The 144,179-nt window shown below is 38.3% G+C and overlaps 4 protein-coding genes across 7 annotated transcripts; 1 reads left to right on the top strand and 3 right to left on the bottom strand.

Annotated features, from left to right (window-relative positions):
* Window positions 1-12,636: 12,636 nt before the first annotated feature.
* LOC145771625 (glutamate receptor 2-like) lies at window positions 12,637-26,356 on the top strand. Of its 4 annotated transcripts, none has more exons than XM_082583342.1 (6): window positions 12,637-12,743; window positions 21,179-21,307; window positions 21,915-22,061; window positions 22,911-23,142; window positions 23,310-23,488; window positions 23,988-26,356. In XM_082583342.1, exons 2-6 carry the CDS (start codon window positions 21,278-21,280, stop codon window positions 25,821-25,823), a joined length of 2,424 nt encoding a protein of 807 aa, XP_082439468.1. In that variant the 5' UTR covers window positions 12,637-12,743; window positions 21,179-21,277; the 3' UTR covers window positions 25,824-26,356. The 4 variants fall into 4 exon arrangements, with proteins under 4 accessions (XP_082439468.1, XP_082439466.1, XP_082439470.1 ...); XM_082583340.1 differs by lacking the exon at window positions 12,637-12,743 and adding an exon at window positions 18,140-18,269; XM_082583344.1 differs by lacking the exon at window positions 12,637-12,743 and adding an exon at window positions 18,221-18,302 and having other exon boundaries at window positions 23,023-23,142.
* Window positions 26,357-26,511: 155 nt separating this feature from the next.
* Window positions 26,512-29,256, bottom strand: LOC145771626 (uncharacterized). The gene has a single exon (XM_082583345.1). The coding sequence runs from the start codon at window positions 28,492-28,494 to the stop codon at window positions 27,118-27,120; it is 1,377 nt and encodes a 458-aa protein (XP_082439471.1). The 5' UTR covers window positions 28,495-29,256; the 3' UTR covers window positions 26,512-27,117.
* A 24,728-nt stretch (window positions 29,257-53,984) lies between these two features.
* On the bottom strand, window positions 53,985-117,043 carry LOC145772369 (uncharacterized). Its single transcript, XM_082584247.1, has 55 exons — window positions 116,908-117,043; window positions 115,846-116,004; window positions 106,589-106,738; window positions 105,241-105,792; window positions 104,603-104,753; window positions 102,028-102,233; window positions 98,904-99,185; window positions 97,985-98,065; window positions 96,382-96,504; window positions 95,793-95,891; window positions 95,330-95,454; window positions 93,486-93,604; window positions 92,358-92,506; window positions 91,512-91,674; window positions 91,134-91,266; window positions 88,284-88,469; window positions 85,804-85,860; window positions 85,159-85,355; window positions 84,593-84,949; window positions 83,726-84,213; window positions 83,274-83,433; window positions 80,911-81,069; window positions 80,262-80,413; window positions 79,701-79,851; window positions 79,363-79,535; window positions 78,768-78,920; window positions 78,572-78,660; window positions 77,167-77,413; window positions 76,559-76,761; window positions 75,658-75,876; window positions 75,125-75,294; window positions 74,254-74,555; window positions 70,437-70,561; window positions 69,460-69,696; window positions 68,596-68,766; window positions 67,779-67,945; window positions 67,498-67,599; window positions 66,929-67,114; window positions 66,348-66,546; window positions 65,772-65,872; window positions 63,706-63,796; window positions 63,063-63,219; window positions 62,085-62,240; window positions 61,716-61,816; window positions 60,897-61,071; window positions 60,208-60,441; window positions 59,522-59,717; window positions 58,947-59,094; window positions 58,693-58,786; window positions 57,498-57,655; window positions 56,723-56,890; window positions 56,423-56,589; window positions 55,613-55,722; window positions 54,899-55,008; window positions 53,985-54,665 (listed from the first exon to the last, which is right to left on the bottom strand). Exons 2-55 carry the CDS (start codon window positions 115,979-115,981, stop codon window positions 54,444-54,446), a joined length of 9,507 nt encoding a protein of 3,168 aa, XP_082440373.1. The 5' UTR covers window positions 115,982-116,004; window positions 116,908-117,043; the 3' UTR covers window positions 53,985-54,443.
* Window positions 117,044-120,804: 3,761 nt separating this feature from the next.
* Window positions 120,805-125,659, bottom strand: LOC145772368 (uncharacterized). The gene is made up of 4 exons (XM_082584246.1): window positions 124,669-125,659; window positions 123,534-123,637; window positions 121,539-122,246; window positions 120,805-121,401 (listed from the first exon to the last, which is right to left on the bottom strand). Exons 1-4 carry the CDS (start codon window positions 125,657-125,659, stop codon window positions 120,805-120,807), a joined length of 2,400 nt encoding a protein of 799 aa, XP_082440372.1.
* Between the last annotated feature and the right edge of the window lie 18,520 nt (window positions 125,660-144,179).

Here is a 144,179-nt window from a genome sequence, read left to right as displayed (position 1 = left end):
TGCTGGCATTCCACCAGCCAACATCGTGAATTACGATGAGACCAACTTAAGCAATGACCCAGGGAGAAAAAAGGTCATCACTAAGCGAGGCATCAAATATCCAGAAAGAATCATGGATCATAGCAAATCATCAATATCGATAATGTACGCTGGCTGTGCAGACGGCACTTTGCTTCCGCCATACGTTTGCTACAAAGCAGTTCATTTGTATGAATCGTGGACAGTTGGAGGGCCGTCCGGTGCTCGATATAATCGCTCTAGTTCAGGATGGTTCGAAATGCAAACCTTTGAGGACTGGTTTGTGAGCATTGCGCTTCCGTATCTGAAAAATCTGGAAGGGAAAAAAATAATGATCGGAGACAACTTAAGTTTTCACTTGTCTGCTGAAGTCATAAAACAGTGCGAAGAAAACTACATTGCGTTTGCATTCTTGCCACCAAATTCCACCCACATCCTCCAACCTCTTGATGTTTCCTTTTTTCGGCCTCTTAAACGTTCCTGGAGGAAAATACTGGAGAAAGAAAAGCGCAACTGCAAAGGTTCGGCTGGCCTTTCTAAAGATTCATTCCCTTCTCTCCTAAATACGTTGCACAACGATGTGTATAACAATGCTGCGTCAAATCTGAAGTCTGGTTTTGAAAAGTGTGGAATTTATCCTTTAAATGAAGACAGGGCTCTTTCCTCACTTCCACATCGCAGTACCGGTACCGAACCAAATGATGGAGATTCGTTTTCTGCAGTGGATGATACCTTAATTTCAGTATTGGAAGGAATGCGTTACAAAGCTAATGCGCAACACAAAGCTCAAAAACGGAAACGGCTAACTGTGGAACCCGGAAGAAGTGTAGGAACGGCCGATGTTCCTTCATGTTCTGATCAAGGTGTGTCACCGGCACAAACTTGTATTAACACCGAATCAACAGAAGTGGACGATTTTGAGGAGGATGATATTGTTGAGATAAATGCGGCAGGAGATTATGTAATTTTTAATTATGAAGAGGAGGTTTTTCCTGGCCAGATCATAGCTGTGGAAAGCGAAGGCTGCTTAATTAAATCTATGGTAAAAAGCGGCTTCCATTGGAAGTGGCCGAAAGACGAAGACATCCTCGTTTATCCTTTTTCAGATGTCAAAAGGAAAATTGCACCTCCACTGGTCAGGAAAAGGGGCATATTCGCTGTACCAGAACTCGATTCCGTTTGGGGATTTTGAACTCTGATATTGATTGATTGACTGCATGGACTTACTTCTTGAGTAACAATAAAACTTCGTTTAAATGCAATTATGTGTGCATTAGTTGCTCCACAACTCCCACATGCGGTTGTCATATTGTAGATTATAAGCCACAAGTCGAAGCATGTTTCTTTTAGCAACATCAGTTGGGTTTTATAGGAACAAATACTTAAAAAGCAAAAGCGTTCCTTTTCACCCCGAAGTGTGGGGTGAATAGGAACATCACTTATTTGTCTCTGCTTTCTAAACGTAGTTACTTTCCAACTAATCTGGTTGTTACACGTATACCTAGTGTTGATGTACACATTTTGGAACTATTGTGGTATTGGTTAAGTCGGTAATTTCAAAACAGCATTACAAAATACCTCCAAATTGTTCCTATCCACCCCATCTTACGGTACCGCCCCCCGGGGGCGTTTTCATTTTGCAGGGGGGGGGGCGGTATAATTACCTCGGCTTAAGGGGAGGGGGCATTTTGATTATTAGGGGGCATTCTGGTTTAACTCATCTACCGCCCAGCGTAACAATTTCGTCAAAGAGCTCGTATCTTTGTTGTAACATTTCCTACGGTAGGCTACCTCATACCTGGTGGAAAAGGGATTCAGCTGTGTTGTTATGCTACATACCAACCCACTTGATATATCCATAAGAGGTGATCTTCGAATGTTTCTCACTGGCTTTACACCGGATGTGAAGAAACTGGCACTTTCTCACCAAGCCCAAGGTTCACACTGACTACCAGCAGGCCTATACTGTTTTCTTGCTGGCAAATATATATTTGCTTTTCATCAAATATAGTTACTAGTCTCTAAAACCCATACAGCCTGTTTCACCCTAAAAGGGCGATCATCAGAAGATCCTTATTCAAATGGAATTATATTTCTGTGTAGAATAAGGACCTTCTGATGATCTCCCTTTTAGGGTAAAACAGGCTGTAGCCCAAGGGTTTTAGAGACTGGTAGCCTAGCTAGCCTATATTTGATGTAATTATATCGCTCTGCTTGGGTTTTTGCTTGGCATTGAGCACTTTTTGTAGTATTAATAGCATTCATTGTTTTATATTTGCTTTTCGTAATCAATCGTTTTTGATGGGGGGCGGTAAAATTTTGCCAGTTCATGAAGGGGGCGTTCGGCCAAAAAAGGTTGAGAAACACTGCTTTAAAGGGTTACTACCAGTGTCCTTTAGAAAACAATAGCCAACTGCTAACGACCTTCATCACTCCATTTGGTCGGTACAAATTTCTACGTGCCCCATTTGGTATTTGCTCAATCTTTGAACATTACAATCGAAGAATGGATGAAGCTTTCTCTGGATTAGACAACGGTCGAAAGGTAGTAGATGACGTTATTATATTTGACTCTAACATGAATAGAGTAAGAAAATTTCTTCAAAGATGAGCAGAACGAGGGATCTCTCTTCATAAGGATAAGTTCAAATTTTGTCAACAACGCATTAAGTTTGCTGGATTCGAACTATCCCAGGAAGGCTATAAAATTGATAGCTCCTTGTGTAATGCACTTAGTGACTTCTCAATAGGCCTACCTTCTAACGTCACTGACTTACGTTCGTTTTTTGGTCTCGCTAACCAGTTGTCTAGCAACAGCAAAACTGTAAGCAAGTACTTATTGCCTTTAAGACCTCTGCTTAGCAGTAAAAACGAATTTATCTGGACTCCGGAATTTCCTGAAAGTTTTAAACAAGCGAGAAAAGCGTTGTCTGAAATCCCTCTTCTTGCTTTTTACGACGTTAACAAACCAACGCGATTACAGACTGACAGCTTGAACAGTGGTCTAGGCTTTTTACTTCAACAATGCAGTGACAGCACCTGGCGTACGGTTCAAGCCGGATCGCGCTTTCTGACGGATACAGAAACTAGGTAGGCTATGCCACAGTCGAAAAAGAAATGCTGGGTGTCACCTGGGCGATAAAAAAAATGCCACAAATTTCTTGCAGGCCTGCCTCATTTTGACGTCATAACTGATCATAATCCTTTAATTTCGATTTTAAACCACAAGCGTTTAGACGAAATCGAGAATCCACGGTTACAGCGCATGAGGATGAAGGTCATGGAATACAACTTCACTGCTCACTGGCAAAAAGGTGCATCGAATCAAGCCGCTGACGCCCTGTCTCGAAGCCCCGTGTCGGACCCTACACCAGATGATGAAATAGCAGAAAACGGTATCCAATCTATGCACAGGTTTGCAGAACTCTACGCTTGCATAGATTTAAATTTAAGGCTTGTCAATCTCAAGGAAGCCGCATCAAGCGACCAATGTTATCGCCAACTAAAGGAGATCATCGTCGATGGATTTCCCAATTAAATAAATCTCAATTGTCTAATACGTTAAAACCCCTTTTGGAAGATACGACATGAATTATCAGTTGACAATGATTTTATTGTGTATGGTGGTCGATTATTCATTCCGAAAAAACTTAGAAGTGAGAATGTGAGATACTTGCTAATTTACACGAATCTCACCAAGGCGTTACCCGTACCAGGGAACGCGCTCGTTTGGCCGTTTATTGGCCCGGCATAGACCATGACATTGAAACCGTAATTTTATTGTGTCAAAACTGTCAAGATGACCTCCCCTCGTTGTGCAAAGAGCCAAAAGTGTTGAGAAATCAACCCATTCGCCCTTTTCAGGAACTAGCGATTGACTTAGCTGAATTTAATGGACAACATTATCTAATTATGGTAGATTGTTTCACAGATTGGCCGTCAATATATTTCATGAGGCATATATTGTAGTCATCAAAGCTTTACGTGATTATTTTACTCGCACTGCAATACCAGATGTTATTTGGTCTGACAACGGACCCCAATTCAAGTCTGAGAAATTCACCAAATTTCTTCATGAATGGGGAGTGCGGCATCGCACTTCTACTCCAACCTATCCGCAATCTAATGGAAAAGTTGAAGCAACCGTAAAAAGTATGAAAAAGTTAATTCGTCGTTCATGGACGCATCGCTACCTCGACGAAGATCAACTAGCAAAAGCTTTGATGCAGTGTCGAAATACGCCATGCAGGAAGGACGGATTGTCACCTGCTCAGAAACTGTACGGACGACCGACTCAAGACACCCTTCCGGTACACCATCGGGCCTTCTCTCATAAATGGAAGAGCGAGATGCAACAAGCTGAAACGCGAAAGGAGATGTCCGTTGAAGACACCAAAGCCTACTACGACAATCGTGCTCATCGTCTTCCTGAATTCCCGATCGGAACTCACGTCGCAGTAGGCTACAAAATGCGAACACCGGACTGTGGGACATTTACGGGAAGATAGTCGCTGTGGACGACTACCGAAAATACACTGTTAAAACTGCTAGCGGCCGATTGTTAATTAGAAACCGCAGATTCATTCGACGGAGAATATCTGCTTCTATCCCCTGGCCCATCGAGTCGCCGGACAATGTCAGACCTTCCGCTAGTGTCAACGTGGACTTGCCTGCTCGACCGCGCAGACACGTTAAGAGACCGAATCGACTTATTGAAGATCCGAGTTGGCCTTAATCTGCCTGGTGGAATGTATTAATTTTGGTGTTGTATTTTGTAGTGTCATTGAACTTAAGGGGGAGGTGTTGTAGTATTTGCAATAATATGCTGGAAGCACTGCTTGTTGCAATCAGCGCGAGGAATGTCCGATTCTCCAGAAGCTACATTCTTGCACTGACTGCAACGTGTTTATGTTAAGTTTAATCAGTTCGACTTATGCACTGGTAGAGAGCACACGTGTAGTTCTTTTCCCTCAGTTTTCACAAATAAAAGGTATCAAACAATATCAAACATGTTGTACGTTGACGCCGCCAATTTGACGCCGCCAATTTGACGGCGTCTTTTGACGGCGTCAACTTTTTGTTGACGCTGAGGCTAACGCCGTCAGTTTATTTTTTTAGTTGACGGAAGTGATAGCGCCGTCAACTCTTTTGCCGATTTTAGGTGTCAAGTGCCATGCGTCATTTTTGGTTTTCATAGAAAATCTCGTTTCATAATGAGAGTTTCACAATGTATTCTGGCCAGCGCGAATCATCCGAATTACCCGCTTTCACGTTGGTTGGAATGGCTCCCTGGAATACAAGCGGAAGAAGTTCGCCAAATGGTGATCACTCATATCGTGAGCAGTATCGAGAACGAGAGATCAAAGAGAGAAAGCGAAAAATCAATGAATGCCATCATGGAGGTTGAAGAAACTATATTTCAAGGGCTCTATGCCCTTGAAAAGAGCGATGTTGGTGCAGTGGACCTCAGTAAAATAAAATTTATATATGCGCAGTCTTTAAGCTACAGCACGCTTGGAACAGTGATAGGCTACCTTTCCGAGCAAACGTTTTCAAGACTTGTTTATGAATATATACACACCAATACAACACACCAAATACAACACACCAATAGCCTACCATTCAGCGCTGCTGTGAAGCGCATGTTTTTGCTCGGAAAGGACATTATGCGTCCCAAACGCAGCAGATTGTCAGACAAACGTTTTGAAATGCTTGTGTTTCTACAAAGAAATAACTAATAAGCTAAAGCAGCTAATTACAATACAGTCTCAAAACATAATTCCTGCTCTTTATTTATAGCTATTGTGAGCATACACTAAGTTGAAACACTTCCGTTTAGTGAGACCCTGGCTAAAATAGCGCTGACGCCGCCAATTTCTTTACTAGCTAACGCAGTACTTTACACCGTAAAGTTTTTAGGCAATTCGCGCTGACGCTGACGCCGTCAATTTATTGCATTGACGCGTAGCTACAACACTGTGCATTTGCCGTATGCTGCATTGCTTGGAGCATTATAATCACACTAAGTTTCTTTTAAATCAACCGTTTAGCGTTAAACAAAAATCAGTAGCCTATAGTTTTTCTCAGTCATTGGATGGTGCGTTATTTTCCGTCAGTTCACCACAAATTCTTTTCTTGAAAGTTCAGTTATGGTTGTAGTTTAATTTTATGTTCTGAATCGCGATTTCGATGCAGTTCAATTCATTCTGTTTGTAATCAAGTTATAGGCATTATTTGGCTGCAACTTTTCCGATCTGGAAGTTTGTTTTTTCTTTGCAATAAACTCAAACTTGCAGAAAACCAAGGTAGGCTATCATTCTCAAATCCTCCCCACTAGCCTATACTATGCTTGTACCACTCGGGATGTTGTTATAACTTAGCAGTTACAGCTAGGTTGGGCAGGGGCGTTGACAGGGGTGTCTAGGTGGTACTTTTGGACCTGGGCCTGGAATATTTAAGGGGCCCGGATTTAAAAAATTCCCCGCGACTTCAAACATCCTCAAGATTTTAATATAAGTTAATCATGGATCTAAAGGAATTGCCATCAGAGGTTAAAACAGCCATTTCAGCCGTCACATGGTAAAGTAATCGCGCCCCCTTCTGGGTACCGGTCCCACTCAGTGGCTCCGAGAGGTGGGAGAAGTCGGGCCAGTTTCCCCCCTAGCAAAACATTGTAAAGGAAAAACGAGTAGTTTTTTGTTTTTGCACTTTTGAGGGGGGCCCGTTTTTAGTACTAAAGTAAAAATGTACCAACTAAATAATCAACAAATTCTTAAATGAAGTGCGTAGTTCCAAGTATTTCTCAATCATTGCAAATGTCACTCTCGATGCTTCTCATCAAGAACAAGTCATTTTCGTGTTAAGGTAGGCGATGTTGAACAGCTTCAAGGCGTAAAATCTGAAGCTGAAATGATTTCTGTATCACTGAACGGTTTCGATTGTATTGATAGTTTCAACTTGAAAACTGGCGCTGTGTTAGCTAAGCGGGAACTATTTTTGCTTGACAACTGAACCTTAACTTCAAAATCTGCGTTGGTCAGGCATAGGATGTTGTATCCAGCATAAGTTATCTGGGAAAGTTAAAGGTGTCAGTCCAAGCACGATTAAAGAAAGTAAATCCTGTATATTTTTTGTTTATGGATCATCATCATCATCAGTCATTATCTCCGCCTGCATCAGATTGCGCATCAACATGAGTTATTTGCTTCCAAGAGTGACGATTTTGAGCCAGCTCGCCCAGTGTCGCCAAGTTGAGTCCGGTCCATGATTGGATGTTGTCTTGCCATCGTTTTGGTTGTCTGCCACATTTTCTTTTTCCTTCTACTTTTCCTTCTGTGCAAACTTTGCTGATTCCGAATTGTGATCTTTTAATGTGGCCCAACAGTTTTAAAACTTTTGATTTTATTAACTTATTGATGAAATTGGATGTAATTTTGTCATAGTTAAAAGATCTTCTGTCTTCGTGTGGTCAAGTAGCCTTTTGTTGGTCATGCTTCTCATGATGTGATTTGGAAGGTAGTGAGTTTTTTCTTTATTTGAGTTTTTTGTTTATGGATGTTGTTGTTTAAATCTAGTTGGAATTCATAATGTTGCCTACAGACAGGGTTGTTCAAATGTCTTATCCTTTTTGGAGTAATTGATTATCTGTAAGCTTGTTGTGGCATCTTTAAAGTTATAGACCAGTCACAAAAAAATTTCTGAAAATTCTAAAGAAAGCTGTCCTATCATCTTGCAAAGAAAATTGACTTCGAGAATGTCATCAAGGCGGGGTGCAGTCAAACCCAATGCTTTACATTACCCTTTTGCAATTGGAGCTCTAAAGACGTTTCTTAAATGCATCAAGTTAAAACCAACAAGAGCTTGATCGGAAGCTGAGTCAATGCTAAAGTAGCTTACAACTAGCACTTTTAAATTTGTGACTGCTTTGCATTATGCGGATTACGGTCTTAAACAAGATTCACTAATGAATTTAATGAAATTAAAGGAAGATGTAATCTAAGTAAGAGAAAGCTGAGAAGAGTAGGCTACTACTCGCAAGCTAAAGTTGCAGTGGCAATTATAAATTTACAAGAAAATGACTTTATTTTCCTGAGGACAGAACGCTTTTATAACTCCACTTAACTAGCTGAATCATTCGAAGAAAATGTATTCTACCGTACATTGCAAAGGATTCGATCGTTGTTGGAATTGACAAATGCATCAACAAACTTAAACATATCGTCGATGAGTTTGAAGTTCCATGAAACTTTCATCGTATGTCTGTTGTGCAGTTGTGGGCATGTGGGACAAATTTAAACCATTTGTAGGCTACAACAATGACATTTTTCAAGACATTTTGGATGAGTTGGTACTTTTGACAGAAAGCCACACAGCAAACTTCAGCTGCAAACCAGAACGAACCACCCCATAATCTCTACACAAGGAATCATTGACTGCAACTTTCGAAAGGTTTTTCCAAATAATTTTGTTATGATTTTTTTTGTGTTCCAGTAGCTACCTCCAACGGTTGTGCTTTGAGAACGTGGTTTCAGCAATTACTGAAATTTGTAAAGAATTGTTTGCGCTCCAGTAGGTCTATGACTCAAAACCGATTGAAAAGTCTAACTAGACATGTTGTGCATCAATTCAGACGTCGCAATATTTTATCATTTGATGCTGTGATCCGTAACTTTGCATTGCAAAAAGTCCAAAAAGGGTTGAATTAAATCAGGGATGTCCAAAGTCCGGCCAGCGGACCAACTCCGGCCCACGAAACGTTTTTGTATGGCCCGCGCCTGTTGTACAATGTGTTATTTTTGGCCTGCAGACACACAAAAATCATATAAATTCAACTTGTAGTTTTCAGAAAAATTATTGTGGCTGTTGGCCCGCGAACACTTATTATCAAGACTGGCTCGCGTGGGAAAAAGTTTGGACACTCCTGAATTAAATGCTTGGTTGAACTATTTTCGTTGCCTGTAGGTCTATTGTGTGTTTACAAAGCTTTCTAGACAAAATAGTTTGCCTCAATGGCATTTTTGCTGCAAGTGTAATCCAGTGATTATATGTTGATGATTTTTACATTGAACGAAGTTCTTTTCATGCTGAGGAAAGTAGGCTAATTTCAGCTTAACACGAACATGCAATGCAATATTTGCTAAAAAATATTATGGGGCCCATTTTTCGTGTTGTTTCCCGACCAGTGCTGATTTCTCTCGGAGGCCCTGGTCCCACTTCAGCTTTCTGGTGGTAAAATAGCCACTTCAGCCACCAAACAATAAAATAAGAATTTATTCTTGTAAGTTATAGTGATTTCCCTAACCACGAATATTAGGCTACTCGAAACACGAATTTCAAAATAAACAGGCTAATATTTTTTCAAACTCAAAAACTGAAATGGCACAGGTAAAAAGATTGCTGCACTAAAATTTTCTATTTCTGCACTAAAATTATACCAAAAACGCGTTTCAGATTGCAGCAATCAGCAAATGTTCGACCTAGGCCCAAACACCTTTCTCAAATCAAATTGAAAACTTGCTGCTGACTGTCTGCACTAACTTTTCTGTAAATTCTCTTCTGGTGAGCCTAGAATGACCAGTGAAACACCAATGGAAGTGCCATGTGACAAGTAAAAGTTTAAAAAAGCAACCGTTAGACAGAGACGGTAAGTTTTGCGGTTCAAGAAATTTTAAGATTGCGCAAGATTTGTTAAATCACAGTCTCTATATTATATAGAGTCTCTATATTATAATATACAGACTGTGGTTAAATGACCATGCTTAAACGACATCAATAAAAGTTTGTACACAACCTTTATATTCATAACAATGTCGATGAAGGGGGCCCGAAAACAAATCGGTACCGGGCCCGAGAAATCCTGTCAACGGACCTGAGGTTGGGCGGATGTTCCAGACAACTTGACGTTCGCTACACAAGTATGGTTTATTAAGATTTTAAATGTTAATAAGCTGTCTAATTAAATTCTGTCAGCATGATAGATATTCTAACGAATTTGACTGTCTGACTCCATTAAACTCCGTTTTCAAAATTTGCGCACGATAATTTTTGTTTAGACTTTGAATTTAATGAGACTCCAGGTCCTAAATAGGCTACTCGAAACTCCGGCTTCTGTAGCCTACACTTCTGCTATATAAATGCGCTATGCAGACGCAGTATGCATGCTGTCATCGTCAGTTGTCACCAAATATTGATGCTTACTATGGCACAACAGAAATATCAACATTCATCGATCTACAGCAGTGGTTCCCAACCTGGGGTTCCCGGACCCCTTGGGGGTCCGTGAGAAAGCATTTGGGGGTCCGTGATAACCTTGTTGAATTTGGAAAAAAAACTTTGTTCTATATGCACGGATGGAGCACCAGCTATGCTTGGGAACAAATCCGTATTTTCTGCTTTAGTAAAAAACGAAGCTCCTCGTGTGGTTGTTACCCATTGCTTCTTGCACAGGTACGCCTTAGCAGCAAAAACTTTACCAGCAAGTCTCAAAGAAATTCTGACGAATTGCGTGAAAGTCGTTAATTTCATCAAAAGCAGAGCTGTAAACCACCGTACTTTTAAAGCGCTCTGTCAAGAAGTAGGGTCAGATTATGAAGTGCTTTTGTATCATTCTGAGGTACGTTCGTTATCTAGAGAAGTTTTAAAACGACTGCAGCAGTTAAAAAATGAGGTATCAACTCTTTTGAAAGCCAAAAGAAGTCTCCTCTCAAAATTGTTGAGAGTAAAAGTTTTCTATACGGCATGGCCTACTTAGCCGATATTTTCGGTCATATTAACAATGGTAATCGTGGCATTCAAGGATCAGGTGTGACAATAATTGATGCAGCTGAAAAACTGAAAGCGTTTTTAGTCAAGTTGCCGGTTTGGAAACGTAGATTGGAAGCAGGTAATTAGCCTACGCCAAAGTTCCAATGTTAGAAGATCTTATCTTGATGGATGAAACTCAAAGAGAATGTACTCTTTTGATCTTTATGAGAGAAAAATTTTGCGCACTCTTGGAAACCTGCAAATCTCATTTCAACGTTATTTTAATTTAAGAACACCTGCCGAACGGAGTTGAAACATGGATTTGAAATCCTTTTCTTTTTGACTTGAACAATATTAGCGATGACGATCTCAGTAAAGATGACCTAATTGATTTGAGATCAAAAGAGTTATTACGCATTGAATTTCATTCAAAAACTGTGGAAGAATTTTAGTGCTCACAACTGCAAACGTACCTATTCTTGACAAAGCAGGCGATTATTGTTTTGTTACCATTCATAACCACTTACCTTTGCGAGGCAGGATTCTCAGATCTTGTTACAATAAAAACTAAACATCGAAATCGCCTGAACGTTGAAGATGACATGCGTGTTGCATTGTCAAAGACTCAACCACAGTTCAGTCGTTTAGTTCAGGAAAGGCAACACCAGCCCTCATTAAATTTGCTTACGTTGAAAAAGTTTCGGCATGGCACTTTGGGTCATCTTGATATTCAAATACTGCTAACATTTCTTGAACAATTCATTCATTTCTTATTTGAGCAACTGTTTAATAATCTGATATTTACCGCAGGAGTCATAGCGGCAATGCAATATGACACAGTACAGTAGTTGAGTAGCATAATGATTACAATACTTAATAGTAGGCCTATGTTAATTGAGTTTCAGGCAAAATTTAAGTAAGCTAGGGGTCCGCAGAATTAATAATTTGTCTAAAGGGGCCCGTGACAACAAAAAGGTTGGGAACCACTGATCTACAGTATGTACATTTAGCGCATGTGTACGATTTTATGTAGCCTGCATACCGTTAATTCACACTAATTAATTTTTACTACTGGGCTGTTTGTACAAAATGAAGACCTGAATTTATTTCAAATTTATGATTTTCGTTTCGCATGGTTAACTCATGTCACGTGGTCTGATATAAGCAATAATTTCAATTAAAAATCTGGTTACGGAACAAAATAACTGCACTCTGGTACTTTCAGCAATTACAAATCAAACTAAAATGGAATTATGTTTAGAACTGCATGAAACGTTTTAGAAAGAAATAATCAAGGCTGCGTAAAATTGGAATTTTGACATCTGTTTTGTTCTTTTTTAAAGTTTGATTCGTGCGACGGCATTCTACTGAAAAAGATCGACTAACCAGAAACTTTAATTTTGGTGCGCAAAAACGGCAATATAGCCTAGAGCCCTAGACAAATAAAAGCTTAGGCTTAGCCTACATCAAATATACAGTAGGCTACAGACAAAGAAGACAGCGCACCAGAAAGCCTCAAAAGACGGAAAATTATGGAGCCGAGGTTCTCTTTAGCATTCTTCAGATGAGCAGATATGCATAAAAGAATGAAATAAAAATATTTCCTTAAAAATCGTAAATGGGAGGTGCGAATAAATCGTTTATGCAGTATTTAGTGTGGCAGCACTTCAAGCTTAGAAGCTCTGTTTATTACACAACAATTGTCTCCATGCCAGCAAGTTTTTGTCATGAGATTTGATGCAGAAACACCACAACATGTTAATTGTTTTGATTTTAGCCGGAAACGTAATTTCATTTTTACAGTTAAAGTGTCTTGCTTTTGTAACTTGCAGTGCTTGCGATCAAAGTGCAGGAAAGTATTGTGATATTTCTGTTGGCGTACTATCATTTTTTTCAGAAAAGGACTCGAAGACTTTTCATCATGCCATTGATTTTATTCACAACTTGAAACTGATACGTGGGAAGCAGAAATTTGCCATAAGGTAGGCTAACTCAATCGACAGTTATTTTAATGCTAAATTAATAAAGTGATAATTAGAATGTTGATTTAAGTAGCCTGTGACCAACGTATATTGTAGCCCAAGTAACAAAGCGCAAAAAACGTGATCTTCATGTTATGGTATAATTTGTAAAAAACATGGATGTTCACATTGCACTACTAAGAAATCAAAAATTTATGCAGTAATTTTAGTCAAAACGTTTGAAAGTTGCTGATATTTTTTTTATACATAAAGAAACAATGTTTTCCAGAAGTAGGCTAAGGAACCAAATGCAGAAAGAAGGATGCATGAACAAAAGTGCTGCCATATATTTTTCTAACTTTTTGGCAGAAGAGATTTTTGCAGTAGTGGTTGCCAACGTCTTTCCTGTTTTGCTATTTTGAAAGTATTCCAAAGTGATTTCTTTTCTGCTCGTTGAAACATAACAGTTTTTGAAAATTTAATTTACACAGAAATGCAAATTAATTTTACACACCTGTAGCACTTAACACTGTCAAAGTCAATTTATTTGTTTCTATAGCGCCATATAGCAAACAAACAGAGTGAATGAATTTTTCAAAACAATACGTTATAGCCCAGTGCTCTTCAACCTTTTTGTCCGTGGTACACCTTTTTTAAATTTTTAATAACTTCGTATACCTCACAAATAGCAATGTTTAATTGTGCCCAGGAAGTAAAAAAAACTAATAATTAATTAATTGTTTGTTAAAGAGATTATAGTAGTCTTGAACTGGGCACAAGAAACTACGCATGCAAAAGTGCAAAAAACGTCAAAATTGAAGATTTAATGGCTAGCTTGTTGTTGCATTGTTTCAGCAAGTTGGACATAACGTGGTGTTAGCTCTTTCTCTATTCCTCCCCGCATTAAAGAATCAATGTCAAGTATCGAGTTTCGTTTGTTTGACATGATCTCAACAAGACTGGAAAACCCTTCTTCACACAAATAAGTGGTAGGCATCTGCACCAAGACATCAATGGCTTTTTGGGCGAGATTTTTGTATTCGGGAAATTCAAGAAGAGATACCCAACATTCTGTGTAATCCATTTCTCGAAATGAGTATTTTTGATTTAAATCAGCCCGTAGTTCCAATAATTCCTCATCCTCAGTTGTTTCTTCATTAAATGGTTGGATATTCCACGAGTTTGCTTCCAGACATTGGTCGTTATCTTCAGGAAAATACGTAGTCAAATTGTCGGCAAGTAATTTCAGGTGACCAACAATAAGGGCAGACAAGTTATCTTCAGTAGAAACCAGGTTTGTCGTTATTTTACCCGACCCAAAAAAACCCGGGTGTTTTTTTTTAAAAAACCCACTTAAAAAAACCCAAAAAAAAACCATAAAAAAACCCAGAGCATCATATTTGTCCAGGTTTTATTAGAAAATTAAAAAAATGAACAAAAACACTACAAGGCACTTAAAACAAACTTTAAATTAGGACTTAAGGATGTGATTGTGAAGTAAATTTCCAAGAATAAACTGAAAACGCAGTGGATATTGTACAGTAGCCTAGACAAAAATCAAGTAATGCCACTTTGTGTATACTACGTTAAAACTCATTTATGCAAGAAGGCCTTATAGTTAAACTGGTGAAAGTACTACTCTACTGTAGTCTGTATATATAATCTGAAATGCAATTTAGGAGGCTATTTACCAATTATAATACAGATTCTGGATTTTAACGCATAGCTGTTTCAGAGCATTTGCCTAAATCAGTGTTTCTCAACCTTTTTTGACCCAACGCCCCCTTCATGAACCGGCAAAATTTTATCGCCCCCCAACAAAAACGATTAATTACGCAAAGCGAAAAAAATACTACTAATACTACAAAAAGTGCTCAATGGCAAGCAAAAGCCAAGCAGAGTGAATTACATCAAATATACAGCAGACTAGTTAGTAGTTACCAGTCTCTAAAATCCTTACAGCCTGTTTTACTCTAAAAGGGGGATCATCAGAAGATCCTTATTCAAATGATTGATGATCCCTCTTTTAGGGTGAAACAGGCTGTATGGATTTTAGAGACTAGTAACCATATTTGATGAAAAGCAAATATATATTTGCGAGCATGAAAATAGTATAGGCCTACTGGTAGTCAATGTGAACCTTGGGCTTGGTAAGAAAGTGCCAGTTTCTTCACATCCGGTGTAAAGCTAGTGAGAAACGTTCGAAGATCACCTCTTTTGGATATGTCAAGTGGGTTTTGCTGTTTGGTAGGCTATGTAGCAGAACAACACAGCTGAATTCCTTTTCCACCTGGTATGAGGTAGGAAATGCTACCACGAAGATACGAGCTCTTTGACGAAATCGTTACGCTGGGCGGTAGATGGTTTAAACCAGAATGCTCCCTAATAATCAAAACGCCCCCCTTAAACCGAGGTAATCATACCGCCCCCCTGCAAAATCAAAACGCCCCCCCCCCCCGGGGGCGGTACCGCCCCCGTTGAGAACCACTGGCCTAAATGGACATTGGCCACGCAATCGCTCAATTGCTCATCCATTACTATATATAATATAGCCTAAATGATAAAAAATATTTAAACATCATGGCATAAATGCTCCTTGCCTTCAAATCTAAAGCAAATGATGCAATAATGTGATTTCTACCACGGTAGCATCAACTTGGTATAGAAATCAGTGGATGATGCAACATCCAACTTGATCTTGAAATTAATGGATGATGCAACATTCAAGCAACAACAGCCCTAGTGCGTTATTTTATTGAGTTATGCAAGCATGTGCGGCACTGTGAGTGAAAGGCACTTCATTCGTAAAAAGTAGTTTTGAGGTGAAATAAGCATGAATCTACCTTTTTTTGCATCTTTTTCAAAAAACCCAATAAAACCCAAAAAAACCCGGGTTTTTCTCAACCCTGGTAGAAACGTCCTCAAACTCCCAGCTAGACTCTTTCATGTATTGACTTAATACAGGAAAGTCATTGAAGTTCCTCGACAAAGCATTCTCTTTCCAGAGTGCAATTTTCATCTTCAGCGCATTGATCTTGCTAGTTGACCGAAATATATCACCCCTTCTCCCTTGAAGACTGATATTCACTTGGTTCAAACGATCAAAAATCGACGCCAAGTATGCCAATTTTGCAATCCAGATTATGTCACGAAACTTGGAAGCCCTTGGGTCTCCGTGTTCAGTGTAAAATGCCCCTAATTGTTCGCGAAGTTCAAACACTCGGGAAAGAACTTTCCTTCGCGATAGCCACCGTACCTTTGAGTGCAGAATAAGTTTTTTAGAAGAGGAGGTTATTTCATCACAAGCCCGTACTTGCGCATTAATGACGCAACAATCCCAAAGTCAAATGCGAACCACACGGCACACGCACCCAAAATGAGCGTATCTGTTTCAAAAGTGCAAAGCCGGTTGGCGAGTAATAACCGCACACCAGTAGGTCCGGTTAAAAGTTTACAAATATGCCAACTGCTGTCTCTGTTGTGACTTCCACTATCACAGATCTAAGCTGTATACCCTTCGTATACCCTTCTCCAGCTGTATAGCCTACCTTAGTTTTGATTTGGTATACACTTGGGTATATAGTAGCCTATACCCGGTTGAAGAGCACTGTTAGCCTATAACGTAGCTGTTGGTTTGGTTTCGGTGTAATTGGGATGGGCGAAAGACCATAAACAGTTACCGTATCTAGCCAGCCACCTCTGGATATCTTTCATGTGTAGGCATGTAAACGAATAAGCGGACATTAATAATAACAATCGTGTTTTTATTTGCGCCCATTGCGATAACGTACAGTACACTGCGATCATAGATGCGATTACAACAGACGACAGGAAGCAGCGAAGCGACATAGATAGTCTTCGAGTCAGCTGCTCCTCTTATTTTGGCTTGCCATTAGGCTAAGTGTCTTTGCCTTTGGACAAACAATGAAGAAACTTCAAGATGAAACGGCGTTGGTCCGACTCTCGGGGTGTGCGCTTGAGCAACGCAGGTTAAGGGCTGCTCTCCATTCAGCGCCATCTAATGGATGAAATAGGAAACTTCACTCTGTCAATCTCGGTAACCGGCCCTGCGTCAAAAGCCTATGCAAGTATGCGAAACTGCCAGAATTAAGCTCTCAACGAAGCTTTCCCAGTTCGATAAAAATTCAATCAATCAAGACTTTAGTTTTCTTAAAATTTCTTTGCTCTTGATGCTTGGTGAAATAGTTTTTAAACGTATATAGGCTAATTTTGTTTCTAGTTATTTTGCAAGTGAATTTACAATTATTTGCTAATATCATTAAAAATGAGTTGGTTACAAATTGATTCAGATTAATTCTGTAAAACTTCACAGTTTGAGGTAGTTTTGAATAGACAAGCTTTGGCTGATTCATTTTTTTTAAATAAAAACATCTGGCAACAATTTTTCGTAAACACTTTTTTGGCAGTAAAGAAGACAAGTTGAAATCCAGTTTTTCCAAAGTTTTGGAGCTGGAAGAAACTTTAGGTTGTTTTGGCCACCGAAATAGAACGATTTTGGTAAAGAGGTCACTTTCTTCAACCACAGACATATACAACCAAGCAACCACACGGCATTTAACATAATCCATTCAAATTGAACATAAACTATAAGCTACAAACGTTTTCGGCCATACACACGTTAGCCCTTATCAAGTAACAAAAAAATAACTGCTTATCATATCTACACTGAAAATGAATAACTGATCTAAACACTGAATTGAAAAAACGAAATGCAAAATGAAACGGCAGAGCATAGGAGAAAGGCACATCACATGGCGTTTAAATTACACGAGGCAAAGACGCATCATATGACGTATCAAGAAAAGACGTTGAGTAAATAAGAAGCACCTGAGGCAAACAACTGTGTATTGAGGCGAGGATTGTATGATTTTAAATCTATGTATGAAAATAAAATCATACAATCCTCGCCTCAGTACACAGTTGTTTGCCTCAGGTGCTTCTTATTTACTCAACGTCTTTTCTTGATACGTCATATGATGCGTCTTTGCCTCGTGTAATTTAAACGCCATGTGATGTGCCTTTCTCCTATGCTCTGCCGTTTCATTTTGCATTTCGTTTTTTCAATTCAGTGTTTAGATCAGTTATTCATTTTCAGTGTAGATATGATAAGCAGTTATTTTTTTGTTACTTGATAAGGGCTAACGTGTGTATGGCCGAAAACGTTTGTAGCTTATAGTTTATGTTCAATTTGAATGGATTATGTTAAATGCCGTGTGGTTGCTTGGTTGTAGTAGGCCTATATGTCTGTGGTTGAAGAAATAGAACGAACTCACGAAAGTAGACGATTGCTTTATTTCGTGCGATACCATAGTCGCTTTTATGCACCTCGGTGTGATGCAACGCCACAAACTATAGGCCTATAAAATTAATTCGTTGTCTACCCAACGCAGATATTTTCCAACGTTTCGAAATGCAAATACATCCGTCGATCCAACTGATTCGGAATTGGTGTCTGAAATAGATGAAATCCTGGCCTCCAATATCTCGGTGTTAATTGGCCCTGGTTCAAGCTCGTGGGTAAAATTGGTGAGGCTTTGGGCAGTTTTTAGTGACTGACAGGTGGTGTAGTATTTTATGCTTCTGCGTTGTAATTGTCTTTGTGTTGCCGGGTGTATTCGTTTAGGCCAGGTTATTTGTCTAATTTTTAGTAGGTCTACATGTCAATAGAAAGGACAAACATCAGAACAAAGAACACAAACCAACCAATGGGCTGACCAAACGAAAAAGGAATGGCCAGCAGATGGCCTAAAAAATGGAATGGATTCCAAGAAATTTGTAGTATTAACAATAATGTGTGTTTTTATATACCGGGTAGCGCTGTATCCATCGCAGAATGCGTTGCTCTTGAGCGCTTTACAAATCGGAAGCCACTTTAACATGACGAAATTTTGCCAAATCCCGTGACTACAATCAGGGCCGTTGAAAGAATATCTTGGGCCCGGTATCAATGAGATCCTCGAACCCCAAATCAAGACACTTGAAAGACAAGACACAAGAAAAATGCATTAGGCCTATATCCAACGAATAGGCATACGCTGTGGTTTCTCAAGTTTTTGGGCTTTTTTAGAAAGGCTTCGGGTCCCTGAAATATATTTTCGGGCTCGGGTCTAAAAGTAGGCCACCCCCTGGACCGTCCTGTCAACGCTACTGACTACTATGACACCGCCAACCAATCAAAACGTGTTATTAGTTAGGTTAAGAGGCTACTGACCAATTGTGATTGTTCTAGCACTCAGCCAGAAGGCTGGTTCTTGCTTTGAACTTTGTATAGTAATTAAAGAAAAAAGAGTTATGGTAGATGTGCAAATCGAACCCAGATCATCGAAAGAACTACTTCCTAGCTAGCCCTAACTACTAAGCCAGTGGTTCCCAATCTTTTCAGGGTTACGGCACTCTACAAAAGTGAATTTTTTTTGTGGCACCCCGTGGCAGATCAATAATTTTTCACCTCGAATGCAGCAGGTTGTTGCAACAAACTCCGTTTCATACCAAAGACTTTAAAATATGGTAGCCTAGTCACAGCTTCTCTGCTTTACTTTCAGCATTACAATAATGCAACGTGAAAAAAAGTAGGCAAATTTCGCTTCCTGTGGTCTTTTGGGATAGGTAATTAGGCTAATAATATCATTATCAAAAATCAAACTATTAAGAATAATAGGCTACAACAGGTCTAACACTTCAATTTCACGTGGAGATTGAACGCCACTTTGATATTAAAAAAGTAGAGTTTACTTATTTCGAAGTCAGTGTGAATCTTATTATAGCCTACCGGTATGGTAGCCTATTGCTATTTCCTTATAGCAGACAAAATGGGCAAAAACTTTTGCATGCCTTTGCCCAGCATTCACCTACCGACCTACAATCGACAATCAGCACAATTTGTCCAGACATTGCCTGCAACATCATAAAGCCATTATACAATGATAGGGTGCTATAGGCTACACTAAGAATTTGTGACCACGAAACACCATATGCGGTATGACGAAAAGTGTTTTAATGGTGTCCCGCAAACAAGCCTGCATAAAATTTTTATCAGCAACAATAACCCGAGCTCACCATTTGAAGTAAGATAAAAATTAAATATGAGAAATGCTCGCGGCACCCCAGAGTGTTGTAAATGACACTCCAAGATGCCGCGGCACCCTAGTTGGGACTACTGCACTAAAGCCATGCAGCTGACGGCGAAAGCTTCACTTAATTTGCTTTGTATCATCTGCTTTTCTTTTACGCAACAGTAGCTTATGATTGGTTCGAGGTGGCTACATTACAAATCAGACACTGTCATTTTCATGGCCTACGCGAAATACAGGTTTGGTAAAAACGAGACGGAAACTGAAAAATGGGGGATGTAATGCTGAAAAATAATTCCTTATCACATGAACAAGGTAGCTTACAGTTGAAGATAAAACGGTATGGAAACATTTTGAGGGCCATGACAGCTTGATGGTTATGAAAAAAACTGATAGGCCTATAGTCATCTAAGCAAATGCTGCGTATTAAAATGCTACGTTTTTTAAATGGCCCTAATTAAAGGTAGGTAACGCAGGCGAGGCTGTAACAATCCCATATTATCAGCCACATCACAATTTGATGGATTGTTGTTTGGAAAAGATTATAGCCTGCGTGACTCATTATATCAAAGTATTTTAGTGTTTCTTGACCAAGTAGTAATTTCATGAAAAAACGAGCCTATTGATGAATTGGAAATACGTGCGAAGCGTGGCCAGAAGACTGCACAAAGAATTGTTGTTTTATCCCCAAATCACCTATCGGGGCTTCGCAATTAAGGATATCGTGTGTAAATTGTTAGGTTACTCCTTATATGCCGGAACTTTTGTAAAGATATCGGACTTACTCATAAATCACTCGAAGGATATCACATCTGAGTCAGATTAAATTAATTAAGTGCAGAATGATAAATTATATAAATTTTCGTACAGTGGGCTACTTGCAATTATTTCATTGGTCAACAAAACGCATATGTGGCCCTATTTGATTATTTCATTGGCTAGACCAGACATATAAGCAGGTGTTTGCTTGCAAGAGTTCAGTTGGGGGTTAATTAGATTTAGTTGATTCAGTTGGATTTTCATCTAGACCAACTCAGATGCGCGGCAGGCATCGACACATGCTTATATAGCTGGTCCTAACTACTTTGTGTCAGGCTATTTCTATGTATTAAAATATTTATAATCAATGTAACTTAAATTATAATATGTGTTGTGGTCTTGTCCAGAAAAGTTTAGCCAGAGCAACAATCAGAACTCGCGAACTATTTGAATAAACTCAAAATCCCGATTTAGTTAGCTTAAGTAATTTACCGTACGCTGATCGAACTATACAATATTGATATGTGCACTCTAGGCGACATGTGGGTGTCATAAGGCCTTTTCCATTTTGTATTCAATAACTAATTATTTATATGATTCTTGCAGATTCATCCATTGGTTGTTTTAAAAGACATTTTGCACTATGCTCCCGTTGCCAGCAATCCTTCTCTTGGCAATACTTTGAAATTTCCAAATCTAGTGCGAATGGTTCCTCCAGACGATTTTCAAATTCAGGTATTTGCAGTAGGCTATTAAATTAAGGGCTGTTTGAGGAGGTGGCAAAACTTTCATGTTAGGCTTTAACAGTGATTCCCAAACTTTTTCTATTCGCGTAGCCTAGAAACCATTTTAAAAGTAGGTAGGGCCCAGAGGCGCAGCAGTCAAAGTCAATTCAACTTCTGGGGGGCGATAACTTAAACTTAAAAACCGACTTGTTGACGCGACCCAAAAAACAATAATTCTAAATCATCACGACTGCAACGTTTCGGAAGCATATAATTTTGCGTAAAATACTTTGTAATTTTATGTCAATTTCAATGCGATGGTCCACGCTTAAGCCCACTTCGGTATATCGGACAACTTTGAGCCTATTAAGCAGGGGTTGATTCTCTGCCATTCGTATACCTTCAGCATTTCCGGAATGCATCAAATTGGGCTTAAGCGAGGACTACTGTACTACCATTGAAAGTTTAATTTTCTTGTGCAAAATTGTATGAAACTTCACACATCAAAGAGTGTATGATTTAAAGTTAATATGGCCTGTTTCCGACGACTCTGTAGTCTACGAGCATTCATTGTGCCCAATTTATTGAACATGCAACCTATTAAATATTAATTATAGGCAGTCATCGATACGATAGAATACCACAAATACACAAGATATTCCATTGTCTTTTCCAATGATGATTATGGGAATGAAGGATTTGGAATATTTTGGATGCTTGTGCAAAGCAAGAAATGGAAAAAAGGTTTAGTGCGTCGGCTAGAAGTGAGCTTCAAATTAGTAGAAACAGCTATTGACATCGTTTTTCTAGCTATAGACCAACTAGACATAACGTGGCAAACTTGATCGAAATTTATTACTTTAGAAAGTAGGCTAATATGCACCGGCAAATCCTAGTTCTACATATTTCATTTTTTGCAAGTTTGAAACCTTGTCTTACTAGCTCTCCTGCTATCACTCTCGGGGTGTGCGTTTGAGCAACGCATTTCAGGACTGCTCTCCATTCAGCGGCACCTAGTGAATGGAATAATTTCTCGGCAACAAGACTTCAACAAATCGGAAAACTTCACTCTGCCAATCTCGGTAACCGGCCCTGCGTCAAGTGCCTCTACAAGTATGCGAACAAGTACCAGGAATAACCTATCAAGGCTTTGTCAGTCCGAGGATAAAGATTCAAAACCAACCAACCAAACCAACCATTAGGGAGCATATTATGCAAGTGTTATAGCCTACTGTTAATGACTGGGTGGTAGTTAGGCTATTTGGTGTTCGTAAAGTCTTCTGAGGTGAGCCAAATGATTTAACCCAGCGAGTAAAAGTTTTTACTTTGTTTTGTGTTCGTTCAGCTTACATCTATATGTAGCTTTAAACGGAACTGCAGTAAAAAAAAACGCCACCTGCGTTTGACATGCTCAAAAACCCTGGCCATGTCACTTTTATCCTGCTACTGTAAACTCGACCGGCGAAGAAGATGCGTGCCCTTAGCGGAAATAATTTACGGTATCTAAGAGTCGTGTCGATTCAATACAGGTTGTAAACAATATTAGACGGTTATCTGTAACTTTTTGATGCTATCACATAATGTCTATCTTTTCTTGTGTGCTTTTTATATAGAGCGTGGGGTATGAAGACCGAATGGGTACCGTGGTTAGCAACTTGGCAAACCAGCGTGCGCATGCTGTTGTACTATTGACACACTCACAGCTTGGGAGTGCTGTTTTAGCAGAAGCGCACAAAGAGAACTTGACGTCATCTAACGGTTGGTTGTGGATGGTATTAGACGGAGTGACTTCTTCGAATTTGATAGCAACGAAAATCGATAATAATGGATCGGCATATTTCGACGGTAAACGAAGTTCCAAAATAATTGCAAAAGAATTTTTGTATTAAAAACAACATTGGTTTGGTCAACCTAGACTTTGACTTGCCTTACTAAAACCAGACTAAAACACCTACAAAAAATGATAATTTGATCGACTTTTAGTCCTTTAGTAAAGTTTGGTTTGTGTTTAGGAGTAATAGGAACTCGTCCAGCGGTCACCTCAAGTCGTTTGACTGCGGATTTTCGACAATACTTGAGCTCTCAAAACATTTCCGGTGATTTAACTTATGATGTTCAAAAATACATGGACTCTATTTTATCTCTTGTTCACGGCTATCGCATTCTTTGCAGGGAAGTTGATGACACAAAGGTGAGCTTGTGCAGATGAGAGCCTATGTCGCGCAAATACTTTCGAAGATAGCTTCCCAGTAGCAATATTGGTTTAACCACTTGTCTTGTACTTGTACCGACTGCTGTATGTACTTTCTGATACCAACAATCTAGTGTCGTTGTCAGCCACTCTTAGTCAGAAGCATTCAACCGGCAATCCCAGTAACGTTACATACTCACTAATTAATTGGCAAGTGTTCAAATTTTGATCTATATAATTCATGGACATACGAATGATGTTGAAATATTTTTTCTTCTAAAGTTGGGCTAGGCGTGGTCTCCAATCACGAAGAGGACGGGGATAAGAAAATAAATGAAAGTAACAGCTGTAAACTTTTTAATTTTGTAAACTTAATTAGAACTATGGACAATCGATCGTTGTGGAGACTCACGGTAGCCGACGCCTTATTTGGGCATGGCCGATGATGATGAACAGCTAATCCACCAATTTTACAGGAAGGATTTAATTTTATCTACAGAATATATCCACAACTACATTTCGTGAAAGCGTTCTCAAAGTTGATGAACCAGGAGTATCAAGTCGTATCAGTTTCGACAAAACAGGAAAGATATCTGCTACTAAGTACGACGTGTTGATTTCTGTCAATGCGAAATGGATACCTATTGGCGAGTGGAGTCCAAGTGATTTGCAAATACGTGATGATGCAATAGCAAGTCTTGCCACGTCAGCGGATGTCAAATTCCATCTCAATGTGGTGACACTGGTTGAAAAGCCATTCGTGTACTTCGCTGATGATAACCACAGGTCCAATGATACTACTGGTTTGCAAGGCTATTGTATCGAGCTATTGAATGAATTGAGTAAAAAGGCAGGATTCACATACACATTGAGACTAGTCGCCGACGGTCAGTACGGAAGATACAATGAAAAAACTTTTGCCTGGAATGGTGTGATCGGTGAAGTACAAAGCGGAAAAGCAGATCTCGCCGTCGCATCCATAACTGCAACAGAAGAACGCGCGACTGTTGTAGATTTTCTTCCAGCGATAATGGATGTTGGGTTAAAGTTTATTTTTAACAAACAAGCAATGGTCAATAGAGCAGGAAATTACAACCCATTTGCATTTCTATTTCCGTTCAGTGTCAGTTTGTACGGAGGTATTCTTGTTAGTGTGGTTGGTCTTGCCTTATTTCTCTGTTTGATTTCTAAGCTAAGCCCATACGGGATACGAGGAAGTTTCTTCATGAGTGAACGGGTGGACCAGATGTCGAGTAATAAAAAATTGAAATCATCCAAGAGAACAGAAAGACAGTTGCAGGAAGACAAAAAGGACGCAGAACGAGGGATGGGGCTGAATAATGCTCTGTACTTTGTTTGGGCAGCTCTGTTCTGGCAAACGCCCGAGCGAGTGCCAAGATCAATTTCTGGACGTGTGGTAACCATTGCGTGGTACTTGGCTGCTGTTGTTTTTGTGGCTTCTTACACTGCCAATATGGTGGCTGTGGTATCCCACTATGATGCTTCTACCTCTCACATACATTCGTTGTCCGATCTTATGTTGCAAACAGAGCTTCAGTACGGAACAGTTGCGAATAGTGCAGTGAATGCGCAACTAGCAAAATCTCAAATTAAAATAGCAAAAAAATTGCACAATACACTGCAACAAAACCCAAATTCCCATTTGGTGACAACCGTGGCAGATGGCTTAACGCGAGTAATAGAAGGAAGATACGCGCTCTTATGGGATTCTGTTTCGCTAGACCACGCAGCAGTTCAGACAGGTTGCCGGTTGCAGACGGTTGACGTTGGCTTTGGGGCCATTCAATACGCATTTGCTGTGAGAAAAAACTCTTCACAATTCAAGGCATTGTCCAGACACCTCGTTTATTTGCAAGAACGTGGCTTCACTAATTACTTGAACAACAAATACTTCAACAGGCTAACTGCGTGCAGCCAAGAACAAGAAAATAGGGATTCAAACCTTCGGCGGTTAACTTTTCAAGATCTAGCTGGAATATTTTACCTTGTTGCTATGTCAATGGCTGTTGGTGTGTTTTTGCTCATCGGTGAGTGGCTGATGGTTGCTATGAATGACGTCAATAAGAAAGATCCTAAAGCTCCTCAAACGATAAGGGAAGGTTTATATCGCCGTTACAACCGACTCATCGATGACATTGAAACAAACTGGATTCCCATAGGGAGTCTAACCGATAAGTGGGCTCGTCTCACACTACCTACGCAGCATCTTGCTCAGCAGATTATAGAAGAACGTCTGCACAAAAAGCCTAGCCAGAACGATGTTAGGTTGTCAAGGTCTGAGGACAATATTTCTGGACGCAGCTTGAAAAATTAATATTACCAACTGAAAAAGTAATATTACTACAATTGATATAGTAAAAATTGTTTGAAAAAAGTAAATGAATTTGTGAAATATGTGTCAACTTTTGTAAAATGAAATATGTATATATTGTTACAACCGTTTTCCTTTCAGGAATGTACTAAGATATTTTTTGTTCCTTCAGATTGGATAAAAATTGCACCATTTTATTTTGTTGAACAACGTTGTGTGTATTACAAAGCACACACGAAACGTGTCAAATTAAACAATTTGAAATATGATATACGATGTACTACAAGTATTAAGGTTTCATCAGGACAGTGCACTGACGAGCACTGATGAAAAATAGTCGTAGATAGTTTCAGACTGCTCTACAGAATAGCCTACAGCGGTTCAAGAACTATATTCCATTATACAAGAAATAGATCAGTAAAATAAAAGCGTTAATGTAATCATTGGCAACAAAAACGTCTACTATTAACATCAAATCAATTAGTTTAGATACAACAAAGCACAATATACAGCACATTAAAAAACTACGAACATGATGATCAGTTCAAAACTAAAGTACATTTTGTATGTGGTTTCCCAGTTTAAACTGACTCAGGAAGAGGAGTCCAGTTCAAACTGACGCTAGAAGGATATAAGTTGAAACAAGTGTAACAAAATTTGCTAAATGAAAACGACGACTGTTAACAACTGAATGACGCGTTCTCCATTCTCACCAGACATAAAAGCCAACCTGGTGACAACTGATGGGCGATACTAGGGTATCGTTTAATCTTTTTCTGTATTTTTATGTTAAAGTACAGTGATCATGAGGACGATCCATATTATGTAGGTATTGTAACAATTACAACTGAATGAGTTTAAAAAAGTTAAAAGATTGAATAAATTTGCAAGGATGCAAGCAAATACAATTTAATTTCTTTTTTGTTTCTGTTTTGTTGTAGCTACGTCGTTTCTTTTGCAAGCCAACAATAAATATTAAATTAAGTTGAAATTGATGCACATTGCGTGGTTTAATTAGCGAGACACTAACAATAAATTCTACTTTTCCATTATAAAAACGGTTATGCAGAAGCAAGAATTTATCATTTTGAAAGAGGCGTTTTAAAAGTGCATGGACGGTACTGTATATAGAGTGTATAGTTCTCCAATATTTAAATTAAATACAGTGTTTGAGCTAAGGTAAAAATGTTGTAAAAGATATGAACGGATATGGTGCGGAACCATGAAAAGCTTGACTTCCTTTCACCATGTTGTTTTCAAATGACTTTTAGAACATGAACCGATACAGAAAAACAGTTCATAACCCAGCTGTGTTTCGTAAACCAAAGTCCTCTTTCTCTGCGTTTTCACTTCTTACATCAACTTCTTCTGCATTGAGCTCTTGTAATTGTTTATGGACTGCTTCATGGGATTTTAGATTGCTTAAAAAAGAAAATGATTTACTACAATACCTGCATTGCAAAGATTGCTTATTGGCATGAGTTGTCTCATGAGACTTCAAATAGCAAAGATGAGTGAAGGATTTACAGCAATAACTGCATCGAAAAGGAGTTTCTCCAGTGTGGAAATTCTTTTCATGCCTTCTTAGATTTGACTTCTGAGTAAAGACTTTGCCACATTCAGCACATTCGAAAGGTTTTTCCCCTGAATGCGTCTTTTTGTGGGTTCTCAGATTAACAAGTTGATTAAAAGACTTGTCACATTCATCGCATTCATAAGGTTTGCTGCTTGTATGTATAATCTTGTGTCTTTGCAATTCAGTATTATGGTTAAAACCTTTGCCACATACTTCACATCTGTAAAGCTTGCTACCATAGTGCAATCTTTCATGCTTGGCTAAATTTTTTTGCAATGTAAAACTTAAATCGCATTCTTTGCAATGATAGAGTTTTTCCCCAACATGAGTAAAGTTGTGGCGCTTTAAGTTCGCAAAAGTACTAAAGCTTTTATCACATTCAAAACAATGGAAGATTTTTCCTGTTGTGTGCACCACCTGATGATCTTTAAGTGTTCTTAACCGACTGTATCTTTTTCCACATTCTTTGCATTCATGCTGCTTTTCTTCCTTATGTGTCTTTTCATGCTCTTTCAAATGGCCTTTCTGACTAAAGCAACGGCCACAATCGTTGCAAGAAAAGGGCTTTTCACCAGTGTGAATCCTTTCGTGCATGATCAAGTTGTGTTTTTTCAAAAAGACTTTACCACAGTGGTAACAATGATATGGTGGTTTTTCGTCATTTCGTTGTTTTGTGAAGTCCATTGGTCCAAGTTGCGATGTTTCACCAGTATTAGAGCTGAAACTGTCTAATGATACTTCAGTACTAGTGACAGGTGGAATGGGATGAGTAGTAAGCTGTAAAGCTGTTTCTTTCAGTAATTTGAGAACTGTCTCTGCATGAGTGTTTTTGACATGTTCACTAGAGCCATTGTTAAATCGGATTTCTGGTGCAAATGGGTTGACAATACTATCTTCCAGACCATTTTCACATTTTACTTTTCTATAGTAATCATGGAGTTGTTCAGAATTTGGTACAACATCTTCCCCGACTGACTTTGCATGACAGCGAGCAGTTCTTTTAACAGGCAATGATCGCTCTGTGTCAGTTTGCTTTCTCTTTATGCCAAATCGGATGGTACCTATTTCCATATTACAACCAAACCTGAAAAAAATCATATAGCAATTGATAATGATTTACTATTACATGCAGTTGCAAATTAATAGAAAGAACATAATACGCCAAACCACAAACAGCCAAAGGGCTGGGAACCAGGGATGGATCCAGCCTCTAATTTTTGGGGGGGTGCTGCTGAAATTTATTTTCATTCAAGGAGGTCCATCAGTGTGGCACTGTCAAAATGTGTCTCTGCTGTATTTGGCATACTGATAAGCATTCATGTTGTTAATACAGATGTTTTTGTTTAATATTAATAAAGACCTGAAAACGGAGAAAGTGTGCATGAAAAATCAAGTCTTAAAAACAAGCATAAATAAAAAACACTTATGGTATAACAAAATTCAAGAATGTGATGAAATTTTGGGAAATATTCTAAAGTTTAAAAACATGAGCAGTACAAAACACATGATTATTTCCATTGGTACACATTCCATAATCTACACAGCATCAATTCGTTACATGCTGATATAGGGGTAGGCAGTACTAGGTCATATTTTCAAAACCAGCTTGCCTGTCTTTTTTTGGGTGTATTTTACTCCAATTAAGCCAAATCTGAAAAAAAAATTAAAAAATTTTATTTTTAACGGTTTGCACCCCAAAAAACTGAAACGAGCCATAATTTCCCCTAAAAATTCGCCGCGTCACATTATTCCTTAATAAAATTGGCTGTAGACCTCTTAGAAAGTTGTTTGATGACTCTATTCCTACTGATTACAATCCAAGGATTCCAAATATAGCATTAGTTTTGTCCTATCTCTTGTAGATTTTGAAATATTCGCACAATGTTCTGATGGCGAGTCGATTTTTGACAATATTTTGAAAAGATATTTTCTCAGATAAGCGTCAATTTTCTCTAAGACCATTGTTTTTTGCATATGAGGACCGGGAAAACATCATCAGACTATTTGTTGAAACATACAAAAGATTGGCATCTGCAACACCTACAACTGAGGGCGTCTCTTCTAAAGATGTGTGGCAGAAAACTGACTTTATCATGAGTTGTGACTGATTCTGTGAGTAAAAATCTAAATAATAAACAGGAAGTTTATTATTTAGATATGGGATTCTGGGATCAACTCTTTCTCCACCCGACCATCTACTGTGCAAATCCCATCCTGTTGAAGCATTTGTTCGATCTAATCTATCTGTCCTACGTGCAATAGAGAACAATCTTGAGTTTAGAATAAACTTGAAGGCATCAACCCAGCTGTGAAATCATTTTTTCGTGGTAAAACTACTGTCATTGAGTGTGCAATCATAACCATTTTGAATCTGGTTAGTCATGAAAAATCAACACGAAGCTCTAACCAAGCTGGTCTCTTTGATTTCATTCTACAAAGAGAAAATCAGGTCAAGCACATCGCCATGTACCATGAACGGAGATTCACTAAACTTGGTTACTGTGCTAGTTCTATCATTTAAAGCTTGACTTATTCGAGAATGCTCCTTAATGAAACACATTTGAGTAATCAGCATGTTAAAATAGTACGATTGCTGCTGGATTCAGAGTTTCTTTTGACTGAGTTGGAAGTTATTGCATACTGTACACACAAAGTAACACTGCCATTCCTTTATTTTGTTGAAGTAAATTCACAACAAGAACTTCAGTTTTGAAAACATTCCCTCAACTATATACAGATCTTCTTGCAGGAAAACTATCATCCATTATCTTGTATCATCCATCCATTATCATTAGATATTGCAAAAGATGTGCACTGATGCTACTAATAAGGTATTTGACAGACAGGCTGGTAGAGAATATGGCTTCGGAAAGTATTGTCTTGGGAAACAACCTCGTGCAACAGAACTCAACTTATTGACCACAGAACAACTAAGTTGGTTACCAACTAATAATCTTGAAGCTGAAAGGCCCACTAATCATCTTGAAGCTGAATTGGCTGGATTTGGCAAGCGAGCATAGTTGCCAAATAAAGAAACAAGAATTTCACTGTCAAAGGAATTAGAAATGACTGTACTCTTATCGAATTTTTTCCGTAAAAATACAGGCAAAGGCTTCAATGATGTTTTCAAAGTACTAAATGATATGGAAAACAAATGGCACAATGAACAGAAGCAGCTTCTTAATATCAGGATTGCTGAAAAAATCGAGAATGGCGAGAAAAAGAGTCAGTAGGCTACACACAAAAGGGTCTCCAGCTTTGCAAAGGATAGGGTGGCCCTGCAACTAGTATTGAGGAGCTTCACCGAATTCTCCGCTCACATCCTGAGATGAAAGAGAAGATTGTACGAAATGAACTGCTATACTATCGCGATACGCACAAGTCTGATGTTTTGGACAATCCAACTATGTTCAAGGTAAACAACAACTTATATGAAGAGAGATTAGTCAACCTTTGTACACTTTTGGCTGGACAAGAATCTTCTTATTCTAGTGCCCTATTGCTAACAAACAGAGATGCTGATTGCTGAGGTAGGTCTTGAATCTAATGTGGCAGAAGTTGGAACTGAAGATGATAGGGAAATTGAAATTGGAAAGTACTAATTGTTGCTCTAATTGCTGAGAGTGACTGCAACACTTGGTATATATAGCTTTTTGTGAGAACAGGAATGATGGGCACATTCCAAATGGATCATCTTGTAAGAGTGAAAAAGGGGAACAATTTGACATGGAAACATCCTAGAAAACCAGACACTCTAGATTTGCACTCAGCTTCTATTCTGGAATGTAATGTAGATGGTGAATGGAATAATTCAAACAACAGATTTATGACATTTTCCCTAAGAAATCATAATGCCATCAATTCTATGGTTGAGAAAGCATCACTTCAAATGGTTAAATAATAGTCCTTGATGAACTCAATTTTTCTACAAGTATTATGAACATTATTTTGCATATACAGTATTAGGTATTATATACAACATACCAACACTGATTCGCATGTTATTTTCACAAGAGCTATGCCTAATGACCGGTGATACTTGCAATTTGTGCTTACATAAATGCTAAAAAACATGTTTAGAGGTGCAACTAGCTTATATCAGTCATACAAGTAATGAGTTTTTAAAGCTGGGGAATGATTATTTTCGCAAAAAGATCAAAAACTAACCGTTAATTAGTGAAAAAATGGGTTGCAGTTGAACATTTGCTCAAATATTTCTAAATCTACAAAAGATAGGACAAAACTAATGCTATATTTGGAATCCTTGGATTGTAATCAGTAGGAATAGAGTCATCAAACAACTTTCTAAGAGGTCTACAACCGATTTTATTAAGGAATAAAGTGACGCGGCGAATTTGTAGGGGAAATTATGGCTCGTTTCAGTTTTTTGGGGTGCAAACCGTCAAAAATGAATATTTTTTAATTTTTTTTTCAGATTTGGCTTAATTGGACTAAAATACACCCAAAAAAAGACAGGCAAGCTGGGTTTGAAAATATAACCCAAAATTTATGTAGTACTGCCTACCCCTAGCTGATATAAACTGATATTTTTTGGGGGTGCACACCCCCCCTTGGATCCATCCTTGCTGGGAACAGTGTCAGACAGCATGCTAAAGAGGTTCCAAATTGACCATTTGACAATCTTTTATGACTACCATTACTTGTATGCACTGATACTGACAGCTTATGATCTTTATGCAACACAAACAAATATACAAGCACAAGTATTTCACAAAGTTAAGGATGTATATACCATGTCTATATAATATATATATACACTGTAAATTTAATGCAGGTTTAATTAACCTTTGTAGTGTGTTAATTTTTTTTTGGTTTTTGTGTGATAGGCTACTATATACTAATATAGTGATAATGATATTATACTAACTCACTAAAAGGTTTAAAAGTGCTAGAATTAAACGGAATGGCCAGTTTCGGCGAGTTCGATTCGAAGAGTTCCCTATTCGGCGAGTTTTTGAAAATTATCGGGTGCCGTAGCCTATTTATCATTGCCGTTTTTACATCGCTTCAACGTCGCTAAACGTTGAAATCGTGCAAAGAAAATAGAAATAAAATGTTTGAACAATTAAATGAAAAGTCGTCATGTCCGTTCAGTTGAGTTGTTTTTATTTGTGACCATCATATCAAAAACAACACGTCAACATAGCAAAGGTCGAGAAAAAGGTAGAAGCGACAAAACACGAACGTTAAAACGTGCTTGTGACCGAAGTAAGTGATTGAGTTGAAAGAATTTGGCACGGCCGCAACACCTTCAGAAAAATTTAAGATATGAAGGGAAAATAAAAAAAAGATGTTATATACAAAAAAAAAATCATGTTTATGTCTATAAGTTAGTACTTTTGAATAGTTAAAATGATTACCGGTAGTTTGGATCAACAAATGTGTGGCCTACAGCTTGGATTGAAAAGAAATTATCGGGTACCGTAGCCTAGTTATCCCGACCAGTAAAAATTTGTTCCAAGAACCCAGTTAGCCTAACAGTTTATTTTTACATTGTAGTAACAGATAACCAAATGTGTGGCTTATCGTTTTAACGTCGCTAAACGTTGAAATACCGTAGCCTAGTTATCCCGACCAGCAGAAATTGCCGTTTTTATATCGTTTTAACGTCGCTAAACGTTGAAATCGTGTAGAAAAGAGAAGTTTAGCTGACTAGGATATTCCACAATATCGTTTCTTTTATAGTTGAAATTATCGAAGCTTTAGATGAGTGGGGTTTAGACCTAACCATTGAGATCTTAAAACTAAAAAGCAAATTAAATTTATTTTTGAACTATTAATGTTTGCTCGGATAAAATTGACATGTATCCTGCGTCGCCTTCTGCATGCAAACTTAGAATATATTAGAATCCTCAACTATTACAAAATTCTAAATCCAACGACGCCTTCTGTTTATTTACAGTAGAGAATTTTGTATTTTATTCCACAATATCGTTTCTTTTGCATTCTTGCATTTTATCCAGTGTTTACCTATGAGTGCCTTCCCAGATGGCAAAATCCGTCATTTTTACATTGATTCAACGTCTGCAGACGTTCGAATCAAAGTAAAAATGACGCATTTTGTTGTCTGGGTTCGTTCAAAATATGTGTTTTACATCAAAACAACAGTTTTCATGATTAACAATAACGGTTAATGAGATAAAGTCTCAGCGAAAACGTGTCAACTAAAAAAAGACAGTTGCTAAATAGCGTTTGCCATAAAAGATGAAGTTAAACCTAAGTGGCAGTTTAGAGTAAACCTATAATTTTTAAATAATTAATTTTTAAAATTAATAATAATTATTAAAAAAATTTCAAAAAATCTTCGAATAGGGAACTCTCCGAAAAAGGCTGTCTCCGTATAGGGAACTCTCCGAATCGGACTCGCCGAATAGTAGCAGACCCAGAATTAAAAGATTCAGATAAAAGGGAACTTGTACAGTGTACACCTAAATATCCATTTGTCACAACGGTTTATATGTTTATCCGCATTAAGAAATGATTGAGCTTCGGTAGAGAGTTTGTCTTGTTGAACCATAGGCATACGAAGCCGAGCAACGTGATCAAGTTTAACATCTTCAAGTTTATTACATTTACATAAACATAAAACTACGCAACAAATTAAGTATCGAACGTTTTCGACATCACAAGATGTCCTCTTCAGGAATAATATACATACAAATTAACTACATCTGAAAAAAATACAATGGTTATGGTTAACTAAATCTATAAACAGAAAAAGACAAAAACTGCACAGTACTTCTGACTAGCTCAAACTCAACGATATAGGCTCCACGAGAATCAAAGGTAACTGCATCAAAAGGTGTTAAACAGATCACATGATATGGTAGAAAGGCAAGGTGCGAAAAAACTAATTTTAAAATACAGAGAGCAAGAAAAATGAGCCGCAAGCATACAATTGTCTGTTCAATAATGAAGAAATGATTATTGATGAATACTGGTATGGGATTGCAATTGTCACGCAGTTAACTGGATACACGTTATTGTCATGATTACTATTATATGATTATTTATCACATTATTATTACCAGGGCTGTGTTCACTGCCCCCAGGCTGGGGGGACACTCATTTTAGTCTGTCTGATGTTTTCTGACTATTTAAAAACAATACTACAGAAGCTCGATAATCTATAGCTAGTTAAATCATGCAAGGCCATGTTTACTGCTTTCCAAACCACGACTGGGGCCTACCTCTAACAAGGGGCCCATTCGTATTCAGTTCGTGCAGCATTTTTGGCTTGTAATTTTACAATTTCTCTTTCCAGTTTTGTAATTTTTTTTGCTCACTCAACCAGATTTTGTTCATGTCGGCGATATTGGGCAAGCATGTGGGTTTTTTTTTCCGCTGACACACTTCGGTCATTTGTCCGAAATGACTTGAAAAAATTCGGTTATTTTTTATTTATTTCGGTCATTTTTTCTGATGAAAGTATTTCCTTTTTGACCAAATTGACTATATATTTTTTTCGGACATTTTGACCAAATTGACTATACTTTTTTTGGACATTTTGCTAAAAAATCGGTCAATGACGGACAAACGACCGAAAAAAAACCCCAGGCAAGCATAATTGGGGATTAAGGGAGTGAAAAGTTTTTTGTGTCCAAAAAAACTACCAAAATAATGCAATATTTCGAAGTAAACACTGATCACTAGAGCAATTTTTTTGTAATCTAAAAATTCAAAGTGAATTTAATTTTGCGAAAAAGTAACTTTATTCAACAAAAATAAGAAAGCGAAAGAAAAAGCAGCAATTCAACATAAAAAACATTTAAATTAGCTTCAGTTTGTCCTCAAATTATAGTTGCACATTCAAATTACACATATGTAATGTTTTACATTCTCTGGCAGAAAGTTTCTGTCAATCAAACACTTTAGCTGTTGCAGGGAAAACAAGTGGTTAAATATAGTTAACACAATTTGTTTCATCGAAAAAATTACTTTACGAGTTTTCGGGAATACACGCGATACGAATAAGCATGGTACCGTGCAAATCTAAAATCTATATCATAGTAGAAGATATATTAAAAGTCTTGGCATTAGGCCTACATAGAATGTAAATTCATCTCTACAGTAGCAATGAAAGATAAATAAATAAGGGAATTAGGCAAAAAAGTATGCAAAACAAAGTGACCTAACAAACGAAAAGTAACCTAAAAACACAAAAAGTGACTTTTGGTAACTTTATAACTTCCATATTGACCCCACAACCATGAAATTTTGGTTCTACATTTCTTTTGTTAATTGGTACAAATAAAAAAAAGTAACTTTAGTAACAAAAAATCACCCTACTGATCACTCAAATAGCCAAGTTAATTAATTTGATAAATTTCAATGTAAATCGAGATCGGTTGTGAAATAAAAATGTTATCTGTGAAACTGGGGATACCTTAGTCAACCATTTCAATTTTTTTTTATTCAGAACCACATATGGTTTTCAATAATTTATTCCTTGAAAGTTTGTATACAGGCCTAGTATGTTGTAGCCTTTCAGCAGGTTAGAACTTTGAAAATTTTACCTATATGGTATTTAAACTAACTTAAATTTTAAACAAAACTTCTACCCTAATCCAATATTCATTTGATGAATTTGGTTGAATTTGAGGACCTTCTGATGATCCTCCTTTTAGGGTGAAACAGGCTGTAGAGTTTTGGAAAGTAATAAACTAATAACTATATTTGATATTATTTTAAATATATATATGTTATATGCAGAAGAAAAACTTCTAAAACATATTAACTTGCAAGGTAAACTTTTTTAATAAAAGACATCAATTTTATTTTCATACCATGAAGTGAAACCTTTGAAGAGCAGATAGTAACAGCTATGCTCAAGCTAATGTTGAAAAAAAAACTTTCACAATTACAAAGACTAAAGAGCAACTAACTTTAGGCAAGAATGTTTAAAAAAAAACTTATAGATTTCCAGGCAAAGAAACATGTGAATTGAATTAATTTGCCAAAATAGTTTTAAAATATTGGTTTATCAGGAATATTTTAGTGATCGGAAGTTTTTTGTAATTTAATGCATGCAAGCTTAAACAAAGTAGGTACAAGTATACAGGGCAAAAAATAATAGCTAAACATATCTGCAAATGATTGAAAGGGTTGGGCACAACAAATGCTATAATGTTATATAATAAACTCTGAATACACGATAAGTAGTTCATATGCACATTATAAAATAAACTGCATTTAAGTCAAAGAGTGGATACGTTTTTTGTGGTGGTTCAAACCACCATAGTCTGAAAAACATTTTGAACATTCTTTGCATTTGTATGGCTTCTCTCCAGTGTGTGTTCTCTGGTGTCTTCTCAAGTGATCTCTGCGAATGAATGTTTTACTGCAAAAAATGCACTCGTGTGGCCTTTCTCCAGTGTGACTTCGCATGTGCACAAGGGCTGTTGCTTGTTGTGAAAAAGACCTGTCACAAACATCACACCTGTAAACTTTATATGTATGGTTGTGAGTTTTTGGCTTTGGTGGTGGTATTACTGGAGCCATTTCATCAGGGGTATGTATCTGGGCAATGTGATCTGTAAGGTTTTGATTTTTTTGAAATATTTCCAGACAAAACTTGCATTGGTAAACCAGCTCCCTTGCATGAAATTCCATGTGCTGCTGCATGCTATAAGTATGATTGTAGTGCTTCTTGCATAAAAAGCATCTCAATGGGTGTTTAATACAGTGATTTTGAATATGACATAACATAGCTTTTGAGCAGCGCCCAATATGATCACAATGTGGGCAACGTATCATTTGTTTCACAAAACTGCAAGATGGAGTTACTGTGACCAGTGGTGGTGTTTTTGGTTTTTTCTCATTTTCATTTTCAGAATGGCTCGAGCTTGACACTACCATATTGCTTTGTACTTCAGTCCTGGTGACATCAGATTCACCACTTGAACTAAAATCTGAATCTTCTGTGCTTTTCTTTTGGTTGCTATTTCCTTTAATTGATACGCTTTGTTTATAAAAGTATGCCTTACTCTGTTTTTCACTTAAGTTTTGATCATCAGAAGTAGAATCTTCATCTGTACTGCAAGGGTCATGATTAAATTTTTTTCGAGTTAAAAAGCTACTTGAAGATGTAGACGAACTGCTAGAATTCAATTCAGTAGTAGAAGATTTCTTTTTCAATAGTCTATCAGCATAATAGTCTGTGATGTCTATCACTTCATCTACTTGCAGAGTATCTTCTGAAGAAACACTATAATTATCGCTGTTGTCCATTAACTGATGTTGCCTTTTTTTAGGCGGCTTGGCAAATCTTTTATCTTTGCAAACCTTTTGCTTTTTTGAAGATGGTAAAATGGTTTTACACATTGATAATCTGTCAACCTTTAATTGTAACTTTAAAAACTCCTTTTTGATTTCACAACGAATAGTTTTAATTTCTGTTAAAATAAGCCTTTCAACAGCTTCTGATAAAATCTTCTTGTCTTTATTTTGAAAGTCCATGGTGCAGATGCCAAGTTTTACAAATGTCACTGGAAACTTTTAACCCTAAAAAGAAATTGTGTGATAATTTAATGTTCTGAGACATTTAGACAAAAATGTGCCAATTTTGGTAGGGCTACCGGAGCTGGTATACAAGTCCCCCCTCCCCCCTTGGCAACTCATGACAAAGAGGAATTGACCAAAACATGTGGAATTTGTGGATTGAAGTGTGTGAACATTAACAGTAAGGCAGTGGCTATTTGACCGGCGCCGGTCTTTGAATCTGAAACACTATTTGACCGTCATTACGTCATTGTCCAGTCACTTTTTTTCTTTTTCTCTTTCAAAGCAAAAGATGAGAAGCGCACATATAAGTTCTGAATCCAACCATTTTATTCAACTCGTTATGTGGCGCGTGTGGTACGTCGCCGCTTCCTATTCTAGAGGGACTGAGTTCGATACTACCCAGAAGCGTTCTTTTTTTTTAACTAAATTTTGACCCAAAGTGCATTTTGTTGAGAGCAAAAATGTATTGCTTCGTTCGGCAAACACGGTCACATCAATCAATCATTTTATTTTTCGTCATTAACGCGTCCGGGACGAAAAAGATACTAACTACAAAAATCGATACATATAGACCTCCCAGCACGTTAATGAACGGGAAGACGTGGCAAAACCTTGAAAAGTTTAAAACGTGCCTGAATTGAAAAATTATGTAGGCTAGGCTATATACCGTATCAGTAGTTAGCACGGCCACAATCGGAAAATTACCCAGAGAAATTCTCAAATTCCAGCAAATTAAAAAAACTCTAACTTTATTACTCACATTTGAAAAGACAAAAAAAATAATTAAAAACTGACTAAAAAATGCACTTCGTGTCAAAATTTAGTTTAAAAAAAAATAAATAAAAAAAAAGAACGCTTCGGGGTAGTATCGAACTCAGTCCCTCTAGAGCCGGAGGCGGCGACGTATCGCATGCGCCACGTTACGAGTTGAGTGAGATGGTTGGATTTAGAAGTTATATGCGCTTCTCGTCTTTTGCTTTGAAAGAGAAAAAGAAAAAAGTGACTGTATAGTGACGTCATGACCGGTCAAATAGTGTTTCAGATTCAAAGACCGGCGCCGGTCAAATAGCCACTGCCTAACAGTAAAGCAAAGGTAAAGTAGTTTTACCCTATATGTTTGGTTGAGTCCTGTCTTTGTCATGAGTTACCAAGGGGGGGGGGGGGGGGGTTACCACACTTGTATACCAGCTCCGGGCTACCATATGTCCTCTTTTTTCAAGAAAAATAAATTGTCCTCCGAGGACACTAAAAAATGCTCAAACGTCCTCTTTTTTGACAGTTTGGGTTTTTATGCTTATATTTTTAACAGGATTATATATATGGCAGTGGCTATTTAACCGGCTCCGGTCTTTGAATCTGAAACACTATTTGACCGGTCATGACGTCACTACATAAGCACTTTTTTCTTTCAAAGCAAAAGACGATAAGCGCGTTAAGTTTTAAATTCAATACGTTTACTTCAACTGAATACGTGGCGCACACGTAACGTCTTGGGCTGCCATTCTAAACGGAATGAGTTCGATACTATCCGGAAGCGTTCTTTTTTTTTTCTTTTTTTTTAACTACAAAAGGATACAAACTGATATGAATGAATCAACAAGTGCATAAAAAAGCTTCAAAACGAATTAAAAAAGTTTTTTCTAGTTTTTATTTTTAACAAATTCCTTTCATTTCTTAGCACAAATTCTCTGAAAAAATCACACCTTCTAATAGGCTGTAAGATTACGTTTCGCTGAAGTCCGAAGTTAAAAAGTTAATCCAGTCTCATTGTCGCACAACAATCAGTCAAGTTTCAAATCATCATCTCAACCAACCCTTCAAGACAACTTTCCACTTTTAAAAATTTAGTTAAAAAAAAAAAAAAAACGCTTCCGAATAGAATCGAACTCATTTCCTCTAGAATGGCACCCGAGACGTTACGTATGCGCCACGGATTCAGTTGAAAAAAACGTGTTGAAATTAACACTTAAGGCGCTTATCGTCTTTTGCTTTGAAAGAGAAAAAGAAAAAAGTGCTTATGAAGTGACGTCATGACCGGTCAAATAGTGTTTCAGATTCAAAGACCGGAGCCGGTCAAATAGCCACTGCCTATATATATTGCTTGATGACATTTCAGCGGCGGCTTTTAGGCTATTTGTTTTCTAAACATTTTGTGTACTGGTACCAATGTAACATGCTGATTTATAAATTCGACAAGAAATTGGCGCATTTTATGGAACTGTTGTTGAACGTTCATTGCCTGGTTCACTGTAAGATATTTAACGACATTTTAAAGGCCATACTCACACTTTCACAAAAAATTATTCTTTTACCTTCATATGTTTTTATATTGATACAATGCTTGTAGACGTTGTTGATTACCAACTCAGTTTGGTTTGTTTGTTACTTGAAACAAATCGAAACGAATGTCTAAAAGTGCAATGTGTATAACACCTACGGTACCCCGTAACCGACAGCAAAAGAAATCATGGCGTGGGTAGGGCACAGATTTGCAAGGAAAGGAACAGCTTTTTAGTTCACACCATTTTTAGCATCTTAACGATAATGTGCAGGGTGCAGCCTACTGTTTTAGTCATATTTCTTGCAAATAATTTAACAATTTTGTTAAGGCTGACCAAGTGACCATTCCTTGTTGAAAAAAGTTAAGGCTTGACCTGAAGATCGTGCCTGATTTGTTACATTTTGCAGATTTTTGCGATCATTGCTGTCTGACTGAAACTGTTCAAAATTTTTTTGCAGACTCTTAAAAATATAAAATCATTTGTTGTCTTAAGGAAGCACTAGAAATGAGAAAAAAATAAGTTAAACGTTCAGTCAATCTGTTTTTGTTTTTTTTAAGTAACTTTTGCTGCGTAGGCCTATAGGCTAATAATCTAATCACATGTAAAATATTCTTCAAGCGTAAAATTCTACTTGCTGGCGAAACTTGTCCTCTTTTTAGGCGATGAAAAATAGTAGCCTAGGCCTAAATTTTGAATACTTGTAGGGTTTTAGCCGCCAGAGCCCGATGGTCGACAACGCCTCTCCTGTATTTTCTCATAAAATTGCGGGCAGCCTAAAACCTTCAGCCCCTAATTTTGTTTTACACGCTTAACTAGGTTAAACGTGAATTGCCACATATCAGAAAAGCCTGAAGATCAATTCCTATCGCTTATTTAGTGCTAATGATTAATAATTTAGACTACCGTAGCATTTCTCAATCGGAGGTGCATGAACATTTGGAGTCAGAGGAGGTACCGGTACCTGCACTCTTTGAGGGTGCAAACATTTATTGGGTGCAACCTAGTTCGTACCCTGAACAGTTCGTACCCTGAAAAGATCGAGAGAAAAATTTAAAAAAAGCCGAAGTCGCTAATTGCAGTTTAATAGCACAAAGCCGAAGTCATTGATCAGAGTTTCCGCAAACAACTCGAGGGTTAGGGTTAGCGGAAACTGCGGAAAAATATTTGCGGAAACTGCGATCAGCGAGGGTTAGGGCATAGATATCTGTTAGGGTTAGAGAGCATAGATTACTCGATGGTTAGAGTTAGGGTAAGCGGAAACTGCGGTTAGCAGAAACTGCGGAAAAACGTTTGCGGAAACTGCGATCAGCGAGGGTTAAAGCATAGATTACTCTATGGTTAGAGTTAGGGTAGCCTAAAGGTTAGCAGAAACTGCGGAAAAATGTTTGCGGAAACTGCGATCAGCGAGGGTTAGGGTTAGAGCATGGATTATTCTAGGGTAAGAGTTAGGGTAGCCTAAAGGTTAACAGAAACTGCAGAAAAATGTTTGCGGAAACTGCGATCAGCGAGGGTTAGGGTTAGAGCATGGATTATTCTAGGGTAGGAGTTAGCGGAAACTACGGAAAAATGTTTGCAAAAACTGCGATCAACGAGGGTTAGAGCATAGATTAGTCTATGATTAGAGTTAGGGTTAGCGGAAAGTGCAGAAAAATGTTTGCAGAAACTGCGATCAGCGAGGGTTAGCGTTAAGGTGAGGGTTACGGTTAGGGTTAGCGGAAACTGCGATCAGCGACTTCGGCTTTGTGCTGTTTTTCTCTCGATCTTTTCAGGGGGAAAATTTTAAAATGTTTGCGGAAACATCGATCAGCGACTTTCGCTTTTTTTAAGTTTTTTTCTCGATCTTTTCAGGGTACGAACTAGGTTGCATCCACATTTATTGAGGATCTTGAAAATGTTTTGCAGCTGGGCTGAAATGTTCAGGAACATTCTGACTTATTTTTTTTTTGCAGTGATTAGGCTATCTTCTGAATTAGGCTATGTTATTTTGTTAGAAACAGACGTTCGCAAACATTTTGTAATACAGTAGGCTAATAATATCACAACTGAACTTTCACATAATGTGAATAAAGGGAAATTGTGGACAACAGTAGCCTACACTTGCTAGGAAAAAATTAATTAGCGTAACTCAGAGGTACAGGTGATCTGTATCTGAACAGCTGACTTCAGTGACCTTTTGGTCTTTCATTGCCATCCTTGTGCAAACTATTTGCCATTTGTGTTGGAACGTTTTTTTTCATAACCAAAAACTTAACTGCATAGGCTATACGGTAGCCTGCGGTACCTATTACATTCTTTGGTGTCTACTGCTGCTAAATAGGATTGGAGTCAGAGTTAATAATTACCATCATGGCACTCTCGTTCTCAATATGCCTTTCCCCATTTCCAGGTCAATAGTGGTTGTGAGTGCTAGCACTGCCACAACCCTGTCAATCAAGTCGAGATTCTCTCAATTAAATAACCCGTGAAAACACTCCCAACAGAAACTGTGATCGAAGCACTTTAAATTCTAAGACGTATAACACCAATTTTAGTGTAAAATTATTTTACACAACAGATTCGTAGGTCTACACAGGTAAAAATTTTGCAAGCAGAAATTCCTTTAAAACAAATTTAAACGAAAGTGTAATCAGACGCCATGAATTAAAGAAAAATCACAATATTTCCTATTATGGAGAATAGCACGAAAATTAATTGTGGGAATCTGTCTTCTTGGACTAAGAAAGCTTCTTTGTGCGCTTAATCATGGCAGTTTTGCAAACTTACAGAGGCTTTGAACCAGGGTTGTCAGATTGGAATAATTGATTCCAGATCTGGAATCAAAACGAACTGTCTAGTAGAGAAAAAAAATGTCTGGAATCTGGAATAATTTTTAGAAGCAAATTGGGATTATTTAGACAAGTCTAGATTGTTTCGGTAATTGTCTTTTTTTCATTGCATTTAGTAGCTGCAACGCGTGCGCGTAACTTTCTGCCCTAGTTCCGTCTCTTTCTTTGAAACTTTGTTGCTGAATTGCACGCTCTCTGGCGCGAAAGCCTGTCTGTGAGAAGTGTGACGCAACCTAGTTAGCTGACAGGACCTTCCGCACACTTAACACTGGGTTATATTTCCATGTATGTTAAGTTTACTTTTAATCTGTTATGTTTTTAGGTTGTTACAGAATACAGTACCGTAGTTATTGTTAAATACCGGTACGGTATTTATTGATTTTCATATTTTGTTGCATCGAAGAAGTTAGATAAGAAGTTCAAAAATCCAAGCGTATGTGAAGTTTATTGTAGGAACAATATGGCTCTACGCAGTGGCGTATCCTGGTGGGTTGAGCAAGGGATTGAAGGGAAGCAATAAAACTCATGGGGGGTAAGGACGTTTCGAAGACACGCGTATTCTAGGGGGTCCGAAGGCATGCCCCCTGGAAAATTTTTGCAAAATTACACTCAAATAATGGACGTACGGTATGATATTTTTTAGCAGATGTACAGCGATTAACTTATCAAAGGTAGCTCTTACACAAACAGGCAAAAAATGGGCAAGGCTTCTCAGCAGGAGGCAACCCTACGACTACGTACATTTTTCAAGAATTCTAATGATATAAAGAAAAAAACAGTTGCTCTTTCACTTGCTGTGTTCATTTGTTAGCATACATCGTTTACACTGCCGACCATTTGACAAACTTTTTCAACTTTGCACAGATATAAAATTGGGGTGAACAAAAGCTACAAAACTTGATAAAAAATGTGCTGGCATCATCTTATCGTAGGGATATTTTCATTTCAACATGAAGATTCTCACCACCACTTATTGTAAGTTATATCATATTTACAACATACACTGCATATTTAATGGTAGCCTATTTTGTTTTAGACTTAAAATGAAATGTCTAGAATAAATTTAGAATAATTTAGAATCAAACTGACATGCAATCTGGAAGGGAAGGCTACAACTAATCTGACAACCCTGCTTTGAACCACTCACACTGGTACGGTCACCTAGCTAGTTTGACAGAGTAAAGTTTTCGTTCTTGTTGTCTGAGACTTTTCTATCTTTTGTGCTCCATTGAAGAGAAAGCAGTCATTGAGATGCGTTGCTCTTCTAGTTGCTCAAGAAAACACCCGGAGGAAGCTTTCCAAAAGGTACCATTAAAAAATCCCCTTTGAAGTTTGTTTGGAAATTGCAAAAAAAAAGAGCAATAGCAGTGGTGGGAATCAAACCCACGTCAATGAAACGACTAGCCTATCACCGCCCTAACCCTCTGCGCCAAGTCAGCCGATGGAAAACGAATTACTTAATTTAACTATGATTTGCGTTTTTCTTTTGTTTCGCAAAGGGGATTTTTTAATGGTACCTTTGGAAAGTTGCCACCCGGAGAGTCGAACTAGAACCGCTTGGTCTTTTTTTCGTTTATAAAGTCAGATGCTTAGGCGACATCGTAGTTAGCTTTCATTTTTCTTTTCAGTGGTGTCCATCTGGATTTGAGATGTGACAAAATTTATGGTGGGGCAAAGCATCAGAGCAAACAGTTGGTTTTAAAACTGCTGTAAAATAAGTCATATAGAAACAAGAAATACGAGATGATGTTTAAAGATAGGCTACTAGACTTGGATTGTAACGACTGCCACTTTAAACAATGTCGGTATCATTCAGCGAAAGTTACATGAATGATTGAATCTTTATCCTCGGACTGGGAAAACTTCTTGCAGAGCTTAATCCCGGCAGTTTTGCATACGGTACTTGTAAAGCCAGAGGCTTTGCATCACTGACTCAGGTCTGCTCGCGAAATTTTTTTCCCACGAACTTTTTGTTACTTTGCATAGAGTTTGTATTTATACAGTGTGAATGCAAACATATTTCGTTGGCGTGTTTGGTTCAGTGGTTTCGTCTTATGTTCGTGAGGACAACGGTTCGACGACCATCAAAGTCAATTTTTTTTCTTTGCGATTAATTTTTGCGGTGCACAAAGGCTTTCAAGAAAAGTGAGGTTAGGGTTAATTCTTAATCAATTCGGAAAATCTTACTTTTAGACTAGTGACCAGAATCAATTTCTTTTCTAAACTTGACTAGACTATAGCCTATGAGTATGACTAGGTATGTCTCCAGGCTGCGCTTTTTTTCAAGTTCAATGTTTAGATTTTGACCTGGTACCGGTACGATAGGCGAAAATTGGCTCTGTGAGAGCTAAAATCGGTAAAAACAGTTACGCGCGCCGCGCGGTAACCACCCAGTAAACATTGATTGTTGGGGCAACATTGGCAAGAAGTTGGCCGCAACATTGGCAAGATGCAGACGCCAACGTTGGCAAGATGTTTTATGCACCATTTGGATGCATCTGGCCAGCATTGGCGTCTGCATCTTGCCATCGTTGGCTTCTGCATCTTGCCAACATTAGATTATGCATCTTGCCAACGCTGGCTTCTGCATCTTGCCAGCATTGGCTTTTGCATCTTGCCAACGTTGGCAAAATGTTTTATTCACCATTTGGATGCATCTGGCCAGCGTTGGCGTCTGCATCTTGCCAACGCTGGCGTCTGCATCTTGCCAACATTGGCAAAATGTTTTATGCACCATTTGGATGCATCTGGCCAGCGTTGGCGTCTGCATCTTGCCAACGCTGGCTTCTGCAGCTTGCCAACGTTAGCTTCTGCATCTTGCCAACGTTGGCAAAATGTTTTATGCACCATTTGGATGCATCTGGCCAGCGTTGGCGTCTGCATCTTGCCACCGTTGGCGTCTGCATTTAGCCAACGTTAGCTTCTGCATCTAGCCAACGTTGGCAAAATGTTTTATGCACCATTTGGATGCATCTTGCCAATGTTGGCATCTGTATCTGGCCAACGTTGGCAAGATGGCTTGTGCACCATTTTGCTTCATCTGGCGCCTAAATTCTGGTTGACTTTTATGCACCATGATGCTGCTTCATCTGACCTATTGAGTATTGTGATGCCCGCGCTTTGACCAAGGTTGGCCATGCGAAGCAAGCTGGTGCATAAAACATCTGAACAGCATTGGCATCTACATTTGCCAAACGTCTCTGTACCTAAACTTTGCTCATCACCAAAAGTTTATTGTTGAACCTAGCTAATCCTTGGGCAAAAGAACAGCAGCAACACGGATTTATAAGCAACACTACTCCCTTTGTGACAAAGCAAAGTAACAGCCGAGCTTCGTATATTTTCACATTTATTAGAAACAAGCCACATCAAATCGTATTGATAGATGGAGATTCATTGCACATCAGCAGCTTTTTCTTGTGTATCTTTATCATTGTGAATTCCTGCGAATGAAACAAAAATATTTAATTCAAGAGGGCTGTTTGGCAACAATGTAGGATTTTGATCAGTTGTCGTCCAGGATAATACGAAGTTAATTGACAATCTGCAATATCAATGTAATATCCCTCTCTCCAACGTGCGTGACAAAAAACTTATCATTCGATTCTGCGCCACGCAGAGCGATAATCAAGTTCCAATACATTCTAATTGCGTGTACAGTAGTTATTCAACAACTAAAGCAACACATTCGCTGTTGTCTTTCAAAAATATAACAAGCTCACCAAAAGTTAGTTTTTGCCGTTTTCGGCCACCTTGCCTGTCCTTCCAATTTCGAAATCACTCTGAAACTCTTCATCAATTTGCTGCATGGCAGCAGCTTTGTCGTGCGCCATCACCACGTCTAATCATGAAAGTAAAAAAAGAAGTGTTAAATCAGTATATAAATGCCGACATAGCCTACTAACCACCATGTTCGTTGTTCACATCAATGCGAGTACACCACTAAAACATTTTCATACATTACTTAATACTCTTCACAATTACATCATACATTAATCAAAAGAACAAAATGGCATAGTTGTGACAGAATCATTTAGTCGTAGTAGAAACATTTATCTGTACTCACCAAGAACAACCTATTTCAGATTCTTTTTTAAACAATCAAACGAGTGCTTAGACTTCACGACGTTTTTTTTTCTTTCTTTTTTCTCGACATGACTTGAACTGTGTTGTGTTCGATAATAATAGTTGCAATAAGTCCACTGATACAACCGCTTGCATTTTTGCCAATTGTCCGCCCCGATAGCTCAGTGGTTACGCGCCGGGCTCAAGATCACACGGCGCTGGTTCGACTCTCGGGGTGTGCGTTTGAGCAACGCATTTCAGGACTGCTCTCCATTCAGCGGCACCTAGTGAATGGAATAATTTCTCGGCAACAAGACTTCAACAATCGGAAAAACTTCACTCTGCCAATCTCGGTAACCGGCCCTGCGTCAAGTGCCTCTACAAGTATGCGAACAAGTACCAGGAATAACCTACCAAGGTTTTGTCAGTCCGAGGATAAAGATTCAAAACCAAACCAAACCAACCAACTTGGCTTAAATTTGCCACCTGCAAAATGTAAATCGAATGTAATGACAGGGGTTTCATCCATCATATTAAAAAGCTTCAGCACTTGTTACAGAAATTTTCGACTGTTACAAATGACAGCCAACGTTTAAAGTTTATTTTGGGATTCCAGTCGTAATAATAATGTTATGGTTTTATTTATTGTCGCTCTACAACAGCTAAGGTCTTTTAGCGACAGGGCTCATTTTTAATTCATATCAGGTTTAAGATGTCATCACATTATTACCCGACTCATTTTCATTGCGCTATGCAGGATAGAACACAATCGGTACCGTTTTTATAGTCTTCGGTTTGACCCGACCTGGAATCGATCTCAGATCTACCAGCACCAGAGCCGAAGGCGAAACCACTCGGCCACTGAGCTGGTGGATTCCAGTCGTCTGTTGTGTTGCGTATGTAGGTCGCAGTGTAGGCTATGTTGTCGCAATGGGCGCAAAATAAAACATGTTATTATTATTATTATTCAGTTGACGGCAATGAAAGCTACATTTGCAAATACTCTACAACCATCACAGACCTACCCACACGACATAAAAATACAAACACATTCAAGCAATCAGGCAAACACTACCGGAGCAACAAAATCAAAGATTTAGCAAAATGCTACCCATGTTCTGGGACATTACAAGCTCTTAGCACTCATCTAGGAGCACTGGCACTAAGTTTGTCACGATAATATTTCATATGAAAGTTTTCCATTGGTCATTGAGTTTTATAACTTTCTCTAAATTGAGTTTTATAACTTTCTTTAAATTGTGTAAACGTAGCCTAGTGACAAAAACGACTTTACACAATTATTTCAGGTTCAATGAATAAAAGACATTCACTTACCAGGTTTTCATAAACATTGTCGTAAGTCATTCCTATAGTTTCATTTTGATCATTTCTAAAACTTCTTTCGGCCGTAATATCTCAATTGAATTCGATTTTTTATATTTTCAATGCAAGAAGCGAAAATTCCTCTTAGCGCTGTTCACATAAGCATTGTGCTTTCGGCTCTTCACGTAATTTTGTATTGCGCACAACCGCCATGTTTGAACAGTCGAAGTGAATCGAGTGACGTCATAATCCCTTTAGCAAAGGATTAAGTCATGGCCTTTGTCTTCCTTCATAAAAAAGAACAAGTTCTTCTGCTAAATTGCATCTCCTCACGTTGATATAACACATCGCCGCATTCAAAAGCTTTGTTGCCTATTTCACTTCAACGCGTCATATTGCCCAGTCAAAGTTTAAGTAGTGACGTCATAATGGAGTTTTCACAACAATTATTGTGCCTGTAGTATTGTTCTATGCACCGCGGGAGGAGAAAAAACGATTCGCCCGATCGTTGAAAGTAAAAGCAGCGATCGTTTTGTGAAATCTCGCTTCAAGAAATTGAGGAGAGATTTCGAGGCAACATGACTGCTCCTGAAGCTGGCCTATTGTGCAAGCTTTGCTACATTTAAAGTAAAGACGCCTCTTTGTTGACGACACGAGAATCTCATCCACGTGGTCAAAATCAGACAGTGAGCGAGACTGCTCTCAGAACAAAATCAATAAGTGATAGCGCATCAATCGATTTTTTTACATTGATTCAGCGTCTGCAGACAGGTCAGCCGCGCGGCGGCAGTGCAGCCGCAACTCAATGATCACATGATCACCACAATCATGCTGCTGTGTCGAGCGCTACCAAACATCAACAAGTGAATTCGATTAAGCTTACAAGTTGTTTTAAATTTTCTTGAACTGCACGCAAATTTTGATGTTAGTCCTGAAAAAATGCTTTCAAAAATATTACAACCCATTTTATATAGTATAGTTAAACTTGAAAATTAAAAAAGCTTTTGTTGAACACAAGAAAAAAATGAAGACCTGGCAACTTGAATTAGCAACCACGTTTTTAAGTTTATCGCTTGTTAGTTACCTTACCAACGTCTGCAGACGTTGAATCAATGTAAAAAGAATGGATTATGCTAGTTGGGTATTGGAGGCGCCAAAGCCTAAACTTTCTGGAAGTGCCCTCTGAATCACAAGACATTTATTGCACTGAATTATCTGAAGCAATTGAATATGAACAAACGATTTTTATCATGGCGTTGTTGGTACAAGAATACGGTATGCTAAAGAAACTATGCTTTTCCACTAAACCACATGAGTCATTTAGTTAAAGAGTCATTTTATTGTTGGCTATTAATATTTTCAAAGAATAAATCAAGTGAAGCTGAAGTAGCCAACGTTGCAATTGTTTATTTTGTGGAAACGTGTAGGGCGAATGGAAACTTTAAACTGGTTCGGTATCAAGCACGTTATCGCGTTCGCATTTTGTTGCTCCTACCTTTTTCTAGACCTCTGCTCCGTTTGGCATAAACAAACTTGGCAAACTGTTGGCTACACTTCTGACCAACCCTGGTCTTAAATATTCATAGTATACTTGTACGGTATCAGAAAATAATAACAGCATTGATAGCCTATTATAAAAATGTAAAATTGTAGCAAAATGATGGTATACATTTGCATAATTTTAAAGAAAACACCGAAATTGTTATGAATTGGCACAACGCGGGCAATGCTTCTGACCGATGTTAGCCAACCACACAACTGTGTTTTGAAGCAATACCACATGATTGTGTTTTGAAGCAATAAACCTGAAATAAAATCTTTGAGACCTTTTTGAACGCATAATAAGAAATAAGTTATTGAAACTGATGGCGTATTGTTGGCAACATGTTGGACATAATTGCCAATCTTGTGCCCTCACATCCAGCATATAGCCGACGTTGCAATTGTTTATTTTGTGGAAACGCGTAGGGCTAATGGAAAGTTTAAACTGTTTGGGTATCAAGCATGTTATCGCGTTCGCATTTTGTTGCTCCTGCCTTTTTCTAGACCTCTGCTCAGTTTGGCATAAACAAACTAAAATGAAACTACTTTGTTGGCAAACTGTTGGCTACCCTTCTGACCAACGCTGGTCTTAAATATTCATAGTATACTTGTACGGTATTATAAAAACAATAACAGCATTGATAGCCTATTATAAAAATGTAAAATTGTAGCAAAATGATGGTATACATTTGCATAATTTTAAAGAAAACACCGAAATTGTTATGAATTGGCACAATGCGGGCAATGCTTCTGACCGATGTTAGCCAACCACACAACTGTGTTTTGAAGCAATACCACATGAAATGAAGTTTGTGTTAGTAATTTTAAAGATGAAAACAAATAAACCTGAAATAAAATCTTTGAGACCTTTTTGAACGCATAATAAGAAATAAGTTATTGAAACTGATGGCGTATTGTTGGCAACATGTTGGACATAATTGCCAATCTTGTGCGCTCACATCCAGCATATAGGCGACGTTGCAATTGTTTATTTTGTGGAAACGTGTAGGGTTAATGGAAAGTTTAAACTGTTTGGGTATCAAGCATGTTATCGCGTTCGCGTTTTGTTGCTCCTGCCTTTTTCTAGACCTCTGCTCCGTTTGGCATAAACAAACTGAAATGAAACTACTTTGCTGCCAAACTGTTGGCTACCCTTCTGACCAACGCTGGTCTTAAATATTCATAGTATACTTGTACGGTATCAGAAAATAATAACAGCATTGATAGCCTATTATTAAAATGTAAAATTGTAGCAAAATGATGGTATACATTTGCATAATTTTAAAGAAAACACCAAATTGTTATGAATTGGCACAACGCTGGCAATGCTTCTGACCGATGTTAGCCAATCACACAATTGTGTTTTGAAGCAATACCACATGAAAAGAGGTTTGTGTTAGTATTTTTAAAGTTTAAAACAAATAAACCTGAAATAAAATCTTTAAGACCTTTTTGAACGCATAATAAGAAGTATTGAAATTGTTGGCGTAATGTTGGCAATGTTGGACAAAATTGCCAGCCTTGTGCCAACATAACCAGCATATAGCCAACGCTGGCCCAGCAATCAATGTTTGCTGGGCAATAGCCTAATGGCTACACTTACAGAAATATGCAAATGAGACAAAAATTTTGTGGGAAAAAAATTTCGCGGCTCGGTCACCGAGATTGACAGAATGAAGTTTCCAATTGTTGAAGTCTTGTTGCCAGGGAATTATTCCATCCATTAGATGCCGCTGAATGGAGAGCAATCCTAAACGTGCGTTGCTCAAGCGCACACCCCGAGAGTCGAACCAGCGCCGCTTGATTTTAAAGTTTTCTTCGTGATAGACTATAGTACGGTACTGACATATTTTGAAAAATTGCTCTGCTTTGCCTCACTTTCTGGACACCCTGTCCAACTCAAAATTTTTATTATTTCCATACAATTAGGCTACTCCACGTTCAAGCAGGGATAGGCCCAGGGGCGCCGGAAGCGGGGGGCGGATGCCCCCCTGCCCTCAATTTTTCTGAAGATGGAGGGGCAGGGGGGGCAATGGTGCCCTTTTAAAGTCATGTAAGCTACTGCACGTTTTGCAATATAACAATTTCTGCTATTCGGTTTTAGCCTAGTTATAATCTTTAATTTTTGCCTCAAAATAATATTTACGGCACAAAACTTTGCAACACAGTAGGCTACAGGCCTTAAAACTCGTTTTTTTCCGGCAGCTGTCGTGGCCTACAGGGAGCTCCTTCTCGGCGGCCAAATCTGCGTGCTTGGAGGCCAAAATACAAAATAAAATTAACGATAGCACAAGAAAATAGAATTAAACTTGCAACAATGCTAAAATGATGACTTATAGCGTTGTTGAAGTCTGGGCCTGGGCGAAGTACTACAATAGAATCGTTGCACCACGCAATAAGTGCTTTATCGGGATTGTAATCTAGTACTGCGGGACCATCTAACGATACTCGCACGAGTGTCTCCAATGTGGCTGAGTTTAAAGAAGTTCGCCACTCACCTAGAATTCTGTTTAGCAACGAAAAACAACGTTCGACATGTGTTGACGATGACGGCAAGGTAATAAAATTGCTATTGCTTTTAACCGCTGCGTATTTCTTGATGCTTACAATTAGTTAGCTAGTTACCTTCAAGAAGTTGAAATTATTGCATTTTATTAATATTTTCAGATTCCTGATGAGGGCTTAGGTTAAGCCGAAAACGTTTGAATGTTAAACTATTTTGTAAATATTTAAAATATATACTGTTGTAATGCTCAACCCTGTGGTATTGTTGTGTCTTGCCTATCTTTGGTATAAAAAAGCAAACTCTCTCCCGAAACTATAATAAAATAAGTATTTCAATGATGTGAAGGACATTACTAAAAGAATCATAATTTTTGCAAAATATGATCAAAAAATGTTTTCCCCTGGGATGTCAACTAACCTAGTTCTCCTTTTTAACAACGATTCAATGTCCGACAACATCGAATCGACATAAAAACGACAATATTGCCAGCCGATGTAAATTAGCACTTCGGATTAAGACTTTGTGAAAATAAACGTCGGGAATTACAAACAAGACTTACAGCGCTGGTGATCGCAGATGGATATATTCCATCAATACCGTAACAAATATTTCCGCACAATACAACAGTGGTGATTACGACGCACCGACCTAATTTTGCATCACTCTTTGATACTACATATTTTCGACAGTTAATCCACGATCATTCTATTGCGAAATTAAACAATTGGCTAGAAGAGACCGGCGGCCAAACTTGGCCGATTGAGTAGGTAGCACCGGCGGTCATTCAAGCACTACTTAGCGGCCATGGCCGCAGGCTGCTTTAAGGCTTGACAGTAGGTTACATTATTATAACATAGCATGATGCCCTTCTTTGTATACCGGACACTTGTAGGCTATCATTACTCAATACATAGTGAGCTGATAGATTAGCATTGTCGCTATATCTTATCTTAAAACTTGAAAAAAATTGGCCTTTTAGTAAACAAAAGTGCCCTTTTTTCGTAATCTTGCCCCCCCAGTCAAAAGTCGTTCCGGCGCCCCTGGATAGGCCATGATCTTCAAGCCATTCTGGGAGTGTTTCCTACATAGGCTATGACGCATTTAGAGATGGATAGGCTACTCCTCCAAAGGAAATCAAATGCTGAACACAATGTACCATATCAAAAAAGTTGAAAATAATTGCAGAACGTATTTTTTCGTAGAGGTTGATTTAAAGACGCAAACTCTTTTGAATTTTGCTACTAATTTATGTTCAAACCATCGCAGAGGAGTTTGTAGCCTACATATGTGATTTCTGGAGATGGACACTACTGGAGAGAAAACTTCCAGTTTTCTTGATTGTTAGAGATTATTTGAACATCTCTCCGGAGAATTCGAGTGGTCTAATCATGTCTTTGGTCACATAAAAATTAATACGGCTGACAGTAGAATTTTTCTTCAGTTCGCCACGTTTTTCCCAGTCCGGATAGAATTCCTATGATTTGTTATAAAAGCTTACTCATACTCAAGTTTGTCTGTCTATTCATCAAAGTTACAATCCTACATTGTTGATGCAAAGTTGTTTAACGAGCTGATTTAGAGCCTAAGACGTTTCAATCAAACACCAGTAGTGTCAGCAAATTTTACGATTATTCTTCCATGGCTTTTACTTAATAACTATAACTCGATACAAAAAGAGTAGCAAAACTCATTAAATGTAACTATAAAAGTGCAATACAACTAAAGTGCATTCAAAGGCTAACGAGTATAGGCCTACACGAGTAATTTAAAGACAGTGTACAGTTTGATGTAGCCTAAAAACAGCAGACAGTTCAGTGGGTCACTAAACATACTAACCGGTAAAAACCTTTCAAACATACTTGAGAAAACTTTCAACAATTCCGTGCTACAGTGGTGCAGGACATGGTGTACAAAACCTTTCAATATCCAGTGAATCAATCAATACACGCTAGAATCACAAATAACTTTCCAATATGAGATTTAAAGATGTAAAAGTTCTTCGTTTAAGTCGCTAAAGATGTCATCAACTTCATCCATTATGAGGACAACCTTTTTCTCACTCGGTGACGTAACGTTCACGTCATTGCATTGAATCCGAGACACATCAATGGAGTCGACAGCCTTTTCAAGAGCCTTTAATCGCTTTAACGCGGCGAGTTGTCGCTCGTCAATAGAACTCATGATCCAGTCGTCAGTTGCATCCTGAAAAACAGATTATTGCGGAAAGTTGGCATAAAAAGGGTTGCTATTTGTTTTCAAGAGAACGTCAACATAAAGATATTACATCAGGTAAATATTCGAAGGTTTATTGAGTTCTGCTTGTGGTAGGTTATGCGGTGTGAAAATCCATTGAAGAGAACTGTGCAAACACAACAAAAAGATAATCAAAGATTGTCACCAGCTACCAGCCATCATATGGCGACTAACTGGATTACCATTTTTATGTGGTTTCGTCTTCTTTTTCGCCTTCGACGCTTATTTAGCCTCTTCTTCACGGAATCTTGATGATTTGAGTTATTGCGAGCGTCATCTGCATCACTGTCGTCTTGAGCAAAAAATACAAAAAAAAGTTTAATTGGTCACAACTGATAACAGAGTTTTACTACTTCCTGAACGAGACTTTTCGACCTAGCCTACAAATTTTGGTTTGGTTTTGAATCTTTATCCCCGAACTCAAATTTTATCAACCTCTTCTTGTGAAAGTGCAGTTAAATGAGTGGAATAAATTGTAACGCAAAGTCTGCAATATGTTTGCATTGCGCATTTTCCAGAAGCAAACAAAAAAAGGATGGTATGAACATCTTTAACTTCTAAAAACCGAAGGTGTCACGACTCACGTCACACTGAAATAAAAAAGAAAAAAACAGGAATAGCCAAAAGGACCGGATGTTAAACTAGAGTAGGCCTACTACTAGACAATAGACATAGGTTACCAACTGAGCCTAGGGTTCATTAGAAAAAGCAGATCCAACTTTTTTTGTAGCTGAAATGTTATTTTTCTTGAACTAGAAACTCAAAAATATTTTTCATGGCATTAAGCCAAACATTGAATAATAAAATAAAAATACAATTAAATAAATCTTTAACCCCCTGTGTAGCCAAAATCAACTTTAAATAACTTAGCATTTTTGAAAAAAAAAACAGTCTACCTTTTGGAGGCAAGGTTTCGTCACTGTTGTCAGCTTGGTACAACTTTTTGAAATAACGTATTTCTTTTTCTTCCATCTTAAACACTCGCCGGATGTAATTGTATATCAAGCTAAATAGAGAAAAAATAACACCAACATTAAGCTAGTTTTCTTTTTTGCGTGTTATCACTCTGGCTATGTAAAAAAAAACATTCCAAATAAAACAAAAAGTTTTGCATTCTATGATCTCATAAACTTGTATCTTGTTCCACATCTAAATATTTGCACTATGTCCCAAGTGCCACAAAGCAAGTCGCAAATAAAGAAGCGATAAATCGCATCTCATGTTCGAGTTATTGCTTCAGGTCTTCTGCAAGTGAGGAAATTGGCACCAGCAGTATAAGAGCAAGTTTCTTGTTTGGCATTGGGTTTGATTGACTGAATCTTTATCTTCGGACTGAGAAATTTGAGAGCTTAACCCAGGCAGTTTCGTATACGATACTTGTAAAGGCATCGGACCGCTAACGCAAGCAAGATTGACAGAGTAAAATCTACGCTTGTTGTTGTCTGTGAATTATTCCATCCACCAAGTGCCGCTGAATGGAGAGTGCTCCTTGGAATGCGTTGCTCAAGCGAACACCACGAGAGAACCAGCGCCGGTTGATCTTGAACTTTCTTCGTCCATGAAGACAGACGCTAAACCAACTCAGCTATCCCGGGCGGACAAACAAAATTGCACTTTCAGCAAAACTTGTAGACTTATTCTGATGCATTAAACTGGTTCAGTTTGGGCACTCAGCTTGCTCTTAAACCTTTTTATTGTTTTCTTACCCGAGAGCAATTTGAAAGTAAGCGTGCTTCCCGTCATTTCGTGACCGATCAAAATCTTTGGCAGAATGCAACAAAAGATCGACAACGCCAATCAAGAAGTTAAGGAGGAGAAAAGTCATATGGAAGTTGAACACAAGATAGAATCCTCTGCCAAGAATCCCAGAAGCCTGTTAGCAATCAACAATTTTTTTTAGCTACAGTAGCCTACTTTGGTAAAAAAAAAAAAGAAACTTATAGGTTATATTATGAAATAATATCTATGTTTATTCAATCTCGTATCAAAGCCTAGTTACAATTTACCTGTTTCATATCGTTATAAGTTGGATTCCCAAGCAAAGCCCCGAACAAAGTCTGGAGAGTGGAGAGGAATGTTTGGTAGTCCCTCAGTAAAACTGAGAATAATATGAATGCAGCCAGAGCATACCCGATCAGGTTCAGTAAGAACAAAAAGATAAATTCCAGAAATAGCTGAAAGAAATATCAGAATCATACGATTGTAAAACAGCCACTGTTTAGCATTCTGTTTTTGCATGTTGCGTTATGATAGGTCTAACATGAAACGCCTCGATATCACAAGCAATGTAGGCTACTTTCAGCAAAACTTGTAGCCTATGAAATGATTCTCTTTTCATAGCAGTCGAGTTTTTACTGACTAATAACAATAATAATGTGTTATGAAGCGCTTTATCCATCGCAGATATGCGTTGCTCATCAGCGCTGTGCAAAGCAGGCAGTGTCAATGCAGCCGTATAGAGGCGCAACTAAGTAGGCTACATTATTATCAGTAGCCTTCTCTGCTTCGTACTTCATCAGACTCTGGTCTTTACGGCAGCGGAAGCTGCACACAAATATTACTAAGTTACCAAACCTGATTACTTTTATTTAGGCTACTGATTTTATTCGTTTGATTGCATCGTACAATAAATGGATCCTAATAAAATTTATAACCTGCAATTTTTCTAACATCGAGAAGTCATAACGGAGGTTAAGGCATTTGAACCAATCTATTACTAACAAAAATATGTCTCAAAATATAACAGTCAAAATTTGTAAATGTTTGTGACATTCTTTGTACCTTTCTTCCTTGTTGAAACATTACAGAAAATTTCCGCATTTGTTTCTGATACTTAAAGAATTCGAGAACTTGCAACGTTTCGGCAAACATCACAATACCAATCATCTGACGTAAGAGGGCAGCCAGGGTGGCAAGGCTTTGGAAGTTTGTGAATGTGTCTGTGCGGTACAAAACAACTTTATACAAAAGACAAAAACTGGTTGAATATATGATTTTTGTTTAAGATTTCTTGATTTATTGCCAGCACAAATGAACTGACCTGGTACGAACTTGGTAGAGTTGTCATGGTACGGTAGACAACTAGACATACGATTAAAAATATTACCGAAGCTTATGTACCAGCAAGCAATAGCAACTTATACAACCTATGCAACTTATGTAACAGCAACTTATGCACCAGCAAGCAGGCCCGGATTTAGGGGGGGGGGGGGGGCAGAGGGGGCAGGTGCCCCGGGCCCCCCGACTTTTGAAGGCCCCCCTACGTGGAAAAAATGTGATTTTGAGTTATTTTTCTTCCTTTTAGCCTTTGAAGTTTCTGCAAAATGCTGTGCAGTGCTGGATTGATGCTACTATAGACGCAGAGGTGGTTTTTTCAGGGGGGCCCCCCGATCTAAAAGTGCCCCGGGCCCCCCATCAGCTAAATCCGGCCCTGCCAGCAAGCAATGAGTTAGCCAAAGTAGCCTATTGGTGATAGATGCAATCAACGTTTAGTTAGATTTCGACAAAATGTAGAAGTTCAAATTTTGTAAACACCCGCCCGGGGCGCGAAATTTTTTTTCCCACGAGATTTCTGTGTCATTAATTCTAGTCACTCTAGAAGTAAGATTTTCCGAAAGCGTTTTGAGAGATTGGTTGATTCAGATTGCGAAATAACTATTTGCCAATGAAATTCTGCAATGATAATAAAATATAAGCTTTCCCTAACACTACTTTTTTTGAAAAGCTTTTGTGCACCGCAAAAATTAATTTAAAGAAAAAAAAGTTTGACTTTGACGGGCGTCGAACCCTCGTTCTCACGATCACTAGGCAGAGGATGAAGCCACTGAACCAACCATGCCAACGAGAAAATGTTGCATTCACACGGTTTTAATACAAACTTTTACCAAAATATGTAAATGAGACAGAAATCTCGTGGGAAAAAAAATTTCGTGCCCGGGGCAATAAGCATGTTTTGTTGGGCAAAAAAAAAACTCACAAGTGTTCTCCTGAAAAGCGTCTAAAGTCTCCTCTTGTAGCTGATAGTTGTAAAGTGAAATTCCCATAAATGAGAGAAAAAGAAGAATTCTTAACTGTAAGAAAAAATCAATTTTCAAATTTTAATTTTTTCTTCCAAACTTCAAATGCTACAAAGATATATTTGATTAGGTTAAGAAAACATTTTACAAAAAAAAACAAAAAACGTGATACTGATTTTCAATGTTTCGAGCTCCCCTGAAATACAAAACTTACAATTCCGAAATAATTCCAAAAGCGGGTGAAAAATTTACGCTTTGTTTTGACAAGGCGAACTATTGTAAGAGCGATGTAGTAGATCGCTAGAACGGTGGTCAAGACTGAGGCGATGAACAGATTGGTTTCTTCCTCCACCTTATATAGCCTGAAAATATGACGTCAATCTTTGGTTTGCGTTTGTAAAAAAAATGAAAATGACACTTTATGCATTAGCCACAGCAAATGGCCTAACTCAGATGTAAGTCGATGACTTAGGTAAACACACATGCCGATAGTTGAAGTTGCAATGCCAGGATTACACTTTAAAAGCCTCTTTTTAACAAAGATTCACAAAGAAACAAAATTGTTATTAAATAAATAAACAAATCTCAAACTATTTTTGTTCGTGCTTTTCAATTTATGACTATTGACTAAGGCCGAAAAATGACCATTAAAGAACTTGAAAATGAGAAAAAAAGATGATAAAAATGAATCAACAACTAGAATTGACCTTTAGGTGCAGTTGAGTGGGACATGTTATTTGATTACTAACAATCAAGTGTTTCTTATTACGGTCTGCAAGCTAAACTTACCTGAAAACTTTGATATACGGAGTTGCAATGCATCCGCCGCTTGGCAGGAACTCGGTAAGTAACAACACAGTAGAAAAGACGTTAGAGTTGGCATTGTATAACGTAAACTCCACGACAAGTGCTCGCGTGGAGCGATCGATCCAGAGATACTCCTTCAGGTATCGTAGGGTTGAAGTTGCCCCTTCTACGTTAACGCCTAAAAAACGTACATTGCTGAAGCGGTTGCATCTATGCGGCTGTTCCAGGTAGCCAAAGCTGCCACTTTTACAGTTTCATTTCAACGTGTAGTGACCTATAAACGCAATCCGCCCAGTAGCACCAGACTCAAGGTCAAGCGGCGCTGGTTCAGCTCTCGGGTGTGCGCTTGAGCAACGTATTTCAGGACTACTGTCCATTCAGCGTTATCTAGTGGATGGAATAGTTTCCCAGCAACAACACTTCAACAATCGGTAGCTTCACTCTGTCGATGTCGGTGGCCGGGCCTGCGTCAGTGATTCAAAGCCTCTACAAGTATGCAAAACTGCCAGAATTTCAAAGAAGGTTTCCCAGTCTAAAAATAAAGATCAAATCAATCAATCAATATGAAAGTACAAAGAATTCTTTCTCCATCCGAGGGCGATATGCAATCTTTGAAAAAAACAGACTTTTAGTTAAAAATATACTTTGTTTAAGAGTAAACCGATTACCTAAATCTGCACTGTACCCTCCTCCTGTATATAGAGCAGCTTTGCTAAAAATTGGTATAGCTTTAGTTACAGAAGAGTCGCTGTATTTCCAATAGTCTTCCTCCAATGTGGGCGTATCATTCACTGGTCCCCAACCCTTGCCATAATCAGCGTTGTCTTCGTTGAATACACTGTACTCGTCGAAGCACGGCCTCCAAGGAAATTCAGTTTGCAGCTGATTTGTAGAGCATTGTTCTAAAGGGAAATTTTAAAAGACAGTTGCAATGCACATCTGGTGCTACCCATAATTTTTGGCATTTGGGCGACCTTGTGTGGAAAAAAATTCGCACTAGCAGTGGCTCTCGAAGAGTCAAGTTAAGCAAAAAGCAATAAATTGAACATGCTGCCTTAATTTCGTGTATAAATTGCAGTGGCTCCAATGGTATCGTAACAGCGAAACAAATATTACTTTAAATTCATTATACAGTACTTAAAATAAAAAAAATATTTCGATTATAGTTCATATGAACGACTGTCAGAAGACAGAGCACGCACACACGCGTGGATACTTTAGTGCTCACATATTTGAGTTTCCAAGAATAATAATCTAGAAGATCGAGATTAGATGGATCTTTCGCATTCAAGAAAATGCAGTTAACATGATTAATCATGGCCTTTGTCTGAATATAAAATCTAATAAGGCATTTTACCCGACTTTATTCTCAGTTGTCGCAGCCTGAGTGGACCAACCCTGTAGTTACAATTGTCTTCAACAAAAACTCTATCGAACCAACGTTTGTGGAGTCCGTTGTATTTGTGGGTGGAGTAAATATTCGGGACCATTTCGTTCTCTAGATAATCCCAAAGACCTTCTGCTGAATTGACCTGAAACGAAGTGGTTAGGTTTCATCCAAACATGTGGTTGAAAGGATACGAAAAAAAGACAAAGAACACAACTGCCTGATCTGCACGACACACAAGTGCACTACCAAGTCGCCTTGAAAGCGATGGTAGTTGTGAAAAAACTTCTTTAGACTACTATTTCGGAAGCTTAATCGTGATACGTCAGCAGAAGTACTTGACGAATGTTTGTTTGCCTTTAAATCGCAAATTGATAAAAAAAATACAGACACGCAAAACTTCAAGATCAAACCACTTTGTGATTGTCAAGTTAAGTTATTTACATCAATAGAATTATCAGATCAATTAATTTAATAACATATGCATGTAGTACAAACAAATACCAACAGAGATTCGGCTATAACTGTGATATTTTTGCGAGTACAGTATATTGATTTATATCAGCCAAGAACAAAACAAGACAAACAGGCTTTCGGGTGGGAGGAGTACCGCCACCGTATGACAGGAAGCGATGACTGGTGACTCCTCCAGTGTTCTTCCAGTGACACCATGCGTCTTTAATGTTAGAGAATTTAATTCATTACAGTCTTGACCAAATTAAAAACTTTAAGTTTTGACAAAGAACAGGCTGCACAACCAGCATGAAACTTAATTAACTTATCACTTACACTTTGAAAGTCGTCTGTAGCCAATAGTCTACGCAATTGGGCAGTTTTCTGAAAGAATTGATGGTCCTGGTGGCCGACATACGCGATGTAGAATAGATGCGCTGGAGGAAATAAAAATGTTCTGATGAGAATTATGTTATTTTTTTCTGGTTATCACTTTGCATTATCGTAGTTTGACATTGATTGATGAATTATTATGCGCATCTTATTTGGTGAATACTGTGACTTGTTATTTTATTTACAAAAACCCAATTTGAGACAAAAATAGTAATTTGATGCAAGCCAGATGAAAATTGACCTTCAAAATAATGTTTTTTGTCAACAAGACTTAGAGCACAAAATGTTACACAATGAACAAATTGTACTTACTTATATATATGACATACATCAAGAAGTTTGTGAAATGGTTCATAGCATGTTTCTCCATCTTTCTTCGCTCTCTAATCCTTGTCAATTTGCTGCCCTCCACTGCGGATGGGGGATCAGGGGCGGAAAGTAACCGAGGGGAGTCCAAATCCAACAAGTCTGATGTATAACATACAACATTATGATAATTGTTTATCTCTGTTCAATTGTATACAGGTTAAAAATAAGTCACTTCAGTGCAAACATGTCACCCTGGTACAAACATGTCACCCCGGTACAAACATGTCACCCCGGTAAAAACATGTCATCCCGGTAAAAACATGTCATTATGGTAAAAACATGTCATCCTGGTAAAAATATGTCATCCTGGCACAAATATGTCACGGTGATACACATATGTCACTGGGCAAAAATACGTCAACACTCGAGCATTGGACAAAAACTGGTCAAATAGAATGGTGGTACAATCACGGCTCATAGAAATAAAAGGTCTCTCTACAGCGCACAAGCCTCCAGTTCTTAAGGATAGTGCGCGATAATAAGGCCTTTTATTTCAGTGAGCCACAGCGAAATCAAATAGCGTGATACTGTTTTGGTTATCCAACAAATATATGTGACCACAACGTTAATGCTGACAGAGCGAATTCGACTTTTCATAATCGGCGTTGCAATTTTTGCTGTGCTGAAGTCCTAATCGTTCAAATGAAAGTAATAAATGCCTTATGTTATGCTATTGAAAAGTGAACCCAACTCCAGCAATCAAATCTTCAAACCTGTAATTAAACTTAATTTTATGTTTGTGCTACTTAGCATGCATTGCATATTGCATATAGGCTGCCGATAAACTGAGAGGCAATGTTCAGACAGTTGAGTGTGATGCAAGTTTGGAACTTTGATTTTTCTGTAGTTCTAAATCTTAAAAATTAATTTAACGTAGGCGAAAACAAATCATGTCATAAATAATTTCATGAGTTGGCTTACGTGATGATGTCGAAGAAAGAGGCAGAACCGGTCTGCTACCATATGGCGTAGACGGTGGCGTAACAATGACGTCATCTTGATCTTGTTCCTGCCAACTCTTGGCTAAATTAACGCTTTTACGACAAATTAGGGCAATCAAGGCGGCAATGAGAACCACCTGGAGGAAAGTAGAAACTTAGCTAACTTACATGACAACAACGTTTGCAAACATTAAAAATGCCAATTCCCGTGGATCTTACGGTGTTTTCGTCGTGATTTTGACACCAACATGGGTTTTACGTGTTTTTGTATTTGAATAAAAATAAGTCCTTGAAACTTGACATAGGCCTGATTAACTGAATCACAAACGTTGGGATTTCCTAAGCTTGACAAAACACAGCCAAACACAAACAACACAAACGACATGAATAGTTTAACAGAACTTCTGTCACAGAGGTTAACCTTGCTACAATATTGAAAGTGAACATTACGAGGGCTACCCCAGCCACTACAATTACTGAAAATTGACGTAATGATTAGCTTGATTGAACGTAAACACAGTGCGGAACAAAGTTTTTAGAGCATCTCGCGAGTTATTTTGACAGGAATTAATTTTCAAAAAGGTATGATATATCCGTTGTTAAACTAGCAACACTATAGGTACCTTAACGGGCTGCACCAAAGCAGAGTCCTGTACAAGAGACAACATCATTGTAGAGAGCCATCTTTCCGATTTTTCCTTGCCCCACTGAAAACTGAAACAACTTTTTCATAAAGCATGGAAACCCAAGGCATTAAGCAAATGAAAGCGACAAATGAGATAATTTCAACTCATGAACGCTTTAGGTTATAAGCTATTGAAGTGAATAATTTCCTTTTTTTACTTACGAATTTTGGTTAATTATGTCATACTTGCAGACAACAATCGCACATGAAAAATTAAAGAAAAGCTATGACGTCTAGAGATGTGCGAAAAATAACATAACGTTAAAAAATAACAGGTTATATCCTTAACTCATGTTTACAGATAAGCAAATTGAAATGTGTCAGGTAAAAAGAATTGTTAGTGGAGCTTAGGCCTACTGTTTAGCTTGAGGTTGTCACTATTTCTTTTATTAACATCATTCGAGATTTTTTCTACTTTTCATCAGTAATGTAGCCACGGGAATGCTCGGGGGAGCAGTACTTTCGCCTCTAAAATTTTATTTTCCCTTAACATTCTAAAGAAACATTGTAAAGTTGTCTCCTAACAAGATGAGAAAACGGCAGTTCCTTACACCTCTCCAAAAGCAAAAAAAGCACAGATTCGTCTCACAGAACTGAAGGCAGGCACGGCAGGGCAAGAATTCATTTTTTATTTATGAATTTTTCATTATTTTAGAATTTATGCAAAGTCTCCAGCAGATATTTAAAGATTCTGTGAGAATAGTTTACCACCGTCCAAAACCGTCTTCTGTCATGGTGTAGGCCGCCATTCCCAAAACTTGAAAGTCTTCCCTTATATTCGTGGAACAAGGGTTAAAACAATTTCAGATCACAACATCAACCATATTTTGGTTCCAGCCCCTGAAGAGATGAAGAAACAATAGGCTACAACGATCAGCCTTTAACGAGATGGTGCACCATCCACACCTCAAGACTGGTGCTCACGTCAACTTCCAAGATTCTGGAGCAAAGAAATGTGGCCTTCTTCATCGCCCGATTTGAATCCCATGGACTTTTGTGTGTGGTCGTTATTGGAGGCAAAGGCCTGTTCCGTTGCTCACCCAAGTGTTGATGCTCTGAAGCAATCACTCCTGCGGTAATAGGCCAAAATACCCCAGGATGAGCAACGTGCCTAAGTCGGAATATTTCCGATAAAGAATTGAGAGAGTTATCCAAGTTAAGGGCGGCCACATTGAAACTAAATAAATAAATTTATTCCTAGTATTGTAAGCTCTCATTCTGATATCTTTTTGATAAAATTTTATTTATTTTCTATTAATAAATCGTTTGTAAGTTGGTTCAAGGACTTCTGTTTACCTTGAAGAGACTTTGAACTACTGACGCAGACCCGGTCACCAAGATTGACAAAGTGAAGTTTCCGATAGTAGTTGAAGTGTTGTTGCTGGGTCACTATTCCATCTACTAGGTGCCGCTGAATGGAGAGCAATGTTTATGTCTTGCTCAAGCGCACACCCAGAGAGCCGAATCAGCGCCAATTTATCTTCAGTCGGGCGCGTAGTCACAGAGCTAGCGTTGCTAATTAGTTACTGTGGCGTCACACAACTTATGCCTTCGCAGAGCCATGCAGAGCAGAATCATTTGGTTCCTTCATGTGACATGAATGAATAAATGACAAACGCCAAATGCAGATGCTCTTTCAATCATGTGTTGTGAATAAGAGTGACGCACCTTGCAGCAAACAAGTTGTCTGAGGTTTAGTGTAGCCTTTTGCTACTTTCATGGTTTTGTTCGTTAACTGTTATAAAGTAACAGATAATTAAGATTTTCAAAGTAACAGTTATTTCAATCTCTAATGTACATCTCTAATGACGTCATAGTAAACAAAAACCTTTTGTGACCTGAACTAGTTTTTATGTAATCTGTTGACCGGCGTTACATTGTAATATTATTATACGTTAAAAATTATCAGGAAAACAGTTGGCAATGCTGAAGATTTGTTGGACTATTTCTATCATAAAGCGAGCCACGTTGAAGCTACCAAGTTTGTGCTTGCCAAAGACAGACCTGTACAAGATGGTGAAGAATCCTGAAGCCAACACTCCAACTCCAAACAAAGTCCATCCAACGTACACGAACCAATGAGGAAGCATATGGGGCTTGGATGACTTGGTGGAAGAAGTAGATGCCTATATCAAGCAGTGAGATATTGAGGTTGAAATCCAAACATTTCTACATTCATTCAATGATCAATGGTTGAAAAAAACGTTTGAATTACCTCGAGTTCAATTAAAACTATCGGTTAAAGAAAATTATGTTGCTGGCTGTAAAAGGTAAATTTTAACCCAATTTTTAAAAGGAGTGAAATTTTACGTCATAATCAAAGAGCTTGCCAAACTAAAAAAATTTTGTCAATGAAGCACAGTAGTCTTTCCAGTTGTCAGCAAAACCCCAACTGACAAATGTTTCTTGTCACATCGCTAACTTTCCACTAACTTCTGGGAAGGTTAAAACGATGTAAGAAAAGCAATTTTTTAGCTGAAAATACAAATGAATTACCTAGCTAACTTCAGTAGTCATTTTTACATAGTTCTCACAAACTGCGAACGTTGAATCAATGCACAAAAGACCAATTTTTCTAACCAGTTGACTCACGTCGCTGCTCATGGAAGGAAGGGAAATGGCACTCATGACGTCACGGTCCTTCTTAGAATCGGTTTTTCGAAATATTTGCACGAGAGCGAGAGAGGGGGGCAAGACAATGAGAACAGTCATTGTGCTCACCCACATCGTCTTGGGGTCGACAACGAGTGGACCAATCTTTATCACAAATGATTTGGCACTGGGGAGTTAATAATAACAACTCACAAGCTGGTGACTGAGGTTGATAGAAAGCTAGGGAAGTTAGTTGATTTTTTAGGCAATATTTTAAAATAAATTAAAAAAAAAACATTTTGCATGAAATTTTTATTTATGGGTATTCCAGCTACTCCTGAATTTTAAATTTATAAAAAAAAATTCAAACCAAATATAAATAAATTGTTTAGTGTCGCAATTCAATGAAAAACTTTTTAAAAAAACAGCACTGTTAGCATCAAATGCGTGCATTCGATAGAAATTAAAGCTGACAGAAAACATCTCGGTCCTGAAAATACTATATGATCAACGTCCTTGAATTTAAGCAATTTGAGCAATGTTTCAACCAAAGCATCATGTCCACTTACTCTTCACCGCCATCAGAAGGGTCCTCATAAAACATTGCATTGGAAATCATGGAGAGGAATATCGCCATAAGAGCGCAGGCTAGTCTTTGGCATCTCGTGAAGTTGCTTTTCGAGCGGTTGACAAATACCGAAACCCATATGTGGCCGTCTGTGAGACGATCTCTGGCGTTGGTGGCAAACACGTTTCTGCGTAGGTTTTACATGTGATATCGGTCGCTACAAACTAAAGAAAACATTTGCTGTCACTTTGATTGACAGCTGTCTTGGCGAGAAAAATAAGTATATTGTTCCATTGAAAGTGTTTGTTTGAGTTAAGAAAAAGGATTAAGCATCACAAGGGTTCTCAAGGGCTCTCACCACTCGGCTATGCAGCAGGCTAATAATACTCAAAGGTTTTATCAACAATAAATGACGTCACATGCATAATTGCACATGTAGTATAAGATTGAAATAGGATATATGCTTTATACATACAGTGCATTTTAAGATACAATATGTGCTCAACCTTTTGTGCAGATTTCAATTAATAAGCCAAAAAAAGCAGCTTAAAATTTCAAATTAAATCTTACTTGTAAGATGAGAGATTTTCCTCTCCAGCAACTGGCAGCAGTCGATCTATTTTTCCATCGCTGAGTTCAACTGCCAGCCAATCTTCGCAAGGAAAGAAGTATCTGATGTAAAATTCGGACATAACTTAATTACATGAAAGATGACACGAGGGTCAAATAACGAAAATTCCCAGAGAGCAAGATCGGTCATCTTTACATTGATTCAACGTCTGCATAACTTCAACCAATCAATGTAAAAATGACAGATTTTGCTGTCTGGAATTGCATGGAGTTATGCTTACGTTTTGTTACTGTAAAGATCTTTCACAACGACTTTGCTTAAAAACCAGTTTCCACCGGATCTGCCCGGTCCAGAGTTGTCATGCCAAACGCGAAGATAATCCAACTCGCCAAGACTGGCAGGGACACTCATCAGGAAGTGCACCACGGTACCACTTTGACACCAATGCTGAAATAAACAACAATTCAAATAAGAGTCTCCTACAAGTCAGCAGTTGTGAACTGAGCAAGCGACAACACTGACCAAGTGACAATTGAGCTGGCAACATTTGAGCATGTGGCTGAAGTTGATAAATGATGAAACTGAGTAAGTAACAACTGAGCAAGCCATAAGTTGACATGTCACAAGTCAGCAAACTTTGCTAGGCAAGCGATGACCAAGCAAGTCCGACGTGAGTACGTAAATCTCATTTGCTGACTTGGTAGCAGTAGCTCAAATGTAATTGCTGAGTTGTCGCATACTGAATGGTCCGACGACCTTAAACCAACAATGATACCGAGAATGCTGATAGCCCAAATGTTTAGTTCATGCATAGTTACTGAATTAAACGTTGCGATTCATAAATTCAAACTGCCATTTTTGTGGACTGCTATTAGTCTATACCGCTTTTCTTTGGAGCAGAGACATCATCACATGAGTGCCAACACCAGTACACAATTCAAGCCAGCAACAAACGATTTTAGATGTCATCATAGACAGACTTTAATGCTAATGCTATACAGATTACACACTACAGTAACTGTCTGTACAAAAATAAAAACAGACTGAAATCATAAATTTTTTCAACAACAAACAATTGTACAAGAGTTTCCACTTGCTTTTTCCGAAGCATCCTTCAATTTCCTGACATTAGTCTGAGCGTCTTCTCCAGCTAACAAGAAGGAGATATTTGATAAAGTCCCAGCATCCCTCCCTAGCCCTGTGACTACACTGATCTTGTAGAAGTAAGAATCGTGCGGGGAGTTGTCTGATAATATTTTTGTTGCCCACTGTACAAAGACGTTTGATTAGATTGTATACGAAATTATAGTAGTGTAGTGGAGTTGATAGTTTTACCAAGAAAAAACTTGTAAAGAAAACATAAAGACTATCAGTGCAAAGCAACCAAAAAGTGATCGGCCTTTGTGTTGGTACTATGTCTCTGCCGTTAATTTTACCGTCAGCAATCACGAGCACAACTAAGAAATACGTGAAAGATAAAGCTTAATATGACAACGGAGCATACAGTTGCATGTACACAATATGTGACTCGACGTGAAAACAGCATGGTAAACCATATTTAATTCCAAGCTTCGGGGATGAGAAGATAAGATTCTCATTCTTCGACACTGAGGAGGGTAGGATAGTCAGTTCTTTTCTCTCGGCCGCCTTTCCTTCAGCAATTTTGCCCAACCAATTTATTACACCCTGGGTAGAGGTGAGCGGTGTTTTCAACAACCGGTTTAAGCCGGGAGTCGAACCAGGTTCGCATTATTGGAAGGCCAACGCCTTATTTGCTGAGCCATCCCAAAAACAGCATACTGATGTTTAAACGTACATGAAGAATAATTTGTAAATTGGAGATCAGTTAAGATGACTCTGTTATTATTTGATAAAGATGTGACTGCAGGAAGACCTATATGAAAAATAAAAGAATATGAAATTAAGGTAAAATTACGAAGCGTCATAAATAATAAAAATACCCTGTTGATATCTCTTTTGTCTTCTCGTCTTGCCCACAAGATGATGAGGCAAAATAAAACGACAAATCCGATGATGGTGAAAAACACTGCTCCATTGCTAATCAGATCTATCTTGCTGAAAACTGATGAAAAGTCAATGAAGTTGGGAGCAACGATAAACTCGGCAGCAACGAATGACGTCACGGCTGAGGTAGTGCAGACGCAACTCGTTTCTGCCTCTGTGGAGTCGTTGGTGGCCTAAAAGTAATAGGGCTGCTCAAAGAAGTTAGAAACCTAAAGAGTATATGTTTAAGTAAAGCTGATTTACTTCAAGTTTGTCGGCTGCATAGCCGAGTGGTGAGAGCCCTGGAACAGCAATCGAAAGGGCGCCAGTTCGACACCGCCCAAGAGCATGCGGCTGTATCTCTGGCAGGACACTTAAAGGCATACTTGAAGGTGGACACGAAGATTGGCTTCCTTGCCTTCCCGTCCACTTAATCTAAATCTTCAACCACCGGGTGTAAGCCTGGATACGACAAACAAAACTTCAGGTTTAAACCACAATGAGCTAGCAGTATCAGGTTAAAACAGGTCGTTTCTATAAAGCTGCTTAATATGTGAGAAATTATCTTGCACAGCCTGATGGTGAGAGTGTGTCTGACACTGGATGGTGAGAGACAACCTGGCAAACCAAAAGATTGCAAGTTTGGCACCCTTTGAGAGGACATGCATATGTTATGCTTGCAAAAATAGTCATATCCAGAAAACAAATCAGTTGTTTTTATATCATGATTTAACGTCTACAGACGTTGAAACAATGTAAAAAGCGATTGATTCGTTGTCTGGATAGTCAGAAGCCATGGTTGAAGAAATGCAAAAAAAATAATACAATTATGCTGAAAATTACATAGAAGACTTCGTTGAACTTGAGCTAATCCAAATCTTCAACCACGTGCCAGCCCGAGATGACACAAAACTACGCCGTTATGCGTTCTCACCAAACATTTGGAATCGCTCCATGTCCCAATCGTTTCGTCGAATACCTTGCATGAGGGGGAGAATATCCCCACTTCGACTTCACTCGTAGAATTATCCACACTTCGTTTTCCTCGGCCCACAGTGGCTATAGACAAAAGTTACTTTTTAATCTTATGCCTTAATTTGTATGAATAGTTTTAGGTGAGAAATAACTTTTTGGGGTTATAAGCAGATAAAACCAAAGGACGACTCGGTATACATACACTGTACACAGGCGCGGATCTAGGAGTTTTTTTCGGGGGAGGGGGGGGGGGGTAAGGGGCCAGAAAATTAGAAAATCAATTAAAAATAAAGAAAAAGATAAAACAGATATGAACAATGATACGACATATACGATATGCTATAAAATAGATATTAAAATAGCCATTTTCATCAATTGTGAATGTTTAAAAAATAAATTTTGCTTGAATAAAAATTGCTAAGCATGCAAAGTAAACTTGAAATCTGGTTTAAAACCCTGTATGCAGTGTCCGTGACCAATTGGATATTTGTATGTTTGCTGGCATATACGGCAATTGATTGAAATTATAGTGAAGACTAAAAACTATAAAACAACCATACCGGGCCGCGAAATTTTTTTTCCCACGAGATTTCTGTCTCATTTACATATTTTGGTAAAAGTTTGTATTAAAACCGTGTGAATGCAACATTCTCTCGTTGGCACGGTTGGCTCAGTGGTATCATCCTCCGCCTAGTAATCGTGAGAACGAGGGTTCGACGCCCGTCGCAGTCAAACTTTTTTTTTTCTTTAAATTAATTTTTGCAGTGCACAAGAGCTTTTCAAAAAAGTAGGGTTAGGGAAAGCTTATATTTTATTATCATTGCAGAATTTTATTGGCAATTAGTTATTTCGCAATCTGAATCAACCAATTTCTCAAAACACTTTCGGAAAATCTTACTTTTAGAGTGACTAGAATCAATAAAACAGAAATCTCGTGGGAAAAAAAATTTCGCGTCCGGGTGTCGTATAAAGTAGACTCAAGATTAACCTAACATAAGGCTTTATTCATTTAAAAAGTACCCCTGTACCCATTGCAGGCGAACATTCGCACCATGCGCTGGAGCTGTTTCGGGCTTGTTGGGTTTGGCATGTCAAGGACAGGTGTAACACGGTCAGGGTCGGGTTTCATTACTCCATGTGATATGCAGTACCCCAACAATGTTATGGTCTCTGTACCATAAACACATTTGTCTTCATTTAAGGTTAACCTACATTCTTTGGCTGCATCCAAAAACGTCTTCAAATTTTCGTCGTGTTCCTCGCGCGTATTGCCACATACGGTGACGTCATCGAGGTAAGCGTAGGTTCCTTTGCATTTGTATGTGGAAATAATATCGCTTCTAACCCGTTGGAAACAGGGTACTGCATTTTTCAGTCCGAATAGAATCCGCTTGAACTGAAACAACCGTCCATTAGCTTCGAAAGCTGTATAATTGCGTTCTTCTGGTTGAAGATGGATCTGATGATAGGCGCTCCGTAAGTCCAAAGTGGAGAAATACTTGTACTGTGAGACATTACGGATAATACTCTGCATACTGGGAAGGGGATACGCATCCAGATGTGTAAATCTATTTACGGTCTGGCTGTAGTCCACACACATTCGCTTTTTGTGGTTTTCGTTTTTGACAACAACCAGCTGCGCCCGCCATGGTGAAGAACTGGGTTCTATGCTATCGTCCTTAAGGAGTTGAGTAACTTGACTTTCAATGAACTCCTGATCAGCTTTTGAATAGCGTCTAGATTTTGAAGCAACTGGAAGACAATCCGAGGTCAAATGTTCGAATAACTGCACTGGTTTGACCGCTCTTAACGCATCCAGAACACCTAAGTGTAAAGAGTTATCAGGTCCCCCAAAGTTGAAATTGACACTACGGTGTTGTTTTAGGAACTCACGTCCGAGAATGACATCCCAAAGCAAACCATCCATCACTGAGAATTCGATATCTCGATAGCTCCAATCTAATAGATCCACTGAGGCAGAACAAGACCCAAAAGTATTGACAGATGCGCCTTCAACTGCCAAGTCAATTTTCTCCGTGTTTCTTTTGACAACAGTAAGTTTAGCGAGGCGAGCAAAGTCCATCTTGATGTGGTTACGGGTAGCACCTGTGTCGATGAGCCCTCTTCCAGAAACACCATTGATTGTGACAGCAACATTAACTTTGTCGTCATCAGAATATTGCGTAGGACACAAGACAGCAAGATTTGTTGACTCGTCACAAGCAGCTGCTGCAAGTTTCGGCGTTTCCTTGGAACCCCTCTTCATTCGACAGAGTTCTTTGTTCTTTTTGTTGGATGTTCTTTTGGCAGTTAAAACAAATGCAATCTTTCGCTGGACAGTTTGCCCGAGAGTGCCGTTTAGCACCACAAAAGAAACACATCTCTAGCTTCATGGCAGCACACTCACTTTTATAAGGCGTCCTTGCGGTAAAAACGTTTTCAGCAAGAGGGCAAGCGATAACATCCTGAGCATCCGGTGTATGGTACGACTCGGCATTTAACCGGGCATCATTAAGTGCTCGAGCTTTGTCGAATGCTTGCTGAAGTTGCAGCACATTGTCTTCCAGCAGTCTCTGACGAATATACGCAGAGTTAATTCCAGCAATAAAAGCATCTCGAACGGCTGCTTCTTTGTTTTCCTTAAGACTAATGGCTTTAAAATTGCAGTCGGTACTAAGTTTCTGCAGCCTTTGAAAAAAATCTTCGAGAGGCTCACCCAGCTTTTGCCGACATGTATTAAGCTTGTGTCTAGCGAAGACCTCGTTTACCGGCTTCAAATACATCCCTTCAAGACGTGCCAGGACATCGTCATAGGTTGTGGCTTCACTGATGAGCGAGTACACGGAAGTATTTAGAAGGTTGATCAGAACGGCCAGTTTGTCATCGTCGGTAGCGTCGTCGATTCTTCTGACGTAGTTTTGAAAGGTAAGTTTCCAGTGTCCCCACTTCCTAGCAGCTTCAGGTGCATTTGGATCAACATCAAATTATTTTGGCCTCAAATGCTTATTCATGTAATTAAGTGAATAAATTGTCGTATAAAGTAGACTCAAGATTAACCTAACATAAGGCTTTATTCACTTAAAACGAAACATCTGAAAACATAAAGTACAATACAATAAGATACTCTTACGTATAGCTTACACCAAACCACAACTATCTTCACAGCTGACAACACTAACTGAAAGAGCGTCTACAACAAAAGAGAGAGAAACTAAATTAGGACGTTTGCTTTTAGCAGAAGTCGTGAACAGCAAACGGCAAGGAAAGGAGTTGATGCTCAAGGCAGAAACTGTAACAAGAGTTGTTCCTCTCATCACACCGGGCCACCCCATAAATCCGCGCCTGACTGTACATAATATAATATTTGCAATTTTTAGTTTATTTTTGTATGTTACACTAAATGTTGTATCGTTGCTTGGTTTTGTCCACTCATGTACAGTATATAAAGCATCATGCAGTTGTATCACGGCTTCCAGGGCAGCCCATTCAACGAAAATTGAAGTTGGTGTTAATTGCTTTGGTTGAAAACACAGGACAGCCGAGAAAATAAAAACATCTGACTTTCGATTCGGAGCTCTGTGCACCACCTATAAAGTACTGCGAGAATTCGTAGACCAATGTAACACTAAAGTAACCTTTGTTAGGTAATGAAACCAGATTGTCACGAAATAGTGAAGGCAGGCAGGCCTAAGAAAAACGCTTCTATGACTAAGCTTTGCATTCATTCAAATACTGAATTGTATGACAATAACTTTTGGACTTGTACAAAAACTTACTATTGGATTTTGAAATTTGCAAGCTGACAAAGTAAATCCCTGTTCCTTTCATTTCCTTGGATGGAATGAAGATCTTGTAACTTTCGCTCTTGCTTTTTGGGCCACTCACGGGCAAAATAAACTCAAAATCAGTCACGTCTTCTTCAATGTCTGGGTCATCGCTGTAGTCAGCAACGACAGCCTCTCTGTCTTTTCGTATCCAGATTTTAACAGACGGTCTTCCCTGTGTAGGGACAACATACAGCAAAGCAGCACTTTGAGTTGAGCGGACTTCGAACCTGCTGATTGACAGTTGGTCGTACCTGTAATAGAAACGTCACTCAGCTTAGCAAGCTTATGTAATGTTTCAATGTATGTTTTTCAACGATGTTGCCCAAACTTGATACACATTCATTCATGTTAAGAGGCTCTTTCACGACAACCATTCAATTAATTATTCTAAGTTTGAGACTGCAAGTAGAGGTACAACATAAACCATACAACATAAAAAAGGTAGAGAAAACTATCATGAAGACACAACTTGGGAAAGAAATAGTTTCTCGGAACTATAATATTGTATCGTTTAGACTTTAGAACATCGTTTGTCTAAAATTTTAGCACTGTTTTTAATCCAAGCTTGTTGTCGTGAACAAAGCTAGAATCGTAAATGAAAAGCATATAAAAAAATTAAATATATGCTTCCAAATGCCACGGATATATTCCTTATTGGTCCCCATATTACAGTAGTGTGGAAATTGGAACAAGTCTATTCTATTTGCATAAGCGAAAGATGATAATGGTTGTTTAGCCAAATTGATACATAAAAACTACAGACTGTTAAGAGGTTAGAAACAAAAGCAATGAATTCAAACAGCAGTTGAAAAAAAAATACTTCATGGAAATCGATTCCTTCGCGCTGCCTCTGGCCTGTTTGTTGTCCAGCTTAACAGTGAGGCCACCATCGTTATGAGAGGTGGAATCCGTTGACAAGCCAACCACGCCCGAGTTGATCAAGAGGTTGGACTCGTCAAAAGTGAACGGATTAGATTCCAGTGACACAAGCTGTAAAAGTAAACGATTCTTGAAGTCGTTGGTTTATTGTGATTTTTTATCCGATTTCTGAAGACGCTGAATCAATGTGAAAAAGACTGAGTTGACGACTGGAATCCTGAACTTCAGACTTCCTTTGATCGATTGCAACTATGACGGCCATTATGGAAGTTGTTGAATGTTTTTGCGGCAGGCAATCAATAAAGAGGAAGAAGTCCATTTCATGCGAGAATACTCGTGATTTGTCTAGTGAATTATTGTAAAAGTTTCATTGAAATTGCATTGAATTGACAAAACAAGTTGAAAAACTTAGTTTCACATATGTCATGATGAAATCTTCACCCATAGTGACCAAACAAAAACATCTCGAACTACCTTGACATTTCTCTCAGCTTCAGCATCTCCGACCTCAATCGAACTTCCATCAGTTGTGATGTTCAATGATCCGTTCTTGGAGCCAATGGTTATGACAGTGATATCCATCCCCTTGCTGCCAAGCGAAGCGGGCTTGTTCGCTACTGACAACTTCATGTTGTTTATTGCTGAAGCTGCTGATTTGGAAGCGTCCACTGAATTCTTAACAACTTCCTTTCGCTGAAGAAATGTAATTTCTTTGTTACCGTTTTTGATTCCAAACAGCACTTATTGCGAAAAAAAATATTACGAAAACTGTTTCAAGACATTAAAACGGTTTGTCTAGAAGACCAGTTAAAACACATAGTTTCCCTGCTTAGTATCAAACTGCCTACTGTGTATGCATTGCAAGTTAAAATTTTGATCACATCTCTTTGTAGACACAGCTACTCTCTTGTACGCTTTTGAAAATTTTATTTGTTGTGAAAGTCAAGTGATCAGATTGTAGTTGTAGGTAACCTGCGCCTTCGGGCCCAATTCGTAACAACTCAGTCAGCAAATCAACCCTTTTTTACATTGATTCAAAGTCTGCAGACGATGAATCCATATAAAAACCAGGGATATCTAGAACATAGATATCCCATAACATTGTTCTAGATATCCCTGATAAAAACGTTTGATTGCTGTCTGGGAACGTCCGCATTCCCCACACTACTTGTTATGACGTGAAAGATCATTTATTCGTAAATGCCGATGCTTCTTGCAAGAAGCGTAACTAGTGGTTTGTGCAAAGAGACAACACAGTTCAAATGTGTCTTAGCCATTTTTTGGTAAAATGTGCATTTTGACGAGGCGCATAAGGTGGCCAATAAAAGTATTGCTTGTTTGGGAGCTGTCGGGCTCGCCAGTGTTTTTCGTTTACCTTTTCCTTCTTGATCGCATTTTCGATTTCCTGTTTCCGTGCTTCCAGGTGTTTCATGTAGTAAATTTCTCGGGGTGAAAGGTCAAGATATTCGTCAGGTTCTGGTTTGAATTGTTCGAACTGAGGCTGAAGCAAAACTTCCACCTCTGACGTGGTATTGCTACGGCTAGCGTTCAACAAACCTGCTGCACTGCCGGCCAAATCTATTAGTGAAAAATACACAAACAAAAATTGAATGTGTGTTTTTATCAGGGCTGTGGAGTCGGGAAAAAGATATAGTGACCAAGATCAACCCACCCAGTTAATGAAAGCAATATATATCTGTTTAATGGAGCAATCCAGCAAATGTGTACTTCATTGTTTATTTTAAGTCAAAGAAACAGAATTTACGGGTTATGCTACCTAGTAGCCTACAGTAGTCCACCTATTAAGCCTACTCTAGCCTTATTAAGCCCACCTCGGTACAGGATGATTTTGGGCTTACTAAGCAGAAGGTAATTCTCCACCACTGCTCCACATTCAAATTCCAGGCCGGACTAAATTGAGCTTAATAAGCGGAGATTAGACTACTGTATTACTAATGCAAACTTGGTGGACCAAAGACATACTTTTCACGATAGTTGTAACTTCTTCTTCAGTCAATGTTTCTGTGGTGACTCCTGATGCTATTTTTTCAAGAGACGTTCCAAGTGTTTGGAGTATCGAGCTGCTTGTTATCAATTCAGCGTCAGTTACTCTCTCGCTGGAGGTCACGACAGAGTTCATAACGTTAGACAAAACTGTGACGTCTGATACCCGGTCGACTGGCACTGACGTCACTATACTCGCCAACGCATCGATTAGCTTTTCATTAATCTAAAATAGAAATTTTAATGCAAGCACGTCATGACCAACCGTATTCAATATTAACAAAAGTTTTCATTGAGAACAGGTTAATTAGGGATGTACAGTTGTACACCCGGTGATAAAATCGCTTCTTTTTACAAATCAATCTAAAAGGACCAATTTTGTTAGCTGGGCAGCAACTTTTTTGAAAGGAACAGAACAATTCATAACTTTCATTGACTTCTTTGTGATCAATTTCGTCATATTGGTGCAAACGATAAATTGAAGCAGAAAATAAAATTAGAACATCACCAAAGTTTGCAAATATTTTATGTAAAACACATAAAAATGTAGACAATAAACGCCATTAATACTACAAAAGTGCTCAATGCCAAGCAAAAAAGCAAAGTACAGCAAATTCCATTACTGGGATCACCAAAAGGTCCTTATTCAAATAGAATCTATTATTTGAATAAAAACCTTCTGCTGATCTCCAGTAAGGGTGAAACAGGTTGTAGAGGTTATTCTAAAATAGAAACCATATATATTTAATATAGTTTTGGGAGAGAGTTTGCTTTTTTATACCAAAGACAGGCAAGACACAACAATACCACAGGGTTGAGCATTACAACAGTATATATTTTACATATTTACAAAATAGTTTAACATTCGAACGTTTTCGGCTTAATCTAAGCCCTCATCAGGAATCTGAAAATATTAATAAAATGCAATAAATTTCAACTTCTTGAAGGTAACTAGCTAACTAATTGTAAGCATCAAGAAATACGCAGCGGTTAAAAGCAATAGTGTGGAAAACAAATTTCCGTCCGTCTGTTTGTTTTCCACACTATTGCTTTTAACCGCTGCGTATTTCTTGATGCTTACAATTAGTTAGCTAGTTACCTTCAAGAAGTTGAAATTATTGCATTTTATTAATATTTTCAGATTCCTGATGAGGGCTTAGGTTAAGCCGAAAACGTTCGAATGTTAAAATATTTTGTAAATATGTAAAATATATACTGTTGTAATGCTCAACCCTGTGGTATTGTTGTGTCTTGCCTGTCTTTGGTATATATATTTAAGTTTTCTAAATGGAAAAAAATACACTGGTACTTGGTAGGCTTCTTCTTACAAATGACCTACAGATCATTGTGTAGCTTGCCTAGCTAGCACTTCTACAAAACCTACTTGCAATGTGTCTTGACTCGCGCCAGCAGCATCAGTGTTGAGAGTGGCTTGCGTTATTTGCCCGACCAGTTGTAGATCCAACGCATTGCCTGAAAGAAAAGATAGCATTTACAAAAAACTACGTTTTTAACTTTACATTCTGAAGGTGGTTAGTAGTTGAACTTGGTATCCTCCTACATACAATTCACATTCTCACCGTCAAGCGTTGTTTCTTGGAGTGCTGATGTCACATCGCCAGGCAATGACGGGTACACAGTTACGTTGAGAATGGTGGTGGCACAGAAGGTTTGGAGCTTGCATATCTTCGCATATATACTGACAACATAGCCGTTAGCAGGACTACCAGAAGCTGAGAAAGAAATGCTCAGTTATAAAGTGGGAGTCGTCAAAACACTAGAGTAATTACTGACGCAAGGTCGGTCACCGAGTTTTGTGACAGAGGGGTTTCCTTGTGGAAGTTAGTGTTGCTGTCTGTGAATTATTCCATTTCTTAGGTGCCGCTGAATGGAGAACTGTCTTTGAAATGCGTTGCTCAAGCGCTCATCACGAGAGTTTTCCTGAAGACTGCTCGCTTATATAACAAATAAATCATACAGAAATGGATAAACAAGACTAGTTTTGCTCTCTCGCCTGAGAGTTGAAGATGAATGCTAAAAGTTGTTTAAGCATTACTTCGTCACCAATTTCGAAGTTCAACATCAAAGATGTCAAGATAATAATTTCAGTCGGAAACTCGGTGAAAAATTAAATTTGTTAGAAATTATTTCTCACTGAAGGAAAGAACCACTCACGTAAAAAGGTTGGAGTAGATGTCCTGTCTATGCCTTGAGTCAGTAAAACCAATCGATCGGACGATCCAGAATAAAACGAATAGATAAGGCTGGCTGCGTCACTCATCCAATCAACGCATGAGAATACAAAATTTGTGAATAACGACCGTCCGGTGGTTGGCGCTACAGAGCAACTACGGAAATAAACACACAGTCCGAGTGTATTCTGTTGCAGGAACCGACAATCACTTCAAAAGCCAGGGATACTGCACTTGGTTCTTACGTACGTCACAGACTCACAGTGCATTTAAAAGAAAGGATAAAAATATAAATTTGAAAATTGTAACTGATGTTATTACCTGCCACCATAAGGCAATTGGCTTGTAAACACTTCCAAAACAGCGTTAGCTAGGCCACCAGTGACAGTGTTGTGAACCATGCAACGAACTTCGTGCTTGCCGCTTGAAAGCTCGTCCGCAGGGATCATTAAGTACTTTGTCTGCCTCCCCACTAAACAATTGCAACGCGTGTTTTGAGATAACGCTGCAGCTATCTCGGATAGTTGTTGCTCTTGACCGTTTTTAAGACAGTTTCAGTGCAGCCCGGTGCATTATAAACAAATAAAAAACAAAATGGCTTTAATACGTCTGAGGATTCAAGTCATGTCAGTTGCTTTTTGTAAACTTTTTAGCTTTTAATGATAACAGACATTAAAAAACTTTCAAAATGTTGAAAGTTTCATACAATGTTTCATACAACTGCATTGCATCATAAACCTTCTCTTGTAAGAATACTGATCTGTCCGGTGAGATGCGAAAGCAAATTTAAAACAAGATTGATGAGGAATTACATTGAAGTTGTATCTTTCAGCAATAACTTAACAAGCACGCATTACAGTTTACCAGTAATGGGTTTCTAACCTAGTATTGCGTTGTCCAAAAAATCGTCGCTTGAAAACCCATAAACAGTCCATTCGTAGATAAATCTATCTTCAGTTGGCTCATAAAAGTGAACTTCGAACACTGAAGAGAGGTGAGGGTTGACCACACTGTTGAGACAGTTTCTCACACACCTGAAAGAATATGCGAGTAGTTTGTTGCTTACAAAATTGACTGTAAAATCGATAAATTTTGTGTAAATAACAATCTATTATACATATTTCATTGGTCTACTCCAAACCAGAGCTTGAAAATGTCAAGCCAACCTTTTTCTACAAAGAGTGTGCAGGCAGTTGGCATTTCAACATTAAAAGTAACGCAATATTGAACAACAGCACATATTGACTTGTAACACAGACAGAAAAGTTGTTAAGTGCATAATTTGGTATTTTTAGCCAAAATAATCACATTTAATAGTTTACAGCCAAAATCAAAACGGCTTAATAGCAAACAATAATGTAGCTTTACAATATTCTCTAACCTTATCAGCTGCAATTTTGCCGGATTATTTTCATAGTAAACTACAAGTTAAGTGGGCTAAGATACTGCATGTACTATATAAGAGTTATTTATAAAACAGTTTAGTATTTTTATGTCACTTATTTTGAAACAAAGATGTTTTATTGTTTACCTGATTTCAACCTTCGGCGGAGGAATATCAGCGAAGAAGATTTTTTGAGTAAATTCCGCATTTCTACCTTGAGAGGCATTGGCGGCCACAATGACTGTTATGCTGGTGTAGCTCACATTCGCAGATGGCAAGGATAGTTTTAAAATGCCAAGTTGGGATCTAATCAGATAATCAAAACCCAGCTAACAAAATCCATCTTTTCACATTGGTTCAACGACCGCAGACGTTGCTTCAATGGAAAAAGGACGGATTCTGTAAAGCTGGAAACAACCTTTTGGACAAGATGTTGTTTCCTGAATTAGAAATTAAATTGAAATAGATTTGCGTAAAACGTAACATATAAAAGTCAAATATAATTCGGGGTTGCTAAATCTTTAGTCTGCGCCATTGATTCACGCCTGCAGACGTTGAATCAATGTAAAAACGGTTGATTTGCTGTCTGGGTAACAACAGATGGGCGTCTTGACGCACGCCCACTACAAAAGGTTACCTTTAAATACAGGGTTACACTACCTTTCAATGCAATTAATATTTATAAGCTCTATTTTCAACAAGCACAAAAGAATAATGAAGCTGAATATATGGTTAACAAAACGATATCAACAACGCTCAAGGTTAGCTGGGCACTGAGAAAAGCTTCTATAAATAACATAAAAAGTCTCTTTGTTATTTCTCACGACAAAGTACAAAATATCATTTTCTCAATGTAGATCAGTGTTTCCCAAACTTTTTTTAATAGCGACCCCCTGGACAACAAACAGAGTATCAAACGCCCCCTTGACAAAAAAGTAAAACCAAAGTTATTTTCCATTCAAGTCCAACTCTAATGAGACAGATGAGGTTGGTGCAATGTCATCAGCCTCTTGACATCGGGCTCCAGTTTGGATAGGAACAATCTTAAGTCTCCCTCTATCTAAGTATGTCAAGACGGTTTCTTTTATTATCCACAAGCGTTGTCACGGCACTGAAAGCACGCTCCACCAAGTATGAGCCGGGAAAGACTATGATAAAAAATTTGACCCGATTTCACACGTGAGGGTATTTCTCTTTGATTTGGTTCTGTAACCAGAACGATTGGTGCGAGATATTGAACTTCGGTTTGAGTGCAAAATCGCCTTGCAATGTTATCAGTTCCTTCTCAAGAATTCCATGTTCGGAAATATCACAGAATGGGTCGATTATCCAGTCAGAGATTATCCAGTCAGACTCGCCAGCAGTGGCCGAGTGGTTAGCGTGTTGGGCTCGCAGTCGAGAGCCTGCATGTTCGACTCCAGCCACCCGCACTTGCTGTTGTTTCACTGGGCAAGAAACTTTACGATAATTGCCTCTACCCAGTGATCGATTTCGAGTAATGAGTAGTACCAAATTTAAGTCATAAGTAGAGTAGACAACCGGAAACAGACATTGCCGTCGGCTGCAGCGTGGGTCAGGTGTACGTCGGAAGGCGTACACCGATGCATAGCGCTCAAGTCCGCTTTCCCGCAATGCAGGATAAAGATCAAACAAACAACTGAAATACATCATGGAATCGAACTCCCATGGCTTTGTGTACTTCTTGAAGATGATTGCTGTACGTGTCTTCATCAACATCAGATATGCCTCTATCACTGGTATCAAGTTGATGCAAGCTTGAGATTTGGAAAAATTCTCGTCTAGCTAAATTTCGCTGATAGAACGCGAGCTTATCACTGAATCCAGACAGTGCCGATTTCACCTTGATTAGATTTACTTCGTTACCGTGAAGGGATAGACTCATTAAATTTGGAAAATATGTCTGACAAGTAGGCGATATCATTTCTCACAACCAAGACGTCATTCGCAAGGCCAGGGTCACAACTCTATGGAAATTCCACGACAGTTTCAAACAGCGAATAAAATCGTGCAAGGCAATATCCCTTGGAAAGCCATCGTACTTCGGTGTGGAGTAGTAAGCGCTCAAAAGATCGGGTTTGCATATTCGCAGTGCTTCAAAGTAAGTCATGCGTTACGACCTCAACAAACTTGTAAGGCACTGCAAAGCGACGTTGCCAACATGATTGCATGAGAAAAAATCCTTTGCAAACTTTTTCTTGTAACTGCCCTGATTTACTCCCAGCGCCCCCCAATCGCCCACTTTATAGCCAGCGCCCCCTTCATGGTTGCCAACGCCCCCAGGGGGGCGCTGGCGCCCACTTTGGGAACCACTGATGTAGATGGTGTACATACAGGCTGCGAAAATGCGATACAGCTGTAGAGTGTTCTGCATGGACTAATTCCAGCCAGCAAATTAAGCCTGTTTTATATTTATTTAACGTCTAAAACTGTTGTACCAATGTAAAAAGGAGGATTTGCTGGATAAAAAAGTATAGCATATATTTTTTTACCCTTCTAACTTTACTGGTGGGCGCTCAATCACTGTGTCTTTGCTCAACATATACCACGGCCCATTGTCAAGGAGTTGGTAAGTGAAGGAGTATGATAGAGTTGATGGGTTGTTCCGATTGTCGGGATCGTACGATACGTTTTGTGCGTCAACAAACAGATCTAGGTCATACAGTTAAATGTAATTTGGCGTTTTTTGCTTCTAAGTAAATTATGTTCGTTATAACATGTTATTGACTATATTTTCAACACCCTTAAAAGAGTACTCAATGCTAATACGATGAAAGAAAGCAAATCAGTAGACAAAACCACTATTATCAAAGTAATCTTAGCACAAGCAGCCTATTTCACACTGAGATCTAAAATGAGACCTAGCAAAGATTCTTTTTCAAAAAGAATCCAAAATATTACATTTTAATTGAAAAAGCAATGGTTAAGACTGAATAATAATTACCTTCTATCCTTGAAGCAGTCAACTCTTTTCCTCCTTTCATTTGAACAACTATCGGAGCTGTTACTCCGTTAACAATTTTTTCTTTCATAAATTTTTGAGTTTCGTTCAATACGCTATCGTAGACGGATAACGAAACGCGAAATAAGTTGCAGCCGTACTCGATGGAATTTGACGGAAAAGAGGCTGCTATTCCGGAAAATTGAGGGTACTCCTGTAGCAAGATTAAACTGACACAGTTGTGGCTAGACCATGTGAAAGTGAAGTTAAGGTCACTCTCTTGCACAAGTTCGTTTTCACATTCGACTGAGAGGTAAGACTTCAACGAAAACGCTTCAAACTTGTACAACGTTAGATCGTCACCGTCTTCGTTGAATTGAAAGTCAACCAAACATCCATCGGAGTCAATAAGGAACTGAGCAGCAGGCTCAAACTGGTTGATGGCGGAACCGTTTAGGTAGATGGCGTCAATATCAAATTCCCCGAGAGCACTGCAGGTAAAAATAATCAATCAACTCTGTCATCTTTAACATCTCCATCATCTTTGACTTCCCATTACTCAACTCAACAAACTGTTGTACTTCACCAAGGCAGACCATACAAACTTTCATGTGAAGGGTTCGATGCCTCATAGAGCATAGCCCGGAAGAAGTGCGACAGTTGGCTGAAAATTGTCAATTATTGTGACATTTTATTGACGCTATTTTGCTCTCAACTGGTATAAAATAAATTATTATTACTTCACTTCAACGCTGATAGACTTTTTAAAATTAAATGATAATTAATAAATTTATGGTTTGCATGTTCTTGAGCAGAGTAGTAAACCAACATACACAATTTGCAGTCAAAACAACTTTAAAAAAAGCAAACCTGTACTCGTGTGTTAGGGTTACTTTATGTGCTCCTAATTCGACCAGCTCATTTTCATATTTCGTTGATGGCAATCCAAGTCCTGTCACACACTCCACTTCTTTTACATCTCTCAACAACAAGACTTTACCGATTGAATCACCAAACCTCACCAGAGCACAGACTTTCAAATAGGGATCAGATAACTCGACAATTACTTTCACGGTCTTTAGAGAGCTTTTGTCGTTTTTAGCGACAATCTTTTCTACGAATGCATGGGTAGGGGTGTCTAACAAAATTGATGTATTGAAGGTAGTCGAAGCATTGACGACAAAGTATCGTGCCTTGATGTTGAACTGGCCTCCGCTCAATGAGAACCTGTTAAAAGTGTTAACAGTTTATTAAGATTGTTTTTTGATTTTTGTGGTAACATAAAAAACGCGAATCCCCAAATGACAAGTTAAACTGTTCTGCTGCAAACTAACAACAAAAAATTCAATAGCTGAAACGATAAGTGTGATAAAACTTGAAAAACATCTATCATCAGGTGTATTGTGTTATCAAATGGCAAAAAGGCAGTGACGTACTGATGAGTGATTGACAGCGTCTTTTCATAAGGGACAGACACAGTGGTTGATTCTCCGGAGAAGTTTCCAAATTTAGCCTCACAGTCCTTGACATTGCCTCTGGTTATAAGTTGGCGTGTATCATCGTCGTAGTAAACGGCAACACATAAGCCTTCCAGGGCTGAACTGAGTCCAAGAGTGAAAGAATAAGTGGAGTTCTGAAATTCGGAACATATTTACGCTCACTTCTTCGTCTGGACTTTGAGTTAATTTGAGTGTATGACGATTAAAAGTAGGTCTAATCACAATATACAACTCTTATAACTTTTGTAACTCGCTGAGCAAAAACTGCAGTTTATCTCAATTTGTTTTAGTCTAATAACTCAACTGATATCAAGTTCCAATTTTAGCACGATACACACAAAACAAGCAAGAAAGAACTTCAAAAACAAAAGACTTTTAGAAATCTTCCACACTTCCGATATTCTTTGGATAATTTTTCAACTATCATTTGCATAAACTATTTTTTACAACTATATTTACCATGAGAAGTAAACGCAAAATGGGTAGGCCTACACTTCATTATCGGTAACAACAGCAACTGAAGTATAAACGAGTTAATAGTCAATGCTAAAGTTGTGATATTATTTACATCAACCGAATCACCTCAGCATCAAGGATATCAGTATCAAGGGTAAAGGAAGTAATGGATGCGGGATAAATCTGTAAGGCAAAGTTTGTTAAATGTAATTAGCAGCTTGATTTCGGTTGTATTAGAAACAAGCAGAAAGAACGCAACGTGCTTTCGTTTGTCGACAAACTCATCCCTTTCATGTGCGCTGAGACTACTTTCGACCTCCAACCCTCTCGGAATTGGGCTAGTTTATCAGTCATGCAGAAAATCGCCATTAATTGTCGAGTAATTTATATGATTTTTACTGCAACAAATAGGCTAAACCAGTGGTTCCCAACCGGGAGGGAATTCCCCACTAGGGGGAAATTTTGCAATTTTCGGGGGGAGAGTTTGGTTTTAGGATTGTAAGCCTTTTTAAGCGTAGTAAGTTGGCCTAGACTAGAGCGTTAAAGAGGAGATGATTATTAGATTAACTCCCGATTATTTAAGCAACTGTGCACTGACATGGATGCAGACCATCACGTAGGCCTATACTTCTTTTTCATGCAAACACTCGATTGCTTTCAAGAGGAAACGTAACCAAGCGAGTGTATGAGCTCAGAGACGTGCTTAAATTATTTTTTGACCTTTAAATAAAATTGGAATTTGTTCCATTGCTGAATGATGACAAATGGATTAGATTCCTTGCTTATTTGGTTGATATGTTTGGTCCATTGAATAAACTAAATCTGAAAACGCAAGGAAAAAACACCAATATACGTATATATTCAATCGCCATCTCTGTTTAAAGCAGATTGCGCATCAACATGGGTTATCTGTATCCATGAGCCATTGACATATTGATATCATGTGAATTTACAAGCTGTAGGCTACTGCTTCCATGCTGCTCAAGGCAGGTTGGAAGAGAGTGGTGGATTTACGTCACTGTCATTAGGAGATTGTCTTAAGGTACTAAAAGGCTCTGCTGTCCTGGTCGCGGGGAGACTACATTTTGTCTGGCCTCTACCCTTCGACCAGCCCGGCTTGGGTTGGGTGGCCCTTCCAGGAGCAGATGCCAGTACTGCTCAGCATTTAAAGATGCTTTGGAAGCTTTCACCAGCAAGCTTGATAATTAAAAGAGAAAAGTTGGAAGGAACAATTGAACATGTTTAAAGAATTATCATCGGTGCTAGTTGTTGACCACAAAGAACACGTTCTTTCAGAGTTGGAAAAAGAAATGATTTTGCAACATCTCACAGCATTAGAACTGGAATTCATTCAATATTTTCCTGAAATTTATGACGATGATCTTGATTTAATACGAAATTCATTCACATTGTTGATGGAAAAAGTTTCCAATAAATTGCAGGATGAATTTTTAAAACTCAAAACGGATTTTTGCGCAAGAGACTTAGCTATTCAGAGAAAAATCAATCACTGGATTTTGGCCATTATTGTGTAATTCCTATTCCAAAGTGGCAGAGAAAGCTATTCGAAGTATCCTTCCGTTTGCTTCCACTTATCTATGCGAATCAGGTTTTTCGTCGGCTGCTTAGCCGAGTGGTGAGGGCCCTGAAACGGCAATCGAAAGGGCGCCAGTTCGACGCCGCTCAGAAGCATGCGGCTGTTTCTTTGGCAGGACACTTAAAGGCATGCCTGAAGGTGGACACGAAGATTGGCTTCCTTGCCTTCCCATCCACTTAATCTAAATCTTCAATCACCGGGTGTAAGCCTGGATACGACAAACAAAACAGGTTTTTCAAGTCTTGCAAATAAAAACAAAACAGAGAAACAGATTAGACGTGGAGAATGATATTCGTTGTGCTCTTTCCAATACTCTTCCAGCATTCATGAGTTGTTGAAACAAAAAAATCACAAACTTCACATAGACTGTTAAATGCATTGACTCTTATATTTTGAATGTATTCTTTGAATAAAATACTTTTCAGCAACGTTCTTCATTAATTAAATTATTTTAGTATGAAAAGAAATACTACAAGCTATAAAGCTGATTAGTAGTGAAAGTTTAGTTTATCTTCCAAGACTTAGATTAAAACATTAATGTAAACGAGTTTTTAACAAACTAAATTTATAGGGGGGGAATTTGGATTTGAATATCAACTAAAAGGGTCCACCGGATAAAAAAAGTTGGGAACCACTGGGCTAAACGTTAGTGTAAACCAATTTCAAGTGGGATGAGCTTTGGTAGAGCATCACTTTGTTGCATCATAAACACACAAAAAAAGCATCAAATCGAACATTTCGACGCAACAGTGTTTCATCGTTCAAGAGAAACCAGACAAAAAGAAATATCAATCACATTTTTATAATTCAATTCAATTCATATTCAACTCAACTAGGCTGAAAAAAAAACCTCTTTGATGCCATAAAAATCATGAGTTTCTCAAAGCCTTGTTTCAGTGGATTATTTAAAAATGATATCCAGAAAGCTGAATATAGACTTCGCTTGGTGCAACTCAGCTGAAGAAATAGTACAAATTTATTTTACAATTTTTGAAAAAAATTAACTTACAATCCCATAAGCATAAGTTATCGGAGGAACGTATCCAAACAATTCTAATTTGACACAGAAATTTGTACCGGTCGGAACAGATGCCAAGTCCGGTACAAATTTTAATTTCTTGACCGGAACGGATTTGTCAAAGATAAACAAAAGCCTCTTTTCGTCTCGAAGCAGGGAAGAATTCACTTTAAAAACCTGTTGAGGAAAATAAAGAGTTGAATGTAACGAGTATGGAAGAACAAAACGCAATCGAATAATGAACGCGGCAAATTTGACGTAAAAACGTAAATATCAGGCACCACAAATATGTCGGTTCCACTAAAAAACTAACTTAACGAAACTAAAACTTTTTGGCACATAAGTTACATGGCTTGTTCCTACAAATAAGACGCCTGTTTATGCCAATGAATAAACGACAAGATAAAGAAGTTTCAACTTTCGAGGTAAGTGGTTTCAAACGCATTTCAAAGACACATCTCAATTTAGCAGCACCTACCGGATATAATAAATCAGAGAACAACAAAGAAAACTTCACTCTGTCAAACTCGATGGGTGACCGGACCTGCTTGAGCCTCCTATACAAGTCAGCAGTTGTGAACTGACAACTGAGCAAGTGACAACAGAGCTGGCAACATTTAAGCAAGTGGCTGAAGTTGGTAAATGTTGAAACAGAGCAAGTAACAACTGAGCAAGCGGAAACTTGGAATGTCACAAGTCAGAAAACTTTGCTAGGCAAGCGATGATCAAGCAAGTCCGACGTGAGCACGTAAATCTCATTTGCTGACTTGGCAGTAGCTCAAATGTAATTGCTGAGTTGAAGCACTGCTGAGGGGTCAGACGAACGGCCTGCTTCAGTGGATTAAAGTGCAACTGCACGATCGAATTAACATTGGCTAGAATCCATTGCCAAGACATCCGGTACGGGTTGAAAAACTTACTTCCTTACAATTGAGGCACACAGTCAAGAAACCGACCTTTTTCCCACGCTCTCTAGCGCTTCTCTCTCACGCTACCTGGAAGTGACAAACTCGTCTACGCCACCTAGCGATATGACGCCACTTGTAGTCGAACTTAGTGGAGACTAAACTGGACGCGATAGGTAAATGCGCAAATTTACAAGGTATCTATAATGAAGACGCATCTTTCAGCCAGCATATTATACAAATTTAGTTGTTGATGCCTGTGTGCCAGGAGTGGTTTGCGATGCCAATCGCCGAAGGCTAGTTTCGTAGATTGGAACCGGCAAACTTGGTTCTATCGAAAAGATTTTGTATTGTACAATAACGCTTCAACAATCATTGGGGCTGTTTTTTGAATCCAGCATAATCCTCATCGTAGCTAGGGTATTTTCTGCGAATAAAAGAGACAATGCAGGATGGCAGCACGACTCTTTTCGACTTGCCCAGAACTTCTCCATCCAACAGCCACTCCAGCACGTGCCTATAAGCGACCAGCCTGAATTGCCTAAATTGTTAATTCTAATTTAGAGATAAAAGGTGTCAAATGTCAAAGTAAGTAAGCAACACAGTAAGCCTACTGTTTTGCAAGATGGTGATCTGTTTTAATTACACTATAGCAGTGGTACCGGTTACATAACTTCTTAATCGTTCTGAGCAGATGGCACATTCTATGTTCGTCAAATTTAAAACAAGTAGGCCTAAAAACGTGAAATAGGATATGCACTATGCAGCCTATAGCTTCTATTGTGTAACTAAAAACCTTCTGTATTGTCCGCTTTTGCATTCGATGATCTCTATCCAGCTTAGAAGCAGAAGCATCAGAGGTAGCAGAAATACTACATTTTATGGTGGGAACAGCAGATTTCTTCAGATTGTAACGTTTGCAAAATCCCATATTAACTTTAAGATAATTTTCAAAATCATGCTCAAGAAAGTGATTTGAGCAGATAACACTGCTAGGGAAGGGTTCATTCCATTTACGGACTTGATGAGCAAACTTGCACCACTTAATTCGCAAACGTTGATCGTTAGGGAAGGCAAAAAATGTCACCTTGCAACCAGGAACAGATTTTGTGTGACAGATAGAGCAAATGTTCACCTTTTTAAATATTTAGCTCAGAACTACAATAATCTAAGAAACGAAGTTACGAGAGAAATGTTTTCTTTTAAAAGTTTATTTTTCCAAGAAATACATTTGAACGAAAAACTTGAAATTTACAAGAATGTTACATAACATTGGTTAAGACGTAGCCTACCTCGCATGCTTTCCTTATGGGCCTATGACAGCTTTGGTCAGTCTCTTAAACCAACAATCTCAATGAACAAGACAACAGACCTGGCTTATTTTTTCAAACTAAAGATTGCAAAGAGCCTATACTACTTGCTTTCACATAAAAAGCACGTGCAACAAGATCGAAGCAGCGAAAAAAACCTCTTCTCTCTAAGACGAAGACAACCAAAGGACTTGCAAAACCGATAGTCGCTCCGAGGTCTGACTACAAGTGACGTCATAATCCGCGTGTTGCGCAATGCAATCCGCCATTGCAGAAACGTGGCCAGAAATACAAGCGTGTGGAAAACCATGGTTTTGATAATTTTTATCAGATAAAGTGAGGTCAAAGTCATCGTGCAGTTGCACTTTAAAGCCTCTGCAAGTATGAGAAATTGCCAGGGTTTAGCGAAAGAAAAGGCTTTGTCATTTCGGGAATAAAGATTCTCAAAATCAGTCAATGCGTCTGCATGATGTCAGATACAAATGTTAAAACTTCCATATTCCAGCTTTAAACAAAGTTTCATCAAAGATAACAATGTATAGCCTAATCGTTATGAGCATCAGAAAGCAACAAAAAGTGCAAACAATTTCTGTAAAAAAGTACATATGTATCGAAAAAAATCTTACATCGTTTCCTCCGATGACTTTGAGTTGCCTAAACCCAGGATGCCTCTCTTGTGCATAAAAAAGTTGAAAGTTGCCAGCCAATGACGTTGCACCGCATGGATCAATGCTAATGGCGGTCAAACGGTGGAATTTACTGAATAAAGAAAAAAAATGACAAGTTGCAAAACTGTTATTTTTGAAAATAAGCAAACTACGTTCAGCAATAAAAGTTGCTCTGCAATCTACATCAAAGCTTAAGGTTGATATTTTTCGAACAGCAGGCACGGATTTTGACAACACGAATCAAATGAGTTCCATTGATATACCAACTCTCTCGACACAAGAATAACTTTAACAATAACTTCATCGTCAACCGCTGCAGCTTCTACCCAAATTTACCCAAGTGTGATGTTCAAATACGGTTCAGTATCGTTGACACCAGGCTTCCAACCATCCCACACATCTCCACGTCTGGCATGGTTGGCGGTATGTCCGACTTTGCTACTTGAGCCGGTAATTGTATAATGCCCATATGCCAGCAAAAGAGATTCCATGTCGTTATCTAGAGAGTGTTAGTGTTTATTAGTTGGGTTTGCTCAGTAAACTACAAAATGTTGATGAAATTATTAAAGAGAGTATTTAAACACCGCTGAAATGTGGTTCATTCGAAAAATGCAACGGATATCATACCTTAATAGCCACAAAGCAAATGAAGACGTACTAACTCAAATCAGAACTCTCTTGAAGCATAACATCAAACAGACATACAAAATGTTTGGGCCACATCATGAGGATGGAATAGTTAGAACACGCTGTTTTGTCTTGTTTTTTTTTTTGTGGAAAGATCAAAGGAAAACGAGCTCGTGGAAAACGGTGTCTCACTTTTCCCAATAACGTCAAGAATCATTTTCACGTTACATCCACAACAATTTTTAATACAGTCAAATACCGGGATAGATGGAAAGAACTGTGCATGAACGCCTAAGCCTGGATCAAGCATGGTACACAAAGAAGAAGAAACATAACATCAAATAATTGTGTTGAATTTTGATACTAGCTTTGTTAGACATGAGTATGTATGCTAAGGTTATGGCAAACGCGTAGATATTACTTCTACCGGTTTTTTGATAAAGTGAATCGTACTGGTTGACAAAACGTTAAAAGATGTAACAAAAATATAGCATCAACTTCCTTGCTGAGATATTTTTCTTGGAAGTAAAGAAACTCTGTGTCTCTGTGTCTTACCAAAAGGTGTGGTAGTTTCAACAAAGAAACTAAACAAGTCTGTTCGAGAGCTGTTGCTAGACGGAGCTGAAGATAGAAAACCCCCCTCTGTATCTTCACTGTAATAAAGTTCTGCGAATTGCTTCGACGACGTCATTTTCACATAAAAGCTGCACAAACAATAGCAATGTCACGAACACCCGAGCAAACTGTTTCAATGTTGATTGCAAACCAAACTGCATAGGTTCTTGATATCAAAAAAATGTATTTTTATAACCTACATATCGAAACCAACCACTGAGTAACCATATTTTACCAACCAAATTTTGCAAATCCCAATTCCCCATACATCAAGTAAAAAAATTTTAATTCTCTAAGATTTCAGCAACATCTTGGTATTGATGGTGTTGCTCTTCGTGTTGTTTAAAAAGTCAGTAAAAGGCCGGTAGAGTCATAAAAAGTCAGTAAAAGGCATGCAGAGTCATAAAAAGGCCGGTACCCAGACATTTTGCCGAAAGGACCTTTTGCCGAAAGACATTTTGCCGAAAGAACATTTTGCCGAAAGACATTTTGCTGAATGGACATTTTGCCGAAACTCATTTTTGTGTTATATGTATCGATATTCTCCACAATGTGTTTTAGTCTATCGTTCACAACCTTAGTCCTTTTGGCAATTTGTCCATTCGGCAAAATGTCTTTCGACAAAATGTCCTTTCGGCAAAATGTCCGCGCACGAAAAGGCCAATCGATTATTATTCTTAGCTATTCAGTTATAACGCATAAGCTCGGTTTGGTACCCGGACATTTTGCCGAAAGAACATTTTGCTGAAACTCATTTTGCCGAAAGGACTAATTGCCGAAATTATACAAACGTACTAATGATGTATTATCATAACCTAATAACGCATAGATATCATTCCCAAACAATTAGTCCTTTCGGCAATTTGTCTTTTCGGCAAAATGAGTTTCGGCAAAATGTCCTTTCGGCAAAATGTCTTTCGGCAAAATGTCCGCGCACGGCTCGGTTTTACGAATTCACTTTGGTATTACTGCCTGCTATATTATGTAAAAGTTTTATGAGTGTTCAAATGCATTTAAAAGCTCGATCTTCTAATATTTTTTAACAGAAAACTTTCTTCGTCTTTTTACCTTGCTACTTCAACTTGGGAGCAGCTTCCTTTAGTTATCCGGTTAAATTCTCCGGCAGCCCCACCGTGGTCTGCGCAACCTCGAAGCAACAAATGATCTGGGATGCGCTGGTTGGGAATCTATGAAAAAAATGTTAGTTTGTGTATATTTTTATGTAACTTCTCTTATATGTAAAGATAAATAAACCCAGTTTATTAAAATAAGGTGTGGTAAAGGGGGTCCCATACTCAGATACTGAGCTTTGGGGAATGAGAAGATAAGGTTCTCATTGTACTAAGCCTTCGGCACTAAGGAGAGTAAGGTGGTCAGTTCCTTTCTCTCGGCCGCCTTTACTTCAGCAACTACGCCCACCCAATTTATTACACCCTGGGTAGAGGTGAGCGGTATTTTTCAACAACCAGCTGAAGTCGGGAGTCGAACCAGGTTTGCATAATTGGAAAGCCAACGCCTTATCCGTTGCGCCACCCCACCGCTTTTATATGTAACGTTTGCGAAATTATCACCATTACCTCTCACGTTATGATGTAGAATAAACAAAGTAGTTATCAGAAAACATACTTCAGTTCAAAATATTAAAGAAACAAAAGACACTTGACTGCTTTCACTGCGCATCATCATCATCTAAATTCGACATTGTCTTCACTCGTAGAGAAGGCCGATTCTTTTCTTGCAGCAATCAATTGTTTTCAACCCTTTTTATCGCATCTTGCACCTGTTCTTTTTGGACAACCCGTTTCCTCTTCCCAATTCCCATCCACCTTCAAAGCCAATGCTTTTTGGACAAAACTTCCTTTCTCACTTCTTAGCACATTCCCGTATCATCTAACTTTATTTGCTTTAGGAAGTTATGCTGTGGTCTCCCTCATCTGTAGCCTATTCATCAGTTCAGTCATTTTCTCTCCACTCGTTTCTACCTCACACAATGCTTCGCCTTTCTATTGCCCGTTCACTCTCAGTATCTATGTCTCGCTACATTCCAAGCCGCACACAACCCCAATAGACCCTTTCCTCCATTTTACTGAAAATTTCCTTCCATACATCCCCATATTCCCTGAACTTGCTCAAGCCAATCCTGCTCTTGTTACAGCTGCTTCGCATCCACCGCTTCCATTTATCTGATCACTCAAATAACAGAAGTCTATCACTGCTTCAATTCCATGACAGCAACTGTCAACGCGGTTTTCAACTAAATTCCTTCCTATATCACAAACAAGACACTTTACCATTCTTGTAGCTTTCCTTGTATAATATAATCGCATCATGCATGTAATCCCTTTCACTGAGTTTTATTACTCATACAATGTGAGTGAAGGTAACTTTTTTAAACCATAAACAGACATAACTCAGAAACAAAACTACATTTAATATTCTAAAAAAAACAAAAAAAAAACAATAAGCTAACGGTTTCGGCTAGTCATACAGCCCTTTTCAAGGCTATAAGAAAAATAGTTTAAAAGAAATACTAAAGAATCACACAGTGTCACAGCAAAGTTTTTTTTTGGGTTTGAAAAGGGCTGTATGACTAGTCGAAAACGTTAGCTTTTTTTGTTTTTTTACAATGTTAAATGTAGTGTTGTTGCTGAGTTATGTCTGTATATGGGTTTATTACTAAGTGGTAAATTCTTGTTAGAATGGTTGAAGCTGGGTTGAAGGCATGAAGCAGATTAATAGAACTAGGTCAAATAATTTACTTGTACCACTATCCATATATAGTCAACAAACGCTGCCGGTTTTACACCCTTTCATTGTCGCTGGATGTTTAATGACGACACAATTATGCCAAAAAAGCAATTTCTTAGAAGTGGTAAAAACTTTCGGGGACTTTTTGTCGATACTTTGCTTACCTTATACGTCGGCAACACCAAACTGTAAGCTTTAGGAAACCACTTCCCAGATGCTTGGTGGCCAGGTAAGACAAATTTTTGTTTTCCACTGAGTTCAACAATCGTAATGTAATAAGGTGATACGTCTGCGACAATAGAAAAGCATTCATAGTACCACAGTCAGCAAAAAAAATTTTTTTTAAATTGATTAAACGTCTGCAGACTTGTAAAAAGGACCAATTTTCCTGACTGATAAATGATGTCATTACAAAACATAAAAAAATGATCAAATGTAAGTCAAATCAGACACCCGTTGCAGTATCCACACATTCTATGTGATCGTTTGTATTATTTGACTTTGCTTTGAATGTGCGTATTTATACTCGCAACAAAATAAACGCCAATCAATCAATCAATTATCGCTATTTAATGAAATGGAAAGTTGCATTATAAGTTACTGCACTCCAAAAACTAAAAAGCAAACCTCGACAGTTGTTGATATATGCGTTGTTGCCAGCCAAGGCTGGGCTCAATCCACTCTCCTGCTGAACAAGACGATACATTGACCCGTCCCAGTTGAATCCTGAGACAAAATAATAACTTTTTAAGATAACTTGATTAGTTTGTATTGACTGAGAATATCATTCTGATGTTCCTTCAAACTGACGTTGAACAATCTTTTAAGCTGCATACATTAAATACATTTTGTTGCTTTTATTACTAAATATATTTAATACTTTATTGCTATTATTAAATCTACTTTCATGTTGCAATAAGATTGTCTTGTTGACATCATTGCCTATTTAAACTTTAATCTAATGTATAAACCAGCGAACAACAACAATATTGTAATAGCAACACAGTGTATCACCACCAAATTTAATTATCTTCAAAAATTTCTTGTCAAAACAGATATTCATAACCAAAAGAGAGGTTGCTGGTGTCATGCTGTGTACTAAACGTGTAGGCTGCACTGCACTGTATGTAATTATGTATGCACTGTAGGCCTACCAATGTTCGTGTTCATACAAATTATTGTATCGACTTTTATGCTTTCTAACTTTCGTACTCACCTACACATGGTGGGTTTGCATGAAGGCACATTTGTTCTGCCAGCGCCATTGTTGTTGACTGCATGTTGGTCGTTCCGAGTAGAGCCATGTCCAATATGGGCATGAAGCAATCAGTGTTGGTCACTGTCGCGTTGACACAAGTAGATTGTTTAATGTTTATACTTAATGATCATAGATGCAACAGATTTAAAACATTAATGACTGACAATCACATCAAACATCTTGGTTGCATCTTGATATGTTGACAAAGCAAGGAAATCGTCTGCATTTCGTTGAGTAGAAACAGTGTTATACTGTAAGTGTACTCAAAACAGTAGAATGCAAATAGAAATGGGCTTGATTAGACTTAAAACGACGAAACAGTTGTCATATTGGTAGTCTTGCGGCAGGAAACTATCGGTATAGACATAGTGAAATGTTGTATGTAAAATGATTTAAAAAGTTTAATTCCTTTTACAAACAGGTTAGAAGCAGCCTGTTATAAACTATTGAGTTGAGCAATTTTTTGGCGTTACTGTACTTCATTACTGCCATACTTGATATGATTATAAAAAATAAAACAAATTTTATTTAAAAACAGTAGACTTAATGCTACAATGTAACGATAAATTAATTACCATTTCCGACGTAAATTTTGAGCTCCTGTATCTGTATTGGGTCATTAGAATTTGTGTCGTTTACATTCAAGATCAGTCCTTTGGTGAATAGTGGAACATCGAGGGAGAACACAATAAACTTAGTTGAAGACAGATTCGAATAGATGTCGCTTAATGAAAAAGATTCTGAAAATTAAAAAGCTAAGTTTCAATAAATATTTTCTTTTAACACTTTTATGGTGCATTAGATAGAGGCAGCAGAAGAGTCTAAAGTAGAAACGAAAACAGAAAAACAGCAAACGATCAAAAACATTTTACGTAACCAAATGTTTTAAAGACTGGTAAAGGGTAGTCTAATAGCAGCTCACACTCACAGTGAGAACGAACCGACTATTGAGATAGTAAAAGTGTAAAATTACTACATTACTTGGCACAAATACAGATGTTAAATTAGTCCACTTTTCCGTATCAGTTGTGCTGAGTTGAAAGGAATTTTCCAAATAAAATGAGTCAAGTGGTGTTCCACTATCGATCACAAACGACAGCACTGAAAAGGAGACCCAAGAAGGAAACAAAAATGCCAATCTCCCAACTTCAATTTGATCTACAAAGGAACACAACACGATGCAATTTCTATGACAGTAACATGACATCAATGCATGGTTACATGCTTGGCACTCTAGTCTATAGTAGTAGTATATCGGAAACTGCTCTTTGTGCATTTAGTGGATGAGCTGATGATTGATGATGCATTTGGTAAGCAGAGCCAGAAACAATAACAGCAAAAACCAACAAGAGAACGTTATATGACGTCTACGGTTGCATGCTAATACAATGGACAGACGTAAACTAAAAAGCAAAAATTTTAATTAACAAGAAAAAGTAGAATTGGTACCAACCAATACATACAAGATATATCAGCTAGATGAGAACTGAAAAATTACGGAGTACGCCTAAAGTCAAATATGAGCATTGCACTCGGGCGTTCTTGAGCTGCACAAGCTTACCGGTGGAATTATCCCAGGGTAATGATGAGTCAGAGGGAAAAGCGACAGCATCTTCCCCATTTGTCCAAAATCCAGCAGGTTCTGAAAACAGTTTGAACTTTTTTCTAATTGTTGTCCGCAGGGCTTTCACAACATTTAATTAAATCGAGAAGGAGCGTTCTTCCCGGCTATCACCACAAGGCTAAGCAGTTGCGATTCGCTAACCATGACGGTGTAGCTTCTACGCTAACCATTTTAGACCATCCAATCAACTATATGTCTCTCGAGAAACATTTAATTATTGAGTATATCACCTCAACATTTTAAACACCTGTCAATATATTACTGTGGTGTAATCTACTTTTATAAGGCCCAAGGAGGACCAAGACGTTGAATGGTTTACGTACATTTTACAATGCCATTTAATTTAGGGTTTCGATGCTTTTAAAAATAGGAAGGCTTTTGTGTCCACGCTAAAGCATGTCATCAGTCTTTCGCCCGACAAAGGGGAGTGTTGTTGATGGCAGTCAAACAGAAAAAACTTACATGTCGTTAGTTATTACATCGTTGCTAAAGTGATTACTGTTCAATTCTTACGACAAATCATGCCAAACTAAAATATACTGAAACTGAAAGTCTTATTGTTCAGAAAACAAAACTTGGTTCAATGTAACAAAAATGTAGATACCACAATGGATATGTTATTTAGACGTGATAACAGAATAGCCTATATGCCTTACGTTGTTTCCATATTTAAGATTTACTTTTTTATATAGCCTACAATTGATGCAATTTAGATTTAGATGGATACCATCTAATGTTTTTCATCATTGACAGTTTTCACTTTAATTTGTAAATCACTAAATGGGACAGTAAACTTATCTGAAGGCCGAAAATTGATATTGAACAAAATCACCAGTAGGCCTACACGAAAATGTACCTGAGAAACAGCAATACCGCACTTCATAATCATCGCAATGGTAACCTGGAATGATTTTACAAACAAGCCCTTCCTCCAAGCTAGCTTCAACATTTGGCAGTGTTGGATCAAAAGGTAATTTGCTTCCAGCGATGCGAGCTTCGAATGCGATCGGATTGTCGCAAATTTCTCCTGGATTTCCACTTTTTACTGCTTTTAATCCTTCGCAATCGCAAACAGCCCCTGGTGAGTCGTTGTTGAACCATTTTGTCCAACTGGACGGTGCACAAGTGAAAGGAGGACCTAAAGTTGTGATGCAAATTCTCGTCGTTACAAGCGAATGGCCTACATATACTGCACAACAATAACACTTGACCATGTGATTACAAACTTCCACGTACGACACACAGCACCGTATTTAACCATTGCTTTGTTCATATTTCAAACATTTATGATTTCTTGCAACATTGCACAAGCTTATATGCGCTAGGCAGTGGCCCAAGAATAAAAACACACAACATGGTCACAGGTCAGCGTTGGAAAAAAATTATGATTTTTTTTAAAAAATCAGATTTTTTTGATTTAAATCGGATTTTTTTGATTTAAATCAGATTTTTTTTATATAAAAAAGCGTCGAGTCTACTTTGGGGAAGAGATCATTTTAGTAAGATGGCAGAATTATTTTTAACCCCTTAATTGATTGAAAGGCTTTGCTTTGCAAGTGTTTAATCATTTTTATTATCATATTGTAGGCTAGCCTGTCTAGTGTCTATTGCACATATTTTTAGGTAGGTGTGATATGTTGCTTTATACTAAATCATAATGTGCATATTGAGATTGAGGTACGTCTCAGACTGTCATCTCACTACACTAAGATCTTTCCTTACGTTTGAGCACACATTACTTTGCTTTTTTGCTCAACTGATGCATAGCCTACAACCAGACTTTTTGCAAAGAAACTTTAACTGTGTAATATAATTATGTTACCGACGTACCATACCAAAACAATAAAAGTTCAGATGACACAAAATTGCAGTTTATTTTGCATTGAGAAGTTTGTACATAAATACAAGCTCGCCAGCTTTTGCAGTGCCCAATCGATTTCGAACTTCTGATTGAACCAGACCAAAAGTGGAAAAAACTCGCTCACAAACTATGTTTAGTGAACAACACTGTTTGTGAACTGCCAAGTAAACTAAGTTGCCTTTCAAAACATGCATAGCCTATAGCCTTAAGTATTTAAATATAACTTTTGTATTACAGAGAAGCAGTGAAACGTTTGTTGATGTATTTATTTTTATTTTAGCAAATAAAAAATCATTTGATTTTTTCAATTGATTTTTTTGATTTTTATTGTTTGATTTAAATCATGATTTAAATCAATGATTTAAATCATTTGATTTAAATCAACCAACCCTGTCACAGGTGGCAACAAAGGACAGTGGCGTCGGTTGATGAGAATATAGGCTTTAATAAAAAATAAACTATAACAGTTTATAATGTTTATTGCTTTAATTAATATGTTATTTTCAATTATCAGTAGTTCCCGCTCATTAAGCCCACCTCTGGACCGGAGGATTTTGGTCTCATTAAGCGGGTGGACCTATTAAGCAGGGAACGAATTTCTGCCACTCCTATAAGCATAATTGACTATGGCCGACCGAACTATGACTAAAAGTTGCCAAATCTGTTAACAATTGTACACAACGCTTCGGCTCTTCGCGAAAATTGCATTTTTTGCGAGTTGTATCAGCAATGAGCCGTGTTTCATACAACCCAGTGAAATGACATCCAGGTTTAACGGTTTGTGACAAAACAATTGAAATAAGAACTGAGTTAGCAGTGTAATAAAGCGTGAAATCGTCGAAAGCAAGACGAAAAATAGTAAATTGTGACGCCTTTTTACACAAACTCAAGCAAATATAATGGATAATTTGGCTTATTAATTGTTTTTTTTTTGGCTTATTAAGCTTCTTTTTTTTTATTATTGCAGGAATGAATGGAAGTAATTCCAGACCGGACCAAATTGGGTTCAAAAAGTGGATGGGCCTATCAACCGTGGTCTTTACAAGCGGGGATTACTGTATTATTAGTTTTATTGAGTATTTCGTTTTACCTTTATTCCATGCTCACTCCATGATTCTTTTATGCATATTTTATGTTTGCTCGACCCATGAATCATAGTTGATTTGGCATTTGGTAAAGTAGATGCAGGGTTTTATGTTTATATTAATGTTAATGCGGGATGGCGGATAAGGCGTTCGCTTTGCAATGTTGGTTCGATTCCCAGGTTAAACTGGTTGTTGAAAAACACAGCTCATCTCTACTCAGGATGTAATAAATTGGGTGGGCGTAGCTGCTGAAGAATAGGCGGCCGAGAGAAAGGAACTAGCCACTCTACTCTCGTTAGTGCCTACGTGGCCTGGTGCCTATAAGGCTTAGTACAACGAGAACCTTACTTTCTCATTTTCCGAAACTTGGATTCAAGTATGGGACTCACATTTACGTTACTGTTAATATTTAGTATTATTATTTTTCTTTATTAGATATTTAATTGACTGCTTTCTTTTTCTTCTTCTTTCAATATTATCAGATTTCAAGATAAAGAATTCACGTTTACCAAATTCAATGACTATATAATACAAAATACTGAAGACGTGTCAACATTGGTTTTGATGAGATGGTACTTGTACACACATTTTCGAGTAATAATAACAATGTTACGGTTTAGTGTATTGTTGCGCTACAGCAGCTAAGGTCTTTTAATGATGGGGCTTATTTTATAATTTTTTTATCAGGTTTACGATGCCATCACATATTCACATTATTACCCGACTTATTCTCACTGCATGATGCTAGAAAGAACACAATCGGTACCACTAGTTTTCGGTTTGACCAGACCTATAACCGATCTTAGATCTACCAGCATCAGAACCAAAAGCAAAACCACTCGGCCACTGAGCTGAAACAATTTCGAGTGATCTGTAAATTATTTACTCGTACGGGAGTTCAAAACTGGAATGCTAAGAGTTGCAGTTGATCTAGCATTGCAGCACAAAGTCTTAAGATTGGGATTAAAAATACAACAAGTAATGACTTTAGCCCTAGATTCTGAACAAATTGGTTACACGCAGCAATGCCTTACCAAAGAAGTGCTTGTTTAAATAAGTGCAATTGTCAGAAAAATACAGCCTTTCTCCGCCGCCATGGTAATCATGTGACCAATCGGAAACAACGCATGAATTTCCAGATTTCAAAGAACCATCTTCCCATGTAAAGCGAAGACAAGAGCTTGTATCGACGTAAGCTGACGCGATCAAACGACCAGTGCCTTCTTTTATGTCCAAACAGCTGTAAAAACCAACATGACAAACAAATTCAATCCACTTGTAAAATCGTTTGCTTTCAGCAGAGATGCAAAACCAAAGACAGAAATAGACTACAATTTTGGTAGAGAGGTGATTTTTTTTAACCACAGACAAATAAAACCTAACAACCAGGCGGCATTTAACAAAATAACATAAAAATAAACTAAAAATAACAAACGTTTTCGGCCATACTCATCTTAGCCCTTTTCAAGTAACCAACTGACTGATGTTCTTCACAAATTGAAATTACAGATCTGATCTACATACACAAAATCGGAAAAAGAAACGCATAAGAATGAAACGGCAAGGCAGAGGAGAGGCAAAATTACATGACGCAAAGTTAAGTGAAGACATTTAGCAGATAGGAGGCGCCTGTCGTTACAGTGCAAAGTCAAATTCATCTTACAACATTCATTTTATGTATGTTGCAGATTTAAGTAATTCCTGATGAGGGCACACGTACGTGTCGAAAACGTTTGAGTTAGCCTATTATGTTATATTTTTTTGTGTGTAATACAGTATGTTAAATCCGCTAAGGTTACTTTGTTTTGTTTGTCTATGGCTCAAAAAAGCAAACTCTCTACCAAAGTGAAAAAAAAAAAAACAGTTAACCTCTCAAGTACATGTAGCTCACACAAAGTGAAATTAACATGCCTTTTGACTCTTTTTTATTTCTTTAAAAGTAATGTCTAAAAAGACATTATTGTCCAAAAAGAATGTCTAAAAAGACATTATTAAGAGTAACTGCGGACAGCGGCCAGTGTTTCGATCTTCCGATCTCTTCAGCGTAGTAAAGTGAAAGTGGAAAGTTGTCTTGAAGTGTTGAGATGATGAATTTAAGAGTGATTGTTGTAAGACAATGAGAATGGATTTAATTACTAATTTCGGACTTCAGCGAAACGTAATTTTACTGCCTATTAGAAGGTGTGATTTTTTTGAGAGAAGTTGTGCTAAGAAATGACTGGAATTCGTTAAAAATAAAAACTAGAAAAAAGGACAGGAATTTACAACTGAGCTAGGACATAACAATCATCTGAGATGGATCTAAAACACAAAAAGTTAGATGCAAGCGGTACATATAAGTATTAAAATTTAAAGAAAATGAAGAGGTGTACCAGCAAACATCTATAGGATTGGCCCATGATACTAGAGAAGGATCCACAGAGGATACAAACTGATATGAATGAATCAACAAGTGAATAAAAAAGTAACAGTTAACCTCTCAAGTACATGTAGCTCCACACAAAGTGAAATTAACATGCCTTTTGACTCTTTTTATTTCTTTATAAGTAATGTCTAAAAAGACATTATTGTCCAAAAAGAATGTCTAAAAAGACATTATTAAGAGTAACTGCGGACAGCGGCCAGTGTTTCGATCTTCCGATCTCTTCAGCGTAGTAAAGTGAAAATGGAAATTTCTTTCTCTACCAAAGCTTTAACGTTAGATTACATAGACTAATTCCAGATCACAAAAGTTGCCTTCATGTACGTGTGAAACTTTTGTTGGTTAGATTAATATTATTTACTCTGAAACAGACAATCATTAAGGTATCACTATGAATAGTAATGGATGAATAGAACTCTACTAGTCATCTTCTATCCGAGGTGTAACTTTTATTTGATCGTACCTGCCCTTTGTCTCACCTTGTTTAACTTTATATCTCCCCTTATGTTTTCTTTCTGCAGTCTATCGCGGCAATAGGCTACAGTATTTCTCCTTTGGGAACGTGGTAAGTTGGCTACACCTCGCTTTCCTTCCTCAGATTATATCTGCATCTACATCATCCGGATACCCTTATTTTAGAGCAAAAACTGAAAATCAATGTGATCTGAGACTACGCGCCTTTCTCATTTATCCTGCTATTCCTCGTTCACTTCAAACATTTGCTGCCGGCCTCACGTAGCATTGAGAGTAACTGCCTACCTCTCTAGTCAACTCTGGAGGATTACGCTACGTCTACACCAGCCAATAACTGTTAGAGCTGGTATGAGTGGTACAGCTTGTTGCCTTCCTTAATTTGGTTTTTGAACCTTTATTCTAGGCTGGACAAAGCCTTGATAGGTTATTCCTGGTAGTTTCACATACATGTAGTAACTTTTGACGCAGGGCCGGTTTTCGAGATTGGCAGAGTGAAATTTTCCGACTGTTGTAATGTTGTTGACGCGGAATTATTTCTTTCACTATGTGCCGCTGAATGGAGAGCAGTCTTGAAATGCGTTGTTCAAGCGCACGCCCCGAGGGTCGAACCAGCGCAGCGTGATTTGAGTCGAGCGGGTAAAGCAATTCCGTTTGCTCACTTGATAAAAATCGAAAAGCAAAATTTACAAAGTGATAGAGATAAACACTTTTACCTGTTTTGATCACGATGGATAAATAAGTGGCTAGAGCCATTTGTTTCCACATGCCATTCATCTTCTTCACAAATTGTTGACAAATGCACCTTTGTAGATCTCACGTCAAAATGAATGCAGCGTTTGGTGTAAAAATCTTTTATAGCAAAAGCTGCAAAAAAATCAACACGTCATCGATCTAAAAACCTTCATACAATTAATAAAACAATACTTCTATGAAACAAAATCTTCAAATGTAATACAAAAGTTACAATAGGCCTATTTAGTAGCAATACGTTCTGTGGCTGGCACACCACGTTGCACGAAACAATAAGTGTTGTTGTTTTTGACTAGACTTGTGAAAATAAAAAATCCGCCCTCAGACACTTCTAATGGTAAACTAGCCAAGCTTATCCACTTATGGTTTAAACATCAAACAATCTGTTGTTAAATCTATCAAACTGTTTCAGTTTGAAATTGCATAGCTCGTTACCAACCATCTTGCTCCTAATAATGCACGTACTCATACATCATAAAAATACTACGACATGTTACAAAGCCAACAAATATTGCAGGACCTGATTTGGGTGAAGCAGTCGTTAAAAGATGTGTAGAAGTTATTGTCGATATAAGCCCTGTCGTTGCAGCAGGGGTTATACTTGAGGATGTCACTTCTTGAGTAGTTGACGATGACGTCATTTCTTGAATTGTTGCCGTCGCTGATGATGTCACTTCTGGAATTGTTGTTGCTGCAGATGACGTCACTTCTTGAATTGTCGTCATAACTGATGACGCCACTTCTTGAATTGTTGTTGTTGAAAATGATGTCGCTTTTGGAATTGTCGTTATGACTGATGACGTCACTTCTGGAATTGTCATTATTGATGATGTTACTTGTTGAGTTGTTGAAGATGATGTTGTTTCTTGAGTGGTCGTCATTACTGATGAAGTCACTTCTGGCATTGTTGTCATTATTGATGATGTTACTTGTTGAGTTGTTGAAGATGATGTTGTTTCTTGAGTGGTCGTCATTACTGATGAAGTCACTTCTGGAATTGTCGTTGTGGCAGGTGATGTAACTTCTTGAATAGTTGTTGTTGCAGATGATGTTGTTTCTTGAATTGTCGTCATTGCTGATGTCACTTCTGGAACGGTTGTCACTTCCGCTATTGATGTAGTTTCCGCAACGGTCGTAGTTTCCGTTATTGTCCCTATGATTTGAATTTAAGCACTGTTAATGTTTGACATGCTGAAAAGAAGAAAACAGTGCAGGACTACACCGAATTTATTTGTTTTTTATGTCATAGCCTACAGTATTTACAATATTGTACACATAGCTCAGTTTGCCCCGATAGCTCAGCTAAGAGTTAACAAAAAAGCGGCAAGATCAAGCAGCGCTAGTTCGACTATCAGGGCGTGCGCTTAAACAGCGCAATTTTACGATTGCTCTCCTTTCAGGAGCACCTAGTGAATGCAACCTCGAGTCAATAGTCGGTCAAACTCGGTGACCGGGACGGCATCAGTAGTTCAAAGACTCTACAAGTATGCAAAACTGACAGGATCAAGCTTGCCACAAAGATTTTTCAGCCCGAAGATAAAGATTTCTTTAATCAATATATTCAAAAATTTCATGCAAATGTTAAAGCTATACTTTTGTCTCTCATTTAAGCAGCCTACACAGGTACAAGTGTTCTACAAGTAAAAAAGGGTAAAGTGAGATTTTATATTCCTAGTCAGCCTACACTGTTGCATATTGTATGGTATTATTTTCATTATTTTAAACTAATTACTTCAACACTTGAAACATAAACAGTTTATACTAGAAACTTATTTACAGGGTGGGGTACCAAAAACGAATAGCTAAAACGCAGATCAAAAGCACACAACAAAAAATAGCCTACAAACAGTAAAGACAATAAGGAGGTTTCGCTTCTTTGAATATTCACCAACCTTTTTGGCAAATGAACTTTTTTGTATTACTGCAGCTATACTTCCTAAATTTCCCACTATATGAAGGACTAAATCCTACACAATCGTCATTAGCTGATTCCACTCCATCACGGAAACCACTGTATGTAAGTGGTTCTCCACTATTCCACTTCCAAGTGCCTTGACTGTCCATATCAGACAGTCCAATATACCAACTAGCGCCATCATCTGTAGAAACACACCATTAATATAGCATTGTTATTGAAAAGCATACAAAATGTTGAAATTGAGTGGAAAATGATGCAGATACACAGAACATAATGAAAATTGATCAATCAAAATAGTGAACATATAATAGGGGTACGGATTTTTTTCTGGAGCCACCTAATCCATCAAACTTGACACTCATTTCACTAGTTCAGCAAAAAAATTTCCTTTACAAACAAACTAAAAATTAGAGGACTAGTTGTCGAGAATTATGATTGTTAGGACTATCATCTTTGCAACTTATTCATACAAGTCTAAGTTTATCATTTCATGTTTCAAAAAGTGTGTTTTAATTTGAAAAAATTTGATAATTTAAAAATTTAGCAAATAATTTGAAATGAAACTTGGCTTTAGAGCTGCATTATGACAAAAGTTTGGACTTCTGTTAAGAAGAAATAATCTTGTGACCAACGCTTCGATATTGATTGCAATTACATGTGTTGAATGTAAATCATAAAGATTTTCCTTTTTTGGTTCTTGGAATTTCATACACATGAACCGATGTAAACCTGACACACGTTTTCAGGATTAAGTATTTGACTCTGACCAGCAGTTAAGTTTGTAAGCAATTTCAGCACAGTTATGGTTGTACAAACTAGGGTAATGTTAGCAGAAGATTAGTTATACTTGGTTTATCTGTAGCCTATTTTTATGAGTGTGTTGTGATATTCAATTTCTTAACTATTTCCATTTGAATAAGATCCAAAACGTGGTAATTAAATTTAAGTAAGTGTATGACTGTATGTGCAATGTGCATGTTGATTAAAACAAAACTTAAAGTGCCCCTGACAGGTTGGATCCAAGTATAGTAACTTTTTAAAGCATTTCCTAGCGCAGAATTACACTTAGCAAACTTTTTAATCTTAACCTCGTAGCTCGACTGGTTAAGGCGTAATTTAATCAAACGACTGCTCCGCAGCGCCACCACAGGCGAAACTCCATATTTCACTGCTCTGGGACGACTTTGGTGGTATTACGTCATCCTAAGTGGACGTCGTTAGCAACGGATGAAACAAACGCTTCCTAGATGTATGGTGGATCACAGTTTGGTCGGAGTTGGTACAAGCGGTTGCTTTTTTCAAACATTTATTGTTTTTTGCAATTTAATAAAACTGTACTGGATACGTTCCTACAAAACCTAAAATATACTTGAAGTGAAAAATGAAGAAATCGTACGAATCATCATTCATATTTAATTCATCATCACTATTCAAAAATAAATAAAAGTTCTCTCTCTCTCTCATAATGTGCCTTCAGTTGGCCATTGAAATCCTGTGTAACGGCCATCTGGATCTGGAAAATTGTTTCGGATTCGCCAAACAATGCATGACGGCATCACAATTCGATTGTTGCTTCCGAGAGCATCACCTTGTATACACTCCAACACATGCCTGTAGGCATTTGTACTTGAGTGGTATTAACAAAATCATCTTCAGTGAAGTGAACATATACGACTAGTTTTGTATGGCCCATCCCACTTTCGAACACTTGAAGAAGACTGTGACCATTTTCTTCTCAGTACTTTGTTTTGTGGGAAAGTGGGAAAAGAAAGTACACGATCTTTGTCACTGACAATGTCACATAAACAGCAATTTGTAGGCATTGCCTCAACCATAAATTAAAGGTGCTGTTTGTGAGATACTGTTGTTACACTGCAAATGGCTATAGCCAGATTAGGACAAATAAAAAAGTATGAAAATTGTAGCCCTATGAATAGGGGTGGGCAAATTCAAGTCGATTTTTCAGGACCCATTTTTTCTAATGCCATTTGGGCTGGTAAATGTAAATCCGTTGATTTTTTTGCTCTATGACGTCATAATAGGTTGGTTCAGTGGCCATTTTTAAAATGGCGGCCAAAAATGGCTATTTTGCTCTCAGGACATACGAGTGAGACGAATATACCTGTGCAATATGTCTAAACATATGTTTTGAGGGTCAAAAATTACAATAAAAGCACTTTTAGCTAACTGGCATGACACCTTCTTGTATTATTCTGCAGAAAAGATCATTTTTAGGTTATTATTTGTGTATTTATTACGCCAATGATCGTTTGAGCTTCTTGTTATATGCAACCATGTTACCAGGAAGATTGAGAAGGCACTTTCAAACTGCATGGAAGTTCACGGTTATTCGTTTTTGTACTTTTAGTTCGTGGCTGTTGTCAACTTCCGCAAACTTCGTTCACTGAACTTCACACATGAAGCGAAAATAGCGCGCGAACTTCCGTCAGCTCAAGAAAACTTTCATCCCGATTTTTTGTTTCGCTGGGTCCAGGTTCTTGCGATTGAGGAAAGGAAGAGAGAACAGCGAGAACTGGATAATCTAGAGAGCATAGAAGCAATGAACTGTGCAGTCGATACAGACAAGGATGTCAGCTACGAGGCTTCTGAACCATCGACATCCCAAATAACATTTCCCAACAGAAAGCTTCGTTGGTCAAAAGAGTCAGCTGAGAAACAAACCGTAACATCAGAAGAAATAAAGTTCCCGTCAGCGAAGGTGTGGACTGGACGAAAATCTTTCAATGAGACAGTCATACATTGCTTGGTCCGGGGTTTCTCAGAAACGGCCGCATCGCCCAATGAAATATGCAAACTAATCGTCAACGTAGCTAATATGATATTTGGTCAACAATGGCGAACCGAGAACGAGGAAAACTGCAATGCCGGAAACAAATATGATGATGGAATGCATAGCGATGACGATAATGATGATGAACCTGACCAAACAGTACGTGATCTGACTTACGTACTCCCAAGTCGACGTACGATATCGCGTTATCTCGAAGATGCATCGCATTTGAATCTCGAGTAAGTCGTGCGACAGCTGCTGCATAAAGATGATAAAGTTATCACTACTAGGGTGGATCAAAAAAAACGAATTTTTGAGTTCAGCTTAGTGCATCTGCCAAAAGATGCAGTTTGGGCTATCTTTTACATTGGTACTTGAAAAAACATTTTTTGACCCCGTTTGACCCCTATCTAAGAGCGCTCTAGTGGCCGCCAAGGCAAAATTCCTTAAATTAGCCATAATACTTTTTCTAGTGGGTGCAGGCTAATGATTTTGGTGTCTAACCCCACTAAATCAAGTCTTAGGAAGTCACTTCTGCAGTCTAAAATGATGCATGGGCAGCCAAAATTGCATAATGACATTTTTGCTCTAAAAAAGGCATTTTATGGAAAAGAAATGGCATTTTTAGATATTTTGGGCAGTTTTATGGATGAAATACTAAAAAAAGTGTAACCTAGGTAAAACACACGAGGATGTGACCATTTGTGTGTAAACTGGCCTCTATTCCAATGAGGTGATATGAGGTCCAATAGACTACAGAAGCGTACGGTAGTGTAGCTGCATGCCGCATATATATTTATTTGATAGTGTAAACTTAACTATTGCATTTATTACAGCTTTAGATATTGTTTATTTCAATGTTTGTAAGTATCTGATCACACTTAACTTAATTGAGTTTATATAATGTTTAATAGAGGCAAAACTTGCATTTGGCTTCTGAATAAGCATCCCATTGAACACATCCTGGGTAGTGTGCACTCAACCCACTTGTTTTTTACTTTTTTTTGTACTATTGACTTGTAGATTTGTGAGATTGTTCCACTAGCCAAGAATCTTTGCTGGTCCAAAAATCAGTAGAATCGGGGCACGTTTATGTGGGCCACCATCCCACTCAAATTTTTAGGTTTGCCAGAGTAAATATTGAATTACCGATATTTTCACGCTTCTCAACAGAATTTGTATGTTTCAACAAAATAATATGCATAAACCTTTTGCCTGTTCGACTATCTATCGTACTGGGAATTAAAAGAACAGGCTTGTCTATACGAGTTGTCTGTGAATTCACATTTTTTACGCGTTGGAATAGCAAAAAGTACAACTCCAGTGAGCGGAAGTGGTCTAAAATTCTAATTTCACACTCGAAATAGATCAAATACCATAGAAAGTTACCAATATAGGCTAGTACGTTTGCTACATGAAAGCCTGGTATTGATCTGTATGTATACAGTAACTATAAACTTTTACTAACACATTTTGTCAAAGAAGGCATTAAGGCAATGTGATCGACTAGTCTAATCTGTGCAAGAGGATATTAGTTTTTTTCCTTTCTCAAATTAGGTGTGTCTTTTCTGTTAGCTTCCACTATTTGTAAAGTGTTTTGATAGTGTTCCTAGTTTCTGGCACAATGTAGGTAATCAGTGCTCAGTAAACTCCATGTTCAGCCACATTGTAAACAGCTTTCTGGTACGACTCTGATTCAGACCATTTCTCTACTGATAAAGGAAGAAAATCATCATTTATCTCTAAAACAGAGAAAAAGAACCAAGAGTCCTTTGTGATAAAATCTGTCAGTTTTGATTCCAGATTGATTTCTGATGGAAAACGTGGTCCGTAGCTGGCCAGTGCCAAACCGATCTGCTGGTGTAAAAACAGGATCTGTAGGTTTTACATGTATAAGTTCATCAGCCATCTGATGTTTACCTCTTCCTGAACTTCAGAGCTGAACAGTGCCAGTCCAGTGGTACCATCTCAGCAGAGATAGACCAAAATTGACGTTTGAAGCTACGTTCAGCAGCATCTGATATCAACTTATGCACTGCTCCATATCTGAGAATGTTCTTGTACATAGTCAAACGGTTCCAAGGAGCATCTACAGCAACACTACACCGAAACCAATATATACAGTAGACGAGGGAAATAAAATTCATGAGATCTTTCAGTTTAGCCACTTGTGAACCTGATGTGATAGTTCCCTTAGGTAACTTAGCTATTTGATTTTCCAGTAGCACCAATTAATAGGAATGAATCAATTTGGCCATCCATCTGGCCTTGTGTGTGGCCCCAGAACGGTAGAATTTCACATTTTGTAGACCAAGACTGTTAGACTGATATAAGCAATGCACATTGCACAAGTTCATAAGTTATTTATAGTCGCCTCAAATGAACTTGTATTTGCTTTGTGCAAGTTGAACAACGTCATCTTTGAGGTTCTGAATGAGATCGTGTGTTGTTACTGGAAAGCTGTTGATATCCAGTGTACTTAGCAGTTAGCCACTGTGGAATAGAACCCCAGTTATTGCGGAGTCTTATGAAGATGCTCATTTCTGGTTATTTTAAAACCTCTAGCTTCAAATCTTCAAAGATACATGACACAACGATTTCACCAAAGTGATGTAAACAACCTGACCAGAGAAGTTCCTTATCTTAAGAGCTACAGTAGAAGCAGTTTTTGCGTTTCTTTTTTTAGAGTGTTTTTGTCGTTTTTCTGCACTAAGAATCCTACTTTCTTTCCTTCTGACTCGTGCGAATAAAATAGAGTCAAATCCGGCTATTGTGGCTGTCCTGTCTGTCATCATTCCTTTTAAGAATGATATGTCTGCAGGATTTGATATAAGCTCCTCAACAAAACACTAACATACTGATTTCGCCTGAACCCGTTGTCATGCATTTTGTGTCCATTACTGTAATGCTATGGATAATTGGATGCACAAATTAAAGGCAACATTTTTGCAATTAACTTCATACGGTAATTGTTTGCTTTTATATGTTTGCTTCAGTGTATTAACAGCAATACCTTTAGAAGCATTATGAATTTGTTTTTCTTTGCCCTTTTTTAAAAAAAACAATAAATTTCCAACTTTTTCAAGCATTTTTGCTGAATAAAGGCTCTGATGTCATTTTGCTAGCCCATAGATGATTTTAGACTGCAGAAATGACTTCCCAAGACTTGATTTAGTGGGGATAGACACCAAAACCACTAGCCTGCACCCACTAGAAAAAAATTATAGTCAATTTAAGGAATTTTGCCTCGGCGGTCACTAAAGAGCTCTTGGATAGGGGTTAAACGGGGTCAAAAAATATTTTTTCAAGTACCAATGTAAAAGATAGCCCAAACTGCATCTTTTGGCAGATGCACTAAGCTGAACCTAAAAATTCGTTTTTTTTTATCCACCCTAATCACTACAGGCCTCGATGACACACAGAAAGCTGCCGGTCACCGTCATTATGATGTTAAAACAGATCGCATTACAATCGTTGGAAATGCTGGTGATAAAAGGTCATTTACTACTGGTTACGTGGAAAATTTGAGTCATTCCGGTGAAGACGGAGCGAAAGCGTACAGTTTCAAATTGAAAACCTTAGCTGTCCTCGCGAACTGCACTGTGGAGGATATCAAGAGTCAAATTGACTTTTGGATGTCTAACCGGGCGGCTGGATTGTAATGTTTTACTGGACAAACTGGACATAGACACCTACAAGCGATTAAAATGTTGTGCTCACATAATACTGTGTGTTGACCACGGCATAGATAAAGTGTACAAAAATGCTGAGCAGAAAATTGGATTGCAAAATCTCTTACCACTAACTGTTGGTGAGAAAGTCTTCGGCTCCCATGGCACATCAGTTCATACCTTAGGACTCATAGCACTCGCTAAGTTGTTTTCGCCAAGTCATGCGTCTCACAGTGTTTCGCTTTACAATGACTATACACAGTGGATGGAAGATACTAATATTGATCACCGAGGATTCAGAGGATTTGTATCTAACCGATTTGGGCGTATTGCAGATTTAGCGCGGTTGTATTTGCAACATTGTGTGCACATAGATGCGTTCTTTAACCAAGTGGTAGACATCAACAGCAATAAGTTGGTGCTTGCAGTTGCCGCATACGTTCAGAATGAATGGTTCACGTGATGCTCAGAAATCTACACCAAAATGGGAAATGTAATCATATTCCCTCTGATGCAATTTTTGGGCATTGATGAGACTGACAACAAGGTGCGGCATGACGACAGAAATTGGAATGGAGTGAAGGTTTTTTTTTTATCAAAAATTGAATGTGATGAAAGAAGTGATGGAGGCCAAGCGAAAAGGCGAACCAAGTGGTCTGGATAAGTTGGAAGCTGCAGTGATGGGGGAAGTTATTGATTCTGTGGAGAGGCAACTTTCGGCAGTCGAATTCCTGTGGCAAGATGTAAACCTGGGCGTAAATAGAGAAGCACTGAAGCAGGCACCACTGACAAATTTGGGCTGCGAGTCACAGTTTGCAAAATTTGACAATCGTATAAGAGTTACAGGTGGGAGTACGTCTGTTGGGCTACTACACCCTCGCGGAAAAATGTGGTTTTCACAAATGGCTTACTGGTGGACTCTAGCTTTGAACAAAAATCTGTATTGGAAAAGAAAGCACGCTGGAAATGGGCAAGATGCTCAGAAGAAGTCAACAGCGTGAAAAAACTGGAATCGGACTTTCTGACTACTGTCGAGGCAACAAAAAAACTTTCACTGATTAAAAAAGCAGATCTAAAGAACAAGAAGACACTGAAGACCTTACGTCAGATCGACTTGTGCAAGTTGCATGGCGGTCCAGTTATAGGTACATCGCTTGATTTATTGGAATGTTTGAGTGGAAAACAACTTTTAGCCGAAGTTAGCCATCTTCGACTAACTATAGCACCCGAAATTCGACAAACGAGACGAGTTAAGGCAGCTGACGGACGATACCGGGTTGAAAAATTTGGTGCAGAAGAACTGAAGTCCTTCATTAAAAATGTACTAAAGCCAGTATCCAACATTACGACGACTGTGGACTCTCTTTTGAGCAGAATTATGTGAACTGGCATGTGTAATTATCCGGGAATGATTGTCAATGAGATATTCGTGTGATTATTTTCTGTTAGATGGTGAAACACACCAAAAAATTTTAATTTTTCATGTAAAAAGCGTTTTTTTTTCGTACTTTCAGATGATATCGCCCCAGCAATGCAGTGAATCGCAAAACTGAGTTAATTTTTAGAATCTACGCCCCAAGCAACCTATATTTAGACATATTACATGACTCATATGATCAAATCTTCATCTGATTGATGGAAAATATCAATTTTTCAGCGGCCATTTTGAAAATTGCCGCTGAACCAACCTAAAATGACGTCATAGACAAAAGAACTCATCGGATTCTTATTCAGAGAGAAAAATGGCCATGAAAAAATTGGGTCCTGGAAATACTATTATCAAAATGCCATTATTTGCCCACCCCTACTATGAAACTGCAATTTCAATTGAATTGAGATGCTGTTTGATAAAAGTAAACTCAACCTATTTGATCGAAACTTGATAGTAATAATAAGTTCACTTTTTCATTTCGGTAATTCTTAATTTCGGCAGCAGTCGGCAGCAATGGCGAGTGGTTAGCGCGTTGGGCTCACAGTCGAAAGCCTGCATGTTCGACTCCAGCCACCCGCACTTGCTGTTGTTTCTCTAGGCAAGAAACTTTACGATAATTGCCTCTACCCAGTGATCGATTTCGAGTAATGGGTAGTACCAAATTTAAGTCATAAGTATAGTAGACAACCGGAAACAGACATTGCAGTCGGCTGCAGCATGGGTCAGGTGTACGTCGGAAGGCGTACACCAATGCATAGCGCTCAAGTCCGCTTTCCCGCAATGCAGGATAAAGATAAACAAACAAACAAACAAAAACAAAATTTGCACATGCTTTAGACCAACAGAGCCCCACACATTCACGTTTTGCAGTAGCCGTACCATACTTTACCAAGTCATCACAGAGAAAGAATGTATCCTTCCCGCTTACTGTGACGTCACAGCGGTGTTGCCGTTTTTACTTTCGCAATTGAATGAGTGCCAGGTTCGCCGATGTCAACGAAAGTTTGCAAGCGTGTAACTTAGTAGCCTGTTGATATTTTTTACGATTTGCTGGTCAGGGAAGTGTGTTAGTGTCATCTTTTTGGTATCTTAGGTAAATTTAGCGAATTTATTTACCTGTCAGAGGCACTTTAATGAATTAAAGATTAAAATGAATTGATTAACCTGAATAAATAAAGGAAAACAGTACATCACTTGCATGCTTGCTGCATTATTGGGAGTAAGAAATAAATAGATCCGCCCGTAAGCAGGCCAAAGCTTACAGCATGAAAACTTGACTTTGACCTTGGAAAATATTTGCACACTAAACGTTCTAGGACTCAGGTAAAAAGTTTGCCTGATATTTTTGGTTACTAATAGCAACAAAATGCAACATAACTTTAAATTTGTCTTACCTATAGTCTCTGCAGCAGAATATAAAAATGCATGCAACATAGGATCTTGTATCGTTGCAAGATTTCCATTTCGGGCATTACAATTCTGCTCAGCGCTTTGAAACGACAATTGAGTTTCAACAAAAATGTAGTACATTGAGCGGAATTTAACAGGTTCTTCTGAAAATTAAGCCACTGTCAGTAACATTATGTTTTGCTTACACAAAACTGGTATAAAGTAGTTTCAAACATAATTTAAAAAAATTACGGATAATGCTTAAGGAATGCATTTTGAGCGACCTTTTTAAAATAAACATAACAAATTACGTAAAACGTGTTTGATAAATAAAGAGTTAAGAACTTGTAAGGCCTATCTCGCAACAAAACCAAAAAGTCATAAAAGAGCTCTATTATTTTATATTTTCATCATTATTTTTGATAAAGGCCTGCAAATATGCTAAAACTGGTCTCAAAACAATTGGAGGCATCAAATTTTTAACATACTTTGTAAAAATTATTTTGCTTAAAATCAACACAATATACAGACACTGCATAGCAATAAATAATTTAGAAATAAAGTTGGTATATAATCCTTTTAGAAGTTCCATGGTAACTCAGTCCACCTACAGTCATCAAAGGAACAAGACACATTACAAAATTTACATGTTCAGTAAAAAATCTCATTTTATGCACCGGTATGCTAATTGAAGATACAAAAACATGATTTCAACGCATTGTGAAATATTCAATTTTACTAAAAAGCTTAATTTTTAATCAACTCCTTCACAAGTTGAATATCAGTTCTTTTTATGCAAGATTTCAAAACAACCACTTCATAGTTTAATAAAATCTCTGACCCACCTTACTTGGCATAAAATGATGCAATTTACAGCTACTTGCATCAAACAACAAAAATAAAATGACCATACTGTTGATATAATTAGTAAAGATACCCTATTGCTTATGTGATGCATGCAAAACAAATTTCAAAGCTAAAATAGTTATTTAGCTACTTAGGATGACAAAAATCAATTACTTTCTAGATTTCGGCCAAAACCAAAAATGATTTTCTAGATATTTTACCAGGTGATGTTGTGCATAATGTTTTTGCTAAAGTGGTGCATGATGTTGATCTCCAGCTGGAAGTTGCAGATGCTGCAGTTGCATCAAGAGTAATACATTCACCACCACTCGGTTCACCCGTAGCAAAAGCCAATACACCAGCTGATGCCAATTCCAAGTCTTCCCATCTTAATGTGGAAGTACCACGCAATCCAATGTAATATTTTTTTTCTAGAAATAAGTTCACAATAAAATAATAGCACAGTTTGACAAAGCATTGAAAATTTATATTTTAACATTATGACTTTGCAACAAGCTTGCAAGATATTTCACATCTTTATTCGGAGCTGGTATAAAAGTCCCCCCCCTCCCCCCCTTGGTAACTCATGACAAAGACAGGACTCAACTAAACATATAGGGTGAAACTACTTTATCTTTGCTTTACTGTTCACACACTTCAATCCACATGTTTTGGTCAATTCCTCTTTGTCATGAGTTGCCAAGGGGGGTGGGGGGGACTTGTATACCAGCTCCCTTTATTCTTCTTCTAAGCTACTTGCTCTATCTATTCACCTCAATTGAATGATTCTGAGCATGATTGGCATTGGCTAATCACAGAAAACATAAAGTTGGATAGCTTAATTCTATCTTTGTTTCTTGATGCAAGGGACAGGGTGCAAGATGCAAGGGACAAGGTGAAATGGAGAAAAGGGATTAAAACAATTGCTGCACGGAAACAATCGGCCACCCCCACTAGTGGGGAACAAACCGACGATGGATTATGATGATGATTTCTCGACTTCCAAAAGGCTAAAGCACTCAAATACATCATCACAATTTGCTTGTTATAATTTTGACCAAAGATATTTGAACACTTTTACATACCACGCATTGTCTTCTACACAACTTTAACTTAAAAAAAGTATCTTATTTAAAACATTATTCGCCAGCTACTATGACAAAACTTGAAAACATGTTGCAAAACAGCCACAATCTCACCTCACTTTTTGTGAACCTGGTGTAGACTTAATTTATAAACGTGCCTGAGCATTAAATACTGATCAATGAAGATGTAATTTCTCGTTATGCGCCAAAATAATTTATCACGCCGCATAATTTGTCCGCCCGATAGCTCAATTGGTTAGCACGTCACTTCTGGAACAAAGAAGCTTCAAAATCAAGCGGCGCTGGTTCGACTCTCGGGGTGTGCGCTTGAGCAACGCACGTTAAGGACTGCTCTCCATTCAGCGGCATTTAATGGATGGAATAGTTCCCCGGCAACAAGATTTCAACAATCAGAAACTTCACTCTGTCAATCTCGGTGACCGGGCCTGTGTCAGTGATTCAAAGCCTCTACAAGTATGCAAAACTGCCAGGATTAAGCTCTGCAAGAAGCTTTCCCAGTCCGAGGATAAAGATTCAATCAATCAATCACACAGAAGAAAACTTTGCATGAAATTAGTTTTTCTTATGACGTCATGAAAAGTAGCCCACCACTTTTAATGAAAAACGATGAAACCATACGCAATCTAAGAAACTATCCTGAAACCATACCAAAAATAGCCCAAAAAATTTAACCCGCGACTGCTGAGTTTTTCCTGCAACTCAGAAACACAACTAGCCCAATTCCGCGGAAAAACCGCGGAACTGGCAATCTTGCGTGAGTCGGCAGCTTTGCAGATCGCAGACAGCTCTAGAGTTGCCAGGTTGACAGTAAAATACAAAGGATGTTCAACGAGGCATGTTATCCAACAGACCTTACTGGAAAAGAACATGTTAATCATAATTTTTTTCCTAAAAAAAGTAACCAATATTAATTATGGAAAGCTTTTTTTCAGCATGAGGAAACCACTGTTAAAACTTAATTCTGTCATTTTGTACTATACCAGTCTTAATTTTTCCGTTTTACATTGTTATTTCGTATGAACCTTTTTCTATATTTATCCATTATTTGATGCACAACTTGCTGCGTTGTGCACAGCTGTTCAAGTTGTTTGGTTGTGCACTTGAATAGATTTTTTGATAAGCTACAAACTGCGTTCATATCATCATTTCTTGACTCTGATGACTCAAAAACGTACTTTTTTGAACCACTTCAAGGAATCACCATAATTTTATTTGTTACTTTTCACTCGCAAAATTGTAGTAGTGCGGTAATCTTCATTTTGTGTATTTAACAATTAACCTCTGTTTCTACATCACTGACAACGTTGTGGAACAGAAGTCTGCTGCGAACTCTCGTATTCCTAATTGCCACTGAGACATACAGAATACAGATGTTAAATTTGGACTTGCATAAAACACGACTTTAAATGGTTTTGAAATATGGTGTCACAGGAGACCTCCTACGTATCAGCTGGATGGAAAAAAATGAATTTGTTACCCAACAGATAGACGATAACTGGAATCTAATTTAACAACATTAACCTGAGAAAGTTGCGATATGACGGAAACATAGCAAGCAGTAGGCCTAAGTGAAGTAACTCATGGGAAAATTTAATGTTGACTGGCGAACGAACAAAAAGAAAAGACATGAGAAATGTTGACAATATCAAGCAATTACGGGAATGAAAAGAATGCCGAAAGTAGGCTACTAGTAAAAACAAAAAAGGAACAAAATGGAGGGAATTCATAAAAAAAGGACACAGCTGATTAAACATAATTAGCTAACTTAGGTCTAACCTATTCTTTTTTCTTTTAAAGAAGAAGAATGGTAGGCTATGCATATTGCATATGTAGGTCTCAGCATTTCTTAATAAATTAAAATGAGAAAAGGGGGCCATTTAGGCACTTTTAAATGTCCTCCGAGGACAAAAGATCTATTATAGACTATTTTCTTCATCTTCTCCAAAAGGTACAGTACAGGATCCGGATCAGATCTGGATCTCATTTGTTGGATAGAAGCCGGATCCAAATCCTAGATTTCTTCGTGTAGGTCTACTGTACTGTGTGGAAATCAATGGCGTACTGTGACCATTTGTTTGAGTGTTCACATTTTTCAGAAAGCTGCAAACACATGCTTGATACCGTGAATTTTTACACCATATCACATCAGGTTATTTTGATACGATATGAACAGCAAACTGCAACCTAGTTTGTGCTTAACCCTATCTTGGTAGGCTGCGAGTTGTTTTCGTACGCGGAAAGTAGCCTACGTCACGGGTTATCTTAGCCCCGTGCTAATTAATCGCCAATAACGGGAGCTATGAAAATCAAAGAGCTAAAATATTTTACAAGATAATAGCCTAATATAGATTATAGCAAGATAATAGATATTTTACAAGATAATATAAGTACAATGTGAATTGTGCGTACCGGTAGGCTATAGAAATTAAATTTTTACCCAACAATTTATTGAAATAAAGTGTTTGAGATGAATAAACGTCAGAAAGTTGGTTTTATTCTAATTTCTCGAAAAAAGCTACAAAAATTAAAATTTTTAATTGTAGCATGGAGTAGGCTAATGCTAAACCAAACAAAATATTAAGTTTGCTCATAAATGTAAGGCATTTTTGGGCGTTTTTACGTTTCAAAGTAATTGTACTAACATTTATATTGCACTAATATTAACATAGGCTATATATAACTAGCATTGCACAAAAATGTCTAGCCACGTGAGACGAAATACTTATTACGAAGGACAGGAAGGTAGAAAAATGACCAGTGTAGGTTTAGAAAATTGCAAAGAATAAAAACTAAAAGTTAAGAAATTTCACATTTCCAGCATAAGTTATATTTCCTTCTGAGAAATATTTCACTACTAGAGTGGGGCGTCCTCATAAAATCCTGTGTCTCTACAGATAGGGTTAAAGCTTCTTGAAAAACAGTAAACACCCAAAAAATGGTCATCGTCGCCATTGATATTACCAGGGCTATTGAGACGATATTTTAAGCCTGACACCTATGAATTCTTAGGCCCTAAATCAAAACTTTAGTGGTAATAAGAGATTGTAAATGAAAAGCATAAGTGGTTTCATGTGGTTTCATGTGGTTTTCATGTGTGGTTTTGGTAGCTGGCCAACCTTCTGTTATGATCCTCAACAGTGTTTTTGCTTCGTCATCGCTTTGCATAGCCTGTTTTACTGCAATTAGACGTTCGTCTGGTATGTCCTCTAGGACGTTTAAGTTCATTATGTGATTTGGTTGGTTCTCTGAGTCGTTAAGTTCAGGGAAGGCTCTACTTAGGGTGTCGGCAATGACAAGGCTGGCTCCAGGCATGTATTTGAAATCAACATCGTATCTATTCATGCGCATCAGCAGGCTCTGTATCCGTTTGGGGGCCTGGCTTAGTGGTTTTTTAAGTATAGTTTCGATGGGTTTGTGGTCGTTGTGTATTGTGATTTGTCGGCCATAGGTGTATTGGTCAAATCGCTCCAGACCAAATACGACTGCTAATGTCTCTTTCTCTATTTGTGCCCAATTTCGCTCAGATTTTGTGAGGGCGCGAGATGCATATTCGACAGGTTGATCGTCCTGCAAGAGAACAGCACCAAGTCCATCCTTGCTGCTGTCCACCTGTAGAATCACTGGCTTTTGCGCGTCAAAATAGGCCAGTATTAGGGGTTGCTAGATTTTCTTTTTAACCTTTTGTATTGCCTGCTCACACTCCTCACTCCATTCCCACTCTACGTTTTTTGGGTCAGTCTTCGTACGGGCTCGAGGTCGTTTGCCAGATTTGGCATGAACCTCGATAGATACTGAATCATGCCGCAGAATCGTTTTACGCCAGATATATCTGTGGGTGAAGGCATGTTTCTTATTGCTTCTATCTTTGATGGATCGGCTTGGATCCCGTTTTTCGTTACCTTGTGGCCCATAAACGTGATTTCCGTTTTCTTAATGATCGCCTTTTGATCATTGAGCAAAATTGGTATATTTTTGCAGCGCTGTCGCAAAGCTCTCAGGTTATCGTTATGGTTATTGATGGCCTGGTTTTCATTTGGCCCACAACCAACAACAATGATGTCATCTGCGACAGCGAAGACACCGTTTAGGTTTTGCAACGCCTCTATTAATCTTTTTTGAAAAATTTCGCTGCTTACTTTGAGACCGAATGGAAGTCTATTCCACCGATAGCGACCATGCGGCGTGATCATTGTTGTTAGTTTGCTCGCTTCTTCATTTAGTTCGATATGCCAATAGGCGTGTTTTACATCGACCTTTGAGAATATTTTGGCATTTGTTAAGGAAGGTAAGATATCGTCAAGCGTTGGCAATTTATAGTGTTCTCTTTTTAATGCTGTGTTTAGTGGCTGGGGATCGATGCAGATACGTAAATCCCCATTTGGTTTTTTTACTATTGCCATTTGACTAACCCAGTCCGTTGGTTCATCAACGGGGGATAGTAGGGGAGACCGGGGCTAAAAGTAACAGGGGTAAGTTGTAACACTATCATTTTCTCCCCAACTAAACAGAAAAATATATTTCTCATTTGCGCCCTCTATCAAGTGTATTGTAGCTAAGTTCCAGAGAAACCCTCGTTTCAATATCTCTCCGTACAGTTGAGTTATAACGAAAAGCATTTTTTGCCTACTGAAAGTAAAATTTTAGAAAAATAAACTTGTAGTTACTATGACAAGAAAAAGTAAGCTAGAGGGCAGGTCTTTTTTTTTTTGATATAACCATTTACTTAGGTATTTAAAAAATTAAAGATGACCAAAAATATGTGGCATTTTATTGGTGAAATATCGAACAGTTTATGGCTAACTGTTATTGGAGCAAGATGTAACAAGAGCTGTGTTATGTTCTTTGGCATTAAATGAACTAGATTACTTGGTAACTGTTACAATTATGCGTAATTATAAAAAAAAGTGAACGTGGCAAGATTCCACCTGCTGTATTAAAACGTGCTGCTGAGGAAGCCATCACTGGAAATGAGCCTATTCGAAAAATTGCCAAAGATTAGCCTACAACATATGCCATGTGACTTTGTACAGACTGGTAAAGAAAGTTAAAGGTAAATTTAACTTGCCTACCTAAGATAGCTTGCTGATTGTAAGAAAAAACATTGAACACCTGTAGGCCTATGTCTACTCCAAGTGAGGATGTTTCTACTGATTGTTCCCGACAATGGTTCACCTAATCAAACGTCATATAAAAACCGTTCAGGTCTACTGAATCTTAGCGTATTACGTCATGGAATTTTTCCTAAAAATGAGCCAAAATTGCACCATCGTTCGTAAGACTTGTGTCAAACCTGTTTAAACATGAAACATGGCATCACCACCTTTGAACACCTGTTTGAATTGCGTGACAATGTCTTTCACTATTACGTCACAGTACTGCGTACGTGAGTTTGAGATATTGATATCTATTCTGGTCATTCGTGAAATGGTTGCTTGAGAGTTAGTCGCACATTTAACTGTTTGCTTAGTGCTTGCTAGCTGGACAAAAATTCCGTCTTTATTTAAGTAGTTTGTTCTGTAGTGACAGGTTTTAGTGGCGTACCGTGTTGCGCTTCATTTTCGATAGCCGCGGGCTAATTTTACAGAAATACAATTTGAATAGACGTTTCAGAAGAGTGTTTCTCTTTCGGTCATTACATACAGACGAACGGATTCGGGAATCTTATGTTACAATTTTCCCATGAAGAGATTATGGTTTACCGCTGTGACCACTGATCAACCTTCAGTTGCAACACCTTCTACTTCTCTTCGTTCAAGTGAAACACCGAGTCCTTCTGTTTCTTTGAGTGCTTGTTCAGCAGTGTTTTCTCCTATCCAAGTAATGGGAGGATTGCCTAAGGCTGCACCTACAAAAGTTGGGGCAAAGAAACATAAAACTAAGCAGTCTGCAATCTTGACAGACACACCGGAAAAAGAGAAGCTTGAAGAAGAGCAACATGCTTCCAAATCTAAGCACACAAAGAAGCGAAAGCTTACTTTTGAAAAGAAACAAGGCTGCTCGAAGAAAACCGAATGGTAGGCTATTGTTTGGTGTGCTCCGAAGCGTATTCGAACAGTAGACCGGGAGAAAACTGGGTCAGGTGTGAAAAGTGCCATGGTTGGTCGCATTCTTAATGTACCGAGGGATTGCCAAAGTATTATTGTCACTTTTGTTAGGAGTAAAGAAAAAATTTGAATTTTTGTAATGCCTATTACATTGTGTGCAGTTTTGCTTCAGTGTGTACCTTCTGGTGAACATTTTCTGACTTTGAGGAGTGAATAAACCTTTCTTGAGCAAAAGTGAATGTTCAGTAAAGTGTTTGCTATTTATTAGCAGCAAAAATATTCTGTTACAACTTGCCCCTGCCTGTATTACAACTTGCCCCAGATCCGGGGCAAGTTGTAACGCCCGATTAAAGTTTTTCTAGGCCAATTTTCTCAAAATCCTTAATACATATCACAGGGCCTTAGGTGCAATAATATGCGTAAATAGTCTACTTATACAACTAATCTCCAAAAAATTCGTTCAGACTTGTTTTTACAGACATATAATAAATAATTCAAAAAATGTTACAACTAGCCCCGGTCTCCCCTACGCCTTGCTCTACCAGCAATTTGAGTTCGAGTTTGACTTTCTCTTTGAGCGCGACTGGCACATTGCGACAGGGTAGGATTCTAGGTTTTACCCTTGGGTCTACTGTTAAATACGCACAACCGATGTAACCCAGTTTTGTGTTACTTATATTGGCGATAAAAGCATCATCATTAATCGAAATCAAATTCAAGTTTTTAACTGTGGATAATCCTAGAAGACAGTTCAAGTTATTATCTACAACAGTGAATTTAACACAGTAGGTTTCCTTAGTTCTCGGATTGATAACATCGAGTAGGGCCGTACCTGCTAGTTTGACTGTAGTTCTATTCCACATCGTCAATGTTTGTGTAGTCGGAGTTATCTGACCTCTTTTTACAAAGCGCTTGCATATGGTGTTGACGTCAGCTCCGGTGTCTAGCTGGAAACGAACTTCCTGTTCATTTATATTGAGTAGTGCAGTTAGTCCTCGTTTCTCACTTCCTTGTATAGCACACAAATATGCGTCTTCTTCTTCTGAGTGCACGCTTGGCTCCATGTTGTGGACCTGGTGTAGGCGGCTTCGGCATTTTACTGAAAAATGATTTCTTTTCCCGCAAGTGGAACACGTTTTTCCATACGCTGGGCACATGCTTCTGTTGCGGGGATGGTTTTGGCCACAAAAGTCACATTCAGCGCTTTTCTCATAGCGTGAAAAGCGTCTCTGTGTTGCCTTGTTGGAATGGTGTTGTACAACCTTGTGTATGGGCTCAGCAGGCTTTGTTTGCAATTCTTGCAATTGTTTGTGCGATGCTTCACGGGCTCGGCAGATTTGTATTGTTTTGTCAAGCGTGAGTGTCGCTTCGCATGAAAGCTTCTCTTGCAGCGCCGTCGGAACAGACAGTATGATTTTGTCTCGCAAAGCTCTGTTTCTGTCTGGAAATTTGCAGTGTTCGGCTTTTGCTTTCAATTCTGTCAGGAATGCGTCAAAGGGTTCTTTATATTCTACTTTGTAAAACCTCAATGTGGAGATAACATCGTTCTGTTTTGGGCTGCAATATTTTTCAAGTTTTTCCAGCAATATTTTCGGATCGTCTTTGCTCTCTTCTGCGGTATATTCAAAATGTCTCATTTCCTGGATCATGCTCCAGCCTGCGCATTCTTTAACGATTGCTGTCTGCACCTTGTTGTCATCATTATATGCTTTGGTCGTCAGCAAATAGATATCCACCATTTCACGCCATTGGTGATAGGACTCGGCAAGGTTGCTGTCCAGTGGATCAAGTGGTGGGGGCAGTCTATGTTGGCGATCTGACATCTTGTCTGTCTATGACGCTGGTTCAATTTAACCTTAGTGCCACTTCTATCTGTATGTCTTCGATTTGCTGACGCTACGGCTGAGTTCAAGAATCTTACGCTGCCACCATGTTTATTATGTCTCGAGCTTTATTGCGAACGTTGTTGGTACGAAGCACTTCAGTACAGGGTTGCCAGATCAAAATTGCAAAAAAAAGCCAAACTTGACTGAAAGTCCAGCCAAAATAAAAATAAAAAAGCCAAATATCTTTTGAGAAAAGCCAAAAAAAAGCCAACAAAGCACGACTATCAAGTACTAAAAACAAGTTATCATCACATACTTGATGTTATTAAATGGACGAATTAACAGCACAAAACACGTTTTACCTCGTAGGATGCAGAGAGCATAGCCAGAACAAAAATATGTTTGGCTAAGAAAAGGCTCTTCAAAATATTCTTGAACTAAGAAGTATTGCACTCTTAAAAAGAGTGTGAAATATTGGTTGAGGTCCTAAAAAGCAAAAAACTGCTACACATTCAAAATAACCTTACAATTTAGGAGAGGGGCAATTACACTCTTCCCCTTGCAAGGTGCACCCAACATATAAGCGGAAACATTTGGTGCTGGCATGAAATCATGAATCATATTTTTTTTAAAATTACAAAAACGATTCAAAGTCATCAGTAGAGTCTTGCATGATTTCACTTTGCGTGTACAACTGTACATTAGGGTGGCTCTTAAAATTGAGTTTTTGAATTTTGCTTGGGACACCCTTTCAAATGGTGAGATTGTCAGAAAAATTAACTCCAAACTTTTTTTAAGTTTGAAGTTGATTTAGGGGTGGCCTTCCCCCCTCATGTAGGCTACTGTACCCTCCCTCAAAATACCAAATCTGCGTATCTCAAAAACCACTTGAGCTAGAGATACTGTACGGTTTTGTGTCAAAAGATGCAGAAAACATAGTTTCCTATCTGCTTTGTAAACATTAAATGCAGCTATCTTAAGTAGAAAAGCCGTTATTTAGAAAAAACACATTTTAGCACAAAAGGTACGATAGCCTACGATAGCATTAGCTCTAAAAAAATATGTGACGAATCAGTATTCCTTCCAAGAAATTAGGACTTGTGAAATCTGTCCATATCTTGATTTCACAATCTTTTTTGTGACCACGAAACCATCTATGTACAGAATTTCGTTTATTTTCTCAATTTTTGAACCTTAGAAGGAACACTGGTGACGATATTCATTTCAAAATGCAATTCTGGTGAGTACTGCATGAAGCGATATTATCAACAATATTGTTCTTGTCGCAATTTGGAAAACAGTTTCCTATATATATTCAGTAACAACTTACACAAGAAACTGAAGTTGGGCCTCATATTTAGTTAACAGTTTGTTAAAATCCTGGATTACAGCAACTCTTCTCTCTGCTCTGTCATTGACTGCTGAAAAGCCCTTTGCTATGTGTAAAGCTTAAATAAATGCACCATATTCAGTCCAGTGAGCAGGATCCTTCGAAAGTATTGCTTCATCTACACCCAACAGCTGAAGAAGCTATTTTAAATTAGAGGTTCAAAACTGTTCTAGACCTTTATTGCCAAAAAACGCATCTACTTTGACGCTTCGTCTCCTTGATGGACGTTCTGCTGTTTCATCTAACATGGTTGCCACCATTAGCTTTTTACTTTCCAGACAATCGAGAGTCAAACAAGGCTGGTCAGTAGTCATCCTAGGGTACATATGTTCACATTTAGTCAGGATTTTACGGAATTAGCAACAATTAGCAACGGGAAAAATTGCAGATTTATGATATGTGTTCACTTTGTTCAGTGGCCTACCTAAAAAGTAAAAAAAATGTAGGCTATTACTGGTTAAAAAACCAAACTTAAAAAAAGCCAAAAAGAAGCCAAATTACAAAAAAAAGCCAAACCGTAAATCTTCCAGCCAAAGGCCTTAAAAAAGAGCCAGATTTGAGAAATTTGGCTTGAAAAAAGCCAACCTGGTAACCCTGCTTCAGTAACAGAATGAATGCGTGTCACAAAATAGCGGTAACGGATTAGCTCAAGTGGTCGTAGAATAGAAAAAGGCGAAGTGACTGATCTCAAGACAGATACTGCGTTGCGCATTGATATGACGTCATCAACAGGAAAGCTGTCCTTGAAATGCGTTGCTCAGTGCGCACCCTCGGAGCTACTTGATCTTGCCGTTTCTTTGTTTGTAAAGTCACGTGCTTAACTAAATTCGCTATCGTGGCGAATAGAATTTGACAGAAGCAATTAACACTGGTTTTGCCCAAGGATGCCAGAGCTTGGTTTTTCCACCTAGATCTGGGTTTTTTTGACCACATCTGGGTTTTAAGTTTTTTTTTTTCAAACTTAGGTGAATCTAGGCTTTTTTTGTTTTTAACTTTGTACAGAGCTTGCACGGTATTAAGGCACTGGGATCCTCGGTAAATGGTCCACACTGCAACACAAAAATGATTTTAAGGTAATGTTTTTTGCATCAATTACTGTAGTCAGTGAGGTACAGCTGGTATACAGTAGTCTAGCGAGTTGTTGTGAGCAGGTTTTAATTGATACATATATTTGTCATCATTTATTACGCTTCTCAGGGGTATTGGTATTAGGCTGCCTAAGCTATAAGACTCAAATACGACTGTTAGTGTAGATCTAATGTTATAAACTTAACTGAACTCTTCTACAGTGACGGTATTCTTACAAAAACGAGTGATAAAAATAAAAAACCCAAAACGAAGCAAAAATTGTGGTATGGACAATCATTCGAAAAGGACTGGCTAAAAGTTCCTGAATTCAAAGATTGGTTGCAAATGAAAGAAGATGCTTCCAATAAAAACAACAGTTATTGTAAATATTGCAAAGCCATACTGAAAAATGCTAATAAATCAATGTTGTTAGCTCACAGCAAGACTGAAAAACACAAACAAAACTACAGTGCTGCTAAGTCTCATGTGAAAATCAATACGGTACCTTTTTAACACAAAATTTAGCCACCCAGTCAGATCAAATTGCTAAAGCAGAAGCAATTGCTTGCAGGTTATTTTTCTGAGCATCATGTACCATTCACTCACATTAATCATCTTGTTGATGTTTATAGGAAAGCATTTCCTGATAGTGCGATTGCAAAAAATAGATATGAAATAATGAAACGCAAGTGGTGCTAAAAGCACATCAGGCTTTTTTAACCGCTTTACTACATATTTTCTGGACCTGGGTTTTTTTTACCTCATCTGGGTTTTTTTCAGCTCACAATCTAAGTTTATTGGAAATCTGTCGCTGGCATCCCTGGTTTTGCCTTTTGTGTTACGGACTGAAAGCAGGTAAGCGTTGACAAAGGGCTCTAGGCCTACTTTGGGCCCTTGCCCAGAATACATTTAGAGTCTCCTTTGCAGTGAACTAGGAAGGTAGAAGAAAATTTTTGTTATAAAGCTTTTGTTTAGCTCTGTCTTGTTTTGGGGGACTGAGAACGTCATTGATAGGCCTACCAGGCTCAATGTATAGCCTCTCAACGTAGCTGGCTGAAAGCAGGGGCGGATCTACCGGGTGGACCTGATTGGTGCAGGCCCACCCAGATTGACAGTGGGCCCACCCAAAATCAGATTCATGAAGAAAAAATATTAATGTTTAACACTAGAACAACCAAGTGGCACTGAATGTCTGTGGCATCACTATTTCACAGCATGATACCACTTTACAGCCCATTTTACAGTAGCCTACCACTTTTACAGCGATGTTTCCCAGGAAAAAAGTGAGCCTTTCGCTACTGTCGTCTATGCTGGTTCACACTTCACAGACGCTCTTGTTCCGCCGTTTTCTTCCGTTCTAAACAGCTGGAATTGAATTATATTTCGCACCTGGATCTGCCACTTTTGGCGAAAAAAACATTCTAAATGGTCCGTGTGCACTGTATGGCATAGAGATTGCAGATTAGGGTGGCTCGTTTTTGAACTTTTTTTTTTAATTCTCTCGGGGTAGTGGGGAAATGGTGCCAATGAGTGAGAAAACGCTCATGACAAAATTTGAGATTCGTAACAGATTGTCTTTAGCCTCCTCATGGGGCTCAAAAATCGAAAAATGGGGTCAAAAACGCAATTTTTCCAAAAAATAAAAAAATTAGTTTGGGTAGATACAATAGTTTGGGTAGATACAATATTGTTTAGATATATCTAATTAACCTAAGAAAAAAAATTGGAGTCATTTGAACTATTCCTTCAGCTTCCTCACAGCTTCTGAAAATTTTGCATTTTGCTTAAAATTTCGCATTTTTGTGTGTGGTTACATAACCACAAAACGTCATTGCATTTCTCTTTATAGACCTGCCCGGAGCTGTTGCGTCATTTTTTAATGGAATCGGGTTAAGTTGGTAGAATATAGTGACATCTTCTATTGAATTTGCGTCACTTGACTGATTACTTTGCATATTACGTCATCTGTTACATCTTGCAGCAAAGGTGGTGGTGTGAGATCAACGTTTTGCCAGTCAATTAATTTATGAAATGCCGTCGCGTCAAAATTTATGATTGGAATTTTAAAACTTCTCACAATGCTGTTTCGTTTTGCTATCAGTTTTCGGGCACGCAAAACTCTTCTCAATCCAAGTTCCCAGATAATTTTACTGTCGTCAGCAACCACGGATAACAAAACACTTTCTGGATGGGCATTTTATCCATTTTTTTGCATCACTGGAAGAACGATTTGTTTGACTTCTATTGGCAGGCAGCGTGTTCTCATAATTGGTTCGTACATGTGCTTAGCACCATGTGTAGCAGATGGATTGCATTTTATTTTGAACCACATTGGTGTATACTGTATATACTTTCATAATAAATTCCACCAAAAGAATTAAAGTGCCAGATGGGTTGGATTTCGTCACATAGAGACGAAAAATTCTGTTTGCTGTCGTCAGCCAGCGTGAATGACATATTGTTCCAGGATTACATTGAAATACAGGATCATTCACAGTGGCTTTTGATACTTCTCGTTGGATTTCATATAGATACTTTTGGTCAGTACTTAGGTCATCAAGATCCACTTCAATAGTTTCTGTTACAATTGCGCGAAATTTAACGTTAACAACAACTTGTTCGCAATTTCCCAATGCTTGGAATGGCCAATTTCTCCGTGAATCCACCTGATCCACTTGTTTTCCCATCAAGTTTTTGAATTAAATGTCTTAAAGGCAATTCATTCCAATGAAGTTGGCAAATTAACCACTGTAATGGCCTGCTAACCGCTCTTTCCAACAGTGCAACAGCTCCATTTTTTGTGCCTGTATTTACATTTGTTCCGTCGCAACCAATTGCTCTCAAGTATGTTAAATCTAGATTGGATGTGTTGGAATTAAAGAATTTTATAATAGCTCTCAAAATGTTTATTGAAGAACCAGATTCCGGAGTGACATGGCTAATGAACTTTGATCCAGGCTCTTGCAACATACATATATGTTCTTCTTTAACCAGTGATTTTGAAAACTTGTTGCCTTTTTTTACATTTGTAAGTGTTTCATCAATGCGCTCATCAAAATAAATAGCAAATGGCGAAGCAAAATCTGCATCACTAGAGCTTTGTGCTTCTCTGCGGACCTTTTTTCTTTCTCGACAAATTTTATGTCGATCTATAACAGAGCTGTCATCATTTTTACTTATCACCCCAATGTCTAGCAACAATGAGCCTGCAATAAAGGCAGCTGTTCTATCAGACACACCTGCTTTCCTGCTCTGTCGCACACTTGAGCTACAGATGAGAGTCTTTGATTCCTCCTTTGGTTGCTTTTATCGAAAATATTCTCAGAGTGAGCAAACTCTTCTTCACAAGTTAATCCATCACTATCTTCACATGTTACTGATGTGTCTGTGTCACATTCAGACGATGATGAAACCAGTTCAATCCTGCGTTCAACGTATTGATTTGTCTGTGCTGCTTGGCACTGTTTCCGTTTGTTTTTCTGCTGATTCATTTTTTTAACTCTGATAGTTTCAAGTTTGTCAATACCAAAAATAATCATTTTTCTATTCGTGCGCTGGTCAATCAAGAAGTCCTGCTCCTTACAGGGCACTTTTTTAGAAGCAGAACATGTGCCAGATGTAAAATTCAAACATTTACATGCAGCAATATCAAAAAGCTTCTTTCCTTGATTTTGATTATTTTGTAGTTTGTCTTGGTACAAGAAGTTTCTGCTCTGAATGGATAATTTTTCTGGAATTTCTTGAGCTGTGCATGGTAAGTATTTAACATATCCTTGACACGTTTTTTTGAAACAATGGGGATAGAAGCTGACTCCCATATTTCCATTATTGAGTTAGTGACTATTTCAGAAATTCCTGAGAAGGCCGGTTCTTTAGATGACGATTCCAGAAAAGACATTCTTTGAAACTGGCATGTTTCAATGACATCTTCGTAGTTTGCCAATACAGTAGCTGGCAAAGAGTTTGGCTGTCCAAATACAGGACACTCAGTACTTTTCCTGGTTAATTTGCTCATCATTTTAAAACTTTTACAAGAACCAAGCGTAGGCCTTTATACACATAGCAAACTGCAAACACATAAGAATTCATATTTTGAAAGGTTAGTACAACTATAACTGTTTTGCAGTCAGTTGAACCAGTAAAATAACTAAGTTAGTTAGTTAGTAGCCAACCTACTAACTAACCTACTCTTCCTGCTCAAACAAGAAGAACTGGGTCAACGTCAACAATATGTGTTTTTACAAAAAGTCACGCCATATTAGCTAACAAAGTAAACAATAGGTTGATTGTGATGCTGTTGTGGTGTGCTATTGTAACCTTTAGTTAGTAAGTGCCACTGATAGTAATTATTTCAATTTTTTGTCTAAGCTTTCGTTGTGACAGCCATGGCTTCGTCAGTGAAGTAAATTCACTAGAAGACGTCACTTTTTCCTACCAAATTAACCCAATTTTATTAAAAAATGACGCAACAGCTCCGGGCAGGTCTATAAAGAGATATGCAATGACGTTTTATAGTTGGCAAAATGTCTAACGCAATTATGTAACCACACACAAAAATGCGAAATTTTCAGCAAAATGCGAAATTTTCAGAAGCTGTGAGGAAGCTGAAGGAATAGTTCAAATGACTCCAATTTTTTTTCTTAGGTTAATTAGATATATCTAAACAATATTGTACCTACCCAAACTAAAAATATTTTTGCAAAATATTTTTTTAAATTTTTTGAAAAATTGCGTTTTTGACCCCATTTTTCGATTTTTGAGCCCCATGAGGAGGCTAAAGACATATTGTTACGAATCTCAAACTTTGTCATGAGCGTTTTCTCACTCATTGGCACCATTTCCCCACTACCCCAAGAGAATTAAAAAAAAAAGTTCAAAAACGAGCCACCCTATTGCAGATGCTGAACATGCTGTAATGGAAGTACTGGACAGCTGCCCATTAGTTAGGTAATCGGTCACTAAGTACGTTCGTTATAATTTTAGTAGCCTACCAGTGCTTGTGAAGTAGGTCTGTAAACGCTGGTATGCAGCGTCGTTCTTTGTTGAGTCGTCGAGTTTGGCAGTCGTCGCGCCACGAGACTGACACAAAGCAGCAGCATTATCTGCTGTAATCAGGTTTTCATGCACAGATGCAAAGACTTCTGATCCCAAACTAAACGGAGTGTCTGTAAAAGTGTAGTAGGCTACAATAAACGATTTTATTTTGACGAAGCATAGTGTTAAAATCAAATCCAAATCAAAGAAGTAAAAACTAAAAGGACTGAAAACAGTTAGCTTTAATTTGTCTTCAAGAAAAAAATGCAATTTTTTACAAGGATTTTCTTTTACAGTAATGTTTGCTCAAATGACAATCGATGTAGGCTACATAATAAAACACAACATTTACAGTATATCATCATCGACAAAAAATAGAACATAATCTTTGGCACAAACTGATCACAATCCCAGCTTTCCATTTACAAAATCTTGAAATTAATACATGAAAAACAGTCGATGCAACTGTGGGCTATGTTTCTCTACAAGCTATAGTGAGTAGGCTTACTCAGCCTTGTACTGATCGTTACAACTGCTTGACGAACCATTAGTCACACCTAGCATGTAGCCTAGGCTAAAAACTACTGCAAAAAAGCTATTTTTAATTTAAAGCAAAAATAAACAGCAAACCTGTGCTATCTATTATGTTGCGACATATGGCCAAATATTCTTCTGAGCATGAATCTAATTTCCACACCCAAGGGCTGCTTCCACCCCCATTTTTGGTTGCAGACGTGCACTTTGGTGTGGATTCTATTGCAGTGAATGGGTAATCGTCTTTCCACATAAAATTCGAAGCGTCTGATACTACAGAAAACGGAAAAGTTGTACCAAAACTGATACCCTCAACTCAAAGACATTGAAAATTTACCAATCAAGGTAACCGATGACGTATTTAATGATGTAGGTTTAATGGTGTATTTAATGGTATACACAACAGTAGCTAATCGATGGCTTATTATAGGCTATACTGAAAAAATTAAATTAAATAAGTATTGGCTTAGACTGCACTCACATCGGTTCCCATCATAGGGTCAGGGCCGTGTTAACCACCCTCCGGCTGGGGGGAGGGCACAGCCAAGGTTGTGTACAAACTTTTATTGATGTCCTTTAAGCGTGGTTGTTTAACAAATCTTGCGCAATCTTAAAATTTCCCGAACCGCAAAACTTACTATCTCTATATAGCGGTTGCTTTTTTGAACTTTTATTTGTCACATGGTGCTAGAGTATTACTTCCCAATTCCATTGATATTTTACTGGTCATTCTAGGCTCACCAGAAGAGAATTTACAGCAAAGTTAGTGCAGATGGTCAAAAAGTTTTCAATTTGATTTGGGAAAGGTTTTTGGGCCTAGGTCAAATATTTGCTGATTGCTGCAATCTGAAAAGCGGTTTTGGTCTAATGTTTAGTGCAGAAATAGGGATAGCAATCTTCTTACCTGTACCATTTCAGAACAAATATTAGCCTGTTTATTTTGAAATTCGTATTTCGGGTTACTTTAATAAATATTCTTGGTTAGGAAAATCACTATAGCCTCTAGACTAAATTCTTATTTTACTGTTTGGTGGCTGCAGTGGCTATTTTACCACCAGAGAGCTGAATGGGGGCCCGGTAGGCTACTTTACCATCTGACAGCTGAAGTGGCTGTTTTAACCTCTGATGGCAATTCCTTTAGATTTGATTATATTAAGATTTCGATAATGTTTGACGTTGTGGGGATTTTTTTAAAATCCGGACCCCTTAAATATTCCGGACCCGGGTCAAAAAGTACCACCTAGACCCCCCTGTCAACGCCCCTATGTGTGTAAATTTTCAAAAAATAAATTGTCAAAATCCTTTCTCCGTCGTGAATAAAGTTTTTTGAAATAGCAGGTTAACTTAAATTTCAAACAAAACCTTTTACCCAAATCCAATGTTATTTTGATGAGTTTGGTTATATACAAAGCGGTTTATGATTACAGCTATCATTAAACACAAAGTGTGTATCTTGAAAAAAAAACTTTATTGCGCCAAAAATATTTAAAAATTGATCAAAATAAGATTATATTTGTCAAAATTTTCTGGGGGCAACCCCTCATACACTTTATCCAAATTTACTTTTTCAGACCAGGAATATCTAAAGTCTGGTATCCCTGTTTCGGACATTAACTTTCCAAGGTCCTTTCCAACTTTTTTCCAGATCAGCTACTGCAATTTCAGTATATTTACTTTTTTTTCTAAATAATCTTAGAGTTGTTTATTCTTTAGTAAAAGGATGGATGAGAATTTTTTCCTACGTTGACAGAGTTTGCGGCTATAACCTAGGGCCTTTCAGTCCTATTCTTAAGGGTCATCACTAAGCATTGGGGCCCACTAGTAGATTTCGAGGCAAGCCCAAGATGATGCTCACACAGCCCTGCATGGAATGCTAGCGCTATCGATAAATAACATACCATGCGTTGCAAATTGACAATAAACATAATCAAGCAGGGACAGAAGTGAAAGTTTATGCGTGTGCAATACCATTTACAGGGGAGTTCAAGGATACATTTGGACTTGAGCCGAGATGATATTAGGGGCCCATATCCTTTCCAATGGGCCGGGAACTTGAAGAAGCCATCACGTTTCTTTAAATATGGTGTGCTTTTTTAGAAATGGCTTGATTTGGGGGTCAAAGATGAGAAATCATTGAGACATTTTAGTTTGATTGATTGTGGGAGTCTTTAGCCTCGGACTGAGAAAAGTTCTTAAAGAGCTTACTTCTGACAGCTTCGCATAGGCCCACTCGTAAAAGTTTTGACCACTGACACAGGCCAGGTCACCGAGATTGACAGAGTGAAATTTTCCATTGTAAAAGTTTTGTTGTCAGTAAATTTTACATCTTCGAGGTGCCTCTAAATGTAGAGCTGTCCTTGAAATGCGTTGCTCCTGCGAACCAGCGCTGGTTGATCTTGCAGTTTCTTCATTCGTGAAGTCAGCTAGGCTACATAGCCAACTGAGCTATCGGGGCGGACTTTACAGGTTCAGCTACCCGAAAGGCTTTGGCCCACAAATAAGCTACCAATAGCTTATGCAAATCGCCATTATTCAACTACAAAAATGTTTAGCCAGACTGGGAAATACTTTATTTTGATAGGAAAACTGGAGTTTCATTTTCAAATGCCAGCTTACCTGTAAATTCCTTTCCGTTTACCCACCACCCTTTATCTCCAACAAATACAAGACCAATCCAATACGTTTCACTTCGGTCAAGATTGTTATCAAGATCATCCCATTGAGAATCAGTCGGAAAGTCGGCCATATAGAAAGTTGCTGTAACAAAACAAGAAATTTTTTAAAAGGTTTGAATTAAACTGCATTATTTTTTGTCTTATCCAGGCTTACGCTCGCTGTTTACAGATTCAGCTGTTGCAGTAGTTCGGCATACTTCGTTGTACAGAAATCAGCAACCAATAAAAATTCGTCAAATAGCTAATAAACATTTACATTGTTTTTTAAATCAGTAAAATGACAACCGTCTTATTTTAATGGGATTCCTATTCCATTCTTTTACTCTGCTAAATTTGATGCTTCGTGTAGCGTAGGCCTATATGTGTATCAAACTGCCGATTGCAAGAGAAGGCACAATTTTTGCTAGCGTTTCAAATCCCGAATAAACGGCACAAATTCTTAAAGAAACGCTCAAATTTCAGCCAGCGTTTCAAATTTCTAACAAAAACAGGTTTCACAGCAATAAGACGCAGGAAAACATAAAAAAAGCCGCAGGCGCTACACTTCGTGTTGGAGGCTTGTTGAACTGGAACGTGAGACATAGCCTACTGTAGTAGGCCCCATCTGTCTTTTTTCAAAAAATATCCTGTTAGCTTACATCTAATATGAACATGTTCAGCCTTAGAAAAAAGTTATCAAAGTTGTCGATTCTTAGGCATTGCATTACATTAGTAAATTCAAACAACTTTTTCTATTTTGTAGTGTGGTAATGTGTTTTATGAATTCTGACTGTTTTCTACAGATCGGACTACTTCAAAGATTATCAACAAGCTCTTTATCTTTATCATACTGTCTGGTTTGCTTGTTTTGTCGTTTTTTGTAAGTACCGTAGCCTACTATGGACAATATGGTATTTTTAGTTACAATATTTAACAACTTAGAAACGACATGTTAACAAACCAGTGACGTAGCTAGAAAGAAACTTTTAGGGGGGGGGGGGGAACAACTGTTGGGGTGCAATTAATGTTTTAATGATTGAAATAAAAAAAAATGTTTAAACATCTAGCTAATCAATGCAGCCAAACATTTATGACATGTTATTCAACAGGTAATACCATATCATCAAAACTTTGTAAAAGTAAGTATTAAAAATATGTTTTTGTCGGCGGGGGCAGTGGCGTAGGAGCATATGCTGCCGCCCCTGGCTTTCGTTGAAAATGCCGCCTTAAGTAGACTGCAGCAAATTTTGAAATAGTTTTATGTTCAAGCAATCTTTTCAATAAAAATAATTACAAATAATGTACCGCGTCTCAGAAGTTTTACATTGCTTGAGAAAGAAGCCTTACTGTCTCAGCGTTAAGGCCAAAAATAAAAGACAAAAAATGGACAACAAATGTATTAGGCAAATATAAGATCAATAGCCTCCTCGAAATTGAACTTTTCGAGCTTTCGCCGAAGCAAAATCAGCGATAATAGCCTATCTTTAAAATCAAGTTTTTGAACGTAGTCTCTTTCTGTAGAAAGAATCGATAGAGCTGATAGCCGATCATCATCCATGGTAGAACGTAAATACGATTTTATCAGTTTGAGCTTTGAGAAACTCTTCTCACAGCTCGCAATTGAAACACCAATGGTAAGATAAAGTTTCAGACACAAGCATAAATATGGTGTCGAATCAAGTAGGTGTGATTTAGCTAACCACTGTATCAAACGCTGTTGCATTACGATCAAACGTGGTTTCACTGCTTCGCACCGCAGCCTCTTAAATCTGTCAATTTCCACAGCTAACTCCAAAAAGTCCACCTCGTCGTTGTTTTGTTTGTCGTATCCAGGCTTACACCTGGTGGTTGAAGATTTAGATTAAGTGGACGGGAAGGCAAGGAAGCCAATCTTCATGTCCACCTTCAGGCAAGCCTTTAAGTGTCCTGCCAAAGACACAGCCGCATGCTCATGAGCGGTGTCGAACCGGCGCCCTTTCGATTGCCGTTCCAGCGCTCTCACCACTCGGCTATGCAGCCGACATAAGTCGTCGTCATAAGTGCTTTTAAAAGTGTTGGTGAATCCATTGTGACTTTCGCTTTGCAGCAGCGCGTGAGGATTCAGAAATCCAAACATATCATTCAAGTGGTGTAATGCCGGTAAACCTGCTAGCTGTCTCTTTGTAAATCATTTTCTTGTTTTACTTTTTATTTATTTTTGCATTGCTTCATTTCTCGTGCTGTGTGCACTGTGCAGCCTTATTTTGCCGCCCCCTTGCAGCCTGCCGCCCCTGGAGCAGAGCCAGAACCGCCAAGTGGCTGCTACGCCACTGGGCGGTTCACGATTAGATTGTTTTTCTTATAAAATGGAATTTCTTGGCTGAAAAAAGTAGCCGTGGGGTACGCAGGATTTTCTCAAGAAGGGCCATTTTTTTCGATTCAAAACGAAAACGAATTGAAAAAACGCCCATTTGCTTATAATAACCAATAGGCTAAGTCATGTTGTGTAAGATAGTCTACCATTCTCAGCTTGCATTGACGATATTTTTTAGTTTGCAGCAGCTAGTGTAATTTAGATAGATTTTGTATTGAAAACAAAAACATGTGATAGCTTATAACCAGGGTTGCCATACGTCTTTATTTCTAAGTATTGTCTTTATCTTAAACAGTGGTTCCCAACCTGGGGGGAAATTAATGCCGGGGGGTAATTTGCCTGTTTTTGGGGGGTAACTATAGACCCGATTTAGAAACAGTGAAGCAAGTGAAGGTTGTGAACTTTACAAAAGCGAAGGAATTGAACATCCGTCTGTTCAAGAAACTGTGTAAAAAGATGGGAGAAAGATACGAAGCAATTGGCTACTGTACCACACAGAAGTACGATGGCTGTCTCGTGGCAAAGTGATAACCGCCTGGTCGAACTTCGTAAGGCTGTCCATGTTTTTCTGATAGAAAAAAAGTCCGACTTGACTGAATACTTCTGTATAACCAAAGGTGAATTTTCCAGCTGTGCTATCTGGCTGATATCTTTGGTGACTTGAACAAAGGCAATCTTTTAATTCAAGGCAAGAATGTAATTGTGATCGACACCAAAGTAGACGCAGCAGCATTTATCGCAAAGGTTAAATTGTAGTGGTCACAACGGTAAACCATATCTCTTCGTGGGAAAATTGTAACATAAAGTTTCCGGATCCGTTCGTCTGTATGCAATAACCAAAAGAAACACTCTTCTGAAACGTCTATTCAAGAACTGTATTTCTGTAAAAATAGCCACTGGCTGTCGAAATTGGGACGCAACACCGTACGCCACTAAAAACTTGTCACTACAATCAGGGGCGCCGGAAGCGGGGGGGGGCAGGGGGGGCGGATGCCCCCCCTGCCCTCAATTTTTGTGCAGATGGAGGGGCAGGGGGGGCAATGGTGCCCTTTTAAAGTCATGTAAGCTACTGCAAATTTTGCAATGTAGCAATTTCTGCTAGGCTATTCGCTTTTAGCCTAATTGTAGTCTTCCATTTTTGCCTCGATATAATATATACGGCACAAAATTTTGCAACACAGTACAGGCCGTAAAACTCTTTTTTTTTTGAGCAGCCATTGTGGCCTACCGAGCGGCCATTGTGGCCTTCTTCTCGGCGGCCAAATCTGCGTGCTTGGAGGCCAAAATAAGGTAAGTTTAGTCTCATACTTGAATCCAAGCATGGGGGGATGAGAAGATAAGGTTCTAAGCCATCGGCACTAACGAGAGTAGGGTGGCCAGTTCCTTTCTCTCGGCCGCCTTTACTTCGGCAACTACGCCCAACCAATTTATTACACCCTAGGTAGAGGTGAGCGGTGTTTGTCAACAACCAACATAAGCCGGGAGTCGAATCAGGATTGCATAATTGGAAAGCGAGCGCCTTACCCGCTGCGCTGACCCACCGAGGCCAAAATACAAAATAAAAACGATAGCACAAGTAAATAGAATTAAACTTGCAATAATGCTAAAATGATCACTTAGCGTTGTTGAAGTCTGGGCCTGGGCGACGTCCTAGAATAGAATCGTTGCACCACGCAGTAACTGCTTTATCGGGATAGTAATCCAGTACTGCGGGGCTATCTAACGACACTCGCACGAGTGTCTCCAATGTGGCTGATTTTAAAGAAGTTCGCCACTCCTCTACAATACTGTTTAGCAACGAAAAACAACGTTCGACATGTGTTGACGATGACGGCAAGGTAAAAAAATAAGTATTTCAATGATGTGAAGGACATTACTAAAAGAAGCATAATTTGTGCAAAATATGATCAAAAATTGTTTTCCCCTTGGATGTCAACTAATCTAGTTCTCCTTTTTAACAACGATTCAATGTCCGACAACATCGAATCGACATAAAAACGACAATATTGCCAGCCGATGTAAATTAGCACTTCGGATTAAGACTTTGTTAAAATAAACGTCGGGAATTACAAACAAGACTTACAGCTCTGGTGATCGCAGATGGATATATTCTATCAATAACAAATATTTCTGCACAATGCAACAGTGGCGATTATGACGCGCTGACCTAATTTTGCGTCACTCTTTGATATTACATATTTTCGACAGTTAATCCACGATCATTCTATTGCGAAATTAAATAATTGGCTAGAAGAGACCGGCGGCCTAACTTGGCCGATTGAGGAGGTAGCACCGGCGGTCATTCAAGCACTACTTAGCGGCCATGGCCGCAGGCTGCTTTAAGGCTTGACAGTAGGTTAGCCTACATCATTATAACATAGCATGATGCCCTTCTTTGTATACCGGACACTTGTAGGCTATCATTACTCAATACATAGTGAGCTGATAGATTAGCATTGTCGCTATGGATTATCTTAAAACTTGAAAAAAAATTGGCCTTTTAATAAACAAAAATGCCCTTTTTTCGAAATCTTGCCCCCCCAGTCAAAAATCGTTCCGGCGCCCCTGACTACAATACAAATTACTGAGATAAAGACGAAATTTCGTCCAGCTGGTAAGCACTAAGCAAACAGTTAAATATTCGACCAACTCTTCAAGCAACAATAAAATGACCAACTTTAAAATGACGAGAATAGATTGCAATCTTCCAAACGCACGTAGGCAGCTACTGTGACGTTTGATTTAAAAATTGTCCGGAACATGTGGAACAAGCGAGTTGGAAGAGGCACAGTGGCGCAGTTTCAGACGCTTGACATGTACCTCGATCGAAGGCAATGGACTTGATTTGACAGCGGCGTTAAGGAGGACATAGCTGAACACTTAGCCCAGCTAGCCAAGAAGATAGACAACTACGGTACATTTCGAATTTGGACACGGCCAGTCTCCAATAGTGCACTGAGCCCTTTACATGTGATGACAGCCAGGTGGATGATGACGACTTTCCAACCAAACAAGAATTTATCACTCTCCGAATGAACAAAGCGTTGAAACTTGATTTCAAGGGGAAAGGCTTGGAACTCTTCTGATTTAGCAGACTCCAGGACATACCAACATTAGCGACACAGGCATTAAATATCCTGACATCTTTTTCAACAACGTATCGTTGTGAACAAGGATTTTCAACTGTCTTGGAAAAGAAGCGCAATCGCCTAGATGTCGAAAGCGACGCAAGAATTGCCCTCAGTATCACAAAGCCCAGGGTTACAAAGCTGGCGGATGACGTCCAGGCCCAACCTTCGCATTGAATGTTTACCACGCATTTTTATCTTGTATTCAGTATTGTATTGCATTTTGATTGTCATTGTTAGCCCTTTGAAATAGCCTACATAGCAATAAACACTTTTGTTTTTGAAAACTGATCGTGGGGGTAATTGGCTCACTTCAGGGTGGAGATTACAAAAAAGGTTGGGAACCACTGTTAGGGCAATATCTTAGAAAAATCAATTGTCCTTATTTCTAAGAAATGTCCTTGTTTTTGACTTGAGTCCTTACTTTGTCTTATTTTGAACAATTACAAATCTTCTATCTTTTTTTGGGAATACATTAATGAGTGGTATCGATTTGAGAAGCATCCAACATTCCAACACACATCAACTGGACTCTGCTAAGAGATCAAACAATTGAGTATGAGAAAGTTAAGGGGTTAGCGAAACAAATTGATCCGCCAATGGCAATGAAGCATGAGTTCTTGGATGAAGTCTCGGCTGTCATTGCTCTGCTCAAGAAGATTCCAGATGTTGTGTTCCGCAAGGATGAGTCTGAGGGCAAGTGGATGAAGATCTTTACTAGAGACGAATTGTTTCTGTTGCTCCACAAGCTGATTAGCGTCATCGTCTCTTTTCCGGTCAGTAATGCGTTCGTGGAGCAGGTGTTCTCTCTTGTTTTGGTTCAGTGAACCAAGAAAAGAAACAGACGCAGTGAAATGACAGTTAGATCTCGCTACATTGATTGATTGAATATTTATCCTCGGACTGGGAAAGCTCTTAAATAACTTAATCCTGGCAGTTTCGCATACTTTTAGAGGCTTTGAATTATTGACGCAGGCCCGGTCACCGAGATTGACAGAGTGAAGTTTCCGATTGTTGAAGTCTTGTTACTGGGGAATTATTCCATCTATTTGATGCCGCTGAATGGAGAGCAGTCCCGTGCGTTGCTCAAGCGCACGCCCCGAGAGTCGAACCAGCGCCGCTTGATCTTGAAGCTTCTTCGTTTCAGAAGTCATGCTCTAACCAACTGAGCTATCGGGGCGGACTATGTATACATGTAAAGGTAAGTCTAGACTTGAGCTGTCATGAGATGCAGGAAGCATTTTCTACAAACAAGGAGTTACTGGAACAGATCGTTTTTGGAAAAAACTATCGCCTTTGATATATCATAGCTCGCATCAGTGCAAAGATTTGTTCAAAAACATTTGTTTCGTTTCGTATGAAAATTTATTTTTTAGGTTGTCCTCATTTTGGGGTCGATGGCAACCCTGCTTATAACCTTTTTGACGTCGCATTATTCGCATATAATGTTTTACGTAGACGACGTATTTAGCTTACTCAACCCAATGAACAACGCGTATTGAAGGTACGTTCAGTGGCGTGCGCAGAATTTTCTTACTAGGAGAGGGGAGCGTTCGATAAAATTTGACTTTTTTTATCAAGAGTAGCCTAATGCTGCTTTACTGTATAGTCTGAATCTGAACAAATTTTAAGTTAGCCGAGACTATTTGTTGGTGAAATATAATTAAACTCTTAGTTTTTGCGTATGTCACTGCATGGTTTTCAATTAAATTACCAGATATGTAAATATGAAAAGCATGATAGCCTATTAGGCCTAAACGGATAAGTAAAAACTGTAAGCTTAATAGCCTAGTTCGATTAACAGGCAATGCTCTTAAATTAAAGCATATAGGCCTATATCGAACCTTTTTGTAAAAGTTTAGACATCGAATGCAATTTATTACGGTGCCGTAGCCTACTTTAAACAAAACTTATCGCACTCTAAACATATCGAAAAAGAAGGTCTACCTTACAGGTTCGTGTGAGCACCATCTCACCCCCCACTCTCCATAATTTACTGGTGGGTCTCTGCTTTTTAGTAAAGGTGCCTAAAATGTTTTTTCAAATCATTCCTTGTGAATTCGGATCAAAAACATCAGATTGACCCCACAATCTGTTGGGACTCCATCTTTGACTATATAGGCTTACATAACAATACAAAAGGCTATGGAGTTTAACTAAAATAACTAAAAGATTTTACAGGGCCTTTTTAGAGGATAATTTGGCAATGAAAAAGGCCGTTTGTAAAATATGTAGGCTAATTGCATCAGTCTTGAAATACAAAATCTTAAAACAAGGGGAAAAAATAGCGCAGTGTTTGCCTTGAAAAAAAAAAGACGTTGGGTTGCATGCAAAACACTCTGCTTTAACAAAGCAG

This window comes from Aplidium turbinatum, chromosome 6 (assembly GCF_918807975.1).
Source record: "Aplidium turbinatum chromosome 6, kaAplTurb1.1, whole genome shotgun sequence".
In the NCBI taxonomy this organism is placed as follows: Eukaryota; Metazoa; Chordata; class Ascidiacea; order Aplousobranchia; family Polyclinidae; genus Aplidium; species Aplidium turbinatum.
The sequence above is the reverse complement of the archived record's forward strand: the minus strand, read 5'-3'. Positions and strand labels throughout refer to the sequence as shown.

What these genes read in the sequence shown, in the direction of transcription:
- LOC145771625 (XM_082583342.1), top strand. Translation starts at nt 21,278, where the DNA reads ATGGTTCCTCCAGACGATTTTCAAATTCAG. An exon ending in GTTTAGTGCGTCGGCTAGAA is followed by an intron (nt 22,062 to 22,910) that starts GTGAGCTTCAAA and finishes CTTTTTATATAG; the next exon opens with AGCGTGGGGTATGAAGACCG. An exon ending in GGGAAGTTGATGACACAAAG is followed by an intron (nt 23,489 to 23,987) that starts GTGAGCTTGTGC and finishes TTTTATCTACAG; the next exon opens with AATATATCCACAACTACATT.
- LOC145771626 (XM_082583345.1), bottom strand. Translation starts at nt 28,494, where the DNA reads ATGATTTTTTTCAGGTTTGGTTGTAATATGGAAATAGGTACCATCCGA.
- LOC145772369 (XM_082584247.1), bottom strand. Translation starts at nt 115,981, where the DNA reads ATGTACTACATTTTTGTTGAAACTCAATTGTCGTTTCAAAGCGCTGAG. An exon ending in CCGTATATCAAAGTTTTCAG is followed by an intron (nt 59,095 to 59,521) that starts GTAAGTTTAGCT and finishes TCATATTTTCAG; the next exon opens with GCTATATAAGGTGGAGGAAG. An exon ending in CGAAACCTTGCCTCCAAAAG is followed by an intron (nt 55,009 to 55,612) that starts GTAGACTGTTTT and finishes TTTTTGCTCAAG; the next exon opens with ACGACAGTGATGCAGATGAC.
- LOC145772368 (XM_082584246.1), bottom strand. Translation starts at nt 125,659, where the DNA reads ATGTCAGATCGCCAACATAGACTGCCCCCACCACTTGATCCACTGGAC. An exon ending in AACTACAGTCAAACTAGCAG is followed by an intron (nt 123,638 to 124,668) that starts GTACGGCCCTAC and finishes CAACTTTTGTAG; the next exon opens with GTGCAGCCTTAGGCAATCCT. An exon ending in TTTCACTTGAACGAAGAGAA is followed by an intron (nt 122,247 to 123,533) that starts GTAGAAGGTGTT and finishes TGTTACTTTTAG; the next exon opens with CCCCGGTCTCCCCTACTATC.